The sequence below is a fragment of the Corylus avellana genome, chromosome 2, assembly GCF_965113065.1.
Source record: "Corylus avellana chromosome 2, dhCorAvel1.hap1.2, whole genome shotgun sequence".
NCBI classification, from domain to species: domain Eukaryota; kingdom Viridiplantae; phylum Streptophyta; class Magnoliopsida; order Fagales; family Betulaceae; genus Corylus; species Corylus avellana.
The window spans coordinates 34,849,759-34,988,994 of record NC_142491.1 but is presented as its reverse complement, the minus strand read 5'-3'; the positions used below and the strand labels follow the sequence as shown (position 1 = coordinate 34,988,994).

The following is a 139,236-nucleotide window of genomic DNA, read 5'->3' as shown; positions in this document are numbered from 1 at the left end:
GTCTACGATTTTGTCATCTTATCTGACCGCACCTTTTACCGTATACTTTTTTATTGATTGTATATTAGGATGACTTAATTTCGCTATCTACCAAACGAATGACATCAATTCTCTGTGGTTGGGAACATTGTTCAAACCCATTCGACAATTGACAATTTCAGCCGTACTCAAAACTATGTGTTGACTTGCACCGATCTTTCAATCAAAGTACAAAAAACAACTATTTATAAGGTTTTCCTTGATACACCTTATCAACGTCTTTTACATTTTTAGAGCATGGATATTACTCATATTTAACATAATGACACTTCATGAACTTTACATTTATGTGAGCTATAATATCCATATCTCGTTAGTGTCTTCTGTCTTTGACTTTGCACAACGATCCTCACAATCCTTAAACGATGTGGACCCCTCAAACACCTGTCACTTGAAATCTCTAATTGTGAAAATTTTGGTACTGTGAACTCCACTTCCTTATGTTGCTTATGTGACAACCAACATGGTCAAATAAACCTCTGATTTGCATTCCTTTGGCCTTGGTTGGAAGATTCTCCTCTTTCCCAATATATACATATATATATTGAAAATTGTGGCTTGAAAACCATGTAGTACTCTTTCCCTTCAAATTATATTTCCAATTGCTTTGGAATGGACCAAATCAGGGCTGAAAATGAGTGAAAACAGGTTAAAACCCCACTTTGGGGCTAAATCAGCCGATTCAAGCAGTTCAGATGGACTGGACTAATTCAAACCGGGCCCACTAGAGGAGGCGACTCCGGCAGATGGGAGCTCCACACGCAGCTCGGCTTGTAGTGCCCCAGAATTTTCAAAGCTATTTAAATAGATTATTTCGATAATGATGTTATTTTAATATCCATTGTAGCTAAGGATTTTAATTCTTGGGAAATTTATGAGAGTGGTAATTAGAGAATGGTAATTGGTGAAATAATAGGATAGTAAATGGAAGGTAGAATAGTATAGGGTAGGTAGAATAGTATTTGGTGGGTGAAATAGTAAATGAGGGTATAATTGTAAATTGAAGGTAGAATAGTGTTTGATTTTCTCCTATAAATAGAGATCTTTCCCTTCACAATTTTCACCACTCATCTCCTCTCCCATCTCTTGCATATATTATTCCTTCTTCCGCTTTTTACTCAGTCTTTCTTCTTTCTAAGAGTGTTTTCTCAGAACAGAGAGAGAAAGGGCGAGACAAAGCGCTACAAGAAAGAAAGAACACAAGAGATAGCGGACTTTAGAAATTAGTTTCAAAAGATATACTAGTGGTGTTAGTCATATTGGAGCAACTAGATTCCTTCATACCACTTTTAGCTTCAGTCTAGAGGTAAGTAAATTCACTACCCCTTCTAAAGTTACTTCATGTCATGCTATTTATATATTCTTGTATCAAACTGTAAATGATTATTTTATTTACGTATTATGAAGTTATGTTGCATGCATGAAGGATTTCTAAATGAATTATCTAGAAAGTTTCTATTACTTTAAACGCTTTTTAAGTACAACAAGTTTATATTTGAAAAAGTTTCCATTTGAGAAAAGAAAGTTGAGAAATGATGATGATTATAAGAAAGAAAAATGATGATAAACCCTCCTACATGTTGCCCTAAGATGCATCAAAAGAAGTACAAAGAAAAGTACAAGAGATGAGATAAATGTTTATGAAATGAGGGCACATGTATGGAGGAGAGTATTTTTGGCCCCAAGATAAGTAAGAATGAGAAGAGTTCGGTACCGATACTCGGATGGAGGCGAACCCACTGAAGGAGGCTATGCCAGAAGGTGGTATTCCATCAACTAGACCGTTGAGTGCACCAAGAAAGAGTTAATTGACGGTCGGGCATGGCTGTGGCCACAGTTCAGTGCCATGGTCACAGGACCCGCAACCTTCGTGCACAGGGGTAATAGTGTACATGGGCCTTATTATGAGAAAATGATACTATATTTTCAACGATGATATGCTATGATGATTTACAGAGATGATTTACAATGATGATTTATAATGATGCATTATGATGATGATTTATAAAGATGATTTACAACGATGATCTATTACTAGAGGTAATAGTATGTATATATTACGGGAGATGCAACCATACATACATATATTATTATGGCTGGATGTATATTTATTTGTGAAAACGATTTTCAAAACTGAGAACAAGGAGTAAAACTATTTATGGTTGTGGATTTTACTTGCTGGGCCCCTTTGGGCTCATTCAGTTTTATTTCTTGTTTTCAAGAAGAAAGGATGCTGGAATAGGAGGCCGGAATGGGGACGGGAATAATTATTAATTTTCAAAGTCTTTCATATCAGTGATTATAATAATATGATATTCCGCAACTAAAGTTTAATGTTTTCTAATTTCGCTTGTAATAAAATCTCTTGAATAATGTTTTATACATTTTTTGTATCATTTAAAATCAAGTACTCTGATAGACCTTATAGATCTTTGCAAGAACTTTTGTTGTAAAAGAAGAAAAGTGGCAAACTCAGCCTTAACGGGCTGGGGATGTTACACGGCTGGTGCGGGTTGGCTGTGACATGCAATTTGGGTCTCGAGTCCAGGCTTGGTCTCAAGCTGGGTAGCGGGTCAAGCCTTGGCCCGTTAACTGTTGACTGGACTTGGGATTGGGCTTGGCCATTGACCGTTGACTAAACTTGGGCTTGGGTCCTTGTTTTTTTGGCTTGGGCTCTCAAAACAAATTTGTGGACCATATGTTTCCATTTTGGCCCGGTTCGGTTTGGAGATTGGGTTGGGTATTAGTTTGCCGAAACAACATCAACTTGTTTCTTTCTTGCTTGCTCAAGAGTCCGCAGAGCGGCATCATTTCATATCTTGGGTCACAGGCGAAACGGCGTCATCTCTGGGGCCTTCAAGGGCACGATATTATTATTCCCATAGAAGGTAAATAACTTCTATTGAGATATGATAAGTGATAAGATATTAACTCTTCACCAAGAGTTATATTAAGACTCTATAAACAGAGTACGTTACATTCTACAATTTTCTCTGACTTTTGTCACTTTGTCCTCCATAGGATTTCCACCCTAATGGGAGACTTCCAAAAGATCCTTAATTACGTATATAGATTTCTACATTGGTATCAGAGTCAGGTTATGGATCAAGACAAAAACAAAAAATTCAAAGCAATCTAGGAATGATATGCAGAGAATTTTGCATACCATCAACATACAAGTTTTAGGTTTGGCTTCTTCTATAGCTTTTTACAATTTGCATCAATTGGTTTCTAATCCTGAAGAAAAACTTATTAAAATTACTGTGGGTGGATTGCAATACACTGGAAACATTGAAACATTGAAGAGATGTTACATGTTGGAAGAGAAATATTGGAAAATTTTCTTTTCTTCTCCATCAGAGGCATCTTCTTCAATCCATTTTCTCCCAAATCAAAGGAAAACTACTCTTCCTTCGAGTTTTCAAGTTGTTGGTGAATCATCCCCAACCAAAGATACGATTTTTGGATCATTAGAGGAAGGGGATAATTCTAGGGCTAGAGAATCTAAGTTTTGGGTGAAAAAAACTGCAATTTTTCATTGTTTTGAGAGTCCAAACGGAGAAGATAACCCCATTGGTCAAAACTGCGTCGTTTTGACCAGCAAGGGGGCTAAAATCATGCCCCTGAAGCCCCCATAAACTGCGTTGTTTTGCCTGTGACCCGGGATACGGAACGATGCCATATCGACGTCGCTCTGCAGACTCTTGAGCAAGCAAGAAAGAAACGATACGACATCATTTTGGACCAACCCAAATACAACATGGTTTCAGCAAACTAATATCTGGCCCAATCTCCAACCCGAACTGGCCCAAAGTGGAAACATACGGCCCACAAATCTGTTATGAGAGTCCAAACCCAAAAGGCAAGGGATCAAGCACAAGTTCAGTCAACGGTCAATGGCCAAGCCCAGTCCCAAGTCCAATCAACGGTCAATGGCTTCCTCCTCCTAATCAAACTCCTAAGAGCATCTCCGCCAAATTAGCTAAAAGACTAATAATAGCTAAAAGTAGCTATTTTGAACACTTTTTGGCCTTTCAGCAATTTATTGATATTCATTATAGCACAATGTTCAATTTTTTTTCACTCTCTCTCTTTCTCTCTCTCTCTCTCTCCCTCTTCCTCAATGCTTAGCGAGTAAGCATGCATCTTTCTCTAATTCTCTTCATCATCCTCGGCATCAAAGAGAAGGTAGGACTGTATTTGTGAACCAGCTCGTGAAAGAGAACAACCATCTTTATATTCATATCATGATTTACAGTGCTGGCATTGTTTTGGTGGAGAAATTTGGTTGAAAACTCCCATCTCTCTTCCCTGAGAAATTTTGTCTTCTCTGTTTTGCTAAAAACCCCCTCTCTTCCCTAATAATCGTGGTGGAGAATAGTGAGAGAGGAGGAGAGAGGCAAGAGAGAGAGAGAGAGAGAGAGAAGAAGAAGAAGAGTGTTTAAGAGAAGATTTTTATTTTTTGTTTTTAAACTTTGAATCCTTTTGGCTGAAACCCACATCTCTCTTCCATGAGAATTGTGGTGGAGAATCATGAGAGATGAGGAGACATACGAGAGAGAGGAAAAGTGTTTAAGAAAAGAATAAAAAAATAATATTTTAATAAAATAGATAAAATAATAGAGAATCTGGTGCAATGTGTATACAAAAATCAGTAGTTAAAGTAGAGAATTATTCTCTAGTTTTTCACTAGCTACTTTACCTAATATTGCTGAAGAGGCTCACAACCCCATGAACCTCCCTTTCCACAACCCTCTTGTGAATCAACAAAAAATCCCATCTCAGAAATCACAAAACTTTTCCAAGTAAAGACAGCAACAAAACTCCCTCCAAACATGGGCAAAGTGAGACTTTTTTATTCTTCCGGATCTTAAAGATTTAGGAGAAAGTCTACATACTCCCCTCAAACTACTACCTAATTGACAATGTCTCTCCCCTCCCCCCCCCCCCCCCCCCCTCCCCCCCCACCAAAAACTTTCAATTGTGGTAATGTTCCCTCCCAAACTACCAAAAATTGTCCATATTCTCCTTAATGACGAAATTGCCCTTAGACAAATAAAAACAAAAATACTAAAACTTCTAGAAAAAACCTAAAACTAACAACAACAAAATTCCAAGTAGTGGCCAAATTATATAAAAAAAAAATAAAATAAATAAAATAAAATTTATAAGAACAAAATTAAAAAATTTCGATTTTTTTTTTTTATAAAAATTGAAAAATTTCGTTTTAATTTTTGTTTTATAATTTTTTTTAAATAAAAAATTCTGTAAAAAATCATTTTTTTAAATAAAAATTTCTGTTTAAAAAAATTCGTTTTTAGAAAAAATTAAAAAAATATATATTATTTTAAATTAAAATTTTTACATTTTTTAAAAATTAATTAATCCTTTTTAATTTATAGGGGTATTTTTGTCTCATTGAAAAATCTATAAGGGCATTTTTATCTTTTTGTTAGTTTTGGAGGTACATTGATAATGTTTTGGTAATTTGAGAGAGACATTGTTTTGGGGAGAACATTGGGTGGAAGGGTATGACATTGTCAATTGGATAGTAGTTTGAGAAAGGTATGACATTATCAATTAAGTGGTGATTTAAGGGAGTATTAGTTTGAAAGAGTATGTAAACTTTACTCAAAATTTAATATTCTAGCAAAGAAAATCCAAGACAACAGCAAAATATTGTAATCACGTGCCTTGATACATCAAACAAGCCCAATAAATGTTCAAGCAAATAATATATTTGAGCCCATTAGGTAATCCAATAAAACTTAAAGACTAGGTTTGGGAGGGGTGCGCCAGGCCCGTGCTTTAGTGCTACGCATGGGCGACGCCTGAGAGGCCCAGTAGCAAGCTACTGTGATGGACTCTCCCCCTAAAAAGATTAATTTAATATCATGTGGCCCATTGGGCCACGTATCAGATATTAAACTGATAAGAACAGATACTACACTTGATCTTAGCCAAAAGGCCGAGAAAGGTATGATTTGCTTTGTGGCTTGCTTCTCCTTTTATGGCTTGCCTCTGCATCGCGCTTGTGTTGCCTATCCGGTGTGGGGCACGAAAACTAAAGAAACAAACCAAGCAATTTGTGCGCAACTTGCAAGGCTCATTGGCTTTGTGTAGCCCTCATTGGCTTGCTGCCTTTCATAGCCTAAGAACTGGGAATGATGCTTTTACCATTTAAGTTATGGTTTGCAGGCACAAAGAAATAAACTCAAGTTTCCAGAACACACAGAAATAAACTCAGTTTCCAGACAAGAAAACATAGTACAGTGATTACAATACAGGCATGTATCAAGATGAACAATAATAATATATGAAGTATAGCATTTCACAGCAGATAATATAACAGTCGTGAAAGCACTTGCCAGAAACTCATAAAATCCAGTCAGTGTCTCCCATTAATCTTGAGTTTTACAAAACTGGTTGATCCAATATAATTGAGCTTTTGAATTTACAAACTCTAAAAATGATTTTCACCAACTTCACAAAATGGTTTGCTCGCCTAATTCCTGACCTGCCATCCCCTCCCTCAATACCCTCTCAAAGAATTCCTCCAATGTGTCCTTCCCATAGCTAGGCGTTTTCTCAGCACTGTATTCTCCTGTTTCAGGATCCAAAGCCAGCATGCTCTCAGCTGCATAATACCTTCCGATTTTCCCAAACTCAGCAGCATCTTCCATGGAAGGAAAAATCTTAACCAGGAAATCAAGAACCCCAATAGCAAAATCCATTATCCCAATTGGGACTTTCAAGAAATTGGGTTCCCTCCCCAAGAGTCTAAACAAAATCTCTCCTTGTTCCAGAGGTGTCAACGCCTTCCCCGGTCCGCCAATCGGCAAAACCTGGTTAATCTTATCCTCACTCAACACACAATCTGCAATAAAGGATGCCAAATCTGGCTCGCTAATCGGCTTACAAGCACACAATTTCCCATCACCAAACATTACATATGGCTTCCCATCTTTCACCAACTCAACCTGACCCCCCAAGCTTTTGAAGAATGCAGTTGGCCTCACAATACTGTAAGTGAACAGATTATCCTCTTCAGCTTCTTTCATCAATTCAGCCTCGAGTTTAAGCTTGGCGCGCTGAAATTCAAGAAGGGGCTTCTGCACACATATTGCAGAAAGCAACACAAAATGAGAAGCCCCACGATTCCTACCGGCAACAAGACTATTCCTTGTTGCCTCATAATCAATCTTCCATGAATCCTTTACACCACCAGAGCGGCTAGCAAGGCATGAGACTACAACATCAACAGAAACCCCTAAACTTTCCAGGGATTTCTCCAAAGAATCCAAATGGGTCACGTCTGAAAAGCACACACTGGCTCCCTTCAACTGATTCGAACTCTCTTCCTTGCTATTTCTACCTCTAATCCCACTCTTTTCTCTAGCAATGGCTATAACATTGAACCCTCTACTAACCAACTCTTTAACCACAAATTTTCCAATATACCCAGTTGACCCCACTACCAGGACGTTGATATCTTTTGGGTTTTTGTTTCTGAAGGAAGATGGGGCGGCTTCAACAGCAGGGGCTGCTGAACATGTAATGGGTTTGAGTCTTTGAATGCTATATTTAAAGGGTTGGGATAATTTCAGAGATGAAGATGTTAGAGCATTAGGGATAGAGCTTACCTGAATCTGATTGATGAATTGAGAAGATAAACAACGTGTTGAGAAGCTTTGATTGTTTGGGAGAGAATGAAGAGTGACTAATGAATTGGAAGAGAAACAAAGGGACATTTTTCGAGTTCAGGGATGCAGAGGAGAGAGCCAGATGCCTGTATTTTTTGCGGGGTGTGTTACAGGAAGAGAAAACCAGGTTGTGAGGTAGAAATTGTGGGAGAGTGGTCGTCCATGGTTGTTTGTGTGCTTTTCTATCAGAGTAAAATCCAAATGATAGGTGGATATGAGAGTTCGAGAGTGATGAGATGACGTGTAACTGCTGAGAATTGGAATATATCAGTTTACTCCCTAAGGTATCTACTATTTTCACTGACCACCCCTTTCATTTCTTTAATTTGTGGGGACAGGTCTGAATGTATTGAAATGTAATGAAAAATAGATTGCTATAACCCATTAGAATCATATCATTCATTTTTTTCTTACCAAATATTAGAGAAAGTCCAAACCCCGTTCTCCTGTCCTTCTTCCATTCAATTTTAAAAAAAAAAATTAATCTATTAGATCTATAGAACTCACATGATTGAAGGTGTAAATACTATAAACTGATATACCTTCCGCTAGAACTCTCACGCCATGTAGCAATTTTCACCAATAAACTTTTTTCTAGTTAATTTTCTCGATAGGAGACTAATGTCCAAGTGGCCAAAATTCAGCAAATCTCGTTGCTGCCTTCAAATTAAGGTCTGCTGGTGAAACAAGAAGAACAAACTAAAAAAAGCTCATCAAATCAAGAAGATTATCTAACATTATAGCAGAGGCCTTGCCTCTTGATGTACAAATAATACATATCACATGTACACAAAGAACCAATTATACATAGGGTGCATAGTACACAGATTTATGGCAATGATAAATGTATACACATAAATATACATATACACTAAAATTACAGAAATATCATCATCACAAGGACAACAGGAAACAAATGTTATATACAATAAATTGTTTTGGGCATTGCCTAATCCTGTCCTTGTGCACTTTGGCATGACCAAGGAGTGCTTGTGGGATCAGCAACAGAGATCTGAACTTGAAGAACCTCATGAATGGCTCCTCGCTGAAGCACTAAAAGAACTTCCTGTTCTTTGGCCAATGCAAGCTCTGCCAGAGAGACCCAACGAGAATGAGACTCATCCCGCATGCGAAAGCCATAAAACAATCGGCCAAGCTTCCACCATTTGACGCACACTCGGCGCTCTGAAATCTTGCAACTTTGAAGTGCTTCAATGACATCCTCACCCTGCCAATTATGATTTTAACATACCACATCAATACATCATATATTCTACAAATCCCAACTAGCAAAATCCAAATCAGGATCCGGCTCATCTATAGCCAAAGCTAGAAATGGTGAAACACATAACAAGAAAACTCCTCGGGGATTGAAGCACAGATGATTGTAGAAATTCAGGATTTATCAGGATTTAGCTTTAACATGCATATTAACAAGCATGTACACCAAGTATGATAAGTGACTGACCGACCTGCTTGGCTTCTTTTGGATCATTGGTTTCCAGCCATAAATTAATAAAAGAGGGAATTAAGCCCATAACTAAAACAAATTATCTACTGTAACATCCCATAAAATTACAAGCTATATCCAAAGCTCCAGATGGAGTTAAGCTTGGTCCATGTTCAACAATCCATCTTCAAGCTTTGGTCAAGCCTCTCCCCTCCATCAACCTACTCGAAAATTGACATTAGTTAAAAGAAAAACTTCTACTGAAACCAACCAACAGTAATAACCATGAATCCTTTTTTTCTTTTTTTTATCAATCACCTGAGAATCCAGTGTATATTTTAGGATAATTTACTACCAATGCAATCATAACAGCCTAGATAAGCAAAATGGTCAGTAGGGGTTCCCACGAAATGTGAAGCAATGCTAACATACAAGTTATACACACAATATTTTATCCCGCCGTCTCATTATGGAACACCCAACTAAATAGAGCAAGAAATAAGCAAGTTCTCATAAGTTATATGACACGTCTCTACTTCTACTCTAGTTCCTACAAGACATACCATTGGTCACCAATGGCTTGCTGAGTAGATTCTGAATCCAAATATTTTTAGGCAAAAATGCTGGCATGACTTTTTTATCAAATCACTCTAAGGTTTAAATTTTATTAATTACTCCATAAGGTTCCAATTGTTATCAAATAGATACTTCCATCCACCTTTCGTTAATTCTCTAACGGTCTTGCCACGTAATACCCAATCAGAAGGTGAAACATGTCCCCTTTAAATTATCAAATATATATATAAAAAAACAGAGGTTGGGGTGGCCGCTCGAGCCACCCCCACCTTCCGATTTCTTTTATTATTATTATTATATATTTTTGTATTTTTTGGTATTTTAAGGGAACACATGTCACCTTCTAATTGGGTATGATGTGGCAGTACTGTTAGAAATTTAATGAAAAGTTGGTGGAATGATTTATTTGATGACAATTAGAACCTTAGGGAGTAAATCAATAAAAGTTAAGCACGGCATATTGATTTGATAAAAAGTCATATCTCAAGGACCCATGGAGCATTTTTCCCATATTTTTATAACCTATAGAAATAAAGTTGAATTCTCTTTCTATTCTTTAGATTACCAGATGTTCACGTATTGGAAAACAAAAATACTTTCAATAGACAGAAATTAAACAATCCAGAGGAATGGAGGGCCAAGAAGTAAATACCGGCACTTCAAGCCAACTTAAGCAGTAATGCAAGCCAACCAAGTTAAGCAGCACATTACACTTCGGTTTGAAAATGAACATTTGGACATCCTTGAACCCAACCTGCATGGTGGACAATTCTTCAATTGCTTTCAGATAGTCCCCGACCTCAAGTGATTCATTCGGAAAGCATTTTTCTACAAACTTGCTTACTGCAGAAACCCTTCCTGCCATTTCTTTGTGCCTCTTTATGTATAACCCCCTCCATCCCTGCAGTAGTCTTAATTTTAATACAAGACCATAACATTGCTCTAAACTACACAAAAAACATGGGGCAGAGAGAGAGATAGTGATCCTTGATTATCATTTAAAAAACGGGGCTAATCAGAAGGCTAATTTTTTTTTTCTTTTCACATAAACATGGATAGATGTATTATTCAGAAAGGAACCATGATCACTAAAAAGTTAAGAAATAGAGAGAAATAAACAATTTAGACACAAATAATTTCCTTTTGGATAGATATATACACTTGTGAGATTGAATATTTAAGTCTCACATAGAATAGTATCATTTAGAATGAAGCCACAATCACTAAAAATTCTTTTAAAAAAAATAGAGAAATCAATAAATTTTTAGACATGAAAACTCCAATGTGAGGATGAGTGTTTAAATCTTATAAAGAATAGCAGTCAAAAGAGTGGTTGGTTGATATACATAGCATGTGTGAGTATAAGAGCTCACATAAAATAGAAATCAAAACTGTGAGTGATTATCTATAGCATAATTTGGTCCAAATCCATAACAAGTTTTTGACTTGAGCGATATCCCAACATGTTAAATTTATCATTAGAATACCTTGAGGTCTCCATTAGAGACGATAGTGAAGTACAACATGATAGATAACAATAATGATAATCTCTTTCAAAGTTGGATATAGCAAAGAATCTAGCCAATATGGTGGTTGTAACACCCTAGAAAAAACGTTAGTTACGTCTACGTTATCACTCCAAAAAGACTAGCCAATTTAGAGTTCCTTAGAATCACTTATAAAGCATAGTCCTGCTTAATAAGGAACTAATGTAACAGAAAGGCCATTTTGAAACAAAATAGTAGTTTAAGTTAGTTAAGTATCACAAATGGTAGTTTCGCGCAAGTCCGAATGAGAATTAGTTTATTGAAATAAGTGTATTTTCCCAATAAGATTATATTACCCACTCACTTGTATAATTACCATCCCGTGTGGAACTTAACTACTTTTCATTCACAGGTACATGCTCCGACAAACTTGAACCTAGAAAGGCTCAAAACTATAGAGGAAGACTAACAAACTTATTAACAGGACAACTTGGGATACAACAAAACAAACAGACATACAGTAGTGAAGCAATAAATAACAAATTACACTAAGGTGGATAAACCTTGGAGATTGGGGCTTTGGTGGGAGTAGACGAAGAAGACTCGTCGAACAGAGTCAGAGAAGTCCATCTTTCCTTTACCAGAGACTCCCATATGCACTCAGAACCGCACAACGACCTCCAGAACCGAGAGCAACTACCCAAGGCACAGACATCCGGTACCTTTTGAAAGACAAAAATCAAATGATTATATTTCAAAGACAGAACAAAGAATGAAATTATCAAAAAATGAACCTCAAGTAATGAAGCAATTTTCAGGGCAATATCGTCCGGGAGCGAGCTCTGGGTACCCTCCGATTGCTCCATGGTTTTGTCTCAGGCGGTAATTGGAAAATTTGAGAAGGAGCAGGAATATACGATCGTCTAAGCTTGTGTGACCCTTGTCAAACACCGGGAAAAACTCCTTGCAACTTGTGATCTTCTACGTTTGCTTCAAACTATTGGGAACTTTTTGTTTGAATTGGATTGTAAAATTGTTTCAAATCTTCAGAGACGATCTTGATTTACTCGGCGGAGGCAGAGATATCTTCGACGGCAAAATCTAAAGCTTATAAAAAAGCTTCAAAATTCCCTCTCTCTCTCTTTCTCTCTCTCTCTCTCTCTGATGCATCACTGAAGGCAGATGTTCAAATCGTGTAGGGACTGTAACGAGTGAAGCCCCTCAATTCTCGGCAAACCACCATATGGGTCCACCCCTTTGGACACGTCTAGGGGTTCCACCAACTACAGATGGTCAAAGGGTGGACCGACGACCAATATGTTTTTTTGTTTGTTTGTTTTTTTTTTTTATTTGCACTATAATTAGAGCTACTATATAATATATTAATAAATTCTGTCAACTTTTATAATAGTAGGAATTAATATATATATATATACCTAGAGAGTCACTAATCATTTTTTTTTCAAGCTAATTGACTTATTTGTCAACGTCTTAAACCGTATGGACCAAAAATGCATTTATTCTTCTGAATAATGATATATAACTGTTAAGTGCCTAACTGTTTTTTAAGGCAGTTATAAATAAATCATTAATCGCTAATAGTTAACCATATATATATATATATATATATATGAGACGAAGTTGTTTTTATGTTTAAATATATAAAAATCTAGAAATGATGTTATAGTAAGGTATTACCCACGTTGTTTTTGTTTATTTTATTTTTTAAAATTATTTATTTTAAAAAGTGGTTAAATAACCACTAACAACCGGTTAATCGCCCAAACGATTAGCAAATTTTACTAATCGCTTAAACAGTTACGGTTAGTAGTTTTAGTTGGTAACCGTTAATGCATTTTTACCCTTAAGCTGATGTGACAATACCCATCGATCAAAATTGCTAATTGTATTTGTCTTTTCACCCGTAAGTTAGATGTAGATTGACCCCCTTTTTTTTTTTTTTTATTTGTAACATGGGCTGATGTGAACTTGTTCAAAAAATAATTAAGATGGATGAACACTAAGTGAGATGGGGTGAGATGAGAGTGTTCTATGTAACCTTACAATTTTTTTTATTTTTTAACATGGGCTGATGTGAACTTGTTCAAAAAAAAAAATAATTAAGATGGATGAACACTTCTACATCAACTAAGTGAGATGGGGGTGAAATGGGAGTGTATTATGTAACCTTACAATTTTTAAATATTCTTTTTTTTTTTTTTTTTTTTAAATGATACACATTCTCAAATCCACACTTTTAAGTGCACATTTCTCGATATGACCATAAAAATAATAACTATTAAATTTTAAATAAATATTATAAATTATAAATATAATAATAATTTTTAGGGTTAAATACCTTATTGCTTCTTGTAGTCTTACTTATTTATTTTTTATCCTCTATGGTTTATTTTTTATTACATGAGGTACCTCTGGTTTGCCTAAAAACGGAGATAGTACCTCTGTCAAAATTTTGTCCAAAATTTAACAGAACACCCCATCAGCACTAATAAAGAATTGACACGTGTCCTTATAATTAATTTTTTTAAAAAAATAATTTTTAAAAATTAAAAACATTAAAAATTTGGAGGTCGCTCTTAGCCATTTGGCCCATTTGGCAGGAATGGGGGTGGCTTGCCACCCCCATTGGCCAGTTGGGGGTGGCTCGGGAGCCAAAGGGGATGGCTCGCCCACCCCCATAAAGCCAAGAGCCACCCCCAAACTAGCCATTTGGGGGTGGCTAAGGAGCCAACAAATTATTTTTTAAATTAATTAAATATAATTTTAAAATTTTTAATTAAAAAATATTTTTTAAAAATTAATTATAGGGACACATGTCAATTATTTATTAGTGCTGATGTGGTGTTTTGTCAAATTTTGGACAGAATTTTGATGGAGGAACTATCTTTGTCTTTAGGCAAACTAGAGGACCTTATGTGATAAAAAGTAAACTCTAAGAGCATTCCCAATAGAGGAGTTATGCAAAATGACTATTCAAAACTCATTTTATCTAGTTTAGCTAATGAATTTTTAAATGCCTCTTACATCCGATTAGCTATATTTTCATCTATATCATTTAAATATATATTTTTTTAAATTTTTTTTATAAGGATTGTATTTTTCTTAAATATCATATTTTTTAACTTTTTAGAAAAAAGAGATGTAGAGAAAGAAATAGTAGGAGAAATTAAAAAAAAAAAAAAAAAGAGACGTGGAAGAGAAATAGCATGACAAAATTTTGGGAAAAGAAAAAATAGGTGAAATAAACAATTAAAAAAAAATGAAATGGCTCATGACAAAAGTACTATTATATGTAGCATTTTTTTTTGCTAATTTAATAAAATATATATATATATATATATATATATATATATATATTTTTGTTGGCTAATCCAATAAAAAAGATTTTTAATAAATTTGATTAGCTATTTTAATAAATAGAATGGTCTAAGAGTAAAAAAAATAAATAAATAAAGAAGTTAAACCATATCCGTGAAATTTAGAGGGACGCGCATTTGTCTTTCCCATTTTTTTTTTTTTTTGTAGGCGCGCAGTTGCTGTCATATCAACTAAAAGTCGTTGCCTTTATAATTCTGTGTCCAAAAATAAAAACTTAAAAAAAGAAAAAAGAACAATCATAGAGCTTCAGAAATTCCATTTTTTTTTTCTTCTTCTCCGCCATTTCAAACTCTATCTCCGATCAGGTCCTTCCACTCTCTCCTTTTTTTTTTTTTAAAAAAAAATTTCTTTCTAAATAACTTTTTAAAATTTTTTTGGTTCGTATGGATTAATTAGTTTCTGTAATTTCAGATGATGCGAATTTTTTGCTTCTGAGACATTGATGAGTTAAAGGTACGGAATTGTCGGTTAAGGCCTTGGAAAAACAGAAAAAGGAGTTTGTTTGGGAAGATTCGACTTCTCTGAGGTTTCTGTGATGGAAGGCCAACTCGTGGGCACTGAGATTCATGGATTCCATACATTGCATGGTACGGACATAAATTCTAGTTTTTTTTTTCTTCTTTTATTTTTATTTTTTTTTAAAAAATGTTTGAAATGCATTTCTTGAAGTGATTTTCCTGTTTACTAAAAGTAATACCACTTTTTAGTGATTTTTATGATCGAAATTTCTGTTGATTAAAGGTAGTAAAAGCACTTTCAAGTTGCTGATTAGGCAGTGGCTTGAATTGCTTAGGGTTTATGAGCAAGAATACTACTTTTTCAGTGTTTTTGTGCTTGGTTTTTTGTGGCTTTCTCCTGTATTTTTTTTAAACAAAGGGTTTCTTTTATATGGGAAATTGCAGGTTGCTTCGTCTGCTTTGATATAAAATTTTCCAATAGTTATAAGAGCAGAGTTTGGATATAAAAGGATATAATTTACAGAATTTTATAATTCAAGATGATTTTCTTTCACCAAGGTTTACTAGAATTGATTCATTGACAAATTTAAGCATGGTGTAGACATTTAAGGAAAAGAAGAAGAAAAAAGGTCGGGGAGAAAAGGTCAGAAAAAATTTGCTGCAGAAAATTAATTTTATTGCTAAGGATCATTTATTTTAATGGATAGTTAACGTGTACAGTTTGACAAAATTATATACGGTTTATTCATGTCTTTCTTTGAGTACTTGTTGTGACTTTGAGTGTGGCTATTGATTTCTTTATTAGCTTTTGTGAAAAATATATTTGGGGTGTGAGTTTTGTGCCTTTTGTTTACTTTCGTGCCTTTTGTTTTTATGGTGCCTTGTTTTATGGACAGATTTGGATTTTGGGAATATTATGGAAGAAGCCAGAACAAGATGGCTCCGCCCAAATGAAATTCTTGCAATTCTCTGTAATTACAAGTATTTCGTCATCAGTGTCAAGCCGGTGAACTTGCCTAAAAGTAATTACCTATTTCTATTAATTGTAACATGATTGGTATCACTGTTTACTATTTAGGACGCCATTAGAAGCATCTGCAAGTAACATTGCATATGACTTCATTCATATGGAATGTCATTAAGTGCTTAAAACTAATACAGAATGGTTATGGGTTTATTGCGCTTATATATTGCAATTGAAAAGCAAGAGGCATATTTCTTGCTTGGGTTTGATGAAATTTATCTATGTTTTACAAACCTTTTTTAACTGATAGGTATACAATATCAATTACTCCTAATATTGTTATATTGTCTATTTTGGCCATTAATTTAACAGGTGGCACTATCATATTGTTTGACCGTAAGATGCTTAGGAACTTCCGGAAGGATGGTCATAACTGGAAGAAAAAAAAGGACGGGAAGACTGTCAAAGAAGCCCATGAACACTTAAAAGTGAGGTTATCCCAATTTCTGAGATGTTTTTAGTAGTGTCAACTTATATATATGCAACTCATGGTACCTTTGTGAGTGATAGTGTTTCTACAATATGCATTTCTTGATACAAGCAAACAATATATACACATATGTATCATTCTGTGTATATATATATATATACCCCTTGGAGCTCAATTTAATGTTTCTCCTTTTTGTGCTTGTTTAATACTTGTTTGTTCCAAAGAATGTTACTTGCAACATATCTTGGGCTATTCTTATCACCTGAGTATGAATATAATGATATTGCGGCTTAATTTGCTGTAGTATGAGCTCCAATGTTTCTGGTGTCAATTTGATTATTATGTATGGACAATTCATAGTTAAGGTTATATAGATTTTATTAGGTTTGAAAAGGTTATTTTCATTTGAGAAATTCTGTTTTGATGAGGTTTGCTTTGCTTGTCGTTTGTTTCATGGTTCAGGTTGGTAATGAAGAAAGGATCCATGTGTACTATGCACATGGCCAAGATAACCCAACCTTTGTTCGCAGATGTTACTGGCTTCTTGACAAGTATGCAATGGCTAAGCTTTATATGGATCTTTAAGTCCACCAACTTATTAGCTATATCTTATCAATATAGAAAGATAATTTTTTGTTAAAACTTCACTTAACCCCCCCTAAACTTTCATTACTTTTGCAATCAACCCCCCTAAAATTCAAAAACTTGTAATTTAGTGTATCGAACTTTAAAAAGTTTGTAATGTCGCCTCCAATTAGGATTTTCTATTAAATCCTAACGGAGGCATTGGAAATTCCCAAAATATCATTCTTCTTTCGAAAAAATTGTTTAATTAAGGTAATTTTGTAATTTTAAAATTTTAGAGGGATATAAAGGTTATTTCACCCTTTTGCCATCTGATTCAACCCCAAGACCTAACGGGAGGGGTGATAGTACAAATTTTTAGAGTTTGATATACTAAATTGAGAGTTTTGAACTTTAGGGGGTGATTGCAAAAGCGATGAAAGTTCAGGGGGGTTAAGTGAAGTTTTCCCTAATTTTTTTCATATGTAATATTATCTGAGATTTTGTTTCGTAATTTTTTAATTTTTTAATTTAATTTAATTAATTAATTAATTTATTTTTTTTCAGGAGCCTAGAACACATAGTCCTTGTTCATTATCGTGAAACACAGGAGGTCAGCACTATCATTGTTCATGCCCTTCACCCTTTAAGTTTCTTTTTTGCCATTTTTGCTTTGGTGCCTATAAAGAACTTGATGTTCTAACCTTATAGTGGGCTGCGGGTGACTTTTATGATACAGCTGCAGGGATCTCCTGGGACACCTGTCAATTCAAATTCTAGTTCTGTTTCCGACCCATCTGCTCCTTGGTTTTCATCTGAAGAACATGATTCTGGCACTAATCATGCATATAATGCTCGCGAGAAAGAAATTTTAGGTTATATTAGTTGAATTTTCTGTACATTGAATTCTGAAATGTTTTCATAGTGAAGTGGCTTGTTTTGTTTTCAGTAATCTATACTTGTTATTTTGAGTTTAGAGAAGGTTAGAAGAAAATTCATTCTTCATTTAATATTGTAGTTATTCTCATTATGTTAGATAATCAGTGCCAGGAAAACAAATATAGTTAAACAACTATAATGTTATCAATTCTCTAATTATGCCTTTTTCTTAAAATTGACATGCAATATTCTCACCCTCTGATTTTTGGAGAATCACCAGGTCCTGGTGACAATGTAACTGCCCAGAATCATGAACTGAGGCTTCGTGAGATTAATACACTCGAATGGCATGAGCTCCTGCTGACAAATGATTCTAACAACGAAACAGCACCTACAGGAGGTAACTGAATAGATCCTATCTGCAGCAGAGCCAGTGGCTAGACAGAAAACACTCACTATGCTTTTTTCTTTCCTTCTTTCTGGCAGAGAAAGTTTCAAGCTTTGATCAATCAAACCAAATCGCAGTAAAGGGCTCATTACATGATGTAAGTAGGATCATACATAGTCTAGTATGCTTCCTACATCTTTTTATACTTTCATATAAGATTTTTTTTTAATAGCTGTAAGAATCTTTTCTTTCATCTCGAGTCCTTTTCTAGTCCTTCTGAGTATGCCTTTGATATGATGAATGCTGCGCCAAAAGTAAAAGGCTGCTTTTGAGTTGAGGCATCTTAATCTGCCTCAGTTTTTACCTTTCTTTTTTCTTCTAGTGAAGAAAATTTATTTTATGGTCTTAGTTGTCTGACATCGGTATCGTAAGAGTAGAGCAAGATTTTATGGCCATAGGGAGCGTGATTTTTTTAATCTTCTGGGTACTATTTATTGCTAACATTGATTCGAATAAGTTTAACTGCTTATTTTGCGCAATATAGGTGTTTAGAGGCTTTGCAGTGCCAAGTTGCTGGCAGCAGGCTTCATTTGTGATGTTTCATCACTTCTTTTTTGTCTTGTGTTTTCTTGTTGTTTGTTGCTCAGAAGAATCCTAGAGTAACTTAAATTTACATGTGCAAGTGGAAGTGTCGGTAATTGTTTTTTGTCCGAGCTGCTTTCTCATGGCATTGCTATTTTCTTTCTACTTAGCATGCATGTTCTGTAATTTATTATGCCTGCAGACTGACTTTATGTATACCTCCTACACTTCTATGAGCCAACTAAGTTGCTACTGTCAATTGTACTGAATACCTCTCAATGTGAGGGTTTCTCATATTATATGGGAATTGTCTAGCTAATTACAGGCTGTATCTCAGCGATTACAGCAATCTAGGAGAACAAATAAGGCAACTAAAATCTACCTATTAATTACAAGATACGATAGCTATAATACAAAAATATACCATAACTAGAAAGACTAATTATGGCTATATATATATATATATATATATATATATATATATATATATATATATATATATATATATATATATATCATATCTGACTGACATCCCCTCTCAAATTGATGTTGGTCGATCAAGAAGCATCAATTTGCCCACAAGGAACTGATGACGCGGTCGTGTCATTGCCTTCGTGAATACGTCAGCTATCTGAAGATCAGTGGAAACATGAGGAAGAGAAATAACACGAGTGTCCAAGGCTTCCCGAATAGAATGACAGTCTACCTCAATATGCTTCGTACGTTCATGGTAAACAGGATTAGCAGCTATTTGAATGACACTAGTATTATCTGCATGGAGAGGAGTAGAATCATATTGAGAAAAACCAAGCTCAGCCAGAAGCCCACGAAGCCAGACAATCTCAGAACAAGCAGCAAACATTACCCGGTATTCGGATTCAATAGATGATTTAGAAACACGAGCTTGTTTCTTACTCTTCCAAGAAATCAAAGAATCACCAAGAAACATACACCAACCCTTGACAGACCGCCGAGTATCAGGACATCTGGCCCAATCCGCATCACTATAAGCAACAAGGCGAAGAGGAGAGCCGGTTGGAAAGAACAACCTACGGCTAGGTGACCCCCGAAGATAGCGAATGATACAGCGAACCGCAGCTAAATGAAGATGGCGTGGAGTTTGCATAAATTGGCTAACCTGCTGGACAGCGAAGGAAATATCAGGCCGAGTAATAGTCAAATAGTTCAAGTTGCCGACCAACTGTCGGAACATAGTAGGATCAGAAAGAAGATCACCCTCCTCATTGCGATATTTCACATTAACCTCCATAGGAATATCCACCAAAGAAGAATCCTGAAGACCAGCCAGGCGAATCAAGTCCTGGGTATATTTGTGTTGATTCAAGAATATACCTGAAGAATCGGTATGCACCTCCAACCCCAAAAAATACGTAAGAGGACTAAGGTCTTTCATATGAAAAGAAGCCTGAAGATTCTGCTTGAGATGGCCAATCAAACTGGAGTCAGTGCCAGTAATGACAATATCATCCACATACACAAGTAAAAGAACGAGACCAGTCGGAGTCTTGCAAAGAAACAAAGAGGAGTCATATTGGCTTTGGACAAAGGAGAAGCGAAGCAGCGTAAACCTGAATTTTTCAAACCATGCCCGGGGAACCTGTTTTAAGCCATAGAGAGACCGCTTTAACTTACACACAGCTGCAGATGGAGAAGAAAACAAACCCGGGGGAGGAGTCATGTAAATATCCTCTTTGAGATCACCATGAAGAAAAGCATTTTTGACATCCATCTGGTGAAGCGGCCAGCCTTGGGAGGCGGCAATAGAAATAACCGTACGCACTGTGGTCATCTTCGCTACCGGAGCAAATGTCTCCTCATAGTCTACCCCATATTCTTGTCTGTTCCCAAGAGCAACTAATCGTGCCTTATACCGATCCAGAGTCCCATCAGAGCGGAGCTTAATCGAGTAAACCCATTTACAACCGATGGCTTTAACATTAGAAGGACAAGGAACCACCTCCCATGTCTGATTGTCCTGGAGAGCCTGAAGTTCTTCATCCATCGCTTTTCGCCAACATTCATGTTTAACGGCCTCGGAAAAACATGTAGGGATGGAAATAGAAGACAAAGTAGCATTAAAAGAAGTGTGAGAAAAACCATACCGATCAGGAGGACGTGATACTCGGGCAGATCGTCGAGGACCAGGCTCAGGAGGTGTGGGAGAACTGATCGAACCTGTCTCGGATGACAAATCAATCTTCGGAGAAGTTGTCAGAACAGGTTCGGATGAAGGGTCAGTCTCGGGAAGGGGCAAAGTTGGTAGACGTCGAGTATACACATTTCCAGGTTTGAACCGTTCAGGGAGAGGAGTCAATTCATCAAAACACGGTAGAATACTAATTTCAGGCAATGACTCAACATGTGTAGAAAAGAAACATTGATTCTCAAAGAAAACAACATTACGAGATATACGAAATTTGTTAGAACAAGAATCATAGCAAACATAACCCTTGTGTGAAATACTATTAACCCATAAATGCACATTTAACAGACTGAGCAGAGAGTTTGTGACGTTCATGAGAAGGTAAATGAACAAAACAAACACATCCAAAAGTATGCAGATTAAGATAGCTAGGATGTTGATGATACAAACGATAGTAAGGAGAATCAAAATTCAAGACCTGAGAGGGCAGTCTATTAATTAAGTAAATTGTAGTAGATAATGCCTCAACCCAAAATTTAGATGGAACGGATGACTCAAGCAATAAGGTGCGAACAACGTCCAAGAGATGTCGGTTCTTTTGCTCCGCCACCCCATTTTGCTGAGGAGTATAAGTACAAGAGCGCTGAGAGACAATTCCTTTGTGTTGTAAGAAATCATGAAATTCGTGGGACATGTATTCTCCACCAGAATCAGACCTCAAAATCTTAATACCTGTAGAAAATTGATTCTCAATATATGCTACAAAGGTCTTAAAAACAGACAGGACCTCAGATTTAGCCCGAAGAAAATAGACCCAAGTATAGCGATTGAAATCATCTATGAATGTCACAAAATATTTATATCAAGTATGAGAAATGACAGGAGAAATGCCCCATACATCACTATGCACAATATCAAAGCATTTTGTAGCACGACTACCATGAGAAGAAAAGGAAAGTGTCTTACTCTTACCAAGTTTGCAAACAGAACAGTCAAATGACAAATTTTTAGAAACTCGTTCTTTATTGCCTAACAAACCAGAATTTAACATATGAGACAAAATAACAGAGTTTGGATGACCCAAACGTTTGTGCCATACTTTGTTTCGAGTGTTAACTGTCATACAAGCCAAAGATAAATAACTAGGAATTGAAAAGTGCAGTGGAAATAGTCTGCCAACTTTAGGCCCCTTCGCGAGTATCTTCCCCGACACCTGATCCTGCACAAGACAACCATCACGAGAGAAATGGACATCACAGTTTTTCTCAACTAACTGGCCAACTGAAATAAGATTATTGGAAAGTCCAGGAGACACATAAACATCTCGGAATGAAGGATTGATATCTCCTACTTCATTAATAGCTAAATGACTCCCATTAGCTACTTGAATATGAGATGAACCAAGATATGGACGAACATTGCAAAGAGTATCGGTCATATGATTGGATGCAGCAGAATCAATAAGCCAAGACTTATACGGAGTAGTACCATTACCTTGGAGCCCTAAGGCGGAAAAGGCTGACATAATCATCTGCTGGACCATTTCAGGAGTAAGAATAGACGATCTGGCCGCAGAAGAAGACGCTGAGGACATCACTGGAGCGGAAGAGGTGTTCATTGCAGCTTGATAGGCGGTAGCTTGGCGATTCTGAGGCCGAATGGGACATTCTTTGATAAAGTGGCCCTGTTTCTTACAGTAATTACAAGATTTCTTTGCACAATTGGCGGCAATATGACCATACTCCTTGCAGCTGAAACACTGGACCTTGCACATATCCTTACCCTTCCCTTTCCCATAGGCTGCATAGGCTACTGGATTCAAGTTGGAATCTTGCTAGAACGTAGCCTGTGTGAGAAGACGCTGCTCCTCGCGAAGTAACTCTCCAAAACAAACATCCAAAGATGGAGAAGGATTCCGATTCATTAAATTTGAGCGAATAACCTCAAATTCAGAGCGCAATTTCATCAGGAATTGATCTCTCTTGCTTTGCTCATGAACCGCCTGAACAGCAGAGAGAGATGCAGCAGGTACCTTCGCATAAACCATATCAGAAAATTCTCCCCACAAATTTTGAAAACCAGAAAAATACTCCGGAATGGAGAGATTGGCTTGAGTGTAACTAGCAATCTCATATTTCAGCTGAAAACGAAGTGCGGTATTGTCCTGATGATAAACTTTCAACAAATACTCCCACATAGTCTTCGCAGTTTTATAGGGCCTCAGATTGAGCACAATAAGAGGATCAACAGACCCTAAGATCCAAGACATCACACGTGCATCCTTGACCTTCCACTTAGCCAACTCCTTAGTTTCCGTAGGAGCTGGATCACTACCGTCAATATGGCCCCACAACTCTTTTCCCGTAACAAATAATTGAAACTGGAATTCCCAAGCAGAATAATTTTTTCCAGTAAAACGAACCCCAAAAGCCTCGCTAGAAGACATGATGAAATAAGAAAATTAGAAATTAAAACACTTGATAAAGGAGTAACAGGCCCACCAGATCTGTTGGACAGCAAGCCCAAGTCCACACAAGTCAAACACCAATCAGCAACCCCAAACAGCACCAAAGCCCAAGCCCAGCAAGCCCAAAGTTACCAGCAACTCAGCAAGTCCAAGCCCAGCAAACAGCAATCAGCAACCCCAAACAGCAAGTCCAAACTAGCCAGCCCAGCAAGTCCAAGCCTAACAAAGCCCAAGCCCAAAAAACACAATTTCAGCAACCCAAACTAAACATCAACCCAAACCAACAGCACCACAAACAGAAAACCCGACAGCCCAAATCGCACAATTTCAGCAACCTAATTCGCCGATTAGCCCAACTCGCCGGAAACACCACGCCGACAGCACCACGCCGATAACACCACCGATTGCCAAAAGCCCAACTCGCCGGAAACTCCACGCTCAGCGCACCACGCCGATAACACCACAGATTGCCGAAAGCCCACGTCTGCACAGAATCTGCCGACAACCACCACAGACCTTGCTGACAGCCGCCAAGGATTCTCCACAAACCAAGAAACTGCCGAATAGCAGTTTAGAACCCACTAGAATGATCGACAACTCCCTTGAAGTTATCGACCGCCACAAAAACAACCCAATCCCACCCCAAGCTTGACAATTCCTACGCCCCTCAACATGTAACTGAAAACAACCCTAATTTAGATGATGGCTTTGATACCATGTCAATTGTACTGAATATCTCTCAATGTGAGGGTTTCTCATATTATATAGGAATTGTCTAGCTAATTACAGGCTGTATCTCAGCGATTACAGCAATCTAGGAGAACAAATAAGGCAACTAAAATCTACCTATTAATTACAAGATACTATAGCTATAATACAAAAATATGCCACAACTAGAAAGACTAATTATGGCTAAATATATATATCATATCTGACTGACAGCTACGATGTTGTGTATGTTAGTTTTGGTTAAGTTACTTAAACTACCACTTTTTTGCTTCAGTTGTGATAATATTGGTGTAAGATAGTCAACCTTATGTTTATTTTCATTGCAGGGAGTGAATAATTTTTCAACTGTACTTTCTTCTTTTGGTAATTTAACGGAGCCAATTGCTAGGAGCGAGAACACTTATTCGAGTTTCACAGACAGTGTTCATGTCCAGACGCTGGGGGTTCAAATGAACACAAACATGCTTAGAGGGGATTCTATTACCATGGGCGCCTGTGATTCCTTGGACATTCCAGTCAATAGTGGATTGGAAAGCCAGGACAGTTTTGGAAGGTGGATGACCCACATCATGGCTGACTCGCCAGGTTCAGTGGATGATGCAGTGCTTGAATCCTCAATTCCTTTCGGTCATGAATCATCTGTCTCTAAAGCCCTGGATCATCATAAATCTCCCATTCCAGAGCAAATATTTAGCATAACAGAGGTCTCACCGGCATGGGCGTTTTCTACTGAGAAAACAAAGGTATTTATTTTGCTAATACCTGCATTACTATTATTTTGGTATTCTGTTATGATTGAAAGTCTCTCTTGTTTGTCTTATATGCTTCAAATGCCTTTAACTAGTCTTGGATAATCAGGTTTAATTTATTATTATTTGGAAGGGATAATAAATGGCATGAAAATATATTGGCAATCTTAGTTTATTGTGTAAAAGTAATTGTTGAAACTTCTGGAAGTGAAAAATTCTGTAACAAGTGTGCAGTCTCTGTTGGTACTAACAACATCATTCCCTACTCTCCTCTATGCATATGCATAACAAATGGGAATTGATCTGCTATGTAAGAAACTATTTTGAAGAAGGGAACAGAAAGAGAAAGAGAAAAAGATGATCCAACTCCCCTAAACTGCTGGTGAAATATCTCAACAGTGTCACTAAATAGTTGTAGAATAACAATTTTGTGTCTGCACTCTGTTTCATGATACCTGAAACTTGGTGTTTGTTTTAAATTCAAATCAAGCATTTTTTTTATATTCCTCTCATTTTCGCATTAAACAATCAAACAAATGGAGTGTAGGGGCTTCTGTGTGTTATGTGAAGAAGAATTTGGTGGCTCAGAATATTTCCTCTTATTGAGGAACTATTGAGAATCAAGGCCAAGTTGTTGAATCATTCAGAAGTGTTTTCCACTGAAATACCATATCGCATGCGTTTTTAATTAGGAGGAACAATGCTAGACTTATCAAGTAATGAGATTTGGATGTTGCAATACTTTGGTTGAATAGAACCCTGAAGAGCTGAATTCAATTTTAGCTTCTTATCAGTAGAGCAACCATTTCAATTTCCACCTAAAGCTGATGGCTGGCACTGTGTTGCAAGCTCCTTGCATACGTGTTTTGAACCAACTAAACTGTGATTCATTCCAAACAAAGCAAAAATAAGACAAGTCCTACTTGATCTTTGTCAACAGTGGTGTTGAACTTCGAGGTTGTGATATGAAACAGCATGGATAGTTAATTTTTCCTTGCAGTCAGGTTGATCAATGATCATGAATGGACCATTATGTATATGGGTTGAATAACTAAGGATGGCCAAGTTCAAATACTTGTCATACACTTTTGACCTTTGTTTAATTGTTGTTTCAGATCCTAGTCACTGGATTCTTTCGTGAAGAGTATCAACATCTTGCGAAGCCTAGTCTCTATTGTGTCTGTGGCGATATATATGTTCTTGCAGAACCTGTTCAGGTTGGGGTGTATCGCTGCTTGGTGTTACCACATTCTCCTGGATTAGTACACCTTTTTATGAGTTTTGATGGTCACAAACCCATCAGCCAAGTGTTGAATTTTGAGTATCGCACTCCTTTATTGAGTAACCCAGCGATTTCCTCAGAAGAGAATTACAAGTGGGAGGAGTTCCAAGTTCAACTTCGGCTTGCTTATCTGCTCTTCTCTACATCCAAGTGCCTTAGCATTCTGTCTAATAAAGTATCACCAAATGCCCTGAAGGAGGCTAAGAAGTTCTCCAACAAAACCTCTAACAATAGTTGGGCATATTTTATGCGGTCAATTGAAGACAAAAAAATTCCATTTCCACAAGCAAAAGATAAACTGTTCGAACTTGCTTTGAAACACAGAGTAAAGGAGTGGCTGCTGGAAAGGGTTGTTGAAGGCTCTAAAAAAACCACTGAATATGATTTCCAAGGTCAAGGTGTAATACATTTATGTGCTATTCTAGACTACGCCTGGGCTGTTCATTTATTTTCATCATCAGGCTTATCATTGGATTTTCGTGATAAATGTGGATGGACAGCTCTTCATTGGGCAGCATATTGTGGAAGGTAGTTCTTTTATTTATCATATCCATCACTGGTTAGATTTGCTGCCCCCTATTTTTTTTTTATAAGTAAAGATATAGATTTGCTGCCCCCTATTTAATTATCAAAAAAGATTTGCTGCATCCTATTTGACTCTTGAAGCTTTCGCATTAAAACTTTCCACTGTCCCCCTTCTGTCACCCATGAGAGCTTGAGCTTGCCCTATTATTTTTATGTCCCAAGATTTTTCTCTTCTTACTAATATTGATTTTTTGCATTTTGTGTAACATAAATAATTCTCATGCTGAATTATGTAATTATATCTTGGTTTCATGGCTGCACGTATTTCATATTTTACAGCTTTGGGAGCATATGTTGTGGCTTTGAAAAGCATTTCCAATCTTGGGTTATCTATTTCTAACATTGGCAATGTGCAGGGAGAAAATGCTTGCAGTCCTCTTATCTGCTGGTGCAAAGCCAAACTTGGTCACAGACCCTACCCCGGAAAACCCTGGTGGGTGCACTGCTGCTGATCTTGCATCTTTGAAGGGGTATGATGGCTTAGCAGCTTATCTTTCAGAAAAGGCCTTGGTAGAACAATTTAAGGATATGAGCATAGCTGGAAATGTCAGTGGTTCCCTTGATACCAGCGCAACTGATGCAGTAAACACTGAGAACCTCAGTGATGATCAGCCGTACCTGAAAGATACTTTGGCAGCCTACAGAACAACTGCTGAAGCTGCATCACTTATACAGGCTGCATTCAGGGAGCGCTCATTAAAACGACGGACGGAAGAAGTTCAGTTTTCTAGTCCAGAGGCTGAAGCACGCAGTATAGTTGCAGCATTGAAGATTCAACATGCCTTTCGCCATTTTGAGTCACGAAAAAGGATGGTGGCTGCTGCCCATATTCAACATAGGTTCCGCACATGGAAAATCCGCAGAGAATTCATAAATCTGCGTCGTCACACTATCAAAATTCAAGTAACCCTCTTTCCCTGTTTTCTTGTTGACGTAGTCGAGAGTTGGATGAGAATAAAATATTACAACTAGTATGAATCACGTGGTGGATGGCAGAGGCCTCTAATGTTTAGCTTGATCAAATACAGTGGGTATTTTTAGGCATTGTCTGTCAGCTGACCGTACTAGAAACAATCAGACTTTGTTTTGCCTTTTTAATATGGTTCACCAAATTTAACCTGGTCATACAGCCATGCAGGGTAATATAACATTGAGAAGTCAACCTGAATTGCCCTCGTTGTTAGTGTATTGTTTTGTTTAAGTTGACAAGCATGATTATCACTTAAATGGACTAAATTTTTTTAAGGTTAATGTAATGAACATTGTCAAAGAACATATATTCATCCATACCCTGTAACCATGTGTAAACACTGATTTAGTGACATTAGAGGTTCGACAAAAGATGATTAATTGCACTTTTTTGATGCAGGCTGCTTTCCGTGGTTTCCAAGTGCGGAGGCAGTACCGTAAAATTCTTTGGTCAGTTGGGGTGCTTGAGAAAGCAGTTCTGCGCTGGCGTTTGAAGAGAAAAGGTTTTCGTGGTCTTCATGTTGATCCTATCGAAGTAGATCCTGATCCAAAGCATGAAAGCGATACAGAGGAGGACTTCTATCGAGCTAGCCGGAAACAAGCTGAAGAGCGTATCGAGAGATCTGTTGTACGGGTTCAGGCTTTGTTCCGTTCGAAGAAAGCACAAGAAGAGTATCGGAGGATGAAGATAACCCATAACGAAGCCAAGGTAGGTGACTCGCATGGAGATTATTGGTGTGTTACAATTTAACTGGGCGGAATGAACGGTTAACGAATTTAAAGTTGTTTTATGCAGCTGGAATATGAAGGGCTTCTTGACCCTGATATATATATGTAGTAGGTGAAGAGACAGGTGCAGAAACAGGCTTCACTATGGTTCAAATGCTGGGGAGTCTGGCTGTTGATAGAGTGACAGAAATCCACAAGCGTTGTGTACTGTCGTAGCCTGTACATCCTGTAAATGCCTAGATTAGTCTCCGTTTGCTCTTTCAAAGTGTTTTTAAGATTTTGAGAGGGTCATGGGTTCAGTCTGTCCGTCTTGTTAGTTTCTTTTTTCGGTTTTTCACCTCTTGTTGTAAGTGATTTGGTGGACAACATCTAGGAATGACTTGTATTTGATCTTAATTTGCACCGCTCCTAAAAAATCCCCAAAAATACGTTTAGCATAGGTAATACAAGTAATGCTAGAAGTTATATTTTTATTATAATATAATGTTGATGTGGCAGCTTCAACTAATTTTTGAATTCATTATTGTTTTTTTTTTAAAAAAAAAAAAAATCAATTGTTGGTTGGATCTGTCACGTTTTAACATTAACTAATCATTTGTCGAGGTTGACAGTGATAAACTATTAAAAATAAATATAAGAATCATGCTTTATTAAAAATAAATGTAAAAAACGCATACATTTTTGACACCTTAATTTAATAAACTAAAATAGAAATAAATTCTCCAAACCAGAAAAAACTTTGTCCAGCAATAAAAATCCAGAAGATATAAGCAACACAATCGGCTCTCCTCGTAGCCTTGGGGTTTAGGTGCACATGTTGCAATTCTGCTGGTCAACGAGGGTAGGTAGAGAGATGGAGAACATGAAACACGCACTGCTTTGTCGTTAAAGGCTCATACCTATAGTAATATCAGCAACCAAAAGCTTAATTGGTCAAAGATACTGATAACTTGTTCAGTTTGCTTGATCGTACGTTACTCACCAACCCACATAATACAGCTTTGCTTAGTGTTGGGTATAGGTTAGATTGACAATAATAGTAGTATTTTTGCGCACTGAACCCAAAAAATCAATTAATCAGCTTTATATCGACAATAATAAATTTTGATTATTTAAATTAACTCGGTTACTTAGTGAAGTCAGTTAAATGGTTAAATGGCAATCGGTTAAGTCAGTTTTTACGAGCCAAAATGGATAGTCTTTTAGCCCAAATGATTTCTTTGGCCTAAACAAATTGTGTATTTGAAATGTCTTTGGGCTAAATAAGTGATATAAAAAACTATTGAGGGCCAAAGTCAATTAAATCAGTTCAATTCCTGTCGGTTCAATTAACCGACAAAATAAAAATTTTACTGTCTATTGAATAGAACCAACGTCGAAATAATTTTTTTATTCTGAAGTCGGTAGTCAATCAGTGGCGATCGATAGCAGCAATATCGATAGCAGCAATAGGATATTTTGCCAACCCCTAGCTTTGCATAAAGCATGAAAACAAATTGAACACAACCATCGCACAAATTTTTTGCTTCTAATTGAAAATGAAAAGGGGAAGACATCCATCCCTAACGAATTACATTGTGGTGGAATTTCGAGTTCACCTTCAGTAAATTCTACAATCACTCAACTGAACCTCCAAAGCCCAACCTTTTATTACTTCTGCAATATAGTTTTTACCAATACAGAGTAAGACAAACAGAACTACTTATCTATCCCTACCAAGAAAAGGTAGAAGAAACACACCAAGTTTCCCAGCTAAAAGTGAAGGCAACTACCATAGACTATATATTCACTTTACATCAACACCTATGCTTAAAATTCTCTAAAACCAGTTCAAATGAAGAGACTGCAGCTGTGGTAGGAAAATTACCATCTTGGTAGCCTCAGCACATCTGCTTGTCTATCCGTTTGCCTACTTGATGTACTGAGAGAGCCACTTGAAGCCTTCGCCATATCCCATCTTGCGGACAATGCTGCACATGAACACCTCGAGGGGGCGGACATTGGAGTCGCTCAAATTAACCTTTCCCTTACCTGTGGTGAAGTTGGTCAGGCCCAAATGGTAGCGCAACTCATCCTCTGAGGCTGCATAAGGTATGTCAATCTTGTTTCCTAGAATAAGGAACGGGACATTTGCCAACGCCTCATCAGAGAGGAGTGCATCAAGCTCCTTCTTCGACTCAGCCAATCTCTCCTTGTCGAAAGCATCGACCAGGTACACCACCGCATCCACCTAAATGATAAATCAGTCACAAATTATCAGAGAGGTATTAATCCAATCAAAGAAATTTTTAGTCTAGTTTCATGTATCACCCCCGCCCCCAACACAAATTGCCGTGAATAGGACTTTCGTGCCTTGTAAACCAGAAGTGATTAACAAATGATTAGCACTCAGTTCCAAACTAGGAGCATGTGCAGCTGCTCCAAAGGACCAATTCATAGCCCCCTTTCATTGAGATTTTCGGATTCCTAGTTCCATTACAAAGTCCCAAGACTGACAACACCTAAAACTACAAATGCCGCCAGAAGAATACTAGAAATTTAAGGTTGCAGCATCTCAGAAAGTAACTATAGGTAAATCTTTAGATATTGTGTCCATGCAGAACCAGAGCCACCACAAATATCAAGACATATGGAAACTGGAATTGTACATAATGGAGTGTAAAGTTTGAAGAAGTTAACGGAAGTTTTAAGCCTGAAGAAATTTGTATCAATCGATTAATTTAAGTTTCGCAAATTAAAGGAATTCCTCATAGAGAAAACATATTTCCATGTCGCTTTCAACATAATAAAATCATCTACCTTTTATGCTATCTACTGCTTCCACCCAAATGGCTGAATCACAAGAGCATGGAACGATAATAAAAAAACAAAAGGTTTCATCAAAAGTTCATATTAAAAAAAACATTAATATTCATATTCAAAGGTTCAACATAGTTCAACCGCTAAATAGGCAAATACAGGTAGCAATACAACAAAGTTGGCAGTCACACACCCATACCAATATGCATACAACAACTCCACTGTGGATTTCCTGCTATCTAACAGCCACCATTCCTCTGTATTGCTCTTTCAACAATGATTGCTGTATCATTATGACCAAAAATTACCTTTCAAATCAACATCTATATTTTGTGAGATGGCTATTGCTAAGAAATTAAACAACAAAATTGCACACAGAAATGAAGATTGAAAAATACGGAGGAAAGGAAAGTAGATTACAGAAGACCATCCTAGCAAACAGCCCAAAAGAAATACATATAATTATACATATAGCATTAATCAAATTACAGTAGACTCTGTTTGGTTGCTGAGAAAATGTAAAAAAACAGTAAGAAATTAAAATTAAAATAAAAACCTTGGCGTAATAGTCCTTCCAGACTCTGCGAGCGATCTGATGGCCACCCAAATCGAAAGCCTTGAACTTTATCTTCCCAATACTCAGCTCCTCCGACGTCGGGTACTGCGTCGGTTGATGCTGAACTAATCTCTGCACACAAACAAGAACAAAGTTTAGACTCCGTTTGGCCACCGACAAAATGTAAGAAAATATGTAGAATGAATGAGCGAGAACCTCGTCTTTGAGCATGTGAAGCAAGGTGGTCTTTCCAGCATTATCAAGCCCTAGGAACAAGATCTTCGCCTCCTTTTGCCACAGACCCAGCGATGCCAGAACCCCATAGAACCAGTCCACAAGAAACATGTTTTCTCCTAGAGATTTCACACGCTGATTCGCTCTGAACCTCACAAATTCAACCGCAAAATGGTGCCGTAGACAGAAACAGCGAGAGAGACAGAGAGCGCTGTGTTTGGTTCCGTAGAAAGTGAAGGAAACCGGGAGAGAATTTTATTTTGTTTTTTCCAATTTTTTTTATATATTTGATTGGAAGATTTTTCGGGGGTTTATTATATTTGTAGGGTGATGGGGTGGAAATAGGTGACCGGTTTGTCCCGTGAGCGAGGTGTGGAAATTGGGAGGTCGACCGCTTACGCGTGCCGGTGGAGGGAGTGGGTGACAGGAATTAGCCGGTTGTGGAGTTTAATGTCTTACGTGGAAGGATTTGATTGGTAGGCACGCGTCACAAGGGGTTTAGCCGCCGTCGATTTCAAAACTGGTGGCGATGAGATTTGTCTTGAGAAGAAGACTCTTCGTGCCTAAGGGTATCAGATAGATTGGACGGTGAGGATTAGCATGAATCCCATTCAAGCAAATTTGTGTTTAAAAAATGAAAAATCCAGTAAAATTGAGCACTAGTTTTTAGGATCTTATTTTTTCGAATAATTCTACGAATCCCTCTTATATTTTTTTTTTGAACCATTTCAAAAATGATGTAGCTATTAAATTCACCATTTGATCAAAATTCAATAATGATCAATCACAAATCCAATAGTGAATTTAATAGCCATATCATTTTTAGATGGACTCAAGAAAAACATAAGAGAAACTTGTAGCATTACTCTTTTTTTTTCCTTACAAAAAATTTAGAGAATCGTAACCGTTAATTCAAATTATTTTTATCACACAATTATTCTATAATGGTGACGTAATAGTTATAATTAATTTTTTACTTTTGTTAATGACCAAGATAAAAATTAATTGAAACTATCACGCTAGTATTGTGAAATCTTTTGTTATTGAACTATCCTAATTATACACAAAAGGATGGTTGTGGTATGTGTGAAACCAATGAGTAATGCTACGTATCATCTTTTTATTTTTTATTCTCACAAATTTGATGGTGGTTTTAAAATTACTATTAGATTTATATATATATATATATATATATATACACCGAAGCATTACCCTTAATGAATAGCCTTGCACCTCAAAAAATTAGAGGAAGCTAATTAGAAGGAAGGAAAAGATTCAAAATCAGTGTATTTGGTTTACTTGATTTATAATTAGTTTTATGTTGTGTCCAAATGAACTCAGAAATTATGAGTGAAAAGACGATTACCATTAGTGGTTATAGATTAAAATCGCTAACCGTAACCGTTTAGGCAGTTAATAAAATCCACTAACCACCTAGGCGGTTAACCGTTAGGTGGTTAGCGGTTAGTAACTCTAATAACCGCTAACCACTTTTTAAAATAAAAATTTTAATTAAAAAAAAAAATGTTGTTTTTATGGTAATAGGATAATATCATACATACTACGTACAACATCGTTTCTAGATTTTTATATATATATTTTAAATTTTAAACACAAAAATGACATCATTCATATATTTTTTTATATATAAATATAATATATATATATATATATATATATATATATATATATATATATATTTTTTCTATATATTTGGCGGTTAGCAGTTAACAATTAATACGGTTAGTATACGGTTATTAACCGCCCCCGCCTTTTCACCTCTATCAAAAATCCCTGAGATATGCCCAAAAAAAAAAAAAAAAAAAAAATTATTCCATATAGTCAAATTATGAAATTTGACTATAAGAAAAAAAATTTTGTTGACATACGTCAAAAACCTCTGAATTTATTTTTTATTTTTTATTTTTTCCTAATTCTCTGAATTTATTTTAATACTAGATAGATAGAGCTAATTGTAAATAAACAATTTTTACAATTTTTTCCTGAAAGGAATTGTGATCCAAAGGATTGGATTTTGTGGTTTGAGTCAAAAGAGTGAACACGTCTTTTCTTTCCTCGACTTTCCAAGTTGTTAGCGAATCAACATTCTGGAATCTCAACGAGAGCAATCTACTGTTTTTTTCAACTTTATTTTTCTTTCTTCTTCTTTTGTCTTCTTTTTCTTTTTTTTTCTTCTCTATGTTTACGTATATTCCAAGCAAGGGATTCTCATTTTGTTTTTAAGCTAGAAAAGGAAAAGAAAACATAACAAAAGTTATGGATATTTTTGTTAATGTATTTTAAGACTTTTTTCTAAAAAAAAAAAAAAAAAAAAAAAAAAAATTAGTTTGAATGTGTTTTTTTTTTCTTTGACATGGTCTGAATGTGTTTTTAATGTAACGTAAAGGTCAAAATCATTTTTATATTTTTAAAAGTATTTTTTATTTTAAATTATTTATAACGGTATTGATTATAAAATAAAGGGTAAAGTTCACTTAACCCCCTTAAACTACTACCCTAATGATAATTTACCTCTCAAACTATCAATTGCGATAATTTACCCTCCAAACTACCAAAACAATGACAATGTACCCATAATTTTAACAAAATGACAAAATTACCCTTATTAAAATAAAAACAAAAATACTAAAATTTACTTATTTTTTTTCAAAATTTTAAGGGTATTTTTGTCTTATTGAAAATTTTATAAGGGTAATTTCATTATTTAGTTAGCATTGGGGGATACATTGTCATTATTTTGATAGTTTGGGAGGTAAATTGTCGCAATTGATAGTTTGAGAGGTAAATTGTCACAATTGATAGTTTTGGGGGTAAATTGTCATTGAGGTGGTAATTTGAGGGGGCTAAGTGGATTTTACCATAAAATAAAAGATAACTTCTAAAGAAATGGCATTAACAACTTAATGTGGATGGTCGACTCCCTAGTGATTGTGACTTCAGGTTTTGGTCAATTGCATTTGCGTATTATATGTTGAAGTAATGCAATAAATGGAATAAATTATGTGGTGGTCTAGACATGAGAGTACCAAGTTAGATAGCAAAGTAGCCAGGTAAACCCTACACTACACTACACTACACTCTCATCCCATTATTTGTTTTAATGGGTTGATCTGGCAGTGTCCATTAGTCTTTAGGAAAAATAATATGTAAGGATTAGAACAACAGATCACGAGTACTGTGCAGCATGTGCACTTAAGTTAAAAATAGGTTATACGTGTATTTTGAGCACTATTTTCCTAAGAACACAAACCTGTTTTCATAAACAAATTAGAGTTGTTTCTATATTTATGTTTTTAGTGTTCTTATTTTTTTAAGTTTTTGTTTTTAAAACTGATTGCAAAACGCATGGTTACATGGTAGAAACAGGTTTTTGTTGTTTCGTAAACAAAGATCTTGTTTCCAAAACTACAACCAAATAGGTTCATAAAATTCCGTAATTTGAGAGAAATTGTAAGGGATCATAATCTTATATAAAGGGATAAGAAGTAGGAGGAAATCAAAAGGCATTGGAAATTGTAGAAAAATTTGAGTAATTTTGGAATAGTAGTATTTTTTATTGTCTTGGCTCTTTATTGCATGAGTCAATCGCTAATTTGCAACGCTGCCAATGCTTACCAAATTCACATTGAAAACGAGTTCCAAATAGCTCTTCTAGGAGCTCATTGTAAGTCTAAAGACAATGATCTTAGCATCTACTTGATCCTTGCCCATTATGAGTTCTCTTGGATTTTTTCAGGTAACTTTATTTGCACCACAATCTACTTTTGTGACTTGTCGTGGGAGGCTGGACATCGTACCTTCAATGTCTTCAAGTACGATGAAGGTTTTCTAAAAAAATATTGTCCCCATCCAAATTCAGAATGCCGCCGGAGGGTTCACGAGGATGGGATTTACGCGTACAATTATGGGACACAAATCTATGATTTCATGTTTAAGTGGGAACCGCGGCATACTTGAAGACTTGAAGTTGAGGCTTCACTGATGCAGAATCGAACTACACCACCAAGCAAACATCTACTTATTTTCAAGCTTATCAACAAGGGTCGTTGAAAAACTTCTAGACGCCAGCAATCCTAAAGGAATTCATTGTGTTCAAGAAGTCTCAAGCCTTTAGTAATGTTATGTCATTTTAATTTTTAGTGTAATTGTATTTTATTTCTGTTGACATGGGTGACTTGACCCATCAAGCTTTGAGTGGGCCCCAAGGTTTTGTCATTCTCTAAGAAGGAAAGGCTTGCTTGTCCTTATGCGACATGGTATCCAAGTCCCACTTGTAGAAGGAAAACAAAAGACCCACCGCCTATCACTCCTATATAAGGAGCCTTTATGAAACCTTTGGAGAGCAAGTAGCAAACGCCGCACAAGAGAAATAGTAGTGTGGGTAATGTGTTTTCTTCTTGGTTTTGAGAGATAGACAAGAGAGAAAAACAAGAGGGCTGCAGTGTGAAGATAGTGAGCACCAAACCTGTTTTCTTCTTGATTTTGGAGGAGCCAAAATAAGAGAGAAAAGAAAGGGTGCTACTGCAGGAGAGAAAAAGAAATAGAGACCAACCGCCATTGTATCCCAGCAAAAGAAGAAGAGTTAGTATTCCTGTCTTTTGTTTTCTCCTTTTGAGAATAATCTCTATTGTGTGATAGTGAGATTTGGGTGTATTAGGGTTTTGAGTTTGAGTGATTTTTTTTTCTACTATATTTTTGTACTCCATCTTTCATAGTGAATTTCTTTGTGATCGCCTCTGCCAGTGGACGTACCTCACATTGAGGGAACCACTTAAATCTTGGTGTTATCTTGTGTAAGATTGTTCTCACTTTATTTAGACGTAATTGTGATCGTGTGTTTTTGCACAACAAGTGGTATCAGAGCTTAGGTTCGAGAAATCAAATTGACGACAAATATAGCGAATACCAAGTTTGCAGTGGAGAAGTTTAATGGGAAGAATAATTTCTCTCTTTGGCAGAGAAGGATGAAGGATTTGCTGATTCAGCAAGGAGTTCACAATGCATTATTGGGAAAGGCGAAGAAACCAGAGAAGATGGAGAATGATGTTTGGGAAGAGATGGATGCGAAGGTTGCCAGTGCGATCCGTCTTAATTTGTCAGATGAAGTCATTCACAATGTGATTGATGAAGAAAATGCAGAATCAATTTGGTAGAAATTGGAGAGTTTGTATATGGCGAAGAATTTGACGAATAAGTTGTACGTGAAGAGGCAGCTATATGGTTTACAGATGGAGGAAAATACAAATCTGCTGGAGCACCTCAACAAGTTCAACATGTTGAATACACAATTGTTGAATTTTGCAGTGAAGATTAGAGAAGAAGATAAAGCAATACTTCTGTTGGCATCGCTTCCCCCTTCTTATGATCACCTGGTTACAACATTGTTATATAGGAAAGAGACTCTGGCGTTTGAAGAGGTAACAGGATCTCTCTTGTCACATGAGACGCGAAGAAAACCTGTCAATGATCAGGCTGATGGGCTTGTGGCACGGTTTGAGCCAAAGCGTGGAAGAGATAAGTTTAAGGGGAAGAATGGCAGAGGTAAGCAGTATCGGTCTATGTCACGATCGGCACAGAGTGGAGAATCTCGATCAGATGCAAAATATATGGAGTGCTATTATTGTCATAAGAAAGGGCACTACAGAAAATTTTGTAAGCTGATGAAATAAGATCTTGAAGATAAGAAGAGACAAGGTTCCGGAGATTCAGTCAATGTGGCCGATGGTGAGTTTGATGACAGCGAGGTTAGTGCAGATGTTCTTTCAGTTTCCTCAGGTAAAAATTCTCTCATAGACTCTTGGGTTTTGGATTCTGCTTGTTCATATCATGTGTCCGAATAGGCAGTGGTTCGACACATTAAAATCCTGTAATGCAGGTACAGTGCTAATGGGCAATGATGCTAGGTGTAAGGCCATTGAACTAGGTACCATAAAAGTCAGGATGTTTGATGGGATTGTTAGGATACTCACTAATGTCAGATATGTTCCCGACCTTAAGAAAAATTTGATCTCATTAGGCACATTAGATTCTTTGAGCTATGGTTATTCAGCCAAAGATAGAGTTATGAAAATAACTAAAGGTGCTATGGTGATAATGAAAGGCAAGAAAATTAGCAATTTGTATAAGTTACTTGGGGACACAGTTACAGGTGGAATTGCAGTGTCCACCTCGGCAGAACCAAATGATGATAACACAGTTTTGTGGCATATGCGGCTTGGTCATTTAGGCGAGCGTAGTATGTTTGAGCTTCACAAGAGGAATTTGTTAAAATGTGTGAAGGCATGTAAATTGTGTTTCTGCAAGTACTGTCTATATGGGAAGCAACGAAGAGTCAGCTTTAAGGTGACATCTCATACTAGCAAAGGTGTTCTCGACTATGTTCACTCAGATGTTTGGGGACCAGTAGCGGTGCCATCAAACGGAGGTGCACATTATTTTGTCAGTTTTATTGATGATTTCTCAAGAAAGGTCTGGGTGTATTTTATGAAGCACAAGTCAGAGGTTTTCACCATCTTCAAGCAGTGGAAGGCGCAGGTGGAAAATTAGACTGGAAGAAGAGTAAAGTATCTGAGATCCGACAATGGGTTAGAGTACAAAGACACTGCATTCTTGGAATTCTGCAAAACAGAAGGCATTACTCATCACTTCACAGTGAGAGGGACTCCACAGCAAAACGGAGTTGCTGAAAGGATGAACAGAACACTATTGGAAAAGGCGAGATGTATGAGGTTAAGTGCAGGATTGCCAAAGAGTTTTTGAGCTCAGGCAGTTAATTATGCATGCTTCGTCACCAACCGATCTCCAGCCACTGGGATTGACTTCAAGATTCCAGAGGAAGTATGGTCAGGTAAACCGGTTGATTATTCTATGTTGAGAATATTTGGTTGTCTGACATACGTTCATGTGCAGAGTGGAGAACGATCGAAGTTAGATTCAAAGTCAAGAAAATGTATTTGTCTTGGTTTGGAATCTGGTGTTAAAGGATATAGGCTCTGGGATCCAGTCTCAAAGAAGAAGATTGTTAGCAGAGACGTGGTATTTGATGAGACCTATATGTTAAGAAAGGGTGAGAGTGAAGCATCGACTGAGAGCTAGAAAGGGAAATAGGTCGTGGAGCTGGAGCTTGATGAACAGTGTTCACTCAAGGACATATGTAATGACGAAGAATCGTCAAGAGATTCAGAGCACCGAGAAGAGCCTTATTCTTTAGCAAGAGGCAGAGAGAAACGTGATCGAAAAGCACCAGAGAGGTATGGATTTGAGGACATGGTTTCCTTTGCTCTGACAGCTGGTAGTGGAGTCTCATCGTCTGTTCAGAATGGCATGCCGACAGAGGTGGAGTTACTATAGAAAGGTAAAGCTTGGGAATCGACAGAATTGCTCAAGGCAAAGAAGGCTAAAGGGTGGAGATGGGTCTACAGAAAGAAAAAGCCAACAGAGAAAGTTATGTGGCCAAGAGGACTGGCAGAGAAGCATGGTAGTTTGTCTAAACCAGGTCCTATACTCAAGTTCAAGAGGAGCTTGGACTTGAGTGTCACTTGTGGAATGTGATATCTCTTAGGGGCTTGGGCAAAGGCATCAAAAGGAGATTCGTATTATTGTGACTTGATGAGTTTCAAGTCAAGGTAGAGATTGTTGACGTGGGTGACTTGACCCATCAAGCTTTGAGTGGGCCCCAAGGTTTTGTCATTCTCTACGAAGGAAAGGCTTGCTTGTCCTTATGCTACATGGTATCCAAGTCCCACTTGTAGAAGGAAAACAAAAGACCTACGTGTAGTAGGTATTCCACCACCTATCACTCCTATATAAGGAGCCTTTATGAAACCTTTGGAGAGCAAGCAGCAAACGCCACACAAGAGAAATAGTAGTGTGGGTAATGTGTTTTCTTCTTGGTTTTGAGAGATAGACAAGAGAGAAAAACAAGAGGGCTGCAGTGCGAAGATAGTGAGCACTAAACCTGTTTTCTTCTTGATTTTGGAGGAGCCAAAATAAGAGAGAAAAAGAAAGGGTGCTATTGCGGGAGAGAAAAAGAAATAGAGACCAACCGCCATTGTATCCCAGCAAAAGAAGAAGAGTTAGTATTCCTGTCTTTTGTTTTCTCCTTTTTAGAATAATCTCTATTGTGTGATAGTGAGATTTGAGTGTATTGGGGTTTTGGGTCTGAGTGATTTTTTTTCTCTACTATATTTTTGTACTCCATCTTTCATAGTGAATTTCTTTGTGATCACCTCTGCCAGCGGACGTACCTCACATTGAGGGAACCACTTAAATCTTGGTGTTATCTTGTGTGTGATTGTTCTCACTTTATTTAGCCGTAATTGTGATCGTGTGTTTTTGTACAACAGTTTCTTATCCTATTTCTATATGTTGTAATTATCTTCTGTTTCTACGTAGTAGAGTCCTTTTTGTATTATGTAAAGACAACATTTACTGTCAAAACATTTATTTTAATTATTTAAAGCAACAGTAAATTTGGGGTAATGAGTTTTTCGGATAGCAAATATGTTTACGTAGAACTTTTGCATCTATCAATATGTATAACTTGCACTAAAGGATATTTGTAAACTTTGTACAATAAAAGAAATAACTCGATGAATCATATGAACATTACCGACTCATAGGGTAGATGAAGACAAATAAAGGGAGAGTAATGGCATTGCGATGCACTTGGGTGAATGTTTTTTGTCTGAACTTACAAGTGGGGAATGAATGCGAGCACTTTTTTTAAAAAAAACAATAGCTTATTCAAATACTAATGGATATTGTCACATCAACCCAATAAGATGAAAGTCTAATAGCTAAAAATGTTGGTAAGCCTTGTAACAGTAATTAATTAATTATGTAATAGACAGTAGCATAGGAAAGAAAAAATTAGACCATTTGCAAATGGATAAAAATTCTTTCAAATTGGGTTGGAGAAAATTACTTCAACCCAATCTAATATAATGACATGTGTCCTTCTAATATGTGCCTTTCACATGTTTTTTAATAGAATTGATAGGATCCCTCATCGTTAAATCCTCTCTTATTAATGTTTTAAATTTATTCTTTGTGTGTTTGGGAAAGTCCAATAGTCTATCTTGTCTGTTCATCTCCCTTCTCTTTCTTTAACATAGAGCCAACGCTAGACACATAGCATGGGCCACTGAACCATAGGTTTGAGACCACTGCGTTAATTCTATTAAAAAAATATGTGATTTTTACATGTTAGAATAACATATGACACTTTATTAGATCAGGTTGGAAGATTCTTCAAATCCAATTTGAAGGAAATTTATGTAATTTACAAATTAGGACACACCAAAGATGATCTCCCTTACCAAGGTTCTTCAATATTGCCATTTAAGCTAGGCTCTCAACAACTTTGCAATGGGAGCTCCTCATCTTGTTGCTTACCAATAGATAGCCATGTGAGTTTTTTCATTCTCAGTCATATATTTTTTTGTTTTTTTAAAAAAGAGACTGGTGTTCCTCGACAAAACCAACCTTAATTTCTTGAATTATCACCTCAGAATTAGGTTAGAGTAATGGTACTTTTCACGCTCATTTTATATTGGTTGACGTTACGTGTTTTAAATGGTTTCTTATATCAATCACTTAAAAAAAAAAAAAAAGTCACTTGAAACACACTACGTCAGCCAATGTAAAATACGCATAAAAAATAACATTACTCATGAAAATGGCTACGCATTAGATACCATTCATTGAAGAAAGACAAAAATCAAGAAAGAATAGTTTGTAATCTTATTTTTTTTCTCATTTAAAAAAAAATAAAAAATAAAAAAATCACCTTGTTTCAAAATTATTATCCGAGAACAATCGCCCAAACAACAAATCTGAAATGGCTCATTATAAGGATAAAGAAAAATTGTGCAGTTTCTTTTTTTTAATTGAATTCGGAAAAAAAGGTTACAAGGGAGGATCCTTCTCATTCTTGATCCGAAAGGAAGAGAGAATGGAAGACCCTAAAGAAAAACAAAAAAACCAAAAAAAAAAAAAAAAAAAAGGGAAAACTTCCCAACAATAGACCCAAATCGAAAACAACAAAATTCAGCAGTTGTTAATCCTTCAATACCAACACAAAAAATGATGTACTAAAAAATATATTCCCATGTATTCAGGCGCCTTAGAATTGCAGAAAAGTTAGCACATGAACATTGAACACAGAGCAAATAGTTATCCCCTCACTCTACTTCTACTTGATATACTGTGAGAGCCACTTGAAGCCATCACCATAGCCCATCTTGCGAACAATACTGCACATGAAAACTTCAATGGGCCGGACGTTGGATTCTGTAAGAGTCACCTTCCCCTTGCCAGTTGTGAAATTGGTCAGCCCTAGATGATAGCATAGCTCATCTTCTGAAGCTGCATAGGGAATGTCAATCTTGTTCCCCAGCACAAGAAATGGAACATCACCAAGGGATTCATCTGAAAGGAGGCCATCCAGCTCCTTTTTTGATTCTGCAAACCTCTCCTTGTCATAAGCATCAACAAGGTAAATCACTGCATCCACCTGTTCATAGATGGGAATTAACAGAAAAGAAAAAAAATAATAAAAAAAAATGGTCAGAATTCAATTCTTTGGCATGTCATACATTCCAAAAGTGTAAAAAATCAAATCAATCTGCTATTACAATTGAGGCCATCTCAATGACTATTTGAATTTCTCTCATTTATTTGGGTCAATCACATAAGCCAGGCATGTCAATGACGGTTTAAATGAATTAAACCCCATAACTGGGGTCGGGACGAATTAGGACAAGGATCCTCTCCATTTCATGGTCAAAATTTAAAGTTTGTGCATCCGACAGTATACATAATTTTACATTATTTAAATTTTTTAAAAGATCTGTCAACGTTAACTTTATGTACTCATTCGATGCATCGACTTTAAATCCTGACCAATTTGAAATGGAGAGGATCTTATTCTGACCAATTTGCGCTTGACATAGTATTATAACCGGAACTCCAAAAGTATTAGGTGCTGGAGATCACTTGGAATACCAGAGTAAATCATGAAACAAAGAGTTAAACCCACGAAAGTATTCTTTTCAACATATTTGAAAAATATGTTTTTGTTTATGAGTACTTCTTTGAAAAATATGCGGAAGGGTGATGCAAAACTTTGAACTTTTTTCAACAGGCAGGTCCTCTCAAAGAAGATAACTGCAGATTACCACTCCAGTCAAGAGAGGCAACCTTAATTTGGGTCTTCAAAACCTCTTAGATGATGTAATGGATGACCTTTCCAATAAATCTAAGGCTTCTCTTTCCCACTTGAAATTGACTTCTGACATGAAACCAAATTTACAATGCCATGATGGATTTTTGAAAGAATCATGTATGGAAAACTACAACTAAAACACCTCCGGAAAGACACAAAAAAAAAGGTGCTATCAGCATAACTTCAGTCGTTTATGTTTGCCTCCCATGAATCAGATAAACCTAGAGAAGATTTTTCTGGGATTATGAAGGCATAGCAAGCTATACAGCTGGGATTAACGGACCACGGAATGCCTTTTCTGTCTTTTGAAATTCAACTCAGATTAACAGATTGATTAAAAATCAAATGCAGAAATGTCAACAAAGCATTCTTTTTTCTTTTCTTTTTTTTTTTTTTTTTCATATATACGCAAGGAACTAAAGCTGGCACCATTAATAGTTATACACACTTCCAATAATCAGAACAAAACCAAAAACCAATAAAGAAGATGATTCCAACGATTCAGCGAGGAGGTTGATCCTTCACAATTAAGGATGTATAAGATTGCAAAAGAATGCAGAAATTCTTGACTCCATATTGTAGGTAAAAAAAACAGCCAACGAGATTATCAAAGAAATTCTGTCATTGATACCATCCAAGTAAAAACTAAGGACAAATGATTAAAAAAAAAAAAAAAACTAAGGACAAAAACAGCCAATAAGACATAAGAAAACTCTACAACTAACCTGTTTTAACAAACATATAGTGAAATCGCAGTAGAATTAGAATTAGATCTGCTTAAAGTTTCCAGTAGTTCATATAAATAACCTCAAACAAAATTAACTGATTCAAAGAATCAAACTTCGCATAAATGACATTCAAATACAACTGATTAAATAATCCGATAGCCAAATTCAGAGTCCCATTCCAATAATATCAACCGAAAAGAAAACCAAACAAAAATCTGATATATGGGTTGAACACGCAGAAAGAGGGAACGCAAGGGGAAGAGATCAAATTGAATGTACCTTAGCATAGTAATCTTTCCAGACTCTGCGAGCGATCTGGTGGCCACCCAAATCGAAAGCCTTGAACTTGATTTTCCCAATACTCAGCTCCTCCGACGTGGGGTGCTGGGTCGGCTGGTGTTGCACTAGTCTCTGCCACAAACAAAAACCCATTTTTCCAACATTTTCAGAAAACATAATCACAAGCAGATAGAGAGAAATGGCTAAAGACAAACAGAACCCACCTCGTCTTTCAACATGTGAAGAAGGGTGGTCTTGCCAGCATTGTCGAGACCCAAGAAAAGAATCTTGGCCTCCTTCTGCCATAGGCCCAGCGATGCGAGCACCCCATAGAACCAATCAAAGAGGAACATGTCTGCCTCAAAAGAATGTGGGAATCTGGTCTAAAATGGAACAAGATCGAGAGCGGTTTAGGAAAACGAAGGACAAAGATCCAATCCCAGATATGCTATTGGGTCATTGTGAGTGTTCTGTTTTTTGGACGGACAGTTCAGCGTTACAACTGGAAGTGATGGCATTGGTGTCTTTAATTTCACCTGATGAGTTATGCTTAGCTAGCTGATGGCTGGCTTTCATGGGGCTTCACTGTTATTATAATATTTTATGGATCTTTTTTTTTTTAAATATTTTTTTGGTATTTTTTATATTTTAGTTAATGAGTAAACGCGATCACTTCTTTTATATATATATTAACTATAGAAATACAACGCATATTCTCTAATTAGAATTAAATCAAAATTAATAAAAAATTAATATAGTTTTAAAAAAGCTCAAATTAAAAAAAAAAAAAAAGGTTATATTCCTCTTTGTAAGGGAATAGTTATTTTCATAAGAATAGTTATTCTTAAGAATAGGCTCCTACCAAATAAAAGCCGAGTAATGTTATACTTACTTTTATTTTTTTACACCTATTTTCCTACATTTATAAATTACTTTTAAATCACCACTGGATAGTGGATATGAGATCAATCTTTATTGAATTTTAATTTAATGATGGTTTTAAAAACCACCTATAATTGTTGAGAAATTAGCGTAGAGAAGTAAAAATATATATAACATTACTCATAAAATATATATATATATATAGTCATTCTATTTGAAGACTTATTTCGCGAACAGAAATGCGCCAGATATGGGCCATTCTTTTCTGGGCCACAAAGAATACACAAAATAAAATATTGAAATATGGGCCATTTATTTAGAACTAAAGCCCATATCCTTAAACCCCACCACAAGGGCACTTCCGTCATTTAATATGCTCACCACAATCCTTGATATCTAGGGTTTCGCTACAGGTCCACATAAAGCGGCCAAACCTTCTCATTTGCTCCGCCCAGCAAACCCTAGCAGAGCCACCCTCTTCGTTTCCAGGTCTCCCTCTCTCTCTCTCTCTCTCTCTCTCTCTCTCTCTCTCTGATGCAAAAAGGCACGCTCTTTTGAGTTTGACTTTCTATCTGTGTGTGACTGTGTATTTGTGGGTTGCAGAGATGGCGAAGTCGAAGAACCACACGGCTCACAACCAGTCTTACAAGGCGCACAAGAACGGCATCAAGAAGCCCCGCAAGCACCGCCACATCTCCACCAAAGGGGTAATACTTTTTTTTTTTTTTTAATCTTTTCGGGGTTGTTAGTATTCACCTATTTAATCATGTAATTGAAGAAAAAATTTGTTTTTGAATTGTGGGTACAGATGGATCCCAAGTTCCTGAGGAACCAGAGGTATGCTAGGAAGCATAACAATAAGATCGCTGAGGCTGACAGCGAGGAAGAATAGATGAGTTCAACGCTGATAGAAAAGACAGGCATTTTGTTTGAGATCTATGGTTTCCTTCATGTTTACTTTGATGCTAAGTAGTATAGTAGTTTGATGGAACTGTAATGGGTTTTGTTAGGATTCCCAGTGGGAGCAGCACTTTCAATCTTCGTTACTGATGTTTGATAAGGATGCTTAAAGTTCTGAAATTATTTGAGCATTTGTTTGGAGCTTATTTGGTCTTTTATGCTTTATTTCAATTGATTTATCTTAAGTTGAAAGGTTGATTGTGCTTACTCTTTCAAGTTTTGTGCTTCGATTTATGTGTTTTGGGTCTTGTTTTTTTTGGGGAGTTAGCTTGTCAAGTTCATTTTAAATTATTGGATTTTTGGACACTGTTTTTGTTTTTTCAATGAGTGTTGTATTGTTTGGTGGGTACCTTTGTTATTGAAACAATTTGTTGGTAGTTTGTCGGGTGTTTGGTTCCTGTTGTTTTGAATGAATTTGGGTTGAGCTTGGTGTTCTGATTCAGATTAGTATGGAGGACAATTGCATTTATACGATGACACTTGTTGATGACAATTTAATATTGGGATTACTCAAATAATTCTTTAAAATTTGAGTTGATATCCATTTAGATCACAACTTACTACACAGCCTCATTAGTTTGTGTAGAGTGAAAAGTCTCTAGGGTGGAAAACTACCAAATTACCTTGATGTCAACATGTGACATTAAGGAACTTCAATGGTGTTATTCTCTACATTAGATATTTTTTTCCTTTTAGTTCAATTTTGGATAATCTTGTGGTGAGGGTATTTCAGGCGTGCAATGCTACTGATCATCTTTTTATCTTATAAAGCGTGGCTTTTAAAATTACTATTGTGTTTGTGATAGGTCACTAATTAATTTTGATTTAATGTTGATTTTAAAAAGGATGGTATGTAACATTACTCATTTTGGTCAAGGTCTGGAATTGATGGAGGGTTAATGATGAAAAAGATTACTATATAAAGCTTGAGTTTAAAATTTTTAGATTTTCAAACAACTTCCTTGCAAGGATTTATATAGGATTCCCAACTTCAGATTTTATGAAACACAAACTACTCCTGGATGGTGTGCTGATGGAACTGCTTAAGGCATTGCCTTTTGTTGCCCTGAGGTCTTGAATCAGCTGTGACTAGAGAAGAGAGTTATCCATCCTAGTTCTCTCATCATAAAGATTTCTTCTTGCATAATTTTTTTCTAAAGATTTTGATGTGGATCCATGTGTGAAACTATTTGTCCACTTTTGAATCAGCTGGGAAGGAACAAGAACTTATATGCCTTTTTAGATCCTTCCTAGTTCTCTCATCATAAACATTTATTTTCGGCATATTTTTGTGTGGATCCATTTGTTAAAACTATTTGTCCACTTTTGTTCTGTAGAAGATCACTTTACGGTGAGGTGAATTCTTGTTTCATGTGGACTTCTTTCATTTTTTTTTTTTATGTTTTGTTTTTTGGATTTTTGAAAGGCAAGAAAAACCAACCTTCATGATTTCAACAGTTTCCCATTTATCATATGGAAATGCCTTGTATTGATGGATGCTTGTAGATTTTCTGCATTTGAGCAGCATTGCTGCACTTTCCAGAGTACTTGGACAAGAAAACATCATACTGCAATGTCTAATTGATTCAGTTCTTTTATTGTTAAAGTCATGATTATGAGTTTTGTGATGGAGGACAGTTAGTCTAATTGCCATATTCCTAGGGCTCTCTAAACTGGTCTAGAGGGGTTTTTTTTACGTGAAAACTTGGAAAGAAATATAAAATGGTTTCAAAGCAGCCGAAGTAACCCTGACTACAATAAGGCCTCTTATAAATTATAATATAATCCAAAATTTGGAGCAAAAAGTTTTCTAAATTAAAGCAATATGGTTTACTAGTATCTCTCTGAAAAGACAGACTAGACCCGGAATTAAAGATGGCAAGATGGAACATATTCTGGCATCAACTGCCTTGAAGAAATAGACCAGTTGTTCCCCTAGTGTGTTCTTTCTCTCTCGAATGTGTTGATGATCTCTTCTGATGCTTGGAGACGAATAATTGGTTGAAAAACCCTAGCACAAGCAAATTTCTTCAAAAATACATACTTTGATTGTTGAGAAGCTTAGACTGCAATTGGTTCACTTATTGGGCTAGAAGCATGAGCTTGAACCTGGCCATATTTAAGTTTTTGCAGGTTAACATACAAAGATATATTCAAGTAGCCATTTTATGAGCAAGTTATATGCAATATTATGGATTGCTTTTTTATGCCTGCCAACCACAGTCAACCAAACAATAAAATAGATGGTATCAATTTCATAGATTTAAAGTTAGTACATCTAATGGTGTACATAATTCTACATTATTTAATTTTTAAAAAAAAGACGTGACAACATTAATTTTAAATAAACCGTTAGATACACAAAACTTAAGAGTTTGCCATTGCAATTTTATAGACAAAAAATGTGATTTCAGACAAAAGTGCAGAAAAAATATCGTTTTTTTTTTTTTAAAAAAAAAAAAAAAATTGTAATTTGATAAAGTAGAAAAATGCGTTTTCAAATCGCAAGTCCTTGTGCTTTTATGAAAACGCATAATTTTAAAAGCCAAAATGTGATTTTCGAAAACACTTAACGGTGTTTTTTTAAATTTACGTTTTCAAATCGCATATTTTTAAATCGCTATTTTTAAGTCACATTTTTTGAAATCACAAACTCAAACGGACTCTAAGTCATGTCATGAAATAGATACCATCCAGAATCCTCATGGAGTCAACTGGGACGTGCGTATTTTAAAAGCCCACTTCTAGTGATTTCCACTTACAAGACATTTATTATATGTTGTTCCTAATAACTTGTCAGCCACTACATATGTCAAGCGGCTGCCAAGGATCCTACTTGCAATGGTCTTACCGTTTTGCATGGAAAAGAAAAGATTTTAGTGCAGCCATGATGATGTTTGGAGGTGAATATGTGTTACTCACTTTTGCTGATTTAAACAGTTCATCAAGCACTTCGGACAAGGTTGGATGTGCATGAACTGCCAATTTGATGTCCTGCATGGTTCAAAAAATACAGTAACAATAAATCACTGAACAACATCGACGACACGAGTATCAATCTGAGCTACAGGATGAGTGAAAAATTAACAGAATTGGTTACCAAAGGAACTAGAGACTCATAACCAAGGGCACATTAAAAGTAGCAGCCAGGTGCATAAACATTATAGTTTTGGCACAGAAAACTTACCTGAATACGTGTCCCCAAAGCTATTGCATTGGATGCTTCATGGATGAGGTCCGCAGCGTGCAACCCGAAGATATGGACTCCAAGTATCTCTCCATTGTCGGGTCTGTATATCAGCTGAATGAAAACAATATAGAAATTGTGTTATCACCTCAAGAAGCTGGTGAGAACGCATAAATCAACAACATTTTAGGATATTTGTAAATAAAAGATAACCTTCGCAAGTCCCTCCCCTTCATTTTCTGCTAGGGCTTTTGTGTTAGCCTTAAAACTTGTCTTAGCAATGCTAATTTCAAATCCCTCTTTTTCAGCTTTCTCCCTTGCTTGAGGCTGCAAATTTTAGAGGCTTAATCAAAATTTCAGATATTCAAAAGGCACAATGAGAAGACTCTAATTTCATAATGGAAAAAGAGAAGAAACTAGGGAAGTGAGAACGTATTTACATAACAAAATGCACTTAAAAGATTCAACATTCACCTCTGTTAATCCAACCATACTGATTTCAGGATGGGTGAAACAAGCTGCAGGTATACTTAGATGATTGAGCACATGATCTCTTCCAGTGACTTGTTCAACAACTGTGTAAAAAGATTTAGGGGAAAAATTGAAAAGGATGTCAAGGAAAGTCTTTAGATTCAAAGCAGCAGAGACAATCAATTAGTTAACTCCTTACCTGAAATTCCTTGTGCACTCGCTGCATGAGCAAGCATCATCTTGCCATTAGCATCACCAATGCAATACAAATGAGGGACCTAACATTCAAAATTCAGCGTCAATAACAATTTGCTAGAACTACATAGGGAAATATATGCCCATACAGAAATTCAAAACGAACCAGATTGCCACTCGCATCAATTACTCGCATGCGCTCATCAACAGGAACGAAACCACGTTGTGTTTCTACATTAACCTGCAGAAAAGCCAATGCAAATGAAACCTTTTGTTTTTTTTTTTTTTTGGGTAAACAACTCTATAATCTCAACCACATTAGTATCTGAGAAGTCATACACTCTCCAAGCCAAGACCCTGTGTGAATGGAGCCCTTCCAGTTGCAATTAATGCTGCGTCTACCTGTAGCAAAGTAAACCAAAAGTTTGTTAAAGATGCCTTGATGCAACTAAATATGCAGCAAAAAACGTCTGATCTAAAATGGAGATTTCCAATTCACAATATGTCAAGGATTTGAATTTTAAATAGCCGGGTTCAATACTAATACAAAGGAAAACACTCATGCAAGTCAGACATCATTGAGCATGTATTGGTGGGTGAAACTTGAAACATAAGCTTGATTTCATAATCCAAACTACATTGTTCTCTTGAATTTGCAGCAGGTCAATTTGTAGCCACTCAAAGCTCAAACAAATGGGACCAACAAACTCATAAAATGAGAGATCTCGTCAACTAGTTCAGGATTAACTACAAGTATTTAATTTCATGAATGCATATGAGAAGAAACAGAAGTTGACAGCAAAAAATGACAATTTTGGATAAGGATTTTTTTCACCTCTCAAATGTTATGGAAGTTGAAAGAGTTTAAGCCAACTACTTGTATTATTTTGTACATTGTCAATATGAAAAGCAACGAAAATGTAGATTGCTTTTGAAACAACAATTTCCAGCTCTGACTATTAACTCTTAGTACTTCAGTTACCTCCAATGTGTCTTTAGGTTCCTTAGTCTTTGCATCAATAAGCTCAATCATGACTGGCTTCCCGTCCTTAGCTGGAGTTATCTGTAAAAAGAATACACTAAGGATGATAAATGCAACAAACAGCTACCAAGGAAACGCACAAAAAGTCAAACATAAACAACAGGATACCTTGGTTGCAAATACTCCTGTATGATAGTCAATTTTTCGCGGATTTATTAAAACCCTTTGGGCTAACTTCCCAATCTCGGGATCAAATCCAGGCATGAGCTGATCTAGAGCTTCAATAAAAGTAACCTTCACAATCATACAAAAAATAAAGGAATGAGCATGACACTAACTTGTTGTACTGATCACTGGATAGAAAAATTACTGACTGGACCAGGCAAGATTTCTATCCTTTATGCAATGAAACCTTAATACATATATAAGGAATGCTTTGTGTAATACTAATCGTTTTGGGAATTAATTACATGAATAACATTTCTTACACCAAAGGAGAAAGGCAAAGCCCAATAAATGTGAATCTAAATCCATTCTTTATTTTTCTTCTGATAGACTAGCGAGTCCTCAATGGATGTTTAAGAAGGTACCTAAACCATGCATTTTGATGCATTCTCAGCAATGTCAAATCTTGATGTCTTAAATTTTGATATTCAAAATTTGACCGAGAAGCATTATCACCATCCCAAATTAATAAGATGTCACTGCAGACTACAGTTGGATCAGGAAACATGATCTCATGGTAAAAGTGAGTATTAAACCATATTGGAATTCAAGAGACCCAGAAGATATCAACAAAAGCATCTGTCCTATGACATGCCAAGTTCCCATAAGTAGCATATATATAAATGGAGATGATGTGAGGAAAGGAGGCGAGCATTTGCTTTAATTTTATAACTTAAAAACACCAAATAGTGCTGATGCTCTTCTCTTTTTTTTTTCCTGGAAAGAAATAAATCTGATAATTCATTTTGTAGAATATGTAATCGTCACAATAGTTAAAAGAAGAGAAGAAATGTTATACCTCACTCCCAAGTGCAGTGTATACATCACTGAATTCAAGACCAATATATCCACTTCCTACAATGGCAATCCAGTCTGGAACAAATTCCAACTTAAGTGCATGGTCACTGGTAATTACAGTCTTCCCTGCAGGTCAATATTCAGCAATTAAAAATCCTCCAAGCACAATATAACAGAAGATTGTATGTAGAACACTGGCACAGAAAGTCCTCCATCCAGAAGAAGAATGCTGGACTCTTTAACAGAAAAAGTGAAACCATAAGAAGAATGAGAAGAAAAGGTACACATTTACCATCAACTTCAATGCCCTTTGGGACGAAAGGAACAGAACCTGTAGCAATAATTATATTTTTTGCAGTTACTACTTTGTCAGATCCAACTTTCACCTTTTGAGGGCCCTGAAAATGGTTTGGCAAATAATGCAATCAACATTAGGATGCAAAAGATTATAAACCATTAGATCATAAACTTAACTAAAGGACAAGAATAATTGAGAAACCATGTTCTGGACAGCTCAAAATTATCATTAAGCTGGTTTGATTTTTTATTGACCACAATAACTATGTGCTGTCACTGAATCCAATGTGTCAGCATGTATGACTCACCAGAATTGTGCCAAAACCTGTCAGTATGTCCACCCCAAGTGCCTTCATAGAATTGGTTAAATTACCACGAATTTTTGAAGCAAGATTGTTTGCATGATCAGCCACTCCTTGTCTATCATACCCAGCAGCGGAAACCTATAATGATTTGTAAGAAGGCAAACAGTTAAAGTACAACAACCCACCAACACAGGTACATCATACGTACAATAGTATCTGTGGTCAAAATATGTAACTTGTGTCAGCTAAGCTTCAAGCTTGGATAATCCAATCTTATTACCTGCAAACCCAATGCCTTCAAGTGATGCTCATTCTGAAGCTCACGCATCCGACCACTCACAGCCAGAAGAGCCTTGGAAGGAACACAACCTCTGTTTACACATGTTCCACCCACCACATCTCCCTCAACAATGGCAGTCTTCAGACCCTGCAATGATCACTTCTATAATTATTCACCTCTAACGCAACTGTTGTTAGCAAAGAAGAAGCAATAAGATACTCAAATGTTTCTACAACACCTAGAAAGAGCCACATTCTAGCATATACATTACCACATATTAAACATGAAATATATGCGAAGCAGGGGATGCATCACAACCAGAAGATTGACACCGAGGTCTAAATTTGAATGTAGGTGGATCACTATTATCCCCACAAATGAAATTTTCTCTCGTATATAATTTCAGCTCTTCTCGTGCACAATCAACAAAGAAAATACATTAGTAGTGTTTATCAATCTAAATACTGTACAATCGTATTGGGCATCATCATTGTTACCGCTAGAGATTCTTCCTCTACAATGACCTTTTACCAAATCATACACAAAACCACGACGTGTTTTACTGCTTATTTCAACTCTAAATTCCAGCAACTTATCAGAGACAAACCAGTCCGAAATAACTATTTCTCAAAAACACGTAGCGAAAAAACCATACTCAACGATAACTCCGCAAGCAACACATTAACAGTTTAAAATCATTCCAAAGAACTTAAATATCACATTTGAATTATATAGAACTCTCAAGGAAAGACAATCTAAGCTGATAAACTTGATCAATTCAAGCTCAACTAGCCAAGCATTAGGCATTAGTTCAAGCTATATCTGCCAACACATAAACTAAATTCAAAAGCAAACGATTCACAGTACCTTCTCGACGGCGTGGAGAGCAGCTCCGTGTCCACCGACGCCGGCGCCGATGATGAGCAGGTCGTAATCGAACGACTTCGGCGGGCTTCCGTTATTGGAAACCGAGGCCGCCGACACGAAGACGCGTCGTCCGCGAGCCGAGGAGGCGAGGCGAACTCGGTGCGAATCAGAGCTTTGTCTGAGCGAAGAGAACCCCAGGGCCTCTCGCCGGAGGCCGCAGAAACGGAGGTTTATAGGCTTGGATGAAGGCTCGAACGCGTGGCTTGATCTGGGAATGGTGAGGGAGGTGTGGGAAGAGACGGAGAGAGTGAGAGACGATTGCATTTTGAGGACTTTTCAGGGCAGAGAGAGAGAGAAATGGGAGCGAGGGAGAAAGGCAAGAGGGGGAGAGAGATCTGAGGGGTTGAAATATAGTTGGGTTTTTTGAAGACGGGGGAGAGAGGGCTTTGATAAGTCCGTTAAGAGTTTAGTAGAGAGGGGCGGAGATATCAAAGCGCGACAGATAAACCACCATCTTCTCTTTTTCTTTTGTTTGTTTTACTAGATTGATCGTCACTTGCCTCGATCTTTTGCTAAACTGCGCATGGCGCGTACATTTTCGGTTTGTCCAGATCTATAAATATGGGTATGTTTGTTCAAATTTTTTTCTTTTTTTTTTAAAAAAAATACACAATCACCCTTTGACTATTGGGGTGGTTAGGTGGCTAGGTTTCAGGATTACCCACCACAGGTGGATTTCAACCTTACCCTGGCTTGTATATGCCCCCCAACATGGTGGTTTCAAGAATCAACTGCTTAATTAGCTGCCCATGACCAGTCGTATCCACCCCAAGTGAACGAGTATTTTTTTAAGGTCTCATTTGCTTAACCAGTGGGCATGTTCAGAATATGGGCGTTCATGTAACACACAGACAAAGGATATAGAAACCCTAAAAGAAATTAGAAATTCAGGGGCAATAAAATGAATTATTAATAAAGGGTATGTCTCGAACACGAAATGTGTCACTCATGAATACGAAAATATGTATGATTATTAAACGATACATACTCGTATAAAATTTGTCTTACCTCGGCTAACATTCGTGAACAAAAACACACACACACACACACACACACACACACACATATATATATATATATATATATATATATATATATATATATATATTACTTATTAAGCATATATTCAATACTTAAGTTACTAGTTAGAATCACCCTCGAAAGCTTATGGATGATAAAGAATGAACCCTAAGAGTGAATCCTTAGGGCTTGAGCCTTGATGCAGCACAAACGGTATGAAACTCAATGAAAGTTATGTTTGAATTTGGTTTTTTTTTTTTTTTTTTTTTTTTTTTTTAAGGTGATATTTTTTTTTTTGGTATAGTAACTTAATACAAATAAGATATACCTTTATATGCATAGAGAAATGCTTGGCTTCATTAAAAAGTCCATCTTTTGGCCATTTTAATCCTAGGTGGCATAGTCCATTTTAAAATTAATAGATTTTAAACAATAAATTAATATATTTATGAAAAATTGACCATGCCACCTAGGATTAAAATGGCCAAAAGATGGATTTTTTAATGAAGCCAAGCATTTCTCTTAGTAGTGTGGGCCACCCGAAGTCGGGCTCGGTCGTGCCACTAATGAGATAGACAGTAGCGTACAATATCCGGGGCACTGGTGTTGTATTACAAGTCTCTCGGAACATTGCCAACCCTATTGAGAATAAGTAATATCTTAAGTAGACCACATGGTTAAACTATTACAGTTACTCATGATCATAAGCATATATTATATCTATATCACGTCCATGATAAACTATCATCTCATAATGTTACATGTGCTTTATAAACAACTAACTTCACTATTTAATGACATGTACGTCATATGCATTTATACTCAATAAGTCGTCGAACTTACCGTTGTATTATTTCCATTTTTTCTCCATATGTACAAATATATGGCTAGAGATAGCTCAGCAGAGATGAATACCACGAAGCATCCGGTTATTGTGAAGGATTCGACTCGAGAGATGCTTGAGGACTTATTGCAAGCTTAGGCAAGTGCTCATGGTAACTAGTACTTATGGGTTATGATGTAGACTTAAAAGCTTTGATGCATACTTGCATATTAAGGTATAGCATGAATCCCTTATAAAGATGACTTGTGTAGTGTGATTTTAGCTATTTTGATGTTCCTTGGTAAATGCTCTAGTTGTAATGATTATGTTTATAAAATTTTAATACTTTCCGTTGCTTAGTATCCTTTCTTTTCGAGGAGTAGAGGTCCCTGAGTCTAGTTCCGCGAGGGATAAGGCTGAGAGACGAACCGTGGAGTTAATTACCAGTTAATTAATTTCCAGGGCGTTACAAAACATAACCCTAAGGTCCCTATTTGCTCTCAACAACAAATGTCTCTCTCTCTCTCTCATTGAATATGTTTTGCACATCGAAAGTTTCTAAACATTGACAATATTCTGAAGGAAAATGTGAAGAAAGGAGAGCACAAAACCTAGTTCCTGAAAAGCAACCTCAAGTAACATATTTCAAGAGTTTGATTCCACCTCTAATGGGAGCACTTGTAGCATGTTTCCTTTCTCAATCCAAGGTAAATAGTTTCTATTTCTCTCTGAATTTACAACTGAGTTCTTTTATTTGGTTATATGATCGGACTCAACGTATAAGGAATCTAAATCAGAAATTTTTGCTTAATTTGCCAAAATTTGAATAGGCAACGTATGTATTTGAAAGTATGGGTCTCATATCTGAACAAGTGAAGTTTGTTATAGTCAAATACTGTTATCTAGTTTGCTTTTCTATGGGAATTTTGTGATTAGCTGCTAATGCATCCTTAACTTTGGCTAGTTAAACAAATTCGTGACAAAACCTAATATGAAAGAATGCTTTGTTTCGAGTGCTTCAAGTAGCTTCACAAGAAGGGCTTGGTTAATTATTTATAAAAATGATCAGTTCATGCATTGAATTTGAAGACTTTATTGTTTCAACCTGTACATCAAGTGCTTTGGAACTTTATCCACATTTGTTATTTTCCATATCAAGAGAAGTCAGGCCTGCAACATCACTATCCTTCTTCCCTTTTTTTTTTTTTTTTTTTTTTTTGGGACCATTTGGCTTGACAGAAGCTTTGTTATCTCGTGAGGGTTCTATTTTGGTGGAGGGGTTTTTATTATCCTTGTTTTTGCGTGGTTGCCTAGTTGACCATGTTGAATCAATCACCCGTTCGTTGTAAAACATGATATATAAACCTCACGGCTACAGTTTATCATAATCAGGAATTTTGAGAGGTTTGAGATTTCAATAGCTCATAACCATATTGAAATCTCTTTCTCTTTTTGTTTGCACATAGTAGTGCTTTTCAGAAGGCAAAATTGTGGTATGTGTTTTTGTACTACAGAGAGAAGTAGCCCTGCATTTCCCTTAGAAGTTGAATCAGAGCAATAAGGAGATTCGTCTCTTGGGCCTTTATATATATGAAATCATCATTCTCTAAATTGTAATTATGTTTCCTGCATTTTTGAGCTGGATTTCAACCTGTGTCTTGTCTCTTGACCTAATTAAGTGGGCCGATTCGCATTTTGTTTTTACAAGCATTCTCATAGTATTTTCTATTATCACTTCCATTTGGATCTAGAGTGTGAAAAATCCTCTATTATAACATTTTTTTCTTCGTTCAATTAGAAGAAGAAAAAAAAAAGCGTAACCTCGTTCTGAATTTTCATATTTTCAAGTGCTTCAACGGCTTTCCACCAAGCCTCATTTTCATTCGCATAATGCCACAACCTTTTCCCTAAAAGGGCTTGGTTGAACGAACGTAAATTGCGTATCCCTAGATCCACCTCTAGGTTCAGCACTACTAACAGCAAGCAGGAGATCTAGGCGTTGGAAATTCCGTCGTTGGAAGCTACGGGCTGACCAGAACAGCCACCAGATTGAACTGGACGATTGGCCAAGATCTTCACACTGGAGAAGCCACGGGTCAATGCCAGCGTCACCATTGTCAAAGGACGCCCAGAAGAGGTAGACGCTCTTGGGTCATCTCCCAAACCCGATACTTGACCTGCCATAAGCTACTAAGGCTTGTCGACGCAGCTACTCATCCCTCCTTCTTGGGCTTTAACGAAATTTTGGGCCTGAGAGTCTGAGACCACACCCCTTGGCTTCGTCATTGCCCTTCATAACATGGGTCTTGTTGTTGGATAGGTTATCAATCGGAGGCCCACAACCCACGACCCAGGAGCCTAGACCACAAGAACAGAAGCTAGAATCCAATTGAGATAAGCAACGTCCTATGTCCAGTCATAGCTTCTCCAGCGTAATCCTCAGACTGTCATGTTCGAAAGCACCAAGAGGGACGTTGGGCGTGTCAGATATATTATGTTTGGTAGGTATGGTAATTACCTGAGGAGCCGTTATTTCAGAAGGTAATGGGCCACCAGATTTCATTGGAAAACAAGTGGGCTTCCCGCGGAGTGGAAGGTATCGTCGGAAAGAAGAGAAACGTTTCTCATAGGCTTGTAGTATAGAAGTAGAGGTAACCTTGGGTGTGGCCAACCACTTAGGCACCCTTGCCAACGACTCCGATAAAGTAGCAAAAACTTCCTCCGGCTGGTGTATGGAGGAAAACAATACCTCGGAGAAGCTTCTCCTTTTCTTTACCACCGTGTTCACTGCCAAGAACGATTGAAAGAAATTAATGGCTATTTGCAACTCTGAAACAAACATATCCCATCCTTTTCCATATCTTCCGTTTGGAACCAAAACTGGCCCACATCTTTCTCTTCCATCATATTCCTCAATCACTAAAAAACTACCATGTTTGTTGAAGCAACGTTGGACAAGGATGTGTGGAAAACCAGGAATGGAGCGGTCCAAGTTATAACGCCCCGAAAATTAATTAACTGGTAATATTAACTCCACGGTTTGTCTCCTAGCCTTATTCCTCATGGAACAAGACGCAAGGACCTCTACTCCTCGAAAAGAGATGATACTAAGCAGCGAAAAATATTAAGATTCTATAACATCAATCATTATAACTAGATAATCTACCAAGGATCATTAAAGTAGCTAAAATTACATAATACATGTCATCCTTACAAGGGATCTATTCTATACCTTAATATGCAAGTATGCATCAAAGCTCTACAGCAAAACCCAAAAGTACTAGTTACCATGAGCACTCGCCTAATCTCGCAATAAGTCCTCAAGCGTTACCCAGATCGAATCCTCCAAGATAACCGGATGTTTCGCGGTATCCATCTTTAACTAAACTATCTATAACAGCGTAGTTGTACATATGAAAAAAAATGGGAAAGAATACAAGGGTAAGTCCGATGACTTAAAGAGTATAAACGCTGTTGATATAAACTAATTATAGGATCACGAATGATGCAGGAAAATATCATAATAGAAAATAACAAACAGTCACACAAGACACCAAGATTTAAGTGGTTCAGCTTAACAATCCTACATCTACTGGCGGAGACGATCCAGGAGAAATTTACTAACAAAAAGGATGGAGTACAAAGAGTAGTACAAACAAAACCACTCAAACCCAAAAGTCCCAATAAACCCAAGCTCACTTTCACACAAAAGAGAATTAAATTCAAAAGAGAAATTTATCTCTTAATTCTCTAAGAGCTACTACCCATTTTTCTCTCTTTTTTGTCTCACACGAAGCTGCTGCACAAGCTCTACAAAGTTGCTACCATGTACCACACACACACACACACACACACACACACATATATATATATAGAGAGAGAGAGAGAGAGAGAGAGAGAGACCAAAAGAAGAAAGTCTTGTAATAAGTGGAAGTCGGTCAAGGTGCTTCACAGTGAAGAAAGAAATTACTTCTTCATGAAGTAAACTTCTCCATGAAGTAAAACAAAAGGTATGACGTTGCTACAGGAGAAAAACCACCAAGTTGCAACCAAACAATAAAAGGGGTGAGGCCCATGATAAGTGCTGAATATCTCATATTTTAACCTCTTAATTCACATATGTTAATCTCTTAATTTTGTTATTATTAGATGTTTTGCTTTGTTTTTGAGTTTTCTTGTAGTTTTGAGGGTTTTGAAGAAAAGCAAGTGTTTCTGGCAAGTTTCAAACTTAAAAGACATTTTTAGGAAAAAGCAGGAAGCCATAGGATCGATCGCATAAGCAGTAGGATCGAGCGCATCAGCGCTCGAGCCCCCAAGCCAAGGATCGATTGCAGGAATGCGATCGAGCGCATCCTCCTGTGATCGAGCGTACTCGTGCACTAGGAAACCAAAGACAAGGTTCCACACGGTTTCACACGGTTTCTAACTCTAAAATCTAATTCCAACTTGATTTGTGAGTTGATTGGCAGCATATGAACGTCCAGGGTTGTTCCCAAGCCTATAAATATACCCTCTATTCCTCCAATTAAAAGGAGGAGAAGCAAACACAAGCTCGGGATATAGAACTAAAGGCTAGATCAAGAAGAGTTTTGAGTTTTTCTTCTCTTCCCCTTTTATTTTATTATGTACTTAGTATTTAGTTATGGCTCGATTGAAGCACTAATCATGTCTCTTTAGGGTTGCAATATTGGCGCTTTTACTACAATTATATGTTTAATATTTAACTTGATTATTTCCTGTTTAATTAAATTCTTCATATGAATGTGCTTGACAAACATAGGCATGTGTTTGATTTGTATTTGTTATTTGTGTCAATTTAGATGACCGAGTCCTGCGCATAATAGAGTGACAAAAGAACCCCATCATAGGTTATTGGATTAATCAACATAGAGAATTGAGAGTAGATACCATGCCCTAGGCTTCGTGTGGTTGTCGATTTCTATAGATTTATGCTTTCTTGAAGAACAACTTATTGTAATGCTAAATCCTTTGAGAGAGAAAAGAATTAGAGTAAATACCATGCCTAATTCGTTGCTTAGGGAAATTAATAGCTTAAGGAGTAGATATCATGCCCTTAGGTTGGCAAACATTGAGTATCTTGATATAATTAGAATGATTGCATATTGTTTATCTTATTTGAGTATGGTTAGCGGTGGATGTCAAAACCCTACCCTTTTTAGTCTTAGTGTTTTTAGTTAATCTTTTATTTTACTTCATTAGTTTAATTCAATTTGTGACAATTGTTTTAAAACTGTTAATTAAATAGGAAATTATATTCTAAGCATAATTTTACAATCCTCGTGGAAATGATCTCATATTTACTTGCTATACTATCGTTTTGATCTTGTGCACTTACAAGTCAAACATACCGAATATTCGCCTATTAATTTAGGTGGTATTTGGCATAACAGCTCACCATAAGACTTTTTTACAATTCATTATCCAACAAAACGCACATGACGTACTCGTCATCAAATGGTGATCTCAGTTGTTTATAAAGCCTATGCAACATTATGAGATGATAGTTTATCATGGAGGTAATATAGATATAATATATGCTTATAATCATGAGTATCAATAATAGTTCAATAGTATGGTCTACCCGAAATATTATTCATTCTCGGTAGGGTTGGCGCTGTCCCAAGGGACTTGTAATACAATGCCGGTGCCCCGAACATTGTACGCTACCGTCCATAACATTAGTGGCACGATCGAGTCCGACCTCGGGTGGTCCACACCACTAATGATGTATGTCTTGTAGTAACTAATCATTAGGCAATGGTTGCTCCGGTTACGAAAACCATGGATCCAAGGCCCACACACACACATTTGACCATAAAAGTTAACATGTATTGTAAGACCATGACCGTTATCTGCACGTACCGGTGTATCATGTCATATAATGCAATTAATCTTATACGTCTTTTACATGCATGCTTTTACAAATCTCATCATTATCTTGTTAATCATCATAAGTTTTCACAAAAGAGAGTTCGCAGTGGTTCAAAAATGTATTTCGGGAGAGTTGTAAATATGCATGTTTGATATATATAAAATAGATGTGCAATGTGGGAAAAGTAACAACAAGTATCCATATGAGTTTGTACTCACCCAGGTTGAATAAATTCTTCGAGTATTCCTCCCAAAGTCTTGGGCTCCCCAAATCGGTGGAAAACCTCCCATTAATTTTAAGTTCACTAAAACAAACTATAGACTTGAAAACAGGGGTCGTTGGGTGCTCGGCCAAAAATGTCATTCCCTGAATGACATTGGTTGAGCGCTCGACCTAGGGATGTGTGTTCGTCCAATGAGGTTCAAGTATAACCTCATTTGGCTCAATTGCTTCCCGAGCCTTCCTCCGACTAGTCTTAAGGCCAAAAAGTGTTTCTAACAACTCCTTACCAACATGATTCCTTCTAATAACATGATTACGTCTAATGGAAGAACAACTAAACAAGTTGAAGCTTACAATAACCTACTAAACAAGAAACAAGCTAATAACTCAATGAAAGCATAGAGATTACCTCCACACGCAAAATCCTCCAAGTAGCGCCTCCTTCCTCACCAAAAACTCACAAAACCTCACAACACTAATCCAACAGGGTTTCCCCAAGCTCCAGAGGTGAGAAAACTCAAATGGGGTGGGGGGTATTTATAGGGAAAGAGGTTGAGGGCCAAAACGGTAAATATCAAGAAAGGATTGAGCGCTCGTTGTACTACAGGTTCGAGCGCTCATGTACTGTAGCTTAGAGGGGTCAAAGTTGCAGGTGGCACACATGGGTAAAAATCAGCAATTAACAAAAAGTCAACGAGTGCTCAGCCTAGTCCCCATACAAGCGCTCGTGTATGGCTGCAGGCAAGCACTCGTGTGTGGTCCCCCACACGAGTGTTCGTCTACTATAGCTGTAAAATTCTAAAATGCCCAAAATGTCCCTTCAGGTGTCCTTAGTGACCTAAAGCCCAATTAACCTTCTAATTAAGCTCTCTTAAGCCTAATTAATTATTTGGGTCACTACACCAGTACACGCTAGGATCATCCGCTACCACCAGTTTATCAAAGATGTTTAACAACCAAGTGGATTCAAGGTTGTTTAGATGAATAGAGTGTAGTTGGCCCCTGTACCTCTCTTGTATTTTCACCCCAATAGATTCATCCTTCACCAGCATCTCAAAGCGTTTCGATTCCACTACCCAATTTCTAGACAGGCCCATCTCACAACACCGAAAGCGCTACTGTTGATCGAAAGGGGAGAGAAGAGAAGAAAATGGAGGGATGACGCTTCTACATGTGCCACCTCCGGGTGGGGAAGGGGGGAAGGGAGGAGAGAGAAGAGAATTTGAAAAACTGATAAGACAAAAACTAAGAAGATATTTCAAAATTAACCTATCGAATTTTTTTATTATTAATGATAGGTTATATGTTAGAAACATTAAGGATAAGCATAATGGTACGTGATGATATCTCTAGGTAGATGAGTTATTCTCATTGAAACTCTTTTAATAGAGGATCTATGGTCTTTGACTCTAATTATTATACCTAGAAAATCATGCTCTATTTCTTGGTTGAGGTAAGATTGTGGATGCGGCATCAAGGAGACAAAAGTCGTTTATTGGAATATAGCAAAGTTTGTAAAAAATGTTGGCTGATTTTTCTATTTGATGACTTTTTTAAAGTTATTGATAGCTGTGAGAGTAATTGCTTTTGGGGTATATACTTTCTGTTGATTTTGATACAACACTTGTTCAATAATGATATCTCATTGTTTATATGTTTGGGCAATGATATCTATTATTTTATTTCTTTCTTCAATTTTTTTTTTTTTTTTTTTTGCTTTTTTTTTTTTTTTCTTAACTCAAATTTAAGATGGCCACATCAAATGTCATTGTAATGTTTATTGTTGTGAGGTATTGCAGACTGTTGCAGGATAGGTGATTTTTACTGAATACACACCAGACAGTCATGAGGTATATCATGGCGTACTATTAAGTTTTTTTGTTTTCATACGTGCTTGTCGTGAATTTCTTAATGAGATATTGAATTTAGATTTTAGTGTTTTGCATGTTAAATATTCTTACAAATGATAGACTTTATTTATTATTATTATTTTTTTTTCTATTCAATACGGGAAAAGGGAAAGGCGAGATATTGAATTTAATTATGGTGCAGTTTCACGATCATTTTTGGAGGTACGAAAATATTTGAAATTTAAGGATGAATTTCGAAATTGTGAGATTATTACTGATTTGAGCTAAGTTTGAAATTCTTTGTGAGAAAAATATATGTAGTTATTCTTTGATGAGATTAGATCTGGCAATCCTGATTTTAATTTGATAAATAGTTACTTGCATGTTTACTCGAGAAAATTACAATTTTTTGGTAATGATTTTGATTAAGGATTTTTTTAATTAACACTAAGAATTTGAAAATATAAGGAATATTTTTACGTTGCTGCCATGAAGTTAAATTTTAGTTTAGGAAGGTGAGAATTTTGATTGGAGGCTTATAAGATATTTAATTTGGGAGATTTTCGTTTTTGAACTTCTAAGAGAATATGCCAAGTAAAGGATGGTTAAATCTTAGTAATGATTGAGAGCTGCCATTAAAACTTAATTTGGATGTGAGGATATGAATGAAAATGTTTAGGGTTTATTTCATGCACAATAATATCCTGATTTCATGGGTCGTATGTGACAAAGTTTTGAGGATTCATAAACAAGAATTCATGCGTAAAGAAGTTGGATGAATTTTTAGTATATCGAAGTTGAGTATTGAATGTGCACTAGGGTTGCATACAAGTTTTGCAAGAAACGATTTTAAAAAGTTGCACACTTATGGGGCCAAATGAAGTCGAGAATAACTTTTATATGGACCTTGCATAAATAAGGTTTTTTGTGCCTTTCAATAAGGAATGGACAGATCAGCAAATCACACCAAATGACAATATCACGAAATAGGAGGTTTTGTCAATTGAATGGGGAAATGGGGCTTTTGATCTTTTGTTTTTCGTGATATTGTCATTTGGTGTGATACATTGATGTGTCCATTTCTTATTGGAGGGCATAAATGACCTAGTTTATGCCAAATCCTTATAAAAGTTATTCAATTCTTAATAAATTTTGTATGGAACAAGAGATGATATGCATATATTGGGTTTAGATCTCACAACATGTCATGAAACTATTGTTAATGAATGATTTCGCAAATGATGCATTCTCAAGTAAGAAATAGGAGAAACTACCTTTTGCCCCATGAACTATAGCGTCTTGGCACTTTCCTTCCATGAACTGCTAACTGTACTATTTTGCCCCCATGAACTACCATTTTGTGCCCAAAACTCCCTTCCGTCAGTCAAAGCAGTTAACTCAAACGGTCAACTCGTCACTTTGTGTCACTTTGCCCCTATAAACTACAACACATTGTCACTGTGCCCCCATGAACTGCAACGCGTTGTCACTTTGACCGTCTGAGTTAACGGCTTTGACTGGCGGAAGGGGGTTTGGGGCACAAAATGGTAGTTCATAGGGGCAAAATAGTACAGTTGGTAGTTTATGAGGTAAAAGTGCTAAGGCGTTGTAGTTCATGGAGGCAAAAGGTAGTTTCCCCTAAAAAATATTATTCTTGGAATCCCGAGGAAGAAATTTTTATAAGGAATGAAATATGTGATACCCCACCTCATAAACAAAGCAAATAACAAGAAAGATTGTTTATCTTAGCCATACAAATTCACAAAATTTATTCAATCACGAACACAATCAAATCATGGAGCATTTATATTTGAGGCATTGGGTAAGGTTAGAAGTTAGCAGTAGGAAATTAGTTTGAGGAACTCAAAGGACACGCAATTGATAATAGAATAATATAGGTGTGCCTAGGGATCATAGTGGTATTGTAATGCCTTATGCTCAAGACCTAGTTTGTTAACCTTCAAGCCCCACCATGTATACCACAACATCATCATCAAGAGTAATGGTACATGTCAACCTCATGTATTCCTTGTGTCTTGTTAAAATTGATGAGACTTTTAAAATCACCATTGAATTTATGATTAATTACTATTGAATTTTGATCTTAAGACCTCTTGGATCATCTCCTAAATTATGATTTTATAACCAAAGAGTGTGGGCTCTCATACACAATACTCATTTAAATAGACATGTGAATCCAAGCTAAGGTAAAACTTGAACTTCAACACTCATTCACATGCTTATTAAGAATATTACTCATTGTGCAATTAGGTCAAACCTTAAAAAATAATTATTAACTTGAGGAGGGACCTCAAGGGAAACTAAAACTAGCTCTAATGGACATCGTCTTCTTATGACTTGTTCTAAGTTATCATTAATTATAACTTATTCCACTAAAATGTAGTAATTGCATTATAGTACTTATTTTGATTAATTAAAAGCTCCATTGGCTTCTTATAATTACATTTGACCCCTCCATGAAACATTCATAATGAAATTAAAGTAAAAAAATACATTTATTGTCACTTTATTTCACTATCTCTTAATCCTAAAGTTTCGGATTTAATCTCATGATGATACTCATACTCTTGAAATCATATTTCATTAAGTACAATTAATTTTAATAATTTCTTACTAAAATTCTGAGACCCTAGATTTAGAATAATCAATTTTCATTAAATTTATCTCAAGAGGATATTTAACATCTCTTTGATTTCGATCAAAGTGAATATGGATTCTCTCATGAGGAGTTTTGTTTTCATAATACTACATGTGACTACCCAACACACCAAGATTTTGACCATACAAGATCTTACTCCTAAATGTATCAAATTGACGTACAATACACATTTGAGTTTACATTGCTCTCAGGATTGAGACTCAATGTTATAAATAGTCGCGAGTTCAAGTTATTTAATCGACAATGGTTTATAGAATAATAACTTACGACGCAAGGGCAGAGGGATGGGGGGTTGAGAGGGGGTAAATGCCCCCCTCACCTCTCAAAAATTTCCCTTACCCTCGGTGGAATTTTTTTGAATATCCTGGTTGCCCACCCTTAAAAACTCGTTAGAGGGCAAATATTTTTCAAAAGGCCCAAAGTTCATAACTCAAGCCAATGATCTGTCATTGTTTTCAAAGGTTTTGGTAAATTAGGATAGAGATGTTTAGACGAAGGTTTAAAAGGTGGTGACTTTTCTTGCTTTCTTTTAATATATATATATATATATATAAAATCTAAGCGACAATGCCGAATTTAAACAATTAAAGAAGCCTTTTTTTTTCTTTTTTTTCTTTTTTTAAAGTGCCAACTTTAAACATTCAACTATATATATATATATATATATATAGGATTTTAAAACACTTTGGACATTGGGATTGCGAAATAGTTCAACGAAGCCCTTCAACAATTCAAGTTATTCAACTATTTGTGATTTCTTTTTAGAGTCTGTTTGGGATTGCATTTGAGAAATAGAGCTTTTGGGCAAAAGCTTTATTTTTAAGCTTTTGCCAAAAGTGTTTTTTGACAATTTTTAGGCTTTTTGGACCCTTAAAAGCGTCTTTAATTTTTTTACCAAACGCGTACTTTTTTTTTTTTTTTTCTTTTCAAACGGGCTTTTTGAGTGTTAAAAGCATTTTTAGGCCCCTTAAACATGCCCTTACAATATTTTATCTTACTTTCAACGGTTCAATTCAATAACTTTGCTATTATTTTTAGAGCTCGACAGGCATGTAGTAAACAATTTACGTTAATTAAGCTTTTATATTTATATAATATATTGTTTTTAGGTTTACAAAGGACTCCTGAACTACCATGTGTTTTAAGAAAACTCTTCAAATTTTAAAAACTCTCAATTTCACCAATTGAACTTTCAATTTGATGCAATTTATCCCCTCCGTCAATTTTTACCGTTAAACCCTATCGGAAACCCCTACAAATACCAAATTACCCTTCAATTTTTTTAAAAAAATGAACGAAAAAAATGATGAAAAAAAAGGGTCACAAGGTGAAAGTTTAGATAGTGAAATTGAGAGTTTTTAAAATTTTTGGAGGTTTTCTCAAAACGCATTATAGTTCAAGGGTCTAAAGTGAAGTTTTCCATCATTTTTAAAGTAATAGTTTTATGAATATATAATTTTTTTTCACATATTTTAATTTTATGAAATATATAATTATAGTTACTAAAACTATGGAGAACAACAATGGTTCTATCAAGTTCCAATTAGATTCTAAACGAGCTCGTGTTGAAGTACATTTAGCAAATCTGTCAATAGATTATTGCTTAAAAAACAAAGTATGATTACCATCCTAGTGATAGAGATTAAATCTGAAGAGCATATCTACAAAAACGACATTTCAATCAGCTAACCATGATTTTTCAAAAACACAATTTGGAAAAACATGATGTTGTTTTAATCTAGTATGGTTCAAAGAATATGCTGATTGGTTGGAATACAATATTTCAGCAATTGTCGCGTATTGCTTATATTGTTATCTATTCAAACCATACACTAGAAATGAAGCAAGAGAAGACTCGTTTGTTGTTGAAGGGTTTAATTAATTTTTGTTCAACTTTAATTTTTTTCATTCTTTTGAAAAAAAATCTTTGACTCCCTTAATTAGCGTATTCTAACCACACCAACATATCAATTAGAAGTTTTTTACTTTTATAATAAAGATAGATAATCATGATTGATATGTTATAACTATTATAATATATTAGGGAATTTCATTTTAGAGATTTGTTGTAATAGATTGTAATTTCCTATAATCAGATTTGGTGGTAATCAAATCTCATTAATTTGATAGTAATTAGATTTGATGGTATTCAAATCAAATTGATTTTTTTTTTTTTGAATAGATTTGATTACCATACTTATCTACCCAAATTCTCATATAAATAAGAGTATCATGTACTGTTAGAAAATTAAGTGAATAAGAGTATAATGTAAAGGGTTTTATCATGTGTACGTAGGTCATAGACTGAACCACGTAAAATCTTTTGTCTTTATTTTTATTTATTCCATTATTTCTTTTTTATTTGCTAATTTCTTCCATGGTATCAAAGCTATTGGCTAATGCTAGTGTTCGATCGTGTGGACTCCCTTTTCTTTTCTTCCGTTTTTTTTTTTTAAAAAAAAAAAAAAATCTATTGAAGCAAGTCTCTAGTTTTGTTGTTCAAATTCCTTCTTGGTCTTATATGTGTCTTTCATATTGAATTGCCTAGCGCTGGTGTGTGTGAGTTGGAGATAAGTTTTCCTCCAACCCACACCACACGATTTCAACATTGCCCAAAAAATATCCTTGTTATTTGTGTGTGTGTGTGTGTGTTTTTGAAAAGTCTAGTATGATTTCAACAATTTCTTCCTACAACCTTTTGTCGCCTCCGGTGACCTTTCTCTGACCATTACCAATCAACTACTGCCATGCCTTAGCATGGTGTTGAAAATAAAAGGGGCACCACATAGGCACACCCCTACGTATACAAAGCCAGGCGATACAATGCATGGCTTGCAAGTAGGAAATTGACGTTGTCAGTTATTCTAAAAACAAAACTGCTCTCTTCATCTAAGTTGGTGATGCTATAAATACTCTCCTATTGCATGGGTTGAGAGACGGATGAAACAAAAATATAGAAAACAACTCTCTCAATATATTTTTCATTGGTGCTCTTAGACTGTGGATTTTGTGAATATTACTCCAGTAATTTCTGGTAGTGTATTCCATCACTGAGAAAAGGAAGAAATTCATTGGAGAATCACGTGGAACAATGTTTAATTGTAGTGCAAATAAGGTACTCTTTTATTTCGTTGTGCATAAATAATATTTCTAACATTGGTATCAGAGCCATTGTTATTGTTCTCATGACGAAAATACTATGTATGTTTGTATTTACTGAAGGGGAAGCTTTCATGATTGCTCCGCATGATGATGATGAGCCTAGGACAATTCAAGAGGCTCTCTCATCTTCTACAAAAGATGAGTGGATTAAAGCAATAAATGATGAGATTGAGCCAATGAAGACTAATCAAGTTTGGGATTTGGTGAACCTATTGCCAGGGAGAAAGCCTATTGGGAACAAATGGGTTCTTAAGGTCAAACGCAAGGCGAACAATTCAATAGAAAGGTACAAAGTTAGCCTTGTGGCCCAACAAGCGGGTATAGATTATAGGGAAACCTTGTCAACAGTAGTAAGGTTTTGACTCAATTCGTCTGATTCTGGCCATAGTTGCTTATATGAATTTGGAACTCTATCAAATGGACGTTAAAATAGCTTTTCTCAATGGAGAACTAGATGAGGAGATCTATATGGATCAGCCAATTAGTTTTGTGGCCGATGGACAAGAGCGCAAAGTATGCAAGCTCAAATGGTCCATCTATGGCCTGAAGCAATCATCTAGACGGTGGTATCTTAGATTCCATCGAGCTATTCTTTTGAATGGTTTTGCAATGATCGAAGAAGACCATTGTGTTTATGTCAAACGGTCCAAGGGGAGTTTCATCATTTTGTCATTGTATGTTGATGATATATTGTTGGCCAGCAATGATAAGGATATGATAGTCGCCACCAAATGGTGGCTGCCCTCCAACTTTGAGATGAAGGACATGGGTGAGGCAGACTACATTCTAGGAGTTAAGATCTTCAGGGATTGATCAAAGAAACTTCTAGGTTTGTTGCAACAAGCCTATATAAAGAAGGTTCTTGAACGCTTTCAGATGTATGATTATAAACCCATTGACAATCCTATTACTAAAGGCGAGAACTTGTGCCTAGAGATGTGTCCTAAGACTCAAGGTGTGAAAGAAAAGATGACCTCTTTATGCTAACGCCATAGGTAGCCTAATGTATGCTATGATGTGTACTCGGCCGGACATATGCTATGCACTTGGCTTGGTCAGTAGATTCCAGTCTAACCTCGGACAAACCCATTGGAAAGCAGTCAAGAGGATATTAAGATACCTCAAAGGAACCATAGATTATGTACTTTGCTATCAGGGTTCGAATTTGCGTCTTGTTGGATATAGTGATGTCGATTGAGGTAGTGACCTAGATGAGCGCAAATCGACATTTGGATATGCTTTCTTGCTTAATAACGGTGCCATCACTTGGAGTAGCAAGATACAACCATGTATAGCGTTATCGACCATGGAGGCCAAGTATGTAGCTTGTTCTGCAACAGTTCAGGAAGCTGTTTGATTGAGGAGATTCCTTCAGCATCTTGAAAGTCACAGATGCTCCAAATCATGTGATGATTCATTGTGATAGTATAGCAGCTCTTGCTTATGCTAAGGGCCCCAAATATCATGGGAAGACCAAATACATTAACATAAGATATCACTACATTGGAGACATGGTTGCGCAAAAAGAGGTGGTCCTAAAATATATTTCTACTAGTCAAATGATTGCAAATCCCTTGACAAAGCTTATCGCTAGAGGTGATTTTCGGACTCATGTTAGGAGTTTGGGGCTGCATATAATGTAATTGTTTGTTATTCAGTTGACGATTGTTGTACTCTTTTGGAATATTTATTTATTAAATCATATAATGTTATTCATTATTTGTTTTTTTTTTTTTTTTTGGAAGACTAAACATATTGACATAAGATATCACTACATTGGAGACATGGTTGCGCATAAAGAGGTGGCCATAAAACACATTTCTACTAGTCAAATGATTGCAGATCCCTTGACAAAGCCTATCTCTAGAGGTGCTTTTCAAACTCATGTTAGGAGTTTGAGATTGCATAGAATGTAATTGTTTGTTATTCAGTTGACGATTGTTGTACTCTTTTGGGATATTTATTTATTAATTCATATGATGTTATTCATTATTTGTTTTTTTTTTTTTTTTTTTTGGAATTATCATATGGCATATTGGTTAATACACACAATTACCATGTAATTGGTTCCATGGTATGAAAGGTATGTCAATAGGTTTAAATTGGCTCACTCATATAAGCAATCGCCTCTGGCGCTTAGGTAGCAACCTGAGATGAGACAGTGTCTTTTGATACTTATGTAGCAAGTAAAGGTAGTTGACACAAACAAATGTCACCTTAGTTGAACCTAAGATGATGTCTATAGTATTGTTTAGACCATGCATGAATAACTGGATGTGAGACCTTAATTTGGCGCCTAAGATGGTGAGCAAATGAATGACTCGGGTTAGGCGCTTGTGTAGCGACTAGAATAAGATATGTACAGTTTATTTAGTTTAGACATACGCTCTTTTGTTTTTTTTTTTGAAAATAGAACTTAATTGTAACATGTATTTCATACTACATGTGCTTGATTCGACCAATCTGAGGAGGTGAGTGAATCGATCCTTACTTCCTCACCATGAGAGTCCCACAAGTCATTTTTCATGACTATATATTTTTTGTGCCCTTGTTGACTTTTAACTATGTCATAAGACGGAGGTCTTTATGTCTGCTACTCTAGTATGTTGCCTATGACTATGATTGATGCAGTCTAAAGGGGCATAACTGGGAAAGCGATTGGGCCAAAGTTGAGTGGCATGAGTGCCAAGGGAAGACTATTTGATAACACATCCCTGAGTGTATTCACTATTAACATATTAAGGCTCGATATGATAATAGCGACATAATCGTGAATACATCACGGTAATTTATGGGTAGGTCAAGCATTATTTTGAGTTAACTCAAGAGGGATTAGAGATGTTTGATCTGATGTGCTCGAATGTGTCTAAGGCATAACGAGAGAGTTTTTTTTAGGGATGTTGTTGTGCTGGTCTTTTGATAAAGATTTGGTATAATGCTCCCACCCTTCTTATGCAAGTGTAGTCGGTGGTCACACGATCTATTTGCAAGTATGAATAATGAAAAACACATTGAGAGATGCATGACCGGGTCGTGCCCATTGTGTGCGAGTGGGAGATGTTGAAAATAAAAGGGGCGTCACATAGGCACGCCCCTACGTATACAAAGCCAAGCGATACAACACTTGACTTGTAAGTAGGAAACTGACGTTGTCAGTTATTCTAAAAACAAAACTGCTCTCTTCATCTAAGTGGGTGATGCTATAAATACTCTCCTATTGAATGGGTTGAAAGACGAATGAAACAAAAATATAGAAAACAACTCTCTCTCAATATATTTTTCATTGGTGCTCTTAGACTGTGGATTCTGTGAATATTACTCCAGTAATTTCTAGTAGTGTATTCTATCACTGGCAAAATGAAGAAATTCATTGGAGAATCACGTGGAACCATATTTGATTGCAGTGCAAATAAGGTACTGTTCTATTTCGCTGTGCATAATTAATATTTCTAACGCATGGCGTCCATGACCCAGCATGACCAGCACCTCCACTAGCTGTACATGGCCTAGCCGTCCATGGTACAACAGCTTTACAACCATCCCCAAATGAGCGTTGTCATCTGTCATTCTCAATTGTCTTCACTGGCAACCACCCAACTTTCTCTCCCAAGAACTTCCTTGAACATCATCTTCAGACACTTCTCCTCATGTCAGGCATGGCCAACCCTCGTTGTATCTTTGAGGGTGAGGCTCTTCTCCGAAGGATGAACCAATATAGGTTTTTTTATGAAAGTTTGAATACGCTCGATTATGTCTTGGCCCTAATCGTGAAAGACAAGGCCATTCTCTGGCTAATCCAGTTCTTGAGTTCTACGACATCCTTCTTACATATCAGATTTAATGTATTTCTTTTGTTCTATTTGGATCTTAAAAAAAAAAAAAAAAAAAAAAACTAGAAAAAGGAAAAGAAAAGAAAACCGAAAAAGGGGCCAAGTTGCCCATATTATTTTGGCTCATTTTGTTTGGCATTTGTTGTATTGTTTAAAACTTAGGCCCATTTTAGCCCATGGTCGATTATTATTTTGGCCAGTTGTTCGGCTTTTAAGGTATTGTTGTTTAAAATCCATGCCCATTTGAGCTCATAGTTGGCTATCATTTTGATCATTTGTTGGCAAAATTTATTTGGCCTTTGTGGTATTGTTTAAAAAATAGGCACATTTCAGTCCATAGTTGTCTCTCCTTTCAACATTTTGTTTGCTTTCATTTTGGCTTATAGTTGGTCCTCTTTGGCATATTGTGATCTAAGGCGCATCTCCGATTATCGTCGCCGACCGCCTCTAGCTACTACCATTTCGAGCAACAAAAATAAAAAATAAAATAAATAAATAAAGAAAAATCAAACTCAAATTTCCATTATCTTCCACCTTGAGTTTGATGGGATGCTATAATATATTAGGGAATTTTACTTTAGAGATTTGTTGTAATTGATTGTAATATTCTATAATCATATTTGATGGTATTCAAATCACGTTGATTTGATTACCATATTTATCCACCCCAATTCTCTTATAAATAGGAGTATCATGTATTGTAAAAAGATTAAGTGAATAAGAATATAATATAGCCTTGGGACTTTATCTTATAGACATAGATTATAGACCGAACCACATAAAATCTCATATCTTTGTTTCTATTTATTCTGTTATTTGTTTATTTTTCTATTTCATTATTATTATTTTTTTGTTCCCAAGATGTAGTTCAATTAATTGGAGATCACGCCCCATGAAGCGAAGGTAATTAGTTCGAATCCTCCCTCCCCCTCTTGTTTGGACATGTCAAAAAATAATTATTAATTTTTTCAATAGTCTTATCATATGGAATGCCCAATCCCATCACTATTATAAATTAGAACTTATAAGTCCCAAGATATTATGATTTATCTTAAAATTACCCTAAAGAAAATGATTTTATTACCATTTGTGAATATTCAATAAGAGGGAGGTGGGATTTTAGGGTAAAAAAAAGAGAAGAGAAAAAGATGGGAATTGTTGGGAATAAATTCACACTACAAGCCCACCAAATCTGAGCCCAATGGCCAAGGATAGGCCCACGAAAATATTAATAAGCAAGGGCTATTAATTGATAAGGAATATTCCGATTAGGATAATATTGGAATGAAGAAGCTCAATTCCAACTCAAAATCCCATGAATTCTAGCTTATCTCTACAAGATAATTGTTCAGGTTTATCTTTACATAATAGCCGTTGAAGGTTTATCTTTACACGATAGCTGTTGAGTTTTATCTCAAGTTTGGACTCTCAAACCAACTCAAATAAGGAAAACTAATACAAGCCTATAAATAGGTCCCTACACAAGACACAAAAACAACTTGCATAATTTACTATTTTCTGATACCCTTTGTGATCTACCGTGAAGAAAACTCTTCTAACAGGAGTCATTGAGAAAGTGATCTCTAGCATGATTAAAGTTGTATAAAAATGGACAATGGTTGAAGATAATGTGAGACATTATGAGTGGTGTAAATTGATGAGATTATAGTCATGTGGTTGAACAAGTCGATTGAAAAGGCTCATGATTACGTAATAATAATAAGCTCCTAATCGTCAATTCCAATTCCTGTTAGTGTTCAGATTAGGAAATTCAATGATTATTTATTTGAAATTGTATACAAACACTATCCATTTTACTAAACAATTTCTAAATGGAAAACATTTCCCTAATCAGAATGATTAAATATATTCCGGGCAGTACCCCCGTGTCCCAATTTTTATTTATTTTATTTTATTTATTTATTATACTTATGTTTCAATTTGGAAGCTGAATTTTTGCAAAATAGATAGGTGGTCCTCTTTTCGGTTATGGGCATCTATTGCTCACCTAATATGGCTGCCTAATAAATATGGATTATTGGAAATGGTGCATAATTTGAGATTTTTTTTTTTTACATGAATTTGAGATTATATGAAAGGGAGAGGTTTTATTTTTTAATTCATATTAGAATTTATAGATGTAATGGTGTATATGTTGTCATATAATGAATATATTGTTACGTCATTTAAAATTTTAAATGACGTGACACTATTTATACGGTTAGATATATTAAAACAAAAAGGGAAACTTTACTTACCCCATGAACTTTTGCGCCTTTTGCAAACATCCTCCAACGTTCAAAATTTCTCCACTTTAGTGTAGCAAACTTTAATTTTCCTCTACTTTCCCCATTTTGTTAGAATTTTCTGTTTTTATTAAAAAAATACCCTTAGTTTTTATTAAAAAATAATTATTTAACAAAAAAACTCTTGACATGTGAGTTCACCGGTAGATCTAATCCACCCGTATTGTGACTCACGGGTCATAATTAAAAAAATAAAAATAAAAAATAAATAAAATAAAATAAAATAAAAAAAGACAGTGTGTAGGTCACCAAATGACCCGCCGTAGGTCACAACTTGTGACCTACGGGTCACCAAAGGGTCACCCACCGTGGGTCACAACTTGTGACCCATGGGTCACTAAGTGACCCAACGGAGGGGGTCACTTGTGACCCACCGGGGTCATCATGGTGACCCACAGTGAGTCACAACTTGTGACCCGCAGTGGGTCATGGGTCTTTTTTATTTTAAAATATAATAATAATAATAATTTTTTTTTATTTATAAATAAGGGTATAAAGGTCTTTTACTTATTTCAGTGTTTGATTTATTCCAAAACGAAAGTTTGATACACCAAAGTAAGAGATTTTGAATGATAATAAAGTGTTTGCAAAAGGCGCAAAAGTTTATGGGATAAGTGAAGTTTCCCCAAAACAAAATCTTAACCATCTTTTCATAATTTGCAGCCATTAACACATGTTGTAAGCAAGAGTAGCCAATATTAAAGTTTGGATATTTTATTAGGTGAAATATAAATTTATTATCCAAATAATTGCACATTTTCGATTTATTCTATCCACACTTTTAACTTTTAAAATTTTTCTTATTTTTTATCCTCGCATTCAAAATTGTCTAAAATCATTTATAAATGAGAAATGTTAAGTGTCAATAAGTTTTTTATATTTTGTTCGTATTCTCTTACAAATTCAATAGATTAATCATTAAATTTGTGAGGTCTACCATTAACTTATGTGAGATTCACATAAGTCTGTAAATCTAATGGTTGATTTGTAAGAAAAGATGAGCTAAATATGAGGGAAAAAAAAATGACTCCTAACATTTCATTTTACAAATAAGAGTGATAATTCATCGGATTTGGATTGTATCGAAGTATGTGTATAAGACTATACAAGTCAATTATAATTTAGTTAAACAAGTTAAATTCCTTAACAATAATTTGCTGATTTTATATATGTTAAGTTTGTGAGTCGTATAAAAAATTACTGGTTCTCATATGGTGACTTGATGTATGATTATAATATTAATTTAATTAAGCCTTAAATGAGCTCAGAATGTGAACTGAGATTGAGCTTCTCGGTCCACTGGTAGAGCAAAAGAAAAGGAGAGAAAAAGAAAAAGAAAAAGAAAGGCCCATACTAATTTTGATGGACTGGATTCTCCAAAGAAAGTCAAATGTTTCTTTTTTTATATTTCTTTTTTCTTTTTTTAAGTAAAGTCAAATGTTTCAAATACAGGAATCTTCACTTCTTTACAAATTACAAGTCAATGAAAACCTTTATTGAAAGTACATTTTTTTTCCTTATTTTACTTCCAAAAAGAATCAGTTCTCCATCCCAAGTATTATTTTACCTAATTATGCTTACAATGAATCTACGTTTTTGTTAAAAACCGTTTCTTAATTATGCCTTCAGAGTATTAACCAACTAAACCTCCTTATTTGCACACTATTCCCCTCAGGACCGGACCAAAATTTCCTAGTAGAAAGGAGCAAAATAAAGGATCAAATCTAATTTTAATATAAGTCAAATCTAAATTTTAGGCTGAAAAAATATATATATACACTTAATTATGTATAATTTTAGTCTGGTAATTTTTTATACCGAACTTGACATTAATTCAATACGAAATTAAAATGTTGGTGTTGAGAATTAAATGAGTCGGGTTATGATTGACCTATATAGTTTTATACCCATGCTTCGACATGATTTGAACTCGGCACACGATATAATGACAAAATTTTTTTGACATAATCTGTGAACCCGATAAGAACCCAATACAATATCAGAGAGTTAAGGCCCTGTTTGGTTTGCGGAATAGACCACATAAATGTAATGCCTATACTTATGGAATAACTGTTATTTTGTTTGGTAATCTATTCCTAAGAATAGTTATTTTTGTAGGAATAACTAATCGCTTATACATATAACTAGTTTATACTCTAAAAAATGAGAGCAATAGCTATTCCTAAAGGAATGACCAACTTTTTTCGAAAAAAAAAAAAAAAAAAAAAAAAAAAACCAATTTTGTTTCAAAAGTTTCTTTTAACCCTTAATTTTTTTTTTATTAAAAAAAGAAAAGAAAGGGAAAACCTTGAATTGCAGTAGGTGGCAATCCATTCTAGGACCTGGGGGTGGTCACACCACCCCCGGTGGATTTGGAGGTGGGACATTTAAGGGGTGGCTGCGACCTCCCACGTTGAGCCTTGGCTATGGTCAAGCCACCCTTGATGAGCCTCGGGGGTGGTCAAGGCTATCCTGTAACACCACGGTCCCATATTGGGAAGATGAGAAAAAGCTCACATAGAGTAGGTGGATTATAAAGATAGTCATGAATGCTAAATCCCACGTTATCTAGTTATTAGGTGAAATTGAACTTTATAATGAATTCTAGGAAATCTTCAAATTGACTAGTCATTTTGGGGTAATAGTGCAGATGTAACTAGTGCTTTTCCCTAGATTGTTACAAATGGTATCAAAGCTATTTAGTAACACCAAGTCATGCAGTGCTAGAACATTGCATGATGTGGCTCTAACGAGGACGTCAGGAATTTAAGAGGAAGAGTTTGTAACACCCCGGTCTTATATTGGGAAAATGAGAAAAAACTCACATAGAGTGGGTGGTTTATAAAGATAGTCATGAGTGCTAAGTCCTACATTGCTTAGTTATTATGTGAAACTGTGCTTTATAATGAATTATAGGGAAGCTTTAAATTGACTAGTCTTTTTACGATGATAGCGTAGATGTAACTAGACATTTTTCCTAAGTTGTTACACACCCCCAGGTCCTGCAGTGGCCATTGGGTGGCCGGCCACCCCTACAATTCAAGGTTTTTCATTTTTTTTTTAAATTTATTTATTTATTTTAATTTTTTTTTTTTAAAGAACGGTGTTGTTTTTGGTCATTTGAGTTTAACTCCAATTAGAATACATATGTTATTACCAAACTAAGGAATAAAAATAACTATTCTATTATATTTTCGTCTATTCCTAGTAATAGTTATTCATTTTATTAACTCAATACCTATTCTGCGAACTAAACGAGGCATTAAGGCTAAAAGGTTTGACTCGTTTAATTAAATGGATCGGATTAAAATTGACTTATATAATTTTATATACATACTTTGACATGACCCAAACCTGAAATACGAATACGAATTGTCACTCTTACTTGTGACCCTTACCACCCCCTTTTAGTTTCGTCCCTTATTATGGTAATGGAATAATGTTATACAAACACTTAGTTTCAAGAAAATGTTATATTGGTTTCAGTTTCATTATCTATAATTAAGCTTATAAGACTCTGATTTTTAAACATTTCGGTGTCGAAATTATTAATTAGATCCGAACCGAGTCCGAATCCGAGCCAATTGGATCTATTGGAATCATCCATGTGTCGCTTCCCCACACCGGCTAGTGGTGTCTAAAGTGGCAACATGGTCCTGAAAAGTCACTGCCAAGCCACGCCAGTAGACCACTGAACGGGTTTGAAAGGACTTGAAGAATGAAGATTCCCTCCTATTCGCATTGGAAGTGTACAACTATGCTTCCAATCAAAACCGGCCACGTTTTCATATTAGCACACTAACGTCACGACGCTGGCTGTATCCCCTTTGGTACTACTCAACGTCAACAGGGATTAGGAATTTAGGATACACGTCTATGACTCTACATAACCAAAAAAAAAATCAGAAAGGAGGGATACACGTGTCGATATTCTTGATTCACCAATCAGGGGGATCCGTGCGCGTCCTTCAGGCACAGCCGAGTGAGGGACCCACGAGAAGAGCCCGCGCGCACTCACTCCCTCGTGATTGGATCGTGAAAAGAAAGAGCCGAGGATGTGCGCGCGGACTCTAAGGCCGATGGCTGCCCCCGTAATTGTCGCCCAAACCAAGGACATTGCTGGGATTAAACACTCTAAAAAACATGCGTAATGGTTTTCTCTACTTTTCCTTTCTCTTATCGAAGCTCGGGGCAGACACTTTGCACAGAAAAGAATAAAAAGCAGAGAGAGAGAGAGAGAGACAGAGAGAGATAGATAGAGAGAGAGAGAGAATCGAGAGGTTCACACTGCTACGTTAATGGCGGTTAGGGTTTTTCATTGATCTCCCCCCAAGTAAAAAGACCTTAATCGCCTTCCTGCGCTTTCTCTCTCTTCTCTTTGCAAAAACCAAAAAACCCTAATTTATATTACTTGAGGCGGATCAATTACGATTGAATTTCTCTAATTTGGGCTTCGAGTTTGAATCGTGGATATAGGAGCTGGCATGGGCGCGCCAGAGAAGTCGCAGGCCAACGCCAATTCGATGCAGGTGAGTCTGCTTTAGTGTAATCGAAAGCTCATTACTTTGCCCTAGAACTGAACTCGATGCAGATTATATTTTCTTTTTAGTGTTCGTTTGAAGTTTGAGTATGGTCTTCGTGACTCGTAGTCTGTAAATTGTAATTTGTGGTGTAATTGTGTGATTTCGGTTAATTTAATTGTGACGAGGTCGGACAAGTTCGTAGATTGAGTGTAAACGTTTCTAATTTTATTATATTAGGTTTTTCGTGCTATTACTTTGGGATGCGGTGTGGAGAAATGTTTCATCATGTTTCGCTATGTTGTCGTGTTGGTTTGTTAAGGAGTACCAATCAGTTTTAGCTGCTATAAAGCATGCAGTGCGGTTGAACTGGCTGAAAATGCCAAAACGAGTAATATTGTCGTCGCCCGGGTGGAGAAATATTTTTTAAGTAATTATTTATGGAAGTGTTTAAAGAAGTTACTACAGTAATTTGAAGCGCTTGGGTTGAGTATCAACTCCTTTTGCAGTTGAACAGGATTAATGGTTGAGGTCTCCGCTTAACCTTATGATTTTTTTCATAAGTTGGTTGGAGGGCAAGTTTGATCCTCAAAGTGGTAAATGAGTTAAAGCTGTAGTCTGGTACCTTGCATTGGACTATTTGAGTTTGAATTTAGGAAACATTTTTCACAGGCTTGGTGGTTTATGCTTAAGTGAAATTTATCAAACATTTTGCACAGGCCTCGTTTAGCTCAATTCAAACTTCTAAAGGCATTTTGGGTTTGATTTAGTGAGAGCTCAGGATTTTGAAATAAATCTGATTTGGGTTGGGAGTTTTTCCACTTTTGGTTGTTGTGTTTGTCACTATCTTGGCAATTAAGGGATTTGGAAGATTGCTGTTGTGGTTTTGTTGGTGCACAAGTTATTGGTCCTTTTTGAGGAAGTTCCCTATAAAATGAAAATTTTCTTTGGCGGAACAGTAATTAACAACCTCTTTCTTTCTAAGCCATTTGATAAAAAAAATATCATTTTTTTTTAGAGATTTAATGCTCTGGAGTAACGTGAATTTTTTAACACTGCATTCAAACAATGGAATATGGTGCTGACATGGCCTAAATTACATCTATATTGTACTTATAAAAAAAATCCATCTATATTATCCCTCCCATGTCTATCAGAGTCTGGATTCACTTTAATTAAGATGCCATATATATAAATGTGTTGAATTGAGCTTATTTTAATTCTTAAAATTTATCTTTTTTACCCCATTTCTATATCATCTGCACTGTTATGCATGTATGTGGGAGTTTTTATGATGCCAGGTATATCTTAGTAAATTAAACTCAATAGTTATGGTTATTCCCTCGCTTTTCTAGTTTCACTGAATTTCTGGACTTGGTGTCCCTTTTTTTTTCCTTCTTCCTAATTGGGGTTTTTTCTTATATACTTCTTGTCTACTTGAGTTGTGCTCCTATGCACTTTCAATGAATTGATTTACTTATAAAAAAAGGATATTCTTAGGTTCCAATAAGTACAAGGTTTACAAATGTTGCTCATCAAAAAGTAAAAAGGTTTACAAATGCGCCAGTGCAGGCGCGTGTGCACACACAATGAATAATCACCATTTTGATGTTAGGGGAGTTATATTGGCCAAAATTGGCATCATATTTATAAGTTCTTAACACTTGCATCATCAAAACATCTTTAGTAGAGCAGAGAACTTGGCTGTTGTGCCATATTTAGTAAGAGTGTTTTTTGCACATATTTTCCATTAGACGTATCCTTTTGTAGGAGACTTATATGGTTGTGGGAGCTCTTTATAGTTTTAGGATTTCAGACTTGAGTGAGTGGAGGCTTGTGTGGCGTGGTTTCTTTGTGGGGTATGGGATTGATATCTCTCATCTTCGGTTTGCTGATGATACATTGCTTTTTAGTGGGACTGGCCCAAATCATCTACGCAATTTACGAAGCTTATTCTTATGTTTTGAAGTTGTATCGGGTTTGAAGGCGAACTTAGTTAAGTTGGAATTGCTTCCTATGGGAAATGTTGATAATGTGGCTTGGAGTCTAGGTTGTGGGGTTGCGTCGTTGCCCATAAAGTATCTTGGTCTTCAGCTGGGGCGTCCTTCAAGGCAAAGCATATATGGGATGGGGGTATTGAGAAGATAAAACATCGTCTAGCTAGTTGAAAAGATTGTATATATCTAAGGGTGGTAGGATTACCCTTATCAAGAGCACCCTATCCAACTTACCTATGTGCTTCATGTTCCTCTCTCTCTCTCTCTCTCTCTCTCTCTCTCTCTATTTATTTTTTATTTTTTTGATGTCGGGGAACCTCTCCAAGGCAGGGCCCTTCGGACTCATCACTGTAGAGTAAACCCCCGGTCTCGTGCACCGCACCCTCGGAAGTTTCCCTATACGGAACTGGTTAAATCGCTGGCTTTTTCACCAGGGGGTGTAGCCCCAAGGAATTGTTTGCTTCACGTTCCTCTTTCTCCTCACTTCAAGTGTTGGAAACTGTATTTAGAAGCTTCAAGATAATTTCTTATGGGGTGGGTTAGGTGAAGAGTACAAATATCACTTGGTGAGTTGCTCCAAGGTTTGTATATTGATTTCTATGGGAGAGTTGGGGGTTAGGAACTTGCTGAGGTTTAATCATGCTCTTTCAGGTAAATGACTTTGGCGCCATGGGCTTGATAGAGAGGCTTGATGGAGAGTGGTGGTGGACTCTAAATATGGAAGTTCATGGGGAGGTTGGTGCTCTAGTGAACTTGTTGGGGGGTGTATGGGGTGGGTTTATGGAAAAATATTAGGAAGGGTTGGGGGCATTTTTGTAGTCAGACCAGATTTGAGGTGAGAGATGGCTTTAAGGTTAGATTCTGACATGATCTTAGGTGTGGGGATTTGGCCCTTAAGGAAGTCTTTCCAGTTTTATTTAGTATTGCTTGCGCATAGAATGCTTCTATTGCGGCTCAAGTGGAATTTTCTGGAGGTGTCATTCAATGGAACTTGAGCTTTGCATGAGTGGCTCATGATTGGAAGGTGGATGTCTTTACCTTGTTTTCTGGGTGTTGTATTTAGTGAGAATGAGACGGGAGGGGGAGGACAAACTGAGGTGGGTCCCATCCAAAAGAGCGTTGTTTGGTGTTAAATCCTTCTATAGTGTCATGGGTTTTGAGGATGGTTTTCGTTTCCCTCTGAAGAGTGTTTAGTGGAGTAAGGTCCCTTTGAAGGTGACCTTTTTTGTTTGGTTGGTGGCCCTATGAAAGATCCTTACCATGGACAATCTCCGGAAGCGGCATGTCATTGTGGTTGATAGGTATTGTATCTATAAAAGGAATGGGGAGTCCGTAAACTATCTTCTTCTTCATTGTGAGGTTCTTGTGCCATTTGAAATGTTTTCTTCCGTCCATTTGGGGTGTTTTGGGTTATACCTAGATGAGCAGTCCGTAAACCATCTTCTTCTTCATTGTGAGGTTGCTTGTGCCATTTGAAATGTTTTCTTCTATCGATTTGGGGGTTTTGGGTTATACCTAGATGAGTAGTTGATTTGTATCCTTGTTGGTGGACTACCGGCAGCACCTCGAAGTGCTGTTGTGTGGAAGATGGTGTCTTTGTGCCTTTTGTGGTGTCTATGGAGGAAAATGAATGATACAAGCTTTGAGGACCTTGAGAGAACTTTGGAGGTGACTAAGCCTTTATTTTTCAACAACTTGTATCTTTGGACCAGTGCTTTTGTTTCTCCTTTGGTGATTAGCTATCATGATTTTCTTGTTCTTTTTGCTCCTACGAGTTAGATGGCCTCTTTTGTATACCTTTTGTGTATCTAGGGGCACCTTACCATTTTAATGAAATTTCGATTACTTATAAAAATAAAAAAAGGATTTCAGACTTAGACTACTGACGTTGAGATTCCCTTTTAAATTTCTTGCTGTTGATGTGGAGCTCTTTAAAGTCTTAGGATTTGAATTTGAGTACCGATGTTGATATTCTCTTTTGAATTTCATGTTGTTAACATATTTGAGTTATATCATTCCTTTAGCCAAGGAAATTGGAAATGCTATTCATGCTTAATAGATGATGAATAGCTCCATGTGTGGTATAATACCCCATCCTTTCTACATTCGGCAACTGCTAGTGGGCTACCATGTACTCCCTCCGTCCCATGTTGTTGATCTTGTTTAGAAAATTCAATTTTTTAAAGGATATCATATAATGGAGTAAAAAAAAAAAAAACTTCCCAAAACTTACCTTCTAAATTTAAACTCAAATATAGCACATGAGAAAGGGGCTGACGACTTTGGGAAATCCCAAAGTGGGACAGAGAACCAGCAATATGGAACGAAGGGACTATTAGGAATGTAGCTGATATGGCACTGCCATATAAGCATAAGCATATCTTTCATGTTAGTCACAATTTTTGTGCTAGACACCAACGTGCTTCCAATGTTTATTGGATTTTTAATAGCTTCAGATTCTTTCATGGCTTGCACACATGTTTTTCTTTTCAAATATAGGCATACAATCACATGGGATAGCTGTGGAAATGTGTCATGTGGCTTCTAAGTTTTCAATAGTCGTAATAGTTACCTTTCTATTCATAAGCATGTTGTTTTGGATTTTTAGATAATGTTATTCGAGTTCATTGTAGGTAATGTGCACTTTCATTATTAATTATTGTCCTTTGCTCACTCGACTTCCAGCATTATGTTCAATTTATATTTGTTATTTTTTTATTTTTTTATTGTTATCTTGTTATCCAATTTGAAATTTCTAGGAATGCTTGTCTGCTTGGCATGTTGTCCTTGAGATGAAGTTCTGGCCTTTTTGAATTTTTGTGAACATTGATTGTATTGACTGGATGATTGATAGAAGTACCTCATATAATTCTTTTCATTTTTATTTTTTAATTTCAGCGTGTTAAGGTATACCGTTTAAATGACGATGGGAAATGGGACGACCAAGGAACTGGACATGTCAGTGTTGACTATTTGGAGGTTCGTTCATATCTTAATCTTCTTTGATGTTTGTCTGACATTGATGAGCAGATATTAGAGCCAAAACAGCTGTCTCAAGACAACTGTTGAAAATTTAATTGGTTAGCTAAAACCTTTCATGCATTTTGATTGAATGCGCATATCACAGCGATCAGAGGAGCTGGGTTTGTTTGTTGTTGATGAAGAAGACAATGAGACATTGCTCTTGCATCGTATTAGCTCAGACGACATTTACAGAAAGCAAGAAGGTATTTTTTGGTTTCAACAGATGAATTATATTATTTTTCCTTTCCCAGTTGTAGCTAATACATTATGCCAAGTGGTTTCATCAGGCTATAATATGCACTTTTATTTATTTTCAGATACAATTATCTCTTGGAGGGATCCAGAATATTCTACGGAATTAGCACTTAGTTTTCAAGAGACCACAGGGTGCTCTTACATATGGTAACAATTACATATTATCCTTTTTTCCCTTGTTATTCCTGCAAAAGCTTTCTGCTTCAGCCACCATTTGATGCCTGCTAAATATCATTCATGCTTTGTTTAGGGACCATATCTGCAATGTGCAAAGAAACCTGCATTTCAGTACTCTTAACAGTAAGTTTCTGCAATTAAATTTTGTACAAATTTGGAATTATTCATTGCATCTTGAATTTTTGACCTTTGTATGTCTTGAAACATTAGATGCATCTGGAGTATCGTAGGGCTATTGTTATATGATGACTTCTCCATATGCTCTAGATTCTCTCATCTTACTTCCCCCACTTTCCCTGTCCCCTTTTGTTTTGGATTTATAGTTAAGTGGGTCTGTCTGGTTGAGTAGAGTGTAGTGGAATGTAGGAGTAATTAGTGTGAAAATTAAGGATGGTAAAATTTTGTTGAACTGGACAGCCAGCAGATTAAAACCTAAACTTGGGGTTGAAATTAGGAAACTTGTCGGTTGTACTTTATTGAAGGTTATGAAACTAAGAATGAAATCCCCACTATAGTCATGCAGGGGTTTAAATTTTGATTTCAATTTGAAACTTGGTATGGAGTTTATTGATAGAAGTTAATTAGTTCTGAACCCATTGAGTAGAATTATTGGTTGGATCTGTCAGCTCAGAAGCTGACACAGAGAGAGAATGTTGAGATTGGGGAAAATAGTCTAGGGTCACGAGCATGCTAATTAAGCGGATGGGGGTTTATGTTGCTTATTAGTGGCACAATGGCACAATGATCTTGATTCTTGGTTGCAGGTGCTGTTGGCTTTCCCCTTATTTCAACCACCAAGTGGTTGTGGGAACTGGGAAGTGTTTATTAATTAAAATTTAGTTCACTTGAGGAGCTAAAATAAAGTGAGCGAAGCTACCCTTCTTGCAAAGTGAGATACAACCACTTTTGTGCATCTTTTACAGGATTTTTTCTTTATTTCCCCCCCTTTTAATGAATTTTAGTGTGTTTTACAAAACTGGTGAACCTTTTGTTTGTTTGTTTGTTTTGTTTTGGTTTTTTTTCCCCGGATAATGAAGTTGATCTTACTTAGAGAAGTGAACATTGTGTATGCATGTAAGCTGAACATCAAGAAGAGTAAAGCTGAAAAGGCAGTTGAAAGAGACACTGTCACCCAAGAAATAATCTGAATGGTCAACAATATTGTAATTGCTCCTTATTTGTGGAAGTGAAACACTTTATACTAATCTTTAATAACGAGTAAACGTTAGTGAAAAAAAATCTGTTAATTCAGTAGGAAAACACCAATGACAACCAATATGAACATATGGATAACCACAATCTCAGTCTTCATCTTGGAGTTTGTAAATACTTTTGTACTTTCCTTCTTCTAGATGCACCACAGCACCAGATAGATGTTACACATGATATCAAGGTGGCATACCTGCAGGCTTATCTGTCCTTGAGGTCAATGGCCATCAGCCAGTAAAATTGAAATCCACACAAGACCATGGTGCATGTGGAAAAGTAAACAGGAACTGAATAAATATTGTTGAAATTTAATTTGCAAAGACAAAGAGTCTTGTAATCATCTGATTTCCTGTATCTGTGGTTGGAAATCCATAATAGTGGCGCAAATAAATAATCAAGTTTCTGGAAGGAATTGAAGATTTATGTCAAAGACGGAATCTAATAATTGTTACCATTGAGAGGTCCTTTCCATTGAGAACAAGTCCACATAGTTAGAGAAAACAGCATCTGATCTGTCCATACACTGGAAATTTCTGTATACATTTTTATATCTCTTATTCTTATTTCATTTGCAGGGTTCTTTTTGGTCTGGACCATTATTTAATTCTCTTTTGTGATATATGCAGACGAGACATTTCACAGTGTGAATAGCGAGTTGAGGGAGTTGCCTGCAGTTGAGCTGTCCTCACTTCCTCTGATACTTAAGGTTCAAAAGGATGCTCTAGTTCTATCTTATTTTATAGTCGGTTCAAGTTTCATATTTATTACTTTTTTGGCCAATAAGCTTGGTGTATGATTCCCTATTTTGCCTATCACTTCATCTTGATATTGGTGGCATTTAATTGTGAATGTGATCTTGGTCTCCCTCTCTCTCTCTCTGTGTTAATTTTAATTTTTCTAGCTGTTTCCTCTTGCTATCTTAATTAGCCGGATGTAAGTGTAAAATTTAGCGATTAATGATCTAAGAGAAATTGGTTAACAATGAAAAGTTATTCATTGCTGTAACATGCTTTTCATTCTTTTCAGTAGTTTGTTGCTGGGTAGCTTGAACAGCAGAATAATGTTCCATCCACGTTTGCTCTCTGGTTAGCTTTGGGCTTACTATTGTTTTATTTTAAACAGCCTGATTATGACTTCTAGGATTTCAATGAGAATTGCTATTGCCACAGTCATAATAGCGAGGACACATTTATCCCCTCACAGCGAAAATGGCTGTTGTGAAAAGATGCACCCAGCCTCTGTGGCTGTGTTGCTAGCTTCTTCTTTTCATATATGCCAGCCAGCTGGGTCACGGATCTGATTTTATCTCTATCTTTCCGTGTATGCAAATCTGGTGGTTATGGATGCTTTAAAAGAATTAAATGTAATGTGATACTTCTAGCATCTCTTTTATGATATTCTTTTTGTTCCTTCTAATCTTCTTATAAGAAAGCATTTAGCTGTCTACTTCAACTCATAAACTTAGTAGTTTGAATTTTACTTCCTAATTGCATGAGCTACTCATTGGCTATGATTGTAGGTTTGGAATAGTTTTTTTTTTTTTTTTTTTTCATGTGTAGTTAAACTGGTCAGTCTTAACCCATTTCAACAAAATCAGTTTTAGCCTTTACTAGGCGCTTTTATCTTCATTGTGGGGATGTTTTACCCTCTCATTTACTAATATTATTTTTGTAACGACCTACGAAAAACGCTAGCCACGTATGATCAATCACTCTAAAAGGGCTAGTCAAGTTGCAATTGGTACTCTTTGAAATCACTTATAAAGTCCAATATCACATAGTAAGGAATGCAAGATTTATTATCCATGAGCTCCTTTATAGTTTTACCCACTCTATGTGGGCAATTTATCTTCTCAATGTGGGACTAATTTTCTAGGTGTTACAATCTCTCCCACTCAAATTCCTGAAGTCCTTAGCTTGGTCCATGTTATGCAGTATAGTGCATTAGCGTCACATGATGTTATTAGGTTGCTCCATTGTAATGACTCAAGAAAAGCACTAGTTACATTTGTGCTATTTTTTAATTTTTTTTTTTTTTTTTTTTTATAAATAATTCAATCTCATTAGAAAGCACAGAGGGGCACAATCTGAATACACAAGAAGTATATAAGAGAGAGCTCCTATTAGGAGAAAAAATGGAACATAAATTAAAAATTTTTGAAAAACTAGAAAAGTGAGGACTATTATATGCCTTTATCCATGCATAAAGGGACTCGAACATAACTGTCTTTAGCTCAACCACCGAAATTTTGCAATCTTCAAAGCTCCTTGCGTTCTGCTATCTCCAAATGCACCACATTAAGCACAAATGTGTCATCCTCCAAACTTCTAAAATATTATTGCTTTCCAACTGACCTCTCCAGCTAGCCATGACTCACTCTACACAAAAAAAGACAGAAGATTGAAACCCATAATTCTCTCATCACTTCATAGTAACGAAAACGATGATCTATTGACTCCCCACTCCTCAACACTAATCTACCACTGCGACGTTCGTCTTCCTCAGGTTATTCAAAGTTAAGATCTGCCCTAGTGCCGCCATCAACATAAAGAATGTTACTCTTGAAGGAGCCTCAACTTTCCAAATGCTTTTCCAAGGAAATGGGGAGCCAGCGGGAATTGACAACGCATGATAAAAGGATCCAAGAGATTTTATCCTTATGTGTGCTAATCGCTATTACTCCAAAAGGACTAGTTAAGTTGGAATTTGAGCTCTTGAAAATCATTTATAAAGCCTAGTCTCACCTAGTAAGGAGCTAATGTGGGATTTAGCATCCATAACACTTGTAATCCACTCGCTCAATAATGGGACAATTTATCTTCCTAATGTGGGATTAATTTTCTAGGGTTTCATAACTTTATATAACAGATTTAGTCTTATGTTCATACATGGCATATTTAGGAATGTATAATGTGGTGTGGTTGCAGTTTCATGTGCATGACAAGTATTTATGTATAGTTTGGTAGGCATAGTGATAAGAGTAACTTAATATCAGTATGTGCTATATAGTAAAGTGTTCGTAATTTTTGTTAGATCTTTTTGCTTTCACTGTAACATTGATTTATTGCTTACATTTTTCTTTTAAATAATTACGCTTGCACCTATTCAAGGATCATTTTAATAAAACTAATCAATCTTTGTTTTGTAGACTGTGGTTGAAAGTGGCATTGCTGATCAGATGCGACTGACAGAACTCATTTTGAATGATGTAAGTGTGTTCATCTTGTTGATGTAGGTAGTGGGACCTTGCCCTTTGAAGTTGGTCCAAGTGTGCCAGTTTTAATGAAAGATTTTGATCAGTTATATATTTTTAATGCATGTCAGTTTTAGTCTAACCTATTCCATTTCTTTCATATCTTAGTTGTCTAAAACAATTGTCCATTTATTTCATGGCACACGTCTCTGACTATGTTTTCATATAATGTAGAACTTTTCCTTCCTTTGTTTGTAGATGATCCACTTTTCAGATCTCTTTGAATGAGTCTAATTTTTTGATGCAGCAAGAATTTTTCCGAAAGCTGATGGACCTGTTTAGAATCTGCGAAGACTTGGAAAATATTGATGGTCTTCACATGATATACAAAATTGTCAAGGGAATTAGTAAGTAATCCTTAAAGCTCCGCCAACATTCTAATTATGTACTAGATATATGCATATCCTTCATTGGTATTGAGTGACTTTGTCTGGTTACGTGCAGTTTTGCTCAATAGTACTCAGATCTTCGAGAAGATATTTGGTGATGAATTGATTATGGATATTATTGGTTCACTGGAGTGTAAGTTTCACTATTGTTGTTTTAAAATATCTTATGGCAACCTCTCATATATTTATTGACAATTAATATTTGAGCTTTGAAATTTAGTTATAACTGTTGTTTAATTGACTACTCGTTTATGTATCCTATCATGTGGTAGTAGCATATTTGTGTCTTAGTTAACATGAGGTGCAGTTTATGATTTTTGTTTTCATTAATATCCTGACGCTTCAGTTTTAGATGGATTTGTTTATCGATACTCTCTCTCTCTCTCTCTCTCTCTCTGTGCATGCCTTGTGCCACTCAGAATCATCAATGTGTAAATCTGTTGTGGCTGAGAGTTTTTTTGTATATCCATTTAGGTGACCAATTTTTAATGTTTGAAAGTTTGATAATGATATTCTTTATCAATTACTATTGAGTTAGTATTTTTTTTTTTTATAATTAATAGCCAGTCTTATTGAAAGCGTAAAGGCGCCCTAAAGTACACCTGGAGTATACAATAAGATTTCCTAACTAGAAAGGAAAAAGCAAACAAGAAAGTCATCGTAACTAATCGACACCGGGAAGACATACGCCACAGTCCAAAGGTATAATGTATGAAAGCAATAGGATAATAAGTCTTCCAAGGAACTCTCCAAGTCTTCAAAACACCTATTATTTCTCTCCTGCCATAGACACAAAAAAAAAAACAAGTAGGCACCATCTTCCAAACCGCAGCGCTCCCTCTCCTTCCCAAGACCACCAACAGGCGAGCAAATCGGAAACCCGTCTCGGCATCACCCAAGACAACCCAAACCGACCGAAAAAAGGGCACCACAAAGCATAAGCTACCTCGCAATGAAGAAGAAGGTGATCCACCGTCTCCTCATCCCTCTTGCACATACAACACCTATTCGTCACAATCACATGTCGTTTCCTTAGGTTGTCTAGGGTCAAAATTTTGCCCAAAGCCGCCAACCACACAAAGAAACTCGCCCTCGAAGGAGCTTGTGTATGCCACACACTCTTCCAAGGGAATTGCCTCCCTTCAGTGCATGCCAAGGAAGCAAAAAGAAGTTTGACCTTGAAATGGCCTCTTTTGGAGGAAATCCACCACAACCTATCTTCACACCCTTGTCTCACTCGGGCAGAGCGCAACACCTGGAAAAAAGAGGCAAATACATCCATCTCCCAATTATGAGCCCCTCTAGAAAAACTAACATTCCACTGATTAGAACCACCCCGCACCTCCAAATGAGTTGCAACTAAGGCGTCCTTCGCACAAGCAATACTGAACAAACCAAGGAAAGCTGTCTTAAGAGCCGTATCTCCATACCACAGATCATGCCAGAAACAAACCCTAGTCCCTTCCCCCACCTCAAAACGCGTAAGGCCTTGGAAAGTGTCCCACCCTTTCCTAATAATCTTCCATAACCCTACCCCAAAAGTACCTCCAAGCTCCATAGAGCACCACCCTCCCCATAAGCTTCCAAACTTCGCATTCACCACAACCCTCCACCAAGCATCTCTTTACGATCCATAACGCCACAACCATTTTCCTAGCAGGGCGCAATTGAACACCATTAAGTTTCTAATACCCAACCCGCCTTCCTTAATCGTAGTGCACACCTTCGACCACTTCACCAAGTAGTGTTTGAACTCTTCCCCTAGCCCACCCCATAAGAAATTGCGTTGTAGCTTCTCAATGCGCTTGGCAACGTTAGCTGGAATAGGGAAAAGGGACCGATAATAAGTAGGCAAATAAGCAAGAGTGCTCTTAATAAGCGTGACCTTGCCAAATTAGGAACAATAATCCTTTATTTTGTATTCATGGTGGTTAATATTTTGTTAGCGTCCATTATATTAGTATGAACAGAAACAAGTATAAAATGTATGTTATTATCGTCATTATTTTTATTTGGGCTGGGGGATGGAACATGCATACTTATTTACATTTTCTTGAGTTCTATTTTTTTTTTTAACATTTATGCTCCCAATGCACTCTGTTGCTTATTTAACAAATATAATGGACACCATGGTCATATCTACTATCTAGTAATTTTTTATTTTGTAAACCCCTTTTTTTTTTTTAAAAAAAAAAAATGATGTTGAGCCTCTCTAAATGAATTTTGCAGATGATCCAGAGGTCCCTAATGTCCAACATCATCGTAATTTTTTAAAGGAGCATGTTGTTTTCAAGGAGGTAAATGTCTTGGTAGCTGGTTATTCTTCTCTTTTATGGAAGGAGGTTGAGATGGGTAGATGGAAGCAAGTTGCTACTTCTTGCTAATTTGTGGACATTTATTCATTTTCTGTAGGCGATACCAATTAAAGATCATTTAGTTCTGTCAAAGATACACCAGACGTACAGAGTTGGTTATTTGAAGGTGTTAATCATTAATGATAAACCTTGGATTACTTGCTTGCCTGTTTGTGATGTGATTCTTACCTTCCATGTTACTCTTATATTACTGCTTTTAGGATGTTGTTTTGGCTCGAGTATTGGATGAGGCCACGGGTGCAAATCTCAATTCCATAATTCAAGCAAACAATGCTATTGTAAGATTTTAAAAATCATTTGTTCAAATATATCGAGTGCTATGCTATTTTGCCTCTAATTGTGGTATTCTGTTGCAGGTTGTTTCTTTGTTAAAGGATGATAGTACCTTTATTCAGGAATTATTTGCTAGGTTGAGATCGCCCTCCACCTCTGAAGAGTCTAAGAAAAATTTGGTATTCTTTTTTACTTGAAGTACCTACATCTATTTTCCTTTCTTGAATATGTTAAAGAGTCTAAGAAAAATTTGGTATTCTTTTTTACTTGAATTACCTACATCTATTTTCCTTTCTTGAATATGTTTGTGTAACTGTCAATTCCAATATGGATATCTAATTTGTCCTCTTAATGCTGTGAATCACATTTCCGTACTATTATTGACTTCCCCCCCCCCCCCCCCCCCCCTCTCCCCGCGCCCCAAACCACCCCCCTTTCTCATTTGTATTCCTGTTAATGTTCTGTTTTGAATTGATTGGAAATTGAAGTCTTGTTTGTTACTTTTTTGTTGCTCATGTTTTTGGTCATCTTACTTTTTACTCAACTTCATGATGGGCATGAGGTCGGATAGTACTTATCTAGATCCTGGACTAATTACTTTGTCTTTCTCACTTTGTTAATTGAGAAATATTGTTAAGAGCACAATCTCTTAAAGAACACTGATTATGGAGGACAGTGAATTGGAGATAAATTAAACTTTGTGAAAAATTTCCCACATTTGTCCTTTTCTATAAAACATGCAATCATTGACTTTTTTATGAGATGGTTTTATATTTGTATCACTTGTTTGATTCTAATCTTAAAGCAACTTGATTGTGAGCGTAGTGTTGTTTCAGTAACCTTAGTACTAACTCTGTATTTCTTTTCATGAATTAGGTATATTTCTTGCACGAGTTTTGTAGTTTAAGCAAGAGCCTGCAGATGGTCCAGCAACTTCGTCTATTTAGGTATGCTATTTATACTAGTTCTGCAATTGTCCATGTGAATATAGACATTGCACGCTCTGTTGCAAACCCTTTGTTTTGAAAGTGATTGCTGCTTTAAGTGTTATATTTGCGTTTATTAAGTCTGGTACTTTATGTTTTCTTCTTATCAATTTACATGTTTCTAAGAGTCAAAAGTCTAAAATTCTTGCAGGGATCTCATGAATGAAGGAATCTTCGACATCATAACTGATGCTTTGCAGAGTCAAGACAAAAAGCTTGTTTTAACTGGGTAATAATAACCCATAGTGTCTGTCTATTGCCTTCTTGTGTTTTATATATAAAAGTGTATTCCTTTGCATGATATAGTTCAAAGAATAATCACCATCCTAACAATAAATCATTCTAATGGATGCAGGACAGATATCCTCATTCTTTTCTTGAATCAGGACCCAAACCTTCTTCGTTCTTATGTAGTTCGGCAGGAAGGAGCTCAACTTCTGGGGCTCTTGGTATGCATTGCATCAAGCTTTTTGCTTATACAGCCTGTTTATATGATCACATGTGGCACATAAACCCAACAGCACCTTTTACTCACATCAGCCAAATATTCTATGTTGAAAAGTGGAGGTGCACCAGTGGTCTCACAGCCAAAGCATGATTCACATTTCTTGTTCTTTTTGCCCCTACTACTTAGGTGGCTTTGCTTGGATACTTCCTGTGTACATGGTGCTCCTTACTCTTTTAATGATATCTTGATTAATTCTTAAAAAAATAAAAGAAAACAGGAGGAGATGAATAAATATGGAACATGTTAAATATGTGGAATAGCTTTTAGGATTGCTTACCCAGCTAATGAGATGCTCTACGTATTACATACCTAAAAACTCAATAGATTTTTTTTTTGATAAGTGAAAACTCAATAGATATAAAGATTAGTTTCAATGCTTCTAGTATAGCTTGTGATGGTATGGTATCTGCTGCACCCCCTCTCCTCCCTAAATGGGCCTGTAATCTTCCTTCTGGACGCCCACCCATCAAATTCTGAATGTTAGTTAGAATAGCTGTGACAAGCTGTTTTATCTCGGTTCTAAATTGGTGTTATTTATATCAATATATTTACATGTGTGTATCACTACGAATATAAAGCTTAAAATCAATACATTATACATATAATATTGAAAAATGATGACTCTTATCCTGAAAGAAGAAAAAATGGTTTGAGCTGCACATGTAGGTTGCCAGCACTAGTGGTTGCCATGCTTTGACCTTTAGACACGCAACTTCTTGTGCAAAGATGGACTCAAGGTTTTAGTTGCAGAAACAGTCAAAAATCCAAGTTGCCAAGCCAATATTGTAGTTGGGTTTAGACTTGTTTGTTGATTAATAGTAACAAGTGTCTTAAAAGTAGTCTACTTAGATTTGCTATAATATGAACAGTAATTCGAGCTATATTTTGTTCAACCTCGTGTACAAGACATTAGGCTTTTCTGAAACCATAAAAAATTACATGGTAGTAAACTGTCCCCTCGAAAGGACACATGTTTTTCAAGCAGAATTGACTTATGGTTGTTTGTTGATGTATAGGTTAAAGGAATGACGACAGATTTTGGGGAGGACATGAATTGCCAGTTTCTTGAAATTCTTCGTAGTTTACTGGATTCATACACATTGTCTGGAGCGCAGGTGCCTGCCTTGACCATTTTTCCTTCTAATATTTGTTTCAATTACTCTTTTCTGAACTGGGCTTTTGTTCCAATTTTGAAAAAATCTTTAATCGCATTTATGCTTTTTTCTGTTTTTTACTCTACTTCATATAATATTTGTTTTAATTACTCTTTTCTGAACTGGGGGCTTTTGTTCCGATTTTGAAACAATCTTTAATCGCATTTATGCTTTTTTCTGTTTTTTACTCTACTTCATATCTTACATACTGTGTCAGCTTGATTGCTTGTGTAGCAAATTTCTCTTTCCATGTAATTAAAAGCTTCAGCTCTATCACATAGCTTATAGCTGGGCCTGAATTTGAACTTGTTCGGCAATAACAAGCCTGACTTTACAATTTCAAACATGGATTAATTGGCACTTTATTTTGTCGATGCAATGGAAGACTTTTTCCTCTTTTGAGGTACCAATTTGTCATCTCTCTCTCTCTTTCTCTCATGTAACCGTAAAAATTTCTCTATTTATTTTTCTAACAACCTTGCATTTGGAGTCTGCAACGGTTTGATTTTATATATGCGGGTGTAACATTTTGAATGTTGATTTGTATTTTATTATGTTTCTGTTGAATTGTTGGAAAAACTTGTCAGTAAAACTACGATGGATTTCTTTTCCATGGTTCAGCTTAAAAATATTTATATGCGTTATTGTTTATGTCATCGAGTTTTTGATCTTGCTGTTTTGTTGCAGAGAGATACTATTATTGAGATTTTCTATGAGAAGCATTTGGGTCAACTAATTGATGTTATAACAGCATCTTGTCCTTCGGAAGGCATAGCTCAATCAAGTGGTAAATCTATGGGATCTGGTGGAAGAATTGGAAATCAAAATGGCACAAAGCCTGAAATACTGTCAAACATATGTGAATTGCTATGCTTTTGTGTTCTGCACCATCCATATAGAATAAAGTAATCTTTTGGATGCCTTTCATTCAATATTGACAATTGAATTCATGCAGAAGACATTTAACCTGTTAATATGTGGGTTTCTTTGCTTTTTGCAGGTGTAACTTTCTCCTTAATAACATGGTAGATAAAGTTTTGTTGTTGACACAAAGAAGGGAAAAATACCTAGTTGTTGCTGCTGTTCGTTTTATTCGCACTATTCTTTCCCGCCATGTAAGTAATTACGTCTTGATCACTGAATAACATCATGTGGCAGAATTTATTTTTTATTTGTGGTAGAATATTAACAGCGAAAAATGTGATTAAGTGGCAATTTGTTGTTGCTGGTGCTACGTGTGTATGAATGATTGGAGACAGTGGATCATTTGCTTCTGCATTTCTGCTTATTACGTGGGCTCTGCTGGGTTGGTTCTGATAGTGTTATTTGAGATGACTTATCATGCATTTGCATTAGTAGCCAACTAATTACTCAAGTAAAATGTGCTAGATTTGGGCTGGATGGGCATCTCTCATATACAATGCCATCATGTCAACTGGACATCTCTTGTATCTCAATCTCAAAACTTAATCGCCTATGTTACTAGGCCCATAAAGATTACTGGTGTATTCTGGGAATCTATTAATTGTATAATGCTAATTATTGTCTGCTTGGTTTGTCTGTGATTTCCAGTGGATCATCATCTCTTGTGGGTTCTGTGTAATAACTCAAATTATGTGCTTATATGCAGGATGAGCATCTGATAAATCATATGGTTAAGCACAACCTTCTCAAACCAATTGTGGATGCCTTTGTTGGTAATGGTAATCGTTACAATCTGCTCAACTCGGCAGTTTTAGAACTTTTCGAGTACATTCGAAAGGTGCTCATTTTAAATACCTCTTTATGTTTGGATTTTAGATATGTCTGGAGGTAAATCTCTACTAATTATCTTGTCTGATGCAGGAGAACCTTAAATTTTTGCTCAAATATATAGTTGATTCGTTCTGGAATGAGTTGGTCAAATTTGAGTTTTTGGTTTCCATTCACTCACTAAAAGTTAAATATGAGCAGGTATTCTCCCCATCTTGCTTGATTTTTACCACCTCATTTTGGATTCAGAGTTTCCTGATCTCAAAACTATGTTTGCAGTCCCTGGAGATTTGTGGAGCAAAAGGCACTGGTAATGTGTCAGACCCCAGAAAACGAAGTGATGAGCGTGCTCTGGAGAAAGAGGAGGAAGACTATTTCAATGAGGACAGGTACGTATAGGGAAAATATGTTAGAAGAATTATTTGCCAAGATTTTCTAGCGATAGCCTCTCAATTTGGATACTTAAATCAGTGATGAAGAAGATACAGCATCTGCATCAATGTCAAATACCCAAAAAGTACAACCTCAACCTGTTTTATCTAATGGAGTTACTCCAAGCTTCCAGCCATTAAGGTAAAGGAACTGTTTCACCCTAGAAAATTGGACGGTCATTTAAGAGTATATTTTGTATCAACCCGTTGCTGTTATCTTGATTTATGTCTTGACTTTTGTAGTCCTAGATCTGGTGGACTGGTTGACTATGATGATGATGAGGATGATGAAGACTACAGACCACCATTGAGGAAGCAGCCAGAAACTTCTGATGAAGATGAAGGAACAATGGAGTCTCTTAGGTTGAAGCGGAAACTTGCACCCAAGGATAACAAACCTGATGTGTCAAAGAAGCAGCGGATTGGAAAAAACTCTAAGTCAAAAGATAGTGTTTTTACTGCTTTGTGCTCAACCTTAAGCCACGCAGTGCTACCTAGTAAGAAAACCCCTAGCACCACACACGCTACTCCGCACACAGCTGATGGGAACCAAAGCTCAAGTGAAGAAAATCATCAGGAGAATAAACCTAAATCTGACACCGACAGAAGCTGTTCTGATAACAGCAGTACTACAGATGAGAACCACAGAGAGAAGGAACCTCCTGCTTCTAGAATATGTTCTGATCACTTGCATAGCACTTCAGATGATAGACAGTTGGGTGGAGAGGAGTCTCCATTAATACCACCAAAATCCTCACCAGAAATGGCTGTAAATGGATCCTAATTCATCCAGCATCATATTCAGAGGGCTTGACATTGTTTGTTCTCTTTTCTTCAACTCGTGGATGTGCTTGGTGGTGGAACCGAAGGAATGATGCATTTCAAAAGACAAAGAAATGAACCGAGGGGATGCATTTGGTTGATGGCTTTACATTGATGATAGGAGGGGTTACTGTATAGAGCTACTGAGAAGCAAAAAGTAATCCATACAGCAACGTGGGCCCATTCTCCCCCGTCACTTGGTCCTTCTGATGCTTTGAGCTTAGCAATTGTCTTCTGTACAACATTTACCAGCGTTATTTTTTTTTCCCCAATTTTCTTACATGTTTTCTTTTGCCTTGTCTTTTTTCCAATCACCCTTTATTTGTTTTTTCCATTTTTGGCTATGTGAATCATATGATATAGAGGGCACAAATGTTTGCCCTGCATAGTTCTGCAGTTTTGTGGTGGTTGTGGTTGTAATAGAGGTCTGGTGAGGTGGTTAGAGGGCAAAGTTTTTCCAAACGTAGTTGCAGTAGTGGAACTCATTATAGACCAGTGTAAATTAGATTTTGAACACTTCTAACTTCTGAAGGGTCTCCCAAAGCTCGTGCCATGGCTTCTAATTTTGTAGAGGTATAGCCCCCTTCCCCCCTCTTTTTTATTTCCTTTCCTGTTGGGAAACTGAAATTCTAATTAACATTATGAATTTACCATTCTGCTATTTCTTTTATGTACAATGAATTGTTTGCCCTTCCAACAGCAATTGAAATTTAGTTTAATTGACTTGAGAATAGAGCTTTAAAGTTAATGTACCAAACTTGTGCTCCTTGTTATGATCCTATCCACTGGGTGATCTCGAAATTAGGAGATGGTGAAAATGATCTATTTATCCCGTGTGTGTTAATGAGAAATATGATTGTACTACCAGCCCTTGGTGGCTTTGGATAAAAACAGGTTCAGTTTTGTCATATGAGTAATGCTATACACATCTCTTGACACGAATCTTGATTCAATGATGATTTTGAAAGTGTGAGAATGAGAATGTGTAGCATTACTTTTGTCAAATAGGATATTGCACTAAAAAAAAAAAAAAACAGAAGAAAAAGAAATGCCTGATGAAGGGGGAAAGAAAAAACTCTCGACTTTTTGGCCCTATGATCGTATAATGCATATAAATATCGTTTTGGGTTTTGATCAATTAAGCAAAATTTTGATTATAAATAAGTAAATAAGTTTCGTTTAGTGTAGATAAAAGGCGAAGCCAAAGAAGAAAGCGATAGTATACTAAATTCCGCGAGGCAACAAAATTGAGGTAGAAATACAACGGACAAGTGGCAAAGTTTGATACCAAAAGGTCGCCACGATGTGGGCATTCTAGTTACCGAAGCAAGACACGTATGGACACGCGAACACGTGTCCTCTTTAACCAACATTTGCTACAATTAATTATGACGATGATCTTCTTCTTCTTCTTCGTCTTCTTCGAGAACTGTAGTGTCAAAGTGTGCGTAATATAATTACAGAGGGTTTGATATTTGGTTTGGGCATTGAAGAAAGATGAGCAAGAGGGACATGGAGACGAGGTCTTTACTTGATGAGCTGCGTAGCTTCGAGAATGGTGCCTTCTTCGACCTTGGCCACCCCCTCCTTAACCGCATCGCTGAGAGCTTCGTCAAAGCCGCTGGGGTACGTAACCTTCCTTTTACTCTCTCTCTCTCTCTCTCTCTATATATATATAAAAAAGAGAACCATGAAGTTCTAAAAGGCTGTGCTGCTGCTTCATATATGATATATATATATATATGTATATATATACATACAGATCGGAGCTATTCAGGCTGTGTCGCGCGAGGCTTATTTTACAGCCATTGAAAGTACGTTCTTTGGTTCTTAATTATTTTATATGGATAATGCATAATGCATAATGGCCGTATTAATTGTACGTGTTTTCCTCTTCCTTAATTATAACATTTTGTACATGTGTATTAATTAGGTAATTAGTTCCCTCGTATGTTTTTTGTTTTTGTTTGGGATCGATGAATGATTTAATTTTATAAGCCAAACTTAACTACTACTACTACTAACCAATTATACTTAGAATAGCAGAATCTATACCCCAACTGCAACATAAGTAACACTATATATGTTGCCCTCTGTACACCCAAATTTCCCTTTTTAAATTAAAGACTCTTGCTTTGACAGAAGAAGAAAGTTTAGCGTCCAGTTTACTTCTATCTCCAACATCAGAATGCAGAAACTTCTTCATTAATTAGCTACATCTCGTAACTTTTAAGAGTTTCCTCCGGCCAACTCCATGTACTATTTCGAGGGATCGGATATTTACATTCCAAATACACCTTCACCCAAGCCACCCAAATAGATCCTGATCTAGCAAGAATACTCCAAATATGCCTCAACATAGAAACATGGTACCAAACCTCTAATCTCTCCAAGCCCCACTTTAGCTCTAGCTACCCCCTCTACCTTACCATTCCATAAAAATCTATTAAACTTTTGTTCAATATCATGAATAACTTTCTTAGGTAAAATAAAGATGCTAGTCCAATAAACTTGGACACTATAAAGCATGCACTAAAGAAATGGAGTTCCCTCGTATGTTTCAATTGCTTATTGCTTATATAATTATATGTAAATTGATATATGCACGCGTGTATTAATATTTGTGGAATATTAATCAGGTGCAGGGCTTGATTCGAGCGGTGGTATGCCACCGGAGATGTCGGGTGCCAAGAAGCATCGCATCCCGGGCCTCAAGGGTACGTACACCACCACCACCACCCACAAATATATATATATATGCATTTGCAGTATGTCTTATGGTTGCTTGTGTGGGTTTGCAGGAGAAACCAACAGGAAATCTCTTGAGGCCATGGTGAGTTTTGAACAATTCAATGGTTTCTTTTTTTTTTTTTTTTAATCATTGCTTTGATTTTAATTATGATCTTGTTGCCATGTTTCTCAGGTGAAGAACACTGGAAAAGAATCCTTACAGTGGGGTAAGCTAGTGTACATGCCTGACCAGATTAACTTTTTTTTATTTCTTTGGGATGAGTTTGCTGCATTGGAAGGACTGGCTGTAATGCTTAGCTTTGTACTGCAGGACTGGCTGCAGGAGTGTTTTCAGGTCTCACGTATGGGCTTAAGGAGGCTCGTGGAGCTCATGATTGGGTAAATCTCCATATATTCCTCATTATAATATGTATCCTCCTACAAAAATAGAGAAACACATTAAAACTTTCAGCACACTACACATTCTCACATTGGAACCCAAAAACAGAACAAAGGAATTTCCCACAACTGGATGGAATTTTGCACTTTGCTCATTGCAGCAAGTCTCATTCTCTCAACAAAATTGACCTCTTCCTATGTATCAGAGCCAAAAGTTCAAATCTTGCCTCTGCCATTTACTTTTCATTTTCATTTGATTGTTAATTTTTGGTGCAGAAAAACAGTGCAGTTGCAGGAGCAGTTACAGGTGTGGCACTGGCGCTTACATCTGAGGACTCTTCCCATGAGCAGATTGTGCAGTGCGCAATTACTGGAGCTGCAATTTCGACTGCTGCAAATCTCCTTACCGGGATATTTTAAGGTGGTGATATGGCACCAGACAAGTTTACAAGTTTACATAGGTTGCCTTCTGTTTAGTTTGATATGATATTGTTTGTAGTTGTCTTCAAATGTTCTGGCTTCGTATTTCCCTTGATCATTATGGTCAAGAAATATAAGCTCTTGGCCCCTTTTGTAGACTCTTTTTTTGGCTGTTCAACGCTGAACAAGAATGCATCTTTATTTCATAAATGTTTCATGTCTTAATGAGCATTTGGGGGAAAATCTGTGAATCTTGAATGTGCATAGTTTCGGTTATTCCTGTTTGGCAATTTGGGTTTAAAAAACCTATTATCAGAAGGTCGCTTTGTTCTTTCTATTGTGCCAGGCATGGAGCTGGTCTCCATGTTGGCAAATGGTCAATTGAAGGAGTTGGGATTCATGGAACGTTCAAAAGCTGCAAAATTCATTCTATTACGTTGATCCAATATCTTGAACAGATTTAAGGCCACCTTTGTTGGCTAACGATTTAATGGAGTGTAAACAAAACTTCTTTGAATCCAAAGAACACCAAAAAATTTGAAACTAGAGAATTACAAAACAGAATTACTAAAGATTATGAGAATAACTTTTATCGGGATTTGGCGCAAACCGACTCTTCTAGGCTCTGAAATTGGGCCATGAAGCCGAGTGGAGTCTAAGGGATTGGCCTCTGCAACTGAGGCCTTTGAGATGAAGATGTAGACAACTTGTGTACAAGATGATCTGTTCATGCATCCAATTTTGGGCATCACCAAAAGATAAGAAAAGGGATTGAATTAAAACCATGCATTTTTTGCTATTTGATTTAAAATCACACTACGGGACCAAATAGAGGGGCTTTAAGATAGGTTCGTGTACTCACAAAGGATCCTTCTTTTTTTTTTTTTTTTTTTTTTTTTAAGGCGGAGAGGGGTGACCAGTGTAATGTTTCTCCTTGGGCGTGACCATCGGGGTTCCCACTCGCTGTGGAATGTTCGGTTTGAACCATAACTACTGCTTGGGAAGGCGAGTTCGTCACGACAGTCTCATCAAAGTGCAAGTTGGTAAAGCCCCTTCTTATAGCATCTGGTTTGCGAATTACTATCGCAAGCGGATTCGAACCCGTGACCACAGGAAGAAAGGAGGGGGGAATTGAATCTTATCCCCTGCTGCTTTACCAACTCAACTACCACTTTAGTGGTACAAAGGATCCTATTTGTTTCCTCAAGCATGACCCTTGTTCTAGTAATGATATAGTGTTAAGAATCATAAGTGGTGATAATTTTGTGGCCTCAAATTTTTTTCCAAAGTGGTTGTGTATACACTAGGAGACAGGGTAAGAGTCTGACTCTTGAAATGAGAATTCTCAATCCTATTATTATTAGCCGATGTTCTGATGTGGCTGGTTTAGTTTATGGCTTAGTTGGATTTGAATGAGCACTTACGGTTCTAATCATCTATGCTTCTCTTGTACGACTCTTATTAGACAAATAGTAATGATATAGTGTTAAGAATCATAAGTGGTGATAATTTTGTGGCCTCAAAATTTTTTTCAAAGTGGTTGTGTATACACTAGGAGACAGGGTAAGAGTTCGACTCTTGAAATGAGAATTCTCAATCCTATTATTATTAGCCGATGTTCTAATGTGGCTGGTTTAGTTTATGGCTTAGTTGGATTTGAATGAGCACTTACGGTTCTAATCATCTATGCTTCTCTTGTACGACTCTTATTAGACAAATAGTCAAATACTAATATGGCCACACTTAAATGAACTAGTTACAATTAGTCTCTCTTGCCTTTTTCGGAATAGAAGATTTTATGGAATTGTGTGTGTGTGTTGGGGGGGGGGGGGGGTGGGGGGAATAATGGATATAAAAGATTTAATGAGAGTGATATTATACAACACGTTGCCACTTCTACTCCTTTCTGATGAAAGAAAGGCTACATGTCGTTTAGTGAAGTTAGAAAACGCCTGTGCTACATATCGTTTTGCGAGTGAGTCGGTTAAAAATGCGTGTCGCTTGACTCGCTTTATATTACTAGACTGAAAGACTTCCTGTTCTCGGTCTCCTTTCAAATCTCTCTCCAAGACAACACAAGGGGTAAGCTTCGCACCTCACCACCCCTTTGAGTTTTCGTTTGATTTCGTGTTCAATTTCTAGGTTTTTTTTTTTTTTTTTTTTTTTCATTTACATTCGAATAATTTTCGTTGCTTTTGAGTCTTTTTATTCGATTTTTTGTTTATTCTTTTATCGGATTTAGTAGTAGCTTCGTTTCTGGAAGGTTTGTTAGAGTAAGAGACTCGAAATCTAGGGCTTGATCTATTCTGGGCTTTGTGACTTGGTTTCTTTAATTCGTAGGGTTTTATCAGATTGGATTATTGTTCGGTTGATTTGATTATAGGGTTTTGGATATGCTTCTGGTCCATTCGATTTGTCAAGGAATTGAGAAATCAGAGGAGATTTACAATGATCTGTTCTTTTTCTGTTGATTTTGTTTCAATAATCAATATAAGTTGGGGAACCTTTATGAATGCTAATCCTTGTAATTGAATTAGGCGCTATCAGTGGCGGAGCCCCGTTAGCATTCGGGGGTGCCGTGTTTTTTTTTTTTTTTTTAAAAAAGAATTCTTTTTTTCTACCCACCGTAACCCACGGCACCCCCAAAACAAAATAATAATAATAATAATAATAATAATAATAAAGCATGTTCTCAGACGACAGACGATTGTCAGTTTTTCTTTCATTTTCCTTTTTTCCTCCCTTTCTCACGCTTTTCTCCCCCTTTCTCTCTCTCTCTCTCTCTCTCTCAGACGCCCCAACTCCAAGCCAAGGTCTGGAGATCTGATATCGGGTGGGTTTTGCATCCTTTGTTCCCTTAAAATTGATTTAGGGTTTATGCATTTAACCTGATTTTTTTTCCCTTGATGAAATAAGAGCACCCAAAAATTGTCTCTTACAAGGTCGTGAGTTAACTTGAACATTTTAGGTTCATGAAGAATATCATTTTGAATCTCTAATTAAATTTTTTTTTTTTAAAAAAATAGTCTATTCTGCAGCACCTGTAACATGAATTGGCTAACTCCGCCACTGGCGCTATGAAGTATATATACGCTCGTGTTTTCGATGGGTTTTGAATTGCTGAAAAGCTTGGTATGTTTTTCTGGTTGTCAATTTGGCATCTGTAATTATTTGTTCAACATGCAGTCGTGTCTGGTTTTACTTGTTGAATTCTTGAATGGGATTTTTTTTTTTTTTTGCTTTTTATTACATATATAATCAAAAGAATTTTGTTCTGAGTGTGTCATGTTGAGTGTGTTTAGCAACATGTGCTTTGTGTTCCTGTCTAATTTTGAGTTGGGAGGTTTCCGACATTGTTTACCTAGAAATGTGAATATTTGAAAAATAGGAATGACTTGTGAAAGTCTTGCATGCAGATTGTAGCAGGATCTGGGTGGTATTGGTATCAAATTAGAGCTTGGGGTATTGCGTTTGTTTGTGAGATTGGAAAATTCTGTATTCTTGTTTAGATATTGAAACATAGAACATGTCTAGTAAGAAGGAAGAGAAAGGCCAGGCTGCGGCTGAAAGAATCAAGGCAGCAACCTTGAGTGCAGCAAAGGGTCTTAGTCGTGCTCAGGCTGAAAGGGCAGCGACTGCTGCAGCCCGAAATGTTAATGCTTATGGGCAGAAGGAGGAAGGACCTAGCAGATGGCAAGAGAAAAGGGAAGCAAAGAGGCAGATGTATCTGAATAGTACTGAGAAGGCTGTGAGATTGGGTGAAAGAAAAGACCTTAAGGCTTCTATGTCTACCGTGAGTGGTGTGGCTTCACAGTGCCAGAAGTGTTTTGAGAGTGGGCATTGGACCTATGAATGCAAAAATGAACGAGTTTACATCTCCCGACCCTCTCGGACCCAGCAGCTCAAGAATCCCAAATTGAGGATGAAGGTGTCAATCTCTTATGATTTAGATAATAATCCAGATGTTAAGGAGGAGAAGGCCGAAAAGAGCTCTAAGAAAAGCAAAAGGAAGCATCGGTCAGATTCTGATTCTGGTAGTGATAGTGAGGCTTCAGTTTTTGAGACTGATAGTGGGGCATCATCAGTTACGGGATCAGATTCTTCTTCAGAGGAAAGTAGTTCGGGCTACAGTTCATCATCTGATTCAGGAGAGGAGAGGCGGAGGCGGAGGAAGAAAAAGAAGCAGAAGAGGGGAAGGCGTAAGAGGTACAGCACATCTTCCGAGTCTTCTGATTCGGACTCGGCTTCAGAGTCTGATTCTGATGATAGGAGCAGTCGCAGGAAGAGCAGGAGGCATGGGCGAAGGCGCTGAAGGATTTCCTCTTAACAGTATGGAGCATTGTATTGCAGTTATATTTGCCTTTTCAATTGTACTCATTTGTCAATAGCCTTGGATCTCTACCAGCTCCAAATATACTCTATGTGTTACTGTGGAGCTTAGTGATGGTTTAATGCATGTTGCAAGTTGGGCCTTCTGAAATAAGCTTAGCAATTGTTTTCTTTCTACTGTTTCGTTTGAGGAAATATATCAGAATTGTCTTTAGTTGCTGTTTGTCATATTGCAATTTTTCTTGTTACATTTTCCATTCTTCTTTAAGCTGATCAAACAAGAAAGCAGGGGTGCCATTAATGATGCAAGTAAATCTTCAGTTTCTTCAAAAGGTCGAGTAAAGCATTGCATTTGATCTTAGCTGGCGTAATTTCTCTGCTTTCAACCTTCTTCCGGTGCTTGCATCATCGTGTCTGAGCTCTTTTATCTATCTTATTGAATACAAGTTTTAAGCTAGCGCTTTGTGCATGCACAACATAAATGTTTTAGATGTTCTTGGACGAGACTAGAATCAATAAATCTGTCGCACTAAAACCATAAATTAATCTGGTACTGCCTAGCGGATCAGTGACAAGAAACGGTTCGTCCAAAGGCCATGGCTATCTTCACTCAAAAAAATTCTAGAACACTTCTATAACTTGTGAGCACTGTGACCTGAATAATTTTATCATACAGTCCTTGGATGTAACCAAACATTGCATATTCCTTTATAAAATAAAAAATAAAAAAAATAAAAAAAGCTATATTTTTATAATATGCTAAGTTATCAATTATTCCATGTATCAATCACTTAATAGTTATGACGTGAATTCATGTGTGCATCTAATTATTCATATCAAACAACTATTTGGACAAATAATTTAACCATAAATATTTAAATTACTTTTTAAGGAAAATGCATTTATGATCCCTGTGATTTAAAATTTTGACAAATAGCTTTCTCAGGTTTGACAAGTGGTTAATTACTTCCTAAGATAAAGCAAAAACAAACAAAAAGAGAAGAAAACCGGAGGGGGTAGTCAAACCACTCTCTTTGGGCAATTGGGAAGTGGCCGAACCACCCCCAATAGCCATGGAAGTGGTTTGGCACCCCTTTAGGCATATGTAGCCAAAACTACCCTCATGTCTATTAGGGATGGTCGAACCATCCCTTTTAAATATATAGAGGGTGGTTGAACTGCTCCAAAGCCATAGGGATGGTTCGGCCGCCCCCAAATGATCATTACTGACTTGGGCTAGTCAATTGTGACGCCTTGAGTATGTATAGACATCTTGATGTTAATGAAAAATATGATATGTGAAGATGTAGGGGTGATCACACCATAATAGGAATGGTCATCCCACACCTAAACATCTCCATGAAATGTGATAACTTTCGTGGAAGTTATAGTTAAAAGAGAAACAATGCATCTCTTCATGAAAAGCTGCATTGCACTCTATAAATAGAGTGGAGATTAGATTAGTCTAACATGATTACTGCATTTCTTATATTTTTTATTCTTCTTTCTCTTTGGTCTTTTATCGGATTTCTACCCTAACCGGAGTAAATCCTTCCATCAATAGATTGTTGAATAATATTCTTACAATATGCATATGTAAAATAGAACATGTGCGCAAGTTGCGAATAAATGAAGCTATGTTTCAGTTAGTGCTCTCATATTATCTTTACAATTTTTAGTTCAATTAAGTTAAAAAAGAAAAGAAAAGTGTATACATTATCTTTACTATGTTGTCATGAAGTAATAGTGATAGCGCCACATGAATAAATGAGTGAGGATCTGTATCCATTGAAATTTTTAGAGGAATTTCAGTTTTTGAAATTACAGATTTAAATTGTTCATTTTTTATCTAAAGGTCATTATTCTGTCATGTGTTTCATTACTAATAAAATAATAAATATTTATTATTTTATTAATAGTGAGACACGTGGTAAAATAATGACCTTTAAATAAAAAATAAGCGACAAGCATTTAAAATTCTAGAAACTAAAATTTCCTAAAAATTTCAATAATTCCCGATCTATACATTTATGATGAGTTGTTATACTACTGGTGGAGGGCGCTCGACCTCCTCTCACTATACCCCTCAACAATTGAAATTTGAAGGACAATCTCTCCTTTTTTTTTTTTTTTTGTTGTTTTTTTGGGAAAAAACTAGAATTTTATAATGAGCTGAGTTATCAATCACTTATGCCATTATCAATCACTTAGTAGTTATGACGTGGTTAACATGTGCATGCAACTTTTTGTGTCAAAAAACTATTTTGAGAGAGAACTTAATCATGAATCTTTAAATTACTTTTTATGAAAACATGCATTTTTATTTTTTAGGTGGTTTGAAATTTTGACAAATGGTTCATTGAGTTTGAAAAGTGATTAATCGCTCATTTGAGTAAATAATCGCTAGAGAAGCTGATGGAATCGTTAATTTGACATGTCAACACCATACACATGTCACATACAATAATAAAAAAAATAAAAATAAAAATTATAATATATATATATATATATATATATATATAAAGAAAAAGAAAAACGAAGGGGATGATCAGCTAATCCCTCTAAAAGCATATTTGAATTGGGGGTGATTCGACTACCTTGATAGGCCATTGAGAAAATGGTTTAGCCATTCTTCAATTGATCAATGGAGTAACTCAAGTGGGAGTGATTGAACCACCCTAAGGCCATGACAATAGTTCGACTATCTTCAAATGGTTAGCATAGGAATAGTAGAACTACCTCAGGCCAGCCAAAGAGAGTAGTCGAACTACCCCTGTTTGGCTAAAGCTAATGGCTTAACTATTCCTCCTTTTTTTTTTTTTTTTTTTTTTTTTTTTTTTGTTTCTTGTTATATATATAAAGCTTACTTTAAATATTAATTAATCACTTTTTAAACCTCAAAAAGTTATTTGTCTAACACCAAAATTTGATGGACTGAAAATGATTTTTTTTTTTTTTTTCCTACTTTTTAACCCACTGCAAACCCCATGATTTTTTTATTTTTTTTTTGCCCTTTGTTTTAGTCACTAGAAAGATGGCCATTACTCTATTTTAGAAGAGTAAAGCAGCGGAGAGAGTGCCCGCCAAAGCAATCCCATTTCTCAGAGTCTCTTTCTGTCTGTCTGTCTCTCTCTCTCTCTCACCTTCCAAGATGAGTACCATGAAATTTTGCCGCGAATGGTCAGTACCCATTACGATCACTATCATCATCGTCGTACAGACATTCTTACATTCTCATTCGTTCACTGAGCATTTGTCTTTCATGCTTCTATTTTACCAAAAAAGGTTTAATTTTTTTGAAACAAAATTTTAATTTTTAATTTTTTTCCCTTTATTTCTTAAATGTTTTAGCAACAACATTCTGTACCCTAAGGAAGATAAGGACCAGAAGATCCTCCTCTACGCGTGCCGCAACTGCGATCACCAGGTCCTCTCTTGCTCTCACTTTTTTTTTTTTTTTGCTTTGTTATTAATTTTTATAAATCAAACCCTAACCCTAAACCTGATTTTGGGTTTCATAAATTGTTCTTATACATGGTTTATTCGATAAAATTTCTTGATTCACTGCTAGACCCATTACAAAACCCTAATTTTACTTCTCTGATTGCTTTTTTTTTGGTTTTGTTTGAGTTTGGTTTTTTTTAATGACTAGGGCTACAGACGCTAATGTTATTCTTAGAATTTTGGGAAAATTTGCACTATCGTGTTGCATTGATTCTGGGGTCCTTGTTGCTTAAATTTAGAAATTTTTCTAAAGGTTAAAATGCTGTGTTAGTTCTCAGTTTACTTAGTTATGAATCTAAATGAACCCAAATTAATTTTTTTTATTATACATAGACATTTTGGCCGTATTCCAAACTCTAGTGAGCCGAACTCTAGTGAGCTTAATTTTACTCTCTAGTTCTTAGTTTTGCTGTTATTCTGTTCTCTGCAATGGAAATGTAATTATTTGGGATAGAAAACATTGTATGGCTACATTTCCTTTTGAAAGTTCGTATGTTTTGGTTCATTAGTAATGAAATAGGCAAGAGCACAGATTTGGGTCATAATGTTAAGGGAGTCAGTTTGCACAGACTGATTTTACTATTGGCTCTATGATTTCTAATAGAAGATTTGATTTTCCTCCTTTTATGTGTTCATTATATATCTAACACGATGCAGGAGGTTGCTGATAACAACTGTGTCTATAGAAATGAGATACATCACGCTGTTGGAGAGCGCACTCAAGTATTACAGGATGTGGCTGCTGATCCAACTCTTCCTCGCACGAAATCCGTTCGATGTGCTCAATGCAACCATGGAGAAGCTGTCTTCTTCCAGGTTAGGTTCCTATCCTATTTAAATTGCTGTGGATATTGCTGCTAGTTACAAAACAATTGTTGACACTGCTGCTTTGGGTTGCTATCATGGCTAGAATCAAATTGTCTGTAATAATTAATGGAATGAGTTAATTTAAATTTAAATATTTATTTTTTTAATTGATATGTGAAGAAGTTGGAACTGAAAGGTATTAAAAGCAATTATATCAGCTTAGGATTAAGCTTAATGGGCCTCATCCACTCCTCTCATTCTTCAAATTACTTTGGAAAAAAAGTTAAAATTATAAAGCAATTGTAGACTTGTCATATGGGGTCACATTCCAAAGATAAAATGCATATATTGACTCCTCAATGTATGGTTGTAATCTTTTAATTTTTCCTACAAACTTAGAATTGCAAAACCAAAGAGAACCGTACAGTATATTCTTAAAAAAGGGAAACACGAACCCACAGTTATAAGCACTTGATGGAGCATCAGTGCAATGATTACGATGATGTCGTAGGAAATCATGGCTCGAATTCTTGGAGCTGTGTAATTTGTTAATAATTTTATCTCCTTGATATGCAAAGTTCTAAACGGGTGATTGTATTCTTAAGCATAATGCATGTACTGAGTATGATTTTAAAAAGTAATAGTAGTTGAAGTTACATTTAAATTACATAGAAACCATAATGTAGCTGCTGCTCTTTGGCTTATGGTAGATGATAAACCACGCAAGTCTGTTTTTATGTTTTTTGTGCTCAAAACATGAGTGACTAGTAAGCGGGTTGCTAGGGGTACTACAAGTTTCCTACAAATTGACGTGGCAATCCATAAGATGTACAACCTGAGCATTTTCCAACTAGTAATGCAAGGGGTTCTCTTGAAATATAAGATATGCTGCCGAGATAAATTGAAGTGGTTTATTACAACATTTTCAAGTGTCTACTTTGTGCAAACAATGTCAACTTACTGACTCAGAAAAGAAAAAAAAAATCTACTTACTGATTTCTGTTTAGTTATTGAAGACTAGCTTTCTCTGTCATTCTCTGTCATTGTGTAATGGTAGGCTAACAAAATTGGAAGAACTAAGCCTCTATCATGAATGTCATCATCATTTTCACCTCCATTTAGTTTCACATCCTTTCCGTTTCTTACTATTTACTTACAGTTTTTTCTGTTAATGAGATACTTTAAATGATGTGCACTAAATCACTTTTTTGTTCTTTCTCTTTAAGTCTGCATGTTTCTTAATTAAAAATCAATTTTGTAATACTGGAACATATAAGTTACAAGTAGCATGAGATTTTTTTCACGTGTCATATTCAACTTTTGGTATAGCAGCTTTACAAAAGTCTGGCATGTGAGAAGTCATTATAATTATAATCAGCTGATATTCCTCTAGATGAGCCAATCTTGTAGCACTGCTTTGCAGTTAAATGTTGTTTTGGGGCAATGAATGGCATAGTTTATTAGAGCTGTAAATGAACCAAGTTGTTCATGAACCGCGTGGGATGAGCTCCACAGGTTTGTCAAGAGGCCTGGTTAGGGAATTGAGAATAAAATTCTACACAATCTGTGGTTAATTTGTGTTCATCACATATTTGTTCAAAGTTTAGCTGCTTATCAATGAATGTGTTATATGTAAATACCTGCTCAAACCATCTCTTTTAGGTCATTGACCACCCCTAATAGTTGAATCAGGGAAGCCTGAGCTCCAGCTTGAGCTGAGGTAAACATCCCTAGATTTAGTTAATTGCTCAATATTGATAGTAGCCTTTTATGAAATGTCCATGTATTGACCCTCACTCCAGCTTCGTTTTTAGCAGTTTATATATGTTGGGCAATCCCTTGGTTAAGTTTATGATGAGTGAATTTTTGAACTGCTTCCAATTTTGTAAACCTTTTGAAATTATGTGCAGGCAACTGCTAGAGGGGAAGAGGGTATGACGCTGTTTTTCGTCTGCTGCAACCCAAACTGTGGCTATCGGTGGAGAGATTGATAATCAAACTAAGTTCTGATGTAATCTTGTGAGCTTTTCTTCACTAGCTTGGAAATAGTGTAAGACTTTTGTGATAATAGAATTTTCTTAAGGAGTTTAGAAGACTTTCATTACTGATCCATTGACATTCATTCATGTTAACTTTTTTTCTTTTTCTTTCCCCAGTAAGATAACCATAACCTTAAAAAGAAAATAAAACTATAGGATGGGGTGGGGGACCTAACAAACACCCACAAGTCATTATATTGCAAGAAATTAAAGCTAAAATAAATATGAAAGTGGATTCAAATGGATTCAGTCAATCATGACCAAAAGAATGAGGAAGATGCTTAGATGGTGGTATGTGATGCAATTGGATGGAAGGACCGCTGAAAATTAGTATACACTGACGATGATTGCCGATGAAAATTACATTTTGTGCATCCTTGGACAATAGAGCATACATTGTGACTACTCACAAAAAAGAGAATCATTTCTCCTTTATTATGGAAGGAGATGAGAATAAGCTCTTGAAGGGAGTTGTATGACATTATCATTTATTATTACATCTTATGATTTCAGCCCATCAATAATTTATTACAACTTCAAACCACTCCAAACATTGCAATAACCAATCATTTATCACATCATTCTTTTAATCATCTTTCTTGCAAATTTATGGTTGGATTTGCGAAACCTACGTGAGGATCCTACAAATTTAAGAATTCAACTTTTATTATACGGAGATGGGTGAAAAATGAGATGAAGAAAGATATAGGGTTTCTATTTTTTAACATTTCCCCGCCCTTAAAACACAAGTTTGTCCTGAAGGTTGATTATTCATGAAACATGTCTCCAATCGCATCCACAATCCCATAGCGGGCATTGTGTCTTCATTAAATGTAGTACCTTAGGAATGAAGCGTGATAGAAGATGAATAAAATGGTATTTTTCAATATTTCTCATTTAACTAGGAAAACCTCAGAAAAATTTGGAATCAACGTTAACCTAGGCGTATCGTGGCCATTCATAATTTGGAGCAAGCACTTCGTTGTAGTCATTGGACTTTTTTGTATCAATTCATTTCCCATAAGGTCTTGCCAAATCAAATCATAACTAACTGCTTCATCAGATTGTAGAGATGGTATCTCAGCTTCTTTATCCATTTTGTACTCTTCACCCATTAGCAATTTATCTTCCTTGTCCATAAGTGGATGCATGGTTTTCCTCAATATTAAAACAATTATCACTATTGGGGACATCTATAAATGTGGATGAGACCAACTCAGAATTTTTTACCTTCTGTCACGATTGACTTCCCTTGCATGCCAGTAGTTGTGCAAGGTCATTTTTTTTTTTTTTGAAATGGGGAAAAGGTTACAAGAGGGAATCTTTTCTACTCTTAATTCGTAAGGAAGAGAGAATGATTGATCCTATGAGAATGCTTCCAAACACTAGGTGGGAAGCAGCCCATTAAGCCAAACAATATGCTCTATAGTTAGCACTCGTAAAAACTTTTTTAGCCTTCCAACTATAAAAAGAAAGCAAATACAGGGAAATGCCATAAACAACATTAGAAAAATTCAAACCCGCAAACAGCTGAGGTTGTTGAATAGTAAGGACTACATTGAGGGCTTGATGTAAAAGATGAAATGCCTTTGCCCATTGGTTTATCGCATATGCTGATTATTTGGCTAGTTGCGGCACCATGTCTCTCCTCTTATTTCCTTGCAAACAAAATAACAACTCTCATGGTTCGGGGTTGATAGGTTTTAATTTCACGTCGAATGTCCAAGCGAAGACCCTTGATAAATCTATCTAACAGCCATCTTTTGGTCCAATTATGAGTGAAATCCGATAATTGCTCAAAACGACTCAAGTATTTTTCAACTGTTGATGTTTGCCAAATTTTTGTCAACTCAACATCAATGTTTTCAAACTTGGAATAGCCAAATCGAAGAGTTTCAATATATTATTGCTCTCGTCATGATCGTTTTTTCAAATAATTTAGACTTTCAATTGACTCATAATTAATCTCTCGCTTGACTTGTTTGATGGACGATTCAATTCTTTTAGTTGCTTGACAAATTTTAACCCAAATGGTGACTCAAGTGAAGTAATTTCCTTCCTTTTTATTTTTATTTTTTTATTTTTGAATTTTTAAATATTAATTTTTTCTTTTGGTTAAATTCACTTTACCCCCCCTGAAGTTTCAGGAGTTTTTAAATTCGAACCTCATTGTTTAAAAATTGGCAATGTACCCCCCTAATGTTTCAAAAATTTTCAATTCAGACAATCCATTACTAATTTTCGTTTAATTGGACTGAAATCATCCCATATGTGTCTCACGTGGGAATTTGATATCCTCTATTCTAATTTTGCCTCATTAAAACCTATGAAATTACATAATTATTCTCAATTTCATAAGTTTTAATGAGGGCAAAATTGGAATAGAGGGTATCAAAATCTCACGTGAGACGCACGTGGGATGATTTCCGTCCAATTAGATGAAAATTAGTAACGGAGGGTTTGAATTCAAAATTTTTGAAACATTAGGGGGGTACATTGCCAATTTTTAAACATTGGAGTTTGAATTGAAAAACACCTAAAACTTCAGAGGGGGTAAAATGAATTTTTTTTTTTTTGCATTCACAAAGATGAGACCACAGTAATTGTGTAACCAAACAATGCAACTCTAACACCCAAACAAGTATAATATAATTCCTAAACTGAAATAGGTCTATTCTTGAACCGGAATAAGCATAAAATTCAAACCTGCATGAAAATTAAGCACAGCCAAACGCCCCATTTTCTTCTCCAAACAACCCACGTTCAGATTTCAACCCAACACATTCAAATTGCAACCCATTGCAGTTCGAACTCCATATTACTACATGCATTAAGAAAATGATTGATAATGCCTATGTTGTTGATCTTCTAGAGAATTTGGTCATTTCCTCAACATTTAATGTAGCGGACATATTTGAATATTTTCCACTTAAGGATTCTGGTTCTAACTCGAGGACAAGTTGTTTCTAAGAAGGGGAGACAGATGTAGGACAGCCGGATGAGATTTCCTTTCTCACCCGAACATCTACACTACCGGGTGAAAAAGGAAATTTCACCTGGGAATCTACATTACTGGGTGAGATTTCCTCTCTGACCCGGACATATACACTACCGAGTGAGAAGGGAAATTTCACCGGGAATCTACATTGCCGGGTGAGATTTTCTCTTTCACCCAGGCACCTCATAAACCAGGCTCAACGAGTTTGATCCGAGACAACTTGTTTCCCGGGCATAACACCTCCGAATCACATGACACCTTACAGAACTTGCCAAGCGCCGAAAGAATAATGTCACGATAAGGAAGGCCACAAAGAATGAGAATATTTTCAGAGCTAGGAAGCCGCAAAGTTGAAGGCCGCAATTTATGTCTAAACCGGACAATATCAAGTGTAGAGGAATAATCAGAGCCACAAAGCACATGTTAGATCTGTCAACCGAATGGGAGTCTATTTTGGGCCAATTATGTTAAGGCCGTAATTTTAGGATAAAATAATTTAGATTATTTTATTATGCTTTTTTTTGTTAGATAGAATATTTTTATTGCTTTTCTTTTCCTATAAATAGGAATGAGTCTGTAACATTTTCAATACAATCCCAACTTTTATCAATCAAATATATCTGAGAATTCTCTCAACTTTTCTCTGCCGAGAACTTACCCTACAATCTGTGGATTGTGTTGTGTCAAGCGAATTGAGCGCTATTATCAGGTTAGGAGACGCAGAAGCTCCTAACCATTTGGTTACCAAGTCTTCTGCTACGTCAGTTGGTATCAGAGCAAGCATTATCCTGATCATGACTAATCAGCGCATCGGTGACAACCCCCTTAACGACGCAGTTCGTCATAAGGAGGCTCCTACTAGAGCCAAATTTCAGACTCTTCAACAGTCCGTGCAACAGATGCAGGAGGCCTCAGAGCGTTTGGAGGCCAGCTTCAATCAAGCTCGTCGGGATCAAGCCCAAGGAGATGACAGGATCCGAGTAAGGGCCATCCATCGCCCTCCACCAATTGATCAACCCCAACCCTTTGACGGCAGGGCTCACGGTGCAGGGCTAGGAGGAGGCAGACATAGAGGTGGCAGAGGTGGAGTTGGCTACGGAGTTTACCGGCCCAGAGATGCTGGCTTTATGAGGAATGCTACCAACCGTGAAGATGTTTATGGTGAACCACCAAGGCATCAACACTACGGCAGGGAGGAATCCAGGGAGTACCATATGAAGATTGATCTACCCTCATTTGATGGTCATCTTCACATTGAAGATTTCCTTGATTGGATCATGGAGGTAGAAATATTCTTTCAATAAATGAGTATTCTAGAGGAAAGAAATGTGAAGTTAGTGGCTTACAAGTTCAAGGGTGGAGCCTCAGCTTGGTGGGAACGGTTGTAGCTCTCCCGTTTTAGGGAAGGCAAAGGACCCGTGACATCTTGGCTTAAGATGAAACGGCTACTCAATGGCTGGTTCCTACCACCAGATTTCGAGCAACGGTTATTCCAACAATACCAGGAGTGCCAGCAAGGAGCTCGCACAGTCCAGGCATATGTCGATGATTTCTATTGACTATTTGCCTAGAACGATTTGATGGAAATTGAAGCCCAGCAAGTGGCTCAATTTATTGGAGGATTGCGCTTGCCAATCCAAGACAAGGTGTCCATGCAGCATGTCTTCACACTCACTGAAGCTGTTAGTTTGGCCACCCGTGCAGAGAAGCAGTTGGAGCGGACCCGAGCTTCAACTTAGGAGCGGAACCCAGTCAATCTAGGGAGATCCACGGAGAATCGAGGAAAACAGCCTGTGGTCCCCATCGGGACTACTTTTCAACCTACTGTACCCGGAGGAAGGGTAATCAGAGGCAGCAGCGGTCAAAAACAACTGGTGGCTGTTCCACCTCACAACAATCCTTATGTGAGACCCAAACCAAAAAAGTGTTTTAGTTGCAACCAACTAGGGCATCAATCTAATCAATGTCCGAGAAGGGAAATGGTGAACCTTGTTGAAACCGGAACCTGAGAAGAAGCTGAGGATTACGAGGAGGAAGAAACCGAGAATGATGAGCTCGGATATGAAGCCACAGAAGCTTTTACAAATGAAGGTGTCTTACTGTCGCAGTCCTTGGTGATCCAGCGGGTACTCTTAGTTCCAGAACAAGAAGAGCAAGCTCAAAGACACAAGATTTTCCGCACTCGTTGCACGGTCAACCAACGAGTATGTGATGTCATCATTGATGGAGGCAGTGGAGAAAATATAGTGTCTAAAGTGATGGTTGCGAAGTTAGGCTTCACTACCAAGAGACACCCGGCACCATACAAGATCGGATGGATCAAGCGGGGCACAGAGACACTTGTTACCAAGCGATGCCATTTCATGTTCTCAATCGGTAAACACTATTCCGACTCAATTCTTTGTGATGTCGTTGAAACGGATGCTTGTCATATTATCTTGGGAAGGCCATGGCAATATGACGTGGATGCCCAACATAAAGGCTGGGACAACAATTACATTGTTTTCCGTGATGACCAGAAAATCATCCTCCAACCGTTGAAGGAAGACCCGGATGTAGTCCCAACTCAGGTCAAGAAGCAGCCTATTTTGGTGACAAAAGCAGCTGAGCTTTTAGAAGAAGTCAAGGATGGCCGGAAAATACTTGCCTTAGTACCCGAAGAACCAACCCTTTCGACTGAACCAGCTATTCCTGAGCTAGTGCATAGATTTTTTGAAGCCTTTCAGGACATCACTCTAGAGGAGATGCCAGAAGGACTTCCGCCCATGCGGGACATCCAACACTGCATTGATTTAGTGCTAGGAGCTAGTCTTCCGAACCTTCCACACTACTGGATGAGTCCTAAGGAGAATGAGATCTTGCAGGGGCAAGTAGAGGAGCTCATGAGGAAGGGGCACTTGCGGGAGAGCATGAGTCCATGCGCGGTACTGGCCTTATTAGTACCAAAGAAAGATGGGAGCTGGAGGATGTGCGTGGACAGCCGAGCAATCAACAAGATCAAAGTGAAGTATCGGTTTCCTTTCCCCTGGATAGGTGATATGTTTGATATGTTGTCCAAAGCAAGGATTACAAAGATAGATCTGAGGAGTGGGTATCATCAGATCCGAATCAAAACCGGAGATGAATGGAAGACTGCATTCAAAACCAAGGAAGGACTCTATGAATGGAAGGTGATGCCATTCGAACTTACCAATGCATCCATTACATTCATGCGGTTAATGCCCCAGGTACTTAAGCCTTTAATCGGAAAATTTGTTGTGATTTATTTCGATGATATTCTTGTGTATAGTCGCAATCCGGAGGAGCACTTAAGCCACGTAAGGGAAGTCATGGAGACCCTGCGTGCAAACAATTTGTTCATTCACTTTGATCTTGTTGATTGCCAAGCTGTCCACGCACATCCTCCTGCTCCCATCTTTCTTTGGTACTAATAAGGCCGGTACCGCGCATGGACTCATGCTCTCCCGCAAGTAGGGCTGTAAATGAGCTGAGTCGAGTCGAGCTTTGCCAATACTGGGTCGGCTCATTAGAGGGGGAAAATAATCGAGCCGGTCTCGAGCTCGAGCCGAGCTAGAAACCCATTGCCCGAACTCGGCTCATTGGAAAATACATTGGTTCAGGATTGAGCTTGGGCTCACTAGAATGGGAAATTCGAGCCGAGTCGGGTACTCGAGTGGCTCGACTCGGCTCGAGCTCGGAAATGATGAGTTAATTTCTTTCCAGTTTATCGAGCCTGAGCCCAAGCCCGAGCCCGGTTAACGGGTCAGACGAGCCTTAAATGTGTGGCTTGGCTCGTTTAAGGCTCGTTTTATGATCCAGTTTATCGAGCCCGAGCCTGGTTTAAGGGTCAAACGAGCCTTAAAATGTGTGGCCCAGCCCATTTAAGGCTCATTTAATGGTTAAAAAAGAATTAAAAATTCAAATCACTGAACAAAAACACAAAATTCATCATAAAAATTCAATATAATTGTATGATTGTATCTACATCAGCAAGCAGCCATATGACAAACTACAAGCAAATTGGAAATGAACATAAAAAAGATTACAAAGCAAATTCTAAATGAACCTATAATAGAGATTACAAGCAAACTCAAAATGTACCTAAAATAGAGATTACAAGGAAACTCAAAATGAACATAAAATAGAGAATGCAAGCAAACTCAAAATGATTCTACAATAAAGATTACAAGCAAAAAAGAAAAATGAACCTATAACAGAGATTACAAGGAAACTCAAAATGAACCAATAATAGAGATTACAAGCAAACTCAAAATGAACCTATATTAGAGATTACAAGCAAACTCAAAATGAACCTATAATAGAGATTACAAGCAAATTCAAAATGAACATAAACAGCAAGATTACTTAAAACAAGATACATCAATTTTGGTTCCCAGTTGCAGACTTGCAGTTGCCACAATCTGGCTCTCTGAATCTCTGTATTCAATGATTTAAAATTAGTTAAATGATTCACATGAACAAGTTAATATAATCAAATTCAGAAAGAGATAAAAGATTATAGACTAATAACAAAAATACAACAAAATTACACAGCCCTAGTTGGCACATGCCCACACAGACAGTCACTGCATTCAATGAAAAAAAAAAATTGTTACATGTTTTTAACTCCCTTGCAAGTTGTCAAGGGAGAATTATCACTTAAGATTATGCAAATGGACATTTTAATGATTGTTCAAAAACCAGATCTGCAAAAACAATGGGAGGGCAGAATGAACACAAGTTGATGCATGATATAGGCTAATAGGTTACAAGCAAACTCAAAATGAACCTATAATAAAGATTACACACAATTAAAACAGGTTGTCCAAATGCCCAATATTCCAAGTTCCAACAAAGCTAGCAAAGGTATAAAAATTAAAACAGGTTATCCAAATGTCCAATATTCCAAGTTCCAACAAAGCTAGCAAATGTAAAAAAATTAAAACAGGTTATCAAAATGTCCAATATTCCAAGTTCCACCAAAGCTAGCAATGGTATAACAATTATTACAGAACATGACATCAAAATCTAATGTTGACATTCAAATTACATATTTAATAAGCAAATGAAAGCAGTAAACAGATTCCTTCACAGAAATGAGAAAACAGCATTCATAGCAAATTTGACAATTCCACTTCCAACATTTTCCCCAAACACAAAAACAAAGTTAATAAGGTGAAATTATAAGTAAAAAAGAGCTTGGAAAATGGAAATAAATAAAACAACAGAATCATAAAGAACTTGCATTCAATAATTTAAAACTAGTTACATGAACAAGTTAATATAATCAAATTCAAACAGAGAGAAAATATTACGCCAATGAGAAATATGCACCTAAATTACATAGCCCTAGTTGCCACTGTCCCACACAGACAGTCACTGCATTCAATGAAAAAAAAATTATTAGAAGTTTTTAACTCCCTTGCAACATGTCAATGGAGAATTATCACTTAAGATTATGCAAATTGACATTTTAATAATTGTTCAAAAATCAGATCTGCAAAAACAATGGGAGGGCAGAATGAACACAAGTTGATATATGATATAGGCTAATATATTACAAGCAAACTCAAAATGAACCTATAATAAAGATTACACAATTAAAACAGGTTGTCCAAATGTCCAATATTCCAAGTTCCAACAAAGCTAGCAAAGGTATAAAAATTAAAACAGGTTATCCAAATGTCCAATATTCCAAGTTCCATCAAAGCTAGCAAAGGTATAGCAATTATTACATAACATAACATGAAAATCTAATGTTGACATTCAAATTACATATTCAATAAGCAAAGGAAAGCAGTAAACAGATTCCCTCATAGAAATGAGAAAACAGCATTCATGGCAAATTTTACAATTCAACTTCCAACATTTTCCCCAAACACAAAAACAAAGTTAATAAGGTGAAATTATAAGTAAAAAAGAGTTTTGAAAATGGAAATAATTAAAATAACAGAATCATAATGAACTTGCATTCAATGATTTAAAACTAGTTACATGAACAATTTACTATAATCAAATTCAAAAAGAGATAAAAGATTAGACCAATGAGAAAAATGCAACTAAATTACACAGCCTTAGTTGCCACAGGCCCACACAGACAGTCACTGCATTCAATGAAAAAAAAAATTGTTAGAAGTTTTTAACTCCCTTGCAACATGTCAATGGAGAATTATCACTTAAGATTATGCAAATGGACATTTTAATGATTGTTCAAAAATCAGATCTGCAAAAACAATGGGAGGGCAAAATGAACACAAGTTGATGCATGATATAAGCTAATATATTACAAGCAAACTCAAAATGAACCTATAATAAAGATTACACAATTAAAACAGGTTGTCCAAATGTCCAATATTTCAAGTTCCAACAAAGCTAGCAAATGTATAAAAATTAAAACAGGTTATCCAAATGTCCAATATTCCACGTTCCACCAAAGCTAGCAAAGGTATAGCAATTATTACAGAACATAACATCAAAATCTAATGTTGACATTCAAATTACATATTCAATAAGCAAAGGAAAGCAGTAAACAGATTCCCTCACAGAAATGAGAAAACAGCATTCATGGCAAATTTGACAATTCCATTTCCAGCATTTTCCCCAAACACAAAAACAAAGTTAATAAGGTGAAATTATAAGTAAAAAAGAGCTTGGAAAATGGAAATAAATAAAACAACAGAATCATAAAGAACTTGCATTCAATGATTTAAAACTAGTTACATGAACAAGTTAATATAATCAAATTCAAACAGAGAGAAAATATTAGGCCAATGAGAAATATGCACCTAAATTACGCAGCCCTAGTTGCCACAGGCCCACACAGACAGTCACTGCATTTAATGAAAAAAAAAATAGTTAGAAGTTTTTAACTCCCTTGCAACATGTCCATGGAGAATTATCACTTAAGATTATGCAAATGAACATTTTAATGATTTTTCAAAAATCATATCTGCAAAAACAATTGGAGGGCAGAATGAACACAAGTTGATGCATGATATAGGCTAATATATTACAAGCAAACTCAAAATGAATCTATAATAAAGATTACACAATTAAAATAGGTTGTCCAAATGTCCAATATTCCAAGTTCCAACAAAGCTAGCAAAGGTATAAAAATTAAAATAGTTATCCAAATGTCCAATATTCCAAGTTCCACCAAAGCTAGCAAAGGTATAGCAATTATTACAGAACATAACATCAAAATCTAATGTTGACATTCAAATTACATATTCAATAAGCAAAGGAAAGCAGTAAACAGATTCCCTCACAGAAATGAGAAAACAGCATTCATGGCAAATTTTACAATTCCACTTCTAACATTTTCCCCAAACACAAAACAAAGTTAATAAGGTGAAATTATAGGTAAAAAAGAGTTTTGAAAATAGAAATAAATAAAATAACAGAATCATAAAGAACTTGCATTCAATGATTTAAAACTAGTTACATGAACAATTTAATATAATCAAATTCAAAAAGAGATAAAAAATTAGACCAATGAGAAAAATGCAACTAAATTACACAGCCCTAGTTGCCACAGGCCCACACAGACAGTCACTGCATTCAATGCAAAAAAAAAATTGTTAGCTGTTTTTAACTCCCTTGCAACATGTCAAGGGAGAATTATCACTTAAGATTATGCAAATGGACATTTTAATGATTGTTTAAAAATCAGATCTGCAAAAACAATGGGAGGGCAGAATGAACACAAGTTGATGCATGATAGAGGCTAATAGATTACATGCAAACTCAAAATGAACCTATAATAAAGATTACAACAGGTAATTCAAATGTCCAACATTCCAAGTTCCAACAAAGCTAGCAAAGTATAACAATTAATACAGAACATAACATCAAAATAAAATGTGACATTCAAATTACATATTTAATAAGCAAAGGAAAACAGTAAACATATTCAATTTTTTCAGAGAATCCGTCACAGAAAATGAGAAAACAGCATTCACGGCAAATTTGGCAATTCCACTTCTACCATTTTCTACAAACACAAACATAAAGTTAATAAGGTGAAATTATAAGTAAAAAAGAGCTTGGAAAATTTAAATAAATAAAATAACATAATCATAACCTCACAGAAATGAGAAAAAAAGCATTCACGGCAAATTTGGCAATTCCACTTCCACCATTTTCTACAAACACAAACACAAAGTTAATAAGGTGAAATTATAAGTAAAAAAGAGCTTGAAAAATGGAAATAAATAAAATAACAGAATCATAAACTTATAGGTATTCTAGATTTTTTCTTAATGCTATGAAGTGCTCTAACCCAATCTGAACCACATAGGAGCATCTGAGCAGTATCAATTGATAATGATGCTCTATGGGGTTCAATAACTCTACCACCCGTACTGAAAGATGATTCTGAAGCAACTGTACTGATTGGAACAGGCAATACATCTCGTGCCATCTTAGATAAGATGCGATACTTTAAGGCATTGGACTTCCACCATCCTAAAGCGTCGAAGTTTGCATCACTATCTTCACCATTCTCACTATCATAAATGAATACATCTTCTTCAAGATAAACATCCAAATCAGTTTTTATGGGCCGGATGATGTCATTGCTTCTAACATGTTGCCTAAACCGTGATCTACCACCAGAAACTTTCTCTGTAACAGAGGCAACTGTAGTAGAAGTAGCAATGACTTCAGCAGATGCTTGTTGTTGAATGATAGATGCATTATGGGCAGCAACACAAAGTTCAAACAATTCCTTCAAAGTATTCAGCACAGTCTTTATGTTATCACCACCAACATCAAGTGGATAAATGATTAGAAAACAGAACCTAATCAACTTCATTTTGTATCTAGGATCCAACACAGCAGCTAAGGCCATCACCATATTAGATTCACCCCAATACTTATCAAATTTATCACTCATCTTAGCTGCCATTAATCTTATATATTCATTCTTATCCGCAGCCTTAATATCCACCATTTCTTTCATTCTCCACACCTCAGGTAGAAACAGATTGGATGTAGGGTAGTCACTGCCAGAGACAACATTGGTCACATAATTGAAAACAGCTAAAGCTTGGTTCACATTCTCAACCTTATCCCACTGTTCAGGACTTATCACCCACAGAAAAGCTTGCTCTACTCTATGGTATCTAGGAAACACTTCCTTGAACCTAATTGCAGTCTTCAACATCAAGTAGATGCTATTCCATCGGGTAAGAACATCTAAAATAAGTTTATTACAACCCAAGTCCAACCGCTTTGCTATATCACTAAATACATTCAACCGACTCTCAGAAACCACTATATACTTAATCCCCTGCCTAACAGAATCTATTATATCCCCTATTTCTGAAAGCCTTGCTTGTACTAACAAATTGGTAATATGAGCACAGCACCTAACATGAAACATAAGCCCCCCAATAGGCAAACTACCCCTCAACTCAATATCATCTCTCAAAATGTCAATGGCAGCAGCATTAGCACTTGCATTATCAACAGTTATTGTAAATACTTTATCCAAAATGCCCCATTCAATAAAACTGTTTCTTAAAGCTTTAGTAATAACAATACAAGAATGTGGAGGAGGTACATTGCAAAAATTTAAAATCCTCTTTTGGAGTAGCCAATTAGAATCCATAAAATAGCAAGTAACCACCATATATGAAACCCTTTGGGAGGAGGTCCACATATTAGTAGTTATGTTTACCCTATCAATCCCACTAAGAAGTGTTTTCAACTTTTTCTTTTCAATGTTATAAGTGGCAATGCAATCACTTTTTACAGTGGCACGACTAATTTTTTTTTCAGTATGGTGTGCAAGCCCTCATGAACTTGTTAAAAAGTTCATGCTCCATCATATTAAAGGGATATTCATGCAGAAGTATCATATGGGCAGCAAATTCTCTAACTTTCTTCTCATTGAAACTAAAGTTTGTCAAGGTCCCTAAACCATAATTGCCATCACTAGGTTCAAATGACAAAGTCTTTTGCTTCTTAAGGCTATTCAACTCCACAAACTTCACACAAACAGTTAAATGCCTACTAAGGGTGGATGTAGTACTAGATTTCCCTACAGAAAACAACATCTTACACCAATTACACTGGGATTTTTTTACCCCATTTATTTCAATAGAAGAAAAGTCATTCCAGACTTTGGAAGTCTTTTGCCTTTCCTCCCATTGGAAGGCAGCTGACGCACCTTCACCTTCACCCGCAGCCCCAGCCCCATCCCCATCCCCATCCCCATCCCTAGATTCAACAACAACAGGAGAAACCAGATTAACATGTTCATCTGGTGTGCATTTAGTACTAGCAGACACACCAAATCCAGGAGTAGGGTCGGTAGTAAGTGAATCATCACCCAAATCAACATCATTGAATGCATTGAGTTGAAATGTATTCTCCATAACTGTTAATAATTTTGAAAATTTAAAAGCTTGATAAATAAAATAACTAAATAAGTAATGAGAGAGCAAATGTTAAAACAGATTCATGAGTTCTAAGTTCTGACATGGCAAATAATTTTAATCAATTAATTTAAAAAAAATCAGAATCACAGATAGACATAGCAATCATTTTAACATAACAGAAACATAGCTCTAACATAGCAGTTCATGCTAACAGAATCATAGCTCTAACATAGCAAATAATTTTAATCTATTAATTTTAAAAAATCAGAATTATAGATAGACATATCAAACATTTTAACATAACAAAGTCATAGTCCTAACATAGCAATTCATGTTAACAGATTTATAATGTAGCAATTGATGTTAACATAGCAACTTATAACATAGCAATTCATGTATTTATAACATAGAAATTTATAACACAGCAATTAACGAAAATAGACGGAACAAGTTTCTTTTAAAAAAAAAACCTGAAACTTCAAGCAAATGAAACTGTTGCAGCTTGCAAATTCAGTGAATCGGTGCTACCAGACTCCCTGAAATGATGAAATTAGCAACATTAGTTACTAGTTAGTAAATTTTTGAACAACGAAAACAGTAAAGTTAAAGGCAGAAGAGGCTCTTCAAAAGTCAGAATGTTTTCTAGTTCGAATCTCGTTAGCAAGCAACAAGCAAGAGCAAACAAATACAAACAACTCGAGTAACGTGCAAGCAAGTCTTGCATACATGATGCATCAGGTTCATACACTCGAGTATATAAGGGGAATGGATCATGTGGGGATTTGGGAATGAATAAAAAAATGGTAATCGAGTACTTGATAGCCCAGTACTCGATTTCCATTTCCATCACAGTCAAATCAAGAGCAATCATCTTTGTCTCTTCCACACCACAACCAAAAAAGTCACAGAACAGAAGAACAGTTAAAAACTAGAAAAAACACAAATAATCAAATAAAAACAATGTAAATAACATAAGAAAATGAGGATTAGGCGGCGAGATTGGACGGGCTAGGAGAACTTTTATGGTTCGCAGTAGCAGCGATTCACGCGATTGATCAAGAGAGTTTGGCTCACAAAACTTGTAAGAGTGGCTAGAAAGCCATTAGATGGATATTAGATGATCCATCAACGGCACGATTAAGGATCTGAAACGAACAGGGTGTAGGTAGGGGGTTGAGAAGGATTTATTGCGGGCATTCAAGTATTTAACCAACCACGATTCCACGATGGGATACGCATTGAATGCTCCCTCTCTTCGTTTCAAACTCTCAAGTCTCTCTGATCTGCCTCTCTAGTTAGCCTGGTTACTAGCTCGTTAGGGTTCTAAGTGAAATGGAGAGAAGAAAGCAAGCGACTGACGAACCTAGCGTGAGAGGAGACTAAAGAGTTCTAGATGATTTTTAGGTTAGTTTTTTCTCAAACAAGTCCCAGCCGTTGGATCTGATTTCAATTTTAGTAATGAATGGTTGGATTTGATCCAATCTTTGTCAATTTTTCCTAGCATGCCGTATGTCCCACTTATGCGTTTATAAGTTTTTAATCCAATACGGCCGTGTCTAATAAATTCTTGTGTAACCCTTTTAGATAGTCCGTCGATTATATAGATCAAATTAGTGATTTTATTTGAGTAGTTCGATCAGTTAATTCTAGCAAGCTTACTGTGCCCTGCAGAACACTAGATTACTCTCAGGTTAGGTGCGGTATCCAACTGTCGTCCATTAGGCTGATCTAACGGCTGAAGTTTAATAGCCAAAAATTGGACAGCTGAAATACAAGTCAGACGTGTCAGTCTTGATTGTCATGCTTGCGTGAAGAAACGAGACTGGAAATTAATCCACCGCGTGCGTGAGTTGGTCAATCCGGTGCAATCTATAATCAATATTTCATCTTGACCGTTTAATCATGTTTTTGATTTTTTGATTTATTTCAGAACATTGGATTAGTGAGCTCATCAGACAAATCGGAGCACCATATAACTATCACGCGTAGGCATGCGTTACAACTGGCTTCCATTTTCTCAATCCAGCGGTTCACGTTTAATCTCCAAAAAATGGACGGCTGGAAATAAATGTTGCACAATCGAGGCGCGTCAATCTCGTTCACTGTGCGTTGCGTGCAAAAAGAGAAGGCCGGAAGTAATTCTCTGCTGTGTGAATTAATTGAATCCGGTTTCATTTGTGAAAAATAATTTTTTTTTACCGTTGATTATGATCTAAAACTTTTCATTTAATTTGTGGCCGTTCGATTAATAAGTTCATCTTGTTATGCGGAACACCAGATACATATCTCTTCGAGGGTGGTATACAGTTGTTGTCCACTTTGCAGATCGAACGGCTATGGAATAATGTCAATTAATCGAAAGGATAAGATTAATCTAGGTAAACGTTCAGATATTTTTAAAATTCAAAAAAATTGAATTATCCCGTGTGCACAATTATATGTGAGCTCGCCTCCCCGTTTTCCCATAAATGATCTAAACCGTTGATCTTTAATAAAATTTCAATCAATTCAACCACAACCGTTTATTTAAGTTAACAAGTTGTTAGTTATAGTACCCTAAAAAAAACTCTAAACGTGTGTTTGGTTTTTTTTTTTTTTTTTCCAGAAAAACATGTGTTTGGACCAATACCATTATTTTAGAACTATGACGATGCATTTGTTAGGAATTAATAGCATTGTTAGGAATTTGTTAGGAATTAATTAATACATTTGAAGATACATAACTCTAAACTATGAATATACGGGATACCATTATTTTACAATGGTTCTAGACTTTTAGTTTATAGGAATTAATAGCATTATTGGCATTTGTTTTACAATACCATTAGACATTAGTTAACAAATTTAAACAATACCTAAAAGTTAAAAACTTAAATACTAATTAATACAATTTAAAAAAAAAAAAAAATTAGTACCATATAATTTAATGTTTTTAAATAGCTTATTAATTGCACAATAGACATTAAACATTTAAACCTATAAATATACACTTATATTATACCCTTAGATCTTAATTAGTTAATTGTACACACATGACACATTGAACCTATGATTATTATGATTATTGTTATTATTATTATTAACTAATTAATTGGACATTAAACCTATAAATAATAACATAGTCTATACTCTATGCAATGTTAGTTTTTTTTTTTTTTTTTTTGATAAATGATATTTCATTTCATAAATTAAAGTTGCTCAGCCACTATACTGTCATGAATACAAGGGTGGTAACCCTCAATCCAAAATTGTTCGTCCATTAAGGCTATTGCTGCTTTTGATAACTAATGCGCCGCGCCATTGGCTAGACGATTCACATGTGTCACCTGCCAGTCCACCCCATTGCTCACCTTATTTTTGGCATCCTGTAGTATGATTCCATAGCTCCCACTCCATAACCCGTCCCGCTTCATATTATTAACCACTTCCAGAGCATCCCCCTCCAGTATTACTTTCTGCAAATGTAGCCGGTGACTGACTTCCGTGGCATACCATAGGGCCATCGCCTCAGCATCTGCCGATGTCGCCATGTAGGGCCTAGACGCACATAGAGAAGCCCTTACGCAGCCAGCATGGTCTCTGGCCACCACCCCAATGCCCATCCGATTTTCTTCTTTTGATAGGGATGCATCCCAATTGATCTTAATCGTACCTTCAGGTGGCGGTCTCCATGGGACCTCAGTCCATGAAACCTCAGAGTTTCGGTTGGTGTGTTGCTGTCCAGCCTCTACCAGTTCAAAAGCCAGTATTTTCTCCTTTGCTATCCGTAAGACAGTAGCTGGCGCTGTAAAAGACCCCCCAAACACGACTGCATTCTGTCTAAACCATAGCTGCCGCGCAACCTCCGCAAACAGCTGTATATCTGCCTCATTTAGTCGTCCCAACAGAGTTTGGAACAGGTCCAGAAACTCCCCATCGTCACTCGTGTACTTTTGCAAAGCTCGAGGGCATTCCAACCAGACATCTCGAGCAGAGGGACAACTCCATAATATATGAGTCAGTGATTCCGGATACAGTCCACAAATTGAGCATGAAGGATCTGTGGTTATTTTTCGGCTCAGAAGCTTCTCTTTCGTAGGTAGTATGTTGTGGCAAGCTTTCCACAAAAAAAGCTGTGTAACCTTTGGTCCCTTTATCTTCCATATTGCCCTCCAAAGATCACCATGACTTGCCTCAGTGGAACAAGACCCCTGCCTTCTCTCAGAAATGGCCTTAGCTAGGTGATAAGCGTTGCGAATAGAGAACTCGCCATTTTTGGTTTCCCCCCAAGCTAGCTTGTCCGGTTGAGTGCCGGGGCAAACAGCCAGACTTGTTATTCTTTCCACCTCCTCCTCAGAGAAATTCTCTTTTAGCAGTTCACAGTTCCACTAGTGGGTATTCGGGTCAAGCAGGTCACTGACCAACGCTTCCATTGGGAGAGTCCTAGGGGAAGAGTGGGCCATGCTTGAGAGAGGTGATGAAAGCCAACGATCCTTCCAGACACTCACAGACTTTCCATCCCCGATTCGCCACAATAAGCCTTCTGCCAATAAATATTTTGCTTGCCAGATACTACGCCACGCGTACAAGGGCTTATTACCCAAGTTGGATTCCAAAAAAGAGCTATGAGGGAAGTACTTTTCCTTAAAAACTTTTGCTGCCAGTGAGTTTGGATCTTGAATAAATCGCCAACCTTGTTTTGCTAGCATCGCCCGATTGAACAGCTCCAATTCACGAAAACCCAGTTCACCTTTGTCTTTCTGCTTGCTCATTTTAGACTAGCTCAACCAGGCAACACGAGAGAGGTTTTCTTTTGTGCCCCCACCAAAATCTCACCATCATTGAATTTATACTCTGACACAGTGTTTTGGGGAGTTGAAAAATACTCATCGTGTATGTTGGCATGGCTTGAATTACAGCTTTGAGGAGGATCTCCTTCCCTGCCGAAGTCAGAAACTTTTCCTTCCAACCATGAAGTTTGTCCCAAATTCTCCTTTGTATGCTTTCGAGAGACCGTGTGCGAGACCTCCCTATAAGAGCAGGTAAGCCTAGGTACTTCTCGTAACTATTTATAGATCCAATTCCAGCCACATTGAGAATTATACAACGTTAGTTATACACTTATACTATACCCTTAAATCTTAATTAATTAATTGTACACACATTGAACCTATGAATATGATTATTATTAACTAATTAATTGGACATTGGACATTGGGCATTAAACCTATAAATAATAACATAGTCTATACTCTATACAATTTTAGTTATACACTTATACTATACCCTTAAATCTTAATTAATTAATTGTACACACATTGAACCTATGAATATGATTATTATTATTATTATTATTATTATTAGTAACTAATTAATTGGACATTGGACATCAAACCTATAAATAATAACATAGTCTATACTCTATACAATGTTAGTTATACACTTATACTATACCCTTAAATCTTAATTAATTAATTGTACACACATTGAACCTATGAATATGATTATTATTATTATTATTAACTAATTAATTGGACATTAAACCTATAAATAATAACATAGTCTATACTCTATACAATCTTAGTTATACACTTATATTGTACCTTTAGATCTTAGTTAGTTAATTGTACACACATTGAACCTATGATTATTATTATTATTATTAACTAATTAATTGGACATTGGACATTAACCTATAAATAATAACATAGTCTATATAATGTTAGTTATGCTATAGCCTTAGATCTTAATTAGTTAATTGTATACATATTGAAGCTATGATTATTATTGATTAATAACATGGTTAATTTTTTTTTTTTAGTTACATTGACGTGTGGGTCGGGTCGGATGATAAAATGGGTCGAGCTCACGAGCCCTAAACGAGTCGGGCGAGCCGGGTGATTATTGAGTTAAACGAGTCGAGCTCACGATCCCTTAACGAGCTCGGGCGATTATCAAGTTAAACGAGTCGAGCTCACAATCCCTATACGAGCTCGGGCGAGCCTGCCGATCTCGAGTTAAACGAGTCGAACTCACGAGTCCCTGGCGAGCTTAATCGAGTGAGCCGGGTATGTGTCACTAGCTAATTGAGCGAGTTTCAACAGTAACGATCAAGCTTGTACAGTGTCGAGCTCGAGTTCGGGTCGAGCTTAGTCTAGCGGGTAGCGAGCGAGCTGTCGAGTGTGTCGGCTCATTTACAGCCCTACCCGCTAGTGCCCTTTCCTCATGAGCTCCTCTACTTGCCCCTGCAAGATCTCATTCTCCTTAGGACTCATCCGATAGTGTGGAAGGTTCGGAAGACTAGCTCCTAGCACTAAATCAATGCAGTGTTGGATGTCCTGCATGGGCAGAAGTCCTTCTGGAGTTTCCTCTAGAGTGATGTCCTGAAAGTCTTCAAAAAATCTATGCACTAGCTCGGGAATAGCTGGTTCAGTCGAAAGGGTTGGTTCTTCGGGTACTAAAGAAAGTATTTTCCGGCCATCCTTGACTTCTTCTAAAAGCTCAGCTGCTTTTGTCACCAAAATAAGCTGCTTCTTGACCCGAGTTGGGACTACATCCGGGTCTTCCTTCAATGGTCGGAGGATGATTTTTCGGTCATCTCGGAAAACAATGTAACTGTTGTCCCAGCCTTTATGTTGGGCATCCACGTCATATTACCATGGCCTTCCCAAGATAATATGACAAGCATCCATTTCAACGACATCACAAAGAATTGAGTCAGAATAGTGTTTACCGATTGAGAACATGAAATGGCATCGCTTGGTAACAAGTGTCTCTGTGCCCCGCTTGATCCATCCGATCTTGTATGGTGCCGGGTGTCTCTTGATAGTGAGGCCTTACTTCGCAACCATCACTTTAGACATTATATTTTCTCCACTGCCTCCATCAATGATGACATCACATACTCGTTGGTTGACCATGCAACGAGTGGGAAAAATCTTGTGTCTTTGAGCTTGGTCTTCTTGTTCTGGAAGTAAAAGTACCCGCTGGATTACCAAGGACTGCGACAGTAAGACACCTTCATCTGCAAAAGCTTTTGTGGCTTCATATCCAAGCTCATCATTCCCAGTTTCTTCCTCCTCGTAATCCTCAACTTCTTCTCTGGTTCCGATTTCAACAAGGTTCACCATTTCCCTTCTCGGACATTGATTAGATTGATGCCCTAGTTGGTTGCAACTAAAACACTTTTCTGGTCTAGGTCTCACATAAGGATTGTTGTGAGGTGGAATGGCCACCAGTTGTTTCTGACCGCTGCTACCTCCGGTTACCCTTCCCCTGGGTACAGTAGGTTGAAAAGTAGTCCCGGTGGGGACCATAGACTGCTTTCCCCGATTCTCCATGGATCTCCTTGGATTGCCTGGGTTCCGCTCCTAAGTTGAAGCTCGGGTTCGCTCCACCCCCTTGGCCATTTGGGGGTCGCTCGGCCACCCCCTTTGGCCAGGCCACCCCCATCTAGCCGAATGGGGGTGGCTCGGCCACCCCCTTGGGCACCAACCGGGTGGCTGGACCACCCCGTTGGAGCCAAGGGGGTGGCCGAAACCTCCCCCAACCACCATTAGGGGTGGTTTTGGCGGTTTCGGCCACCGCCTTGGCTCCATGGGGGTGGCTGAGCCACCCCCAGTACCCACTGGGGGTGGTTTCGGCCACCCCCATCAGGCCAGATGAAGGTGGCCAGGCCACCCCCATGGCCAAAGGGGTTGGCCGAGCCACCCCCAAATGGCCAAGGAGCCATCGCCAATTTTTTTTATTTTTTTATTTTTTAAATACATTTTTTTTTAATTAAAAAAAAATTAAATAGGTGCCACGTGTCAACACTTAATTGGTCCACGTGGAATTCCGTTAAGTCAACTAATGGATGACTAACTTGGTCTATTATCAAAACTACAGGGACCTCCTGTGAGAAAAATCAAATCCTAAGAGGAAAAAAATAAAGTTGTGAAACCCCAAGAAGGTATTTAGTATTTAACCCTTTTGTTTTTTTTTTTTTTTTTTAAATTAATTAATTTTTTTTATTCCTTTGATAAATGAGAGAATTAGAAGAATTTGTGATTTCTTCTTGCAATATTTCTTTGAAGCATTCAACTTCAAATGAAGCCTTTAATTTTCATTCAGTGGGGGAGTCACATGTCGGCCAAGGTGGCCGTGGCCCTGCAAGGAATTGAAAAAAAATAAAATAATAATAATTCTAAACAGGTGGCCTCTCCAAGCCGGGTAAGGATACCTAATCGTGGGAAAATTGCCCATCAAAATTTTTTGAAATCCTAGCCATTCAATGTTATTTAAGGGTTTTCAACGAACCACACGTTTCATTAATAATAAAATAATAAAATATTATGTAAATTTTTTAAAAAATATAAAATAAAATAATTAATTAAAAAATACCAGCCACCCCAATTTTACCGTATTGAATGGCCGGTCATCCCAACTGAGCTATGGGAGTAACTTTAACCACCTCCAATGGGCCCTTAAAGGTAATTTGGCCACTCTCAATGGCGAAACCCAAGGGTCAAATCCAGTTGAAGCAAACCCAGTTAGCTATTTGTTCGAGGAAGGCTAAGAAAGATGGAGAGAAGGGTTGTCTTTTTTTTTTTTTAAAAAAAGGTTTGGATTTAGAGTATATAATAAATTTATATGGACTTGGGCCACTTGGCTATCTGCGGTAGTTTGCTCTACCGCTGAGATTTCTGTTCTAGGCTTCGTTTGACAACCGTGTTTGGGCAGATGGTATTGGGCAAGTTACTGTACATTCTAGAAGTGTATGCCCTGCCAAAAGGAACGCAAGTCAAAAAGCTTCTAAGCTTTGAACAGTAGCAAAACTTGAAAAAATGCGCCCAACACACTTAATCTCTATTCTTCCTAAAATGCCCTTGCAAGACTAAGGCATATTTCTTTTTATTTTTCCTGTAGTTCATTTGTCCCTCAGTGAACGTGAGTCCTTCTTCAGTGTCCAACGTTTGTCTGAGTTGCTTCTTCCTCCGTCACCCAGGGACTGCAAAGGTCCTCCACCACGGCTCCACTTACTAGAACTCGAACTCAGGTAATTTTCTTGAGACATAACATATTTTAGATTCAGACCCATGAGCGTTTGTTTTTCCCTTACTTATGTCTTTTTTTAACTGTGTTGTATACCTCTCAAGCAAAAATAGAGGATGATTCATAAGTATTTGTCTGAGCAACAACCAAAACACTACCCAAAAATGAATAAAGCTCATAAGTTTTTTGTCCCTTTATTTTTTATTTTTAATAAGAATAAAGCTCAAAACTTGATCACACAAGACAATATTACTTGAACAATGTATAATAATATAGCATAATTAACATAAAGCTCAAAAAATATAAAGCAAATGCATCGTGGAGCACGTTAACAATGAGTTGGATATAAAAATACCCTATGAACTTGTATGGAGATGAACAAAAGATAGAAATAAAAATATTTTTCATTTTTAGTAGGTGTAAGTCTCCTATTATGACCACGTTTTTATAATTCAAAAGCCTTAAAATAAGTGGTAACAATCTATAAACAGCCTTTAAAAAAACCCGTGGCTATAAAAATCCACTCATACACAAAACCTGTAATATCATTATAGGAATTTAAAGATTGAAAAGTTTAATACAATTTTGTTTTGGAATCAAACCGTTGTCCATGTCCTTAATATCTTTTATATGTAAAGTTCTTACATTTTTATTGTCTTTTTGGATTGTTTTCTCTATGTTTTCTGTTTCACTTAAGTATTAGGAGGTATGTAACTACAATTTTACATTGATATATTTAGATATGTAATATCTATTACTAAAACCATCTATGTGGATTTTTATATTTGGATTACTTTTTAAAAATTAATTGTTGATGAAGATATATTTTGCTATTGTTTGGGTAACTGCTGCTATTTGGATTCACGTTATTGTGAAGATTGCGGTTTCATTAATATCTTTTTTAACATAATGCAGTCCTATTCTCCTTTTGTATAATTTTGGTGCATGAAGACATAAAGTAATTATTTGTGTTGTGACTAATTTGGTTATCATTTATTTCTCAGTACGGTGGATACGCCTTAAGGCCACGTGACGTACTGCCCAAAAAGGGTCATTGATTATTCTAGTTAAATTAAACTCATCCTTTCATTACATTTGTTCGTGTTTACAATTTTGTTAATATGTTTTTCTTGTTATCTTTCATTGTCTGATCTCTTTGTCCACATTAACTATCAACTGCATTCATATACGATATTTTATTGTTGGGATCTATATGCTTCACATATTTATGCATATATGCCAACTATCAAATTGTCACACGTGATCCTCCCAAATCATAGATGTTTTTTTTCATGCCACGCAAGTCCCCTCTCAAGCACGTTTCCACCCACTCACCCTCCCCACCCGTTAGCCGGGTCAACCTTTGCATGAAATGGGAAAAAGAACACGAGGACTGCCTGCTCGACATTTCGAAAGAATTTCTTGAAAAAGGTACACGACCACCATATGGGAAAAAAATAATTCCTCGCATTACCCAAAGGGTGAACAACCAAGTGGGGGATGGCACTCAGTACACAGACTACCAAGTTGGTGAGAAAATTCGTCGTCTAAGAGAAAAACATGCCAATTACTTGCAACTTAAGAGAGACAACAATGGTACTGGGTTTGGATGGGATGATGACCTTGGGACGATCCATGCAACTCCAGAGCAATGGGAACACATCAGGACGGTATACCTTTACCTTTATTGATAGGGTTTATTTATTGTTATATCTTTTGCCACTTAGAGAGGTTGTGCTACCTTAACTATTTTTTTGCAATTTTTTTCTTTTCTTTTAACAGGATGCGAAAATGAAAAAGTACTACAAATTTCGTACTGGCCCACCCCGAAACTTTGAGAAAATGTGCTACGTCTTTACGGGGTCCACTGCTACTAGAAATTACAAACATGCTAGCACCCAATCCCCATCGGACTCCGATTGTGATGGTGAGAATCAGGTAGATCTCAATCTCCCTCCGGCCATCGTTGACCTAACTGAGGGCCGTAGCTGTCTCGTACAGAAGCCGAAATGCAAATCAAAGGGAAAGAGGAAATGTGACTTGGATTTGCAATCCTCCCATTCTAGCAAGTGTTCCACAAAGGGTGAGGAGGTTTTCACTCGGATTACCAACGAATTCAATTCCATTAAGGATACAGTCATCCGGAACCTGAAAATATCCGACAGTTCTCCATCAATTGGGGACGCTAACTCTGCCCGGGCCATTTCATCTAAAGGTCTCGCTGGAGGGGTTATGAAGATATTTAATGCTCTTGCTGCTGAGATGTCAATGCCTCCTACTGCATATGTGGATATGTGTTATACCCTCAAGGACCCACACTGGACAGAGATTGTATTGAACATGAATGTCGATGGACAGCGTTATTGGATCACAACTTTCATGCCCTCTGGCAATAATTGATATAATCAATTATTGCCAGATGTTATCTTACTATTATGCATCGCTTGTAAGACATTATTATCTTTTTTATGATCGTGTGTATTACTAAACTTTAGCACTGTATGGATGCCTATTTCCTAACATGTATGCGGGTTTTAAAGTGACGCATAATTCAATATGATGTAGACCTACGTGTTATGTTATCTTCATTATCATGTTATGTTATCCACTGTACTTCATTATCGTGTTATGTTATCTTTGTGGCTTTAATATCCAATGACACATATTTAAATATGATGTAGACCTACATGACATTATGCATTACATAAAATTGTAGGTTTTTCAACATGGATGTAGCTGACAACAGTGATTTCACAAATTGTGATGATTTTACGGATTCCGATATTGAGGAATCGGATGACGACGATGACGAGCCAAATTTGGATTCATCACTAAGGGATGAATTGGAGATCCTTCTTTTGCGCATGTTTGAGTTAGTGCAAAAATGTTACGTCCATTTAATGCATCCATCAATAAGCCGCATTCCAATTCCTCAAAAGACGTCAATGTTGACCAGCTCCATGTGGGTACATTGGGTACTTACCGATGACAACAAAACTACATGCTACGAGTGATTTCGAATGGGGCCGAGTACATTCTTGAAATTGTGTAATACATTGAAACAAAATGGTTTCTTAAAGAGCAGTCGTTATGTTAAGATTACAGAGCAAGTTGCGGCATTTCTCTTAATTGCCACACACAGTCACACGCATAGGAATGTGTCGGATAGAATACAACGATCTTCAGAAACAGTAAACCGATATTGTCACCTAGTTTTGAAAGCGCTTTGCAGGCTTGGGAAAACCATCATACGACCATCCGCAATGCAGATGCCTCACCTGTATGTCACGACAGATAGCCGCTATTATCCGTGGTTTGGGGTAAGTCATATTAAAACCAATGTAGTGTTTAGTTGAAAAAGTTTGTTCCTGAAATATATAGCATTTACGTTAATTGGTACTATTTATTGATTTCATGGTTTTTCGTTTTTCTCCCAAAAATGCATTGCGGCCATTGATGGCACCCATGTCGACGCAAACGTGACAGGTGAGAACAAGGTACCCTATTGAGATTACAAGTCGAACGTATCGCAGAATGTGTTGTGTATAGTTGACTTTCATCTATACTTCACCTACGTCTATGCTGGTTGGGAGGGCAACACACATGACTCCCGAGTTTTTTGGGAGTGTATACACGATCCAAAAGTCCGCTTCCCCACCCCAACTGAAGGTACTAGTTTGCAACGTAGGTTTTGTG

The 139,236-nt window shown here is 36.6% G+C and overlaps 13 protein-coding genes and 2 non-coding genes across 22 annotated transcripts; 6 read left to right on the top strand and 9 right to left on the bottom strand.

The window, feature by feature from the left end:
• Window positions 1-5,819: 5,819 nt before the first annotated feature.
• PCB2 (NAD(P)-binding Rossmann-fold superfamily protein) lies at window positions 5,820-7,936 on the bottom strand. The gene has a single exon (XM_059599491.2). The coding sequence runs from the start codon at window positions 7,788-7,790 to the stop codon at window positions 6,525-6,527; it is 1,266 nt and encodes a 421-aa protein (XP_059455474.1). The 5' UTR covers window positions 7,791-7,936; the 3' UTR covers window positions 5,820-6,524.
• LOC132168255 (U2 spliceosomal RNA) lies at window positions 5,825-6,020 on the bottom strand. Its single transcript, XR_009438779.2, has one exon. It is a non-coding gene; the product is annotated as a U2 spliceosomal RNA (small nuclear RNA).
• Window positions 7,937-8,457: 521 nt separating the features above from the next.
• On the bottom strand, window positions 8,458-12,445 carry LOC132167992 (F-box-like protein). Of its 3 annotated transcripts, XM_059579050.2 has the most exons (4): window positions 12,050-12,445; window positions 11,819-11,977; window positions 10,421-10,669; window positions 8,458-8,970 (listed from the first exon to the last, which is right to left on the bottom strand). In XM_059579050.2, exons 1-4 carry the CDS (start codon window positions 12,119-12,121, stop codon window positions 8,692-8,694), a joined length of 759 nt encoding a protein of 252 aa, XP_059435033.2. In that variant the 5' UTR covers window positions 12,122-12,445; the 3' UTR covers window positions 8,458-8,691. The 3 variants fall into 3 exon arrangements, with proteins under 3 accessions (XP_059435033.2, XP_059435032.2, XP_059435034.2); XM_059579049.2 differs by having other exon boundaries at window positions 11,819-12,445; XM_059579051.2 differs by having other exon boundaries at window positions 10,523-10,669; window positions 11,819-12,445.
• Window positions 12,446-14,868: 2,423 nt separating this feature from the next.
• On the top strand, window positions 14,869-29,092 carry LOC132189936 (calmodulin-binding transcription activator 5). Its single transcript, XM_059604793.2, has 14 exons — window positions 14,869-14,959; window positions 15,066-15,241; window positions 16,009-16,134; window positions 16,449-16,564; window positions 17,029-17,117; window positions 17,698-17,743; window positions 17,870-18,005; window positions 18,290-18,409; window positions 18,496-18,554; window positions 24,666-25,082; window positions 26,204-26,898; window positions 27,312-27,858; window positions 28,325-28,633; window positions 28,721-29,092. The coding sequence occupies exons 2-14, from the start codon at window positions 15,190-15,192 to the stop codon at window positions 28,760-28,762; spliced, it is 2,754 nt and encodes a 917-aa protein (XP_059460776.2). The 5' UTR covers window positions 14,869-14,959; window positions 15,066-15,189; the 3' UTR covers window positions 28,763-29,092.
• LOC148587689 (uncharacterized) lies at window positions 21,799-24,659 on the bottom strand. The gene has a single exon (XM_088513159.1). The coding sequence runs from the start codon at window positions 23,587-23,589 to the stop codon at window positions 22,978-22,980; it is 612 nt and encodes a 203-aa protein (XP_088369285.1). The 5' UTR covers window positions 23,590-24,659; the 3' UTR covers window positions 21,799-22,977.
• Window positions 29,093-30,278: 1,186 nt separating the features above from the next.
• LOC132189944 (small COPII coat GTPase SAR1A) lies at window positions 30,279-32,526 on the bottom strand. 2 transcript variants are annotated; one of them, XM_059604804.1, is made up of 3 exons: window positions 32,225-32,526; window positions 32,009-32,140; window positions 30,279-30,883 (listed from the first exon to the last, which is right to left on the bottom strand). In XM_059604804.1, the coding sequence occupies exons 1-3, from the start codon at window positions 32,351-32,353 to the stop codon at window positions 30,563-30,565; spliced, it is 582 nt and encodes a 193-aa protein (XP_059460787.1). In that variant the 5' UTR covers window positions 32,354-32,526; the 3' UTR covers window positions 30,279-30,562. The 2 variants fall into 2 exon arrangements, with proteins under 2 accessions (XP_059460787.1, XP_088369650.1); XM_088513524.1 differs by having other exon boundaries at window positions 32,009-32,526.
• Window positions 32,527-42,273: 9,747 nt separating this feature from the next.
• On the bottom strand, window positions 42,274-45,052 carry LOC132183892 (small COPII coat GTPase SAR1A). The gene is made up of 3 exons (XM_059597362.2): window positions 44,722-45,052; window positions 44,498-44,629; window positions 42,274-42,779 (listed from the first exon to the last, which is right to left on the bottom strand). Exons 1-3 carry the CDS (start codon window positions 44,848-44,850, stop codon window positions 42,459-42,461), a joined length of 582 nt encoding a protein of 193 aa, XP_059453345.2. The 5' UTR covers window positions 44,851-45,052; the 3' UTR covers window positions 42,274-42,458.
• Window positions 43,604-43,733, bottom strand: LOC132168336 (small nucleolar RNA snoR83). The gene has a single exon (XR_009438850.1). It is a non-coding gene; the product is annotated as a small nucleolar RNA snoR83 (small nucleolar RNA).
• A 713-nt stretch (window positions 45,053-45,765) lies between the features above and the next one.
• Window positions 45,766-46,485, top strand: LOC148587688 (large ribosomal subunit protein eL29z-like). Its single transcript, XM_088513659.1, has 3 exons — window positions 45,766-45,868; window positions 45,983-46,086; window positions 46,188-46,485. The coding sequence occupies exons 2-3, from the start codon at window positions 45,985-45,987 to the stop codon at window positions 46,269-46,271; spliced, it is 186 nt and encodes a 61-aa protein (XP_088369785.1). The 5' UTR covers window positions 45,766-45,868; window positions 45,983-45,984; the 3' UTR covers window positions 46,272-46,485.
• A 1,597-nt stretch (window positions 46,486-48,082) lies between these two features.
• On the bottom strand, window positions 48,083-54,523 carry LOC132163379 (dihydrolipoyl dehydrogenase 1, chloroplastic). Of its 2 annotated transcripts, XM_059573646.2 has the most exons (16): window positions 53,947-54,523; window positions 53,080-53,226; window positions 52,803-52,937; window positions 52,490-52,595; window positions 52,199-52,323; window positions 51,343-51,468; window positions 51,175-51,255; window positions 50,532-50,594; window positions 50,359-50,433; window positions 50,197-50,275; window positions 50,001-50,101; window positions 49,740-49,853; window positions 49,527-49,640; window positions 49,262-49,333; window positions 48,425-48,448; window positions 48,083-48,350 (listed from the first exon to the last, which is right to left on the bottom strand). In XM_059573646.2, the coding sequence occupies exons 1-16, from the start codon at window positions 54,268-54,270 to the stop codon at window positions 48,150-48,152; spliced, it is 1,887 nt and encodes a 628-aa protein (XP_059429629.2). In that variant the 5' UTR covers window positions 54,271-54,523; the 3' UTR covers window positions 48,083-48,149. The 2 variants fall into 2 exon arrangements, with proteins under 2 accessions (XP_059429629.2, XP_059429638.2); XM_059573655.2 differs by having other exon boundaries at window positions 48,261-48,448.
• A 25,455-nt stretch (window positions 54,524-79,978) lies between these two features.
• LOC132180775 (uncharacterized) lies at window positions 79,979-99,587 on the top strand. 2 transcript variants are annotated; one of them, XM_059593728.2, is made up of 24 exons: window positions 79,979-80,321; window positions 85,208-85,288; window positions 85,437-85,536; window positions 85,651-85,735; window positions 85,839-85,888; window positions 87,601-87,680; window positions 90,123-90,182; window positions 90,475-90,574; window positions 90,672-90,749; window positions 92,846-92,913; window positions 93,029-93,097; window positions 93,192-93,269; window positions 93,348-93,443; window positions 94,141-94,211; window positions 94,402-94,479; window positions 94,606-94,699; window positions 95,775-95,873; window positions 96,600-96,817; window positions 96,913-97,027; window positions 97,543-97,674; window positions 97,758-97,865; window positions 97,944-98,053; window positions 98,136-98,237; window positions 98,339-99,587. In XM_059593728.2, exons 1-24 carry the CDS (start codon window positions 80,277-80,279, stop codon window positions 98,877-98,879), a joined length of 2,658 nt encoding a protein of 885 aa, XP_059449711.1. In that variant the 5' UTR covers window positions 79,979-80,276; the 3' UTR covers window positions 98,880-99,587. The 2 variants fall into 2 exon arrangements, with proteins under 2 accessions (XP_059449711.1, XP_059449704.1); XM_059593721.2 differs by having other exon boundaries at window positions 97,758-98,053.
• A 715-nt stretch (window positions 99,588-100,302) lies between these two features.
• ATOEP16-2 (Mitochondrial import inner membrane translocase subunit Tim17/Tim22/Tim23 family protein) lies at window positions 100,303-102,700 on the top strand. 2 transcript variants are annotated; one of them, XM_059578201.2, is made up of 7 exons: window positions 100,303-100,543; window positions 100,680-100,731; window positions 101,563-101,634; window positions 101,719-101,750; window positions 101,841-101,874; window positions 101,979-102,046; window positions 102,323-102,700. In XM_059578201.2, the coding sequence occupies exons 1-7, from the start codon at window positions 100,415-100,417 to the stop codon at window positions 102,464-102,466; spliced, it is 531 nt and encodes a 176-aa protein (XP_059434184.2). In that variant the 5' UTR covers window positions 100,303-100,414; the 3' UTR covers window positions 102,467-102,700. The 2 variants fall into 2 exon arrangements, with proteins under 2 accessions (XP_059434184.2, XP_059434183.2); XM_059578200.2 differs by having other exon boundaries at window positions 100,304-100,543; window positions 101,557-101,634.
• A 1,766-nt stretch (window positions 102,701-104,466) lies between these two features.
• LOC132184683 (uncharacterized) lies at window positions 104,467-107,009 on the top strand. 2 transcript variants are annotated; one of them, XM_059598406.2, is made up of 2 exons: window positions 104,467-104,548; window positions 105,883-107,009. In XM_059598406.2, exon 2 carries the CDS (start codon window positions 105,993-105,995, stop codon window positions 106,776-106,778), a length of 786 nt encoding a protein of 261 aa, XP_059454389.1. In that variant the 5' UTR covers window positions 104,467-104,548; window positions 105,883-105,992; the 3' UTR covers window positions 106,779-107,009. The 2 variants fall into 2 exon arrangements, with proteins under 2 accessions (XP_059454389.1, XP_059454399.1); XM_059598416.2 differs by lacking the exon at window positions 104,467-104,548 and adding an exon at window positions 105,493-105,598.
• Window positions 107,010-109,851: 2,842 nt separating this feature from the next.
• LOC132190086 (DNA-directed RNA polymerases II, IV and V subunit 9A) lies at window positions 109,852-113,207 on the top strand. The gene is made up of 4 exons (XM_059604970.2): window positions 109,852-109,975; window positions 110,147-110,222; window positions 110,957-111,115; window positions 113,017-113,207. Exons 1-4 carry the CDS (start codon window positions 109,947-109,949, stop codon window positions 113,095-113,097), a joined length of 345 nt encoding a protein of 114 aa, XP_059460953.1. The 5' UTR covers window positions 109,852-109,946; the 3' UTR covers window positions 113,098-113,207.
• An 11,163-nt stretch (window positions 113,208-124,370) lies between these two features.
• LOC132188770 (zinc finger BED domain-containing protein RICESLEEPER 2-like) lies at window positions 124,371-125,777 on the bottom strand. Its single transcript, XM_059603345.2, has one exon. It carries the CDS (start codon window positions 125,775-125,777, stop codon window positions 124,371-124,373), a length of 1,407 nt encoding a protein of 468 aa, XP_059459328.2.
• Between the last annotated feature and the right edge of the window lie 13,459 nt (window positions 125,778-139,236).

Bases quoted from the DNA above. Each gene is read 5' to 3' on its own strand.
- LOC132180775 (XM_059593721.2), top strand. From the start codon at position 80,277: ATGGGCGCGCCAGAGAAGTCGCAGGCCAACGCCAATTCGATGCAG. The intron at 93,444-94,140 runs GTATTCTTTTTT...TTCATGAATTAG, and splicing joins AAGAGTCTAAGAAAAATTTG to GTATATTTCTTGCACGAGTT. The intron at 95,874-96,599 runs GTGCCTGCCTTG...GTTTTGTTGCAG, and splicing joins ACACATTGTCTGGAGCGCAG to AGAGATACTATTATTGAGAT.
- ATOEP16-2 (XM_059578200.2), top strand. From the start codon at position 100,415: ATGAGCAAGAGGGACATGGAGACGAGGTCTTTACTTGATGAGCTGCGT. The intron at 100,732-101,556 runs GTACGTTCTTTG...AATATTAATCAG, and splicing joins TTATTTTACAGCCATTGAAA to GTGCAGGGCTTGATTCGAGC. The intron at 101,635-101,718 runs GTACGTACACCA...GTGGGTTTGCAG, and splicing joins TCGCATCCCGGGCCTCAAGG to GAGAAACCAACAGGAAATCT.
- LOC132189944 (XM_088513524.1), bottom strand. From the start codon at position 32,353: ATGTTTCTTGTGGACTGGTTCTATGGGGTTCTGGCATCGCTGGGTCTG. The intron at 30,884-32,008 runs GTTTTTATTTTA...TTTATCATTTAG, and splicing joins GGAAGGACTATTACGCCAAG to GTGGATGCGGTGGTGTACCT.
- PCB2 (XM_059599491.2), bottom strand. From the start codon at position 7,790: ATGTCCCTTTGTTTCTCTTCCAATTCATTAGTCACTCTTCATTCTCTC.
- LOC132189936 (XM_059604793.2), top strand. From the start codon at position 15,190: ATGGAAGGCCAACTCGTGGGCACTGAGATTCATGGATTCCATACATTG. The intron at 16,565-17,028 runs GTGAGGTTATCC...TTCATGGTTCAG, and splicing joins AAGCCCATGAACACTTAAAA to GTTGGTAATGAAGAAAGGAT. The intron at 18,555-24,665 runs GTAAGTAGGATC...TTTTCATTGCAG, and splicing joins TAAAGGGCTCATTACATGAT to GGAGTGAATAATTTTTCAAC.
- LOC148587689 (XM_088513159.1), bottom strand. From the start codon at position 23,589: ATGTCTTCTAGCGAGGCTTTTGGGGTTCGTTTTACTGGAAAAAATTAT.
- LOC132184683 (XM_059598406.2), top strand. From the start codon at position 105,993: ATGTCTAGTAAGAAGGAAGAGAAAGGCCAGGCTGCGGCTGAAAGAATC.
- LOC148587688 (XM_088513659.1), top strand. From the start codon at position 45,985: ATGGCGAAGTCGAAGAACCACACGGCTCACAACCAGTCTTACAAGGCG. The intron at 46,087-46,187 runs GTAATACTTTTT...TTGTGGGTACAG, and splicing joins GCCACATCTCCACCAAAGGG to ATGGATCCCAAGTTCCTGAG.
- LOC132190086 (XM_059604970.2), top strand. From the start codon at position 109,947: ATGAGTACCATGAAATTTTGCCGCGAATG. The intron at 110,223-110,956 runs GTCCTCTCTTGC...AACACGATGCAG, and splicing joins GCCGCAACTGCGATCACCAG to GAGGTTGCTGATAACAACTG. The intron at 111,116-113,016 runs GTTAGGTTCCTA...AATTATGTGCAG, and splicing joins GAGAAGCTGTCTTCTTCCAG to GCAACTGCTAGAGGGGAAGA.
- LOC132188770 (XM_059603345.2), bottom strand. From the start codon at position 125,777: ATGGTGGTTACTTGCTATTTTATGGATTCTAATTGGCTACTCCAAAAG.
- LOC132183892 (XM_059597362.2), bottom strand. From the start codon at position 44,850: ATGTTCCTCTTTGATTGGTTCTATGGGGTGCTCGCATCGCTGGGCCTA. The intron at 44,630-44,721 runs GTGGGTTCTGTT...TGTTTGTGGCAG, and splicing joins TTCACATGTTGAAAGACGAG to AGACTAGTGCAACACCAGCC. The intron at 42,780-44,497 runs GTACATTCAATT...ATCTATGAACAG, and splicing joins GGAAAGATTACTATGCTAAG to GTGGATGCAGTGATTTACCT.
- LOC132167992 (XM_059579049.2), bottom strand. From the start codon at position 12,121: ATGGAGCAATCGGAGGGTACCCAGAGCTCGCTCCCGGACGATATTGCC. The intron at 10,670-11,818 runs GTTTATCCACCT...AGACTACTGCAG, and splicing joins CCAAAGCCCCAATCTCCAAG to GGATGGAGGGGGTTATACAT. The intron at 8,971-10,420 runs GTATTTACTTCT...CATAATTGGCAG, and splicing joins TAAGTTGGCTTGAAGTGCCG to GGTGAGGATGTCATTGAAGC.
- LOC132163379 (XM_059573646.2), bottom strand. From the start codon at position 54,270: ATGCAATCGTCTCTCACTCTCTCCGTCTCTTCCCACACCTCCCTCACC. The intron at 52,938-53,079 runs GTAATAAGATTG...AAATCATTATAG, and splicing joins TGAAGGCATTGGGTTTGCAG to GTTTCCGCTGCTGGGTATGA. The intron at 48,449-49,261 runs GTGAGTAACACA...AAATATGGCCAG, and splicing joins AACTGTTTAAATCAGCAAAA to GTTCAAGCTCATGCTTCTAG.